This window comes from Microtus oregoni, unplaced genomic scaffold (assembly GCF_018167655.1).
Source record: "Microtus oregoni isolate MIOR12 unplaced genomic scaffold, Mior012 000006F_ref0000085, whole genome shotgun sequence".
Classification (NCBI taxonomy): Eukaryota; Metazoa; Chordata; class Mammalia; order Rodentia; family Cricetidae; genus Microtus; species Microtus oregoni.
This window is the reverse complement of record NW_024543065.1, coordinates 52,199,058-52,343,236: the sequence shown is the minus strand read 5'-3', so window position 1 is coordinate 52,343,236 and position 144,179 is coordinate 52,199,058. Positions and strand designations below refer to the sequence as shown.

The 144,179-nt window shown below is 44.8% G+C and overlaps 2 protein-coding genes and 1 long non-coding RNA gene across 4 annotated transcripts; all 3 read right to left on the bottom strand.

Annotated features, from left to right (window-relative positions):
• Positions 1 to 68,036: 68,036 nt before the first annotated feature.
• On the bottom strand, positions 68,037 to 90,104 carry Znf180 (zinc finger protein 180). Of its 2 annotated transcripts, none has more exons than XM_041653369.1 (5): positions 89,760 to 90,104; positions 86,034 to 86,114; positions 80,305 to 80,379; positions 75,348 to 75,468; positions 68,037 to 71,259 (listed from the first exon to the last, which is right to left on the bottom strand). In XM_041653369.1, the coding sequence occupies exons 2-5, from the start codon at positions 86,082 to 86,084 to the stop codon at positions 69,563 to 69,565; spliced, it is 1,944 nt and encodes a 647-aa protein (XP_041509303.1). In that variant the 5' UTR covers positions 86,085 to 86,114; positions 89,760 to 90,104; the 3' UTR covers positions 68,037 to 69,562. The 2 variants fall into 2 exon arrangements, with proteins under 2 accessions (XP_041509303.1, XP_041509302.1); XM_041653368.1 differs by lacking the exon at positions 89,760 to 90,104 and adding an exon at positions 89,452 to 89,680.
• An 8,226-nt stretch (positions 90,105 to 98,330) lies between these two features.
• On the bottom strand, positions 98,331 to 121,406 carry Ceacam20 (CEA cell adhesion molecule 20). Its single transcript, XM_041653370.1, has 12 exons — positions 121,332 to 121,406; positions 117,254 to 117,340; positions 111,071 to 111,349; positions 109,707 to 109,988; positions 106,797 to 107,075; positions 106,053 to 106,331; positions 103,533 to 103,653; positions 102,976 to 103,100; positions 102,085 to 102,146; positions 101,640 to 101,675; positions 100,924 to 101,040; positions 98,331 to 98,622 (listed from the first exon to the last, which is right to left on the bottom strand). Exons 1-12 carry the CDS (start codon positions 121,393 to 121,395, stop codon positions 98,569 to 98,571), a joined length of 1,785 nt encoding a protein of 594 aa, XP_041509304.1. The 5' UTR covers positions 121,396 to 121,406; the 3' UTR covers positions 98,331 to 98,568.
• Positions 121,407 to 128,207: 6,801 nt separating this feature from the next.
• On the bottom strand, positions 128,208 to 128,956 carry LOC121449170. The gene is made up of 3 exons (XR_005974499.1): positions 128,933 to 128,956; positions 128,381 to 128,500; positions 128,208 to 128,291 (listed from the first exon to the last, which is right to left on the bottom strand). It is a non-coding gene; the product is annotated as an uncharacterized LOC121449170 (long non-coding RNA).
• Between the last annotated feature and the right edge of the window lie 15,223 nt (positions 128,957 to 144,179).

Sequence of the window (144,179 nt, the reverse complement as noted above, 5' to 3'; positions counted from 1 at the left end):
CTAGAAAAAAATGTCACCCTCATGACAGCTGGAAGTAATTCTAGAGGACGATGTCCCCTCTCCCAGCACAGTTTGTTCTCATAATTAGGGACATCATTTAGGGGTTGATTATAGTTGCTATACGGTTGAGGGTTGGGGGAGGAATTTTATAAGCTCAAGGCTCTTTTTGGGGAAAAAATGGAAAATTAGATGATGGTATAATAGATTGGTGTTTGTGAGTTATTGTTTATAGACAATTACATTGGATACAAAGTTAAATTATATTGAGTATTGTATGCATGCATGCTGCTACCTCTGTTTAAAACATTTTTATGTATATATATATATATATATTTGCCAAATTGCAGTGTACATTCCTACCTCTGACCAAGATACTTATCCATTGTTTACATTTGGAGGTCACTGTCCTCAATTATTACACAGTGTTCATTGTCTTAGTCTTTAAGTTGGATAAGTATTAAGAATTGTAGATCAACAGTCATCTATGTTTGTCATATTTATATTAAGACTAATCAGGTTCTTTAGATACATTGAGATTATATTCTGTATAAATACATAATCTTAAACCTCTTCTAAGAACTGTATAAAATGGCACTTAATATAACTTAAGAGTTCTGTGGTAGTGAGACACAATCGTTCCTGGCAAAAACAGATCTATTACCGAGAGATTGTTGAGCACCAAGGACACTCCACTTGGAGCTTGTCTTCTTCTTGTCAAAACTGGCCTCTGGGCAAGGAACTGCCCATACTTCAACTACTGACAAAATATATAGTATCCAGAAATGGATTAGCAGAAATGTCAAATCATGCAAATACAGGGTAAGACCGTTTTGACAGTTTTCTTGCCTCTAAAATAATCTGTCAATTATTCTAGGCCTTAGTCAAAGTTGGTTGCTTCAATGTTGCAAACATGACTTTGGGTGATTGCCCAGGTAGCCAGTTGTCTCTGTGATTTGCTGCACGTTTTGGAAGTTGTTTGATTGCACTTCCTAATTACTCAGGTAACATTATTTCCCTTCTCAGATCTTCGGTGGGGTTGAAGACTGGATAAATGTAGTTACTTTTCTCTCATGACTTGACCAAAGTTATTTATTATACAAGACTTAAGCTAGTTAGAATAGGATATTTGTTCTTCTTGTGTATAATTTTGTAGTAGTTTTTGAACTCTCTTACTTAAACAAAAGGGGGAGGTGCTGCAAGAGCTCCTTCTGTTACTTCAGCCAATAGCCTTTGAGATACAAGCCCACTGGGGCATGGTCTCTTTTCTGTTAAAAAGCGGTGGCAGGCCTTCTCTCTCTCTCTCTCTCTATCTATCTATCTATCTATCTATCTCTCTCTCTCTCTCTCTCTTTTGCTCCGGACTCTGGTTCTGGCGACTAGATTCCTTTCCTGGCTGTCATGTAGGATGGTGTTCTGTAAGTTTTTTCCCCTCAAAAATAACCCTTATAATAATAAGTCCAAATTGGTGAAGGATTGTTTTATGCTTTACTTCAGAACATGTCATTTAAAAAGTTTTAAGAACTTAGGACTTTTCATGACAATGAGACACATCTGCTCCTGGAAGCACCAATTACTTCAAGAGGAAAATGGGCATCAAAGAGGCTCTTTATGGAGTTTACTAGCCATTTGGGCAAGAAACTGCTCTTGCCTGGACTGCTTGATGATATGCTGTGTGAACTGGACATGCAGTACACATGAAAAATTACTGCTAAAGTTGCCTAAAGAAGGTGAGACAGTACTTCGGGGTTCCTGCTTTATGAATGAATATGCCAGACATTCTTCAGGACACAGAAGAAAGTGACTGACAAACTGCCAATATAGGCAGAACTGTCTTTAAAATTTCCTGCTTTGTGGAAAAGTCTGCTGGATACTACGGGCCTGTAGGTTAAAGATGGTAGCCCAAATGATACAGAAGAATTTTGGGTGACTCTCCAAGCCCCAAAAATATCTATGTCAATTCTGGAGTTTTGGAGATTGCTTGCAATGAACTTCCTGTTTAATTAGGTAATATTATATCCTTCTGAAGTCTTTAATGGAGTTGAAAAATAGATAGTAATAATACAGTTTTCCTTAGTTATGATAAAAGATAAAATAGATATAAATATTTTAACTGTAATTTTTGCTTGATAACTGTTATATATAATTTTACTATGTTAAAGTTAAAACCTTTCTTTTTATTTAAACAGAAAAGGGGAGGTGATGTGGGATTCCCCTGTGTATACGGTAAATACCATTGGTTATTAAAGAAACTCTCTTGAGCCCATGATAGAGTAGAATAGAGCTAGGCAGGGAATACTAAACTGAATGCTGGGAGAAAGGAGGCGGAGTTAGAGAGAAGCCATGTAGCCCCACTGGAACCAGATGTAACTTGATCTGGTAAGCCACAGCCATGTGGTAATACACAGATTACTAGAAATGGATTAAATTATGATGTCAGAGTTAACCAATAGGAATTTAGAGCTAATGGGCCTAGCAGTGACTTAACTAATAGTTTCTGAGAGGTTATTTTAGGTCAGACCAGCGAGGAACAAATAAGCAGCCTCCTTACTACAAGTGTGGGTGAGGGCTGCTGTGGCTTCCAGAAGCTGTAGGCACAGGTACCTTCTCTCTCCGGGATGCTCCCCTCTTTAGTCCCTGAGAAAAAAGGGCTGATCACAGAAGGCTAAGTTCAGAGTTAGGTCATATGTGACAGTGCTATGTTTGGAATGAAGTTGCCCAAAATGCATACCTCCTAAGTTAGTTTGAGAAACCTGAATTTGGTTCCTCCAGTCTTTGAGATAACTGTGAATGATGGTTCCTCATCCAGGTTGCTGGATCAATCTATAGAGTTGATTGCTGCCATGTGAGATTGGTTTGAGGAGACAACATAAACCTGATGAGAAATGATCAACAATCACAATTGTAAGATCAGTTAATAGTTGCATAGTGTGGTAAAATAAATGCAAGTACAAGCCAATCCACATAGAATAAACAGTCACCACTTCCCATGGCATCACCACTGCCACCCATGTTTTGTCCTTCCTTTCTGAATCCCTCAAGCTTCTTGTAGCAGCTTTTCATCAGGCGGTTGTGGCATTGGTGGACATCATGAACTCTCCTGCCTCTCTAAGGTAGTCTCTCTCACTCTGCCCCTCCCCTCACTCCTCATGTAAGAGGACAGACCACAGGGCTTTCCATGTGTTTACCCATCCTATTTTCGAAACTTCTCCACCTGGTAGTGATTTCCTATGGAGGATCTCAGTGTCTTCATGGTGACATTTTCTACTCTAATCTCCATGGCAACTCTTGCCATGGTGACATTTAAGTGATTATTTGGAGACCCCTAAATAACTCACCCATAGCAGTCTATGGTAGAAGTATGTGGATCTTGTTCCTGTGTTGGGGGACAGGATTGGGGCCTAGGCTTTCATGCAGAAATGTGGGGAGGAAGTAAGGAGAGGTAACATTCTGCTTTCCTGGATCTAGCTCTGTGAAGAGCCCTCTCTGGCAAACTCCTTAAGGCACAATGAATGAGGAGACCCCTACCTCCACGATGGTGGACAAGACTGATCAGCCAATATATGAGCACCTAAATGGCCAAAATGGCCATTTGAATTTTTTATTTTAGTTTTTTGTGCTGAAGAGGGAACTGAAGACCTTTTGCATGCCTGCCAAGTGCTCCCTGACATCTCCCACTAAAAACCTTTTATAGAGAAGAAAGTCTTAGGCATTTGGGACTGTGTCAGCTAGACATTTGGTCATCTTGTGACCTGAAAAATGGTGCTTACCTGTTTTCAACTGCTGTCCCTAGAAGGGACAACTCAACTATTTCCAGAGCAGAACTCAAGTCCTTTCTAGTTTATCCTTATGTATTATTTATGTGTGTCTGCATGTGCACATGTACACACATGTAGACACACACATGCAAGAGCTCCAGTGGGAAGTCAGAGAACCACTTGTGGAGTTGGTTCTCTCCTTTCAGTCTGGTCATGAGGGTTGGCAGCACACATGTTTATCATATGAGCCATCTCGCCAGACCTATCAAGAACTTTTAGCGCCAGGTCAGCTCCAAGATGACTTGATTTCTTTACCATCTGACATTGATTTAAAAATTCAGTAGGGAAGATCTTAAAAGAGCACCAACATACAAAGGTACAACAGAGCAGGGTGAAAATAAATTCTTCCTCCCTCATTACTGCATTGCATGGATTTTCCTCAGAGGTGGCCATCACTCCCAGCTGTTTAACATATCCCTTGCTGACGACTTTCAAATGGTAACCTCAGGGAGGAAAAATTATGCAGCTCCTGATGCACTGCATTATATAAAAGAATGACTAATAGCATCCCTGTCCATGTCCATCAAGTTAATAAGTCTTATCTAGTCATCTGAAGCACTCTGATATTAATGCTGCATTGGTATCACATGGATCTTATGGTGTCTATTAAACTCTTCAAGCCTTCAGTCAACTGCCAGTCATCAATTTCCTTAGTTTTCTCCTTCCTAGTATAAAACAATTCCTAGATTCGCAGATTGGGCAGACAGCTGGGGGATGTGCTGTAAGAACACTATCTTTACAAATTAACAAACCACAGCTCCTTGAGTGAATTACAACAAGACACAGAAGGACAAACAAGTGTCCATGTTCAATCAACTGTCCTACCAAAATAAATAAATAAACCTAGAGTGTAGATACGTACTTTGAATTCAGACTGTGTTTTCAGTAAGATGAGTGTAAGGGTCACCACAGCTGCAAGCATTTTGCATGTACTAAGCATGCAAAGATGTTCAGAAGTGTGATTCACTAAACCCCTCTAATGGGATGCTGTATTTTGTAATAAATTTGTTTGTGATTTCACTGATGGTCTATGAGAAAAAAATAACAGCTCTTATTCAATTCATCTAAAGTACACTGGTCTTAATGACCACCATGACTCCACAACGGAATAGAATTGGCTTCTTTCTCTAACACATGAGGCAGATAAGTTAAGGAAAGGTTTGACACTCCTTGTTCACCTGAGAAAAGAGCATCTGGGACTTGAGTCCTCAGTGATTGTGGAATACAAGTCTCCTAAGTCCAATCATTTCACAAATTTCATTCATGGGGGCACATCACTAGAGTACAGATCAGAGACTTAGCAAGTAAGATGGCAGTTATATACTTTGCAAGGATGACCTTCCTGGGTCCTCTGCTGTGGGCACATCCTCTGGCCTCTAGGCCTAAGAGAAGAAGACCCAAAAGGGAGGAATTGGAAGCTAGAAGAGCTTCCCCTGAGTGTCAGCAAGACCTCTTTCTTCACTTTGATGAGGCCTCCTGCTGTGTACAGCCTGTCTCCATGATCCAGGCCCTGGATGCAACAGCATGATCTGAAAATCACAGTGCAGACAGAATGGCACCATGTTTGGTGGGGTGAAGCTGGGCATGGGAGATCACAGCAGGGCTTGGGTAGGGGTACTAGGAAGGGACTTAGGAGGTTACTTCCAACTATATCGTCCTTACATTCATCACACTGAGCTCTGTAGTAATAAGAGCAGCGGGGCTGCGTCCCTGGCACCCCAGCCGCCTGGCTAGCTTATGCCCCGAAATAACAACACACAAACTGTATTCATTTAAACACTGCTTGGCCCTTTAGCTCTAGCCCTTACAGGCTAATTCTCACATCCCGATCAACCCATCTCTAATAATCTGTGAGCACCGGTCTTACCGGGAAAGATTCAGCATGTCTAACCTGGCGGCTTGCTTCATTGCGTGCATCTGCCCAGGAGAGCGGAGCATGGCATCTCTCTGAGGCGTCTGCTCCCGAGAGGAGAGCTGTGGAGTCTGAGCTCACTTCCTCTTCCTCCCAGCGTTCTGTTCTGTTTACTCCTCCCATCTATCTTCTAACCAATAAAATGGGCCAAGGCAGTTCCTTTATTAGCCAATGACCTTCCTCCATCAGAGCTCTACCAATTAATTCCCAGAATGTTACACACTGACCTGCCTCCAGAACCCACAGGAACATAGTTGTGCAATCTTCCATTCAGAAGGACATTTGTCATTGTCCTGAGAGTACACAGGCCTAATTTCAAGTAGGTCACAAGCAGAACGGCCTGGTGTTGGCCACTGCTCCCTCCTCTGCTCATTGCTATGGTGTATATTTTTGCTCGCAAGTCTGACCAGGCCTGTGTCTTCTTCCCAGAGAGTTTTGCAGGGAAACAGATGTGTATGCACACATGGGTACCTGTCTAGCTCTTTGGATCTCATGGAAGATATGTCCATAAGAGAGGAAAGACTGAATTAACCTTAGTTAATGGCCTGGAATCTTTGCTATGACTCAGACTAGCTTATTAAGTAGGAAAAAATTAAGAAAATGTCATTTTCACATCGCTGGTGTTCTGAGAGGTCAGTCCGATAGATGCAGCCCTAAACCACAAATCTCAGATTATGCCTTGTTATATGGAATAGTTTCACCTTCATCTTAGGCAAGTCTTCTGCCTTTAGGAAACCTGTGCCTTAGGTGTATAAAAAAAAATCAGGTCAAAAATTGCTGGTGTAGTTATTGAAAGCCTACAATCCTAACACTGGGATAGCTGAGGAAGAGGGACTTGGATTTGAAGAACTAGCCTGGGCTAGAGACTAATACCACGTCAGCATGAAAGAAAAACATGCCTCAGTGGTTACTCTAAGCATCCATAGCCACTGAACTTCTTAGCAATGTAAACTCAGAGGTTAGAAAATCAACTAGGAGAAGTCTGAAGAATGTGAGTGTTCTAGTGTTGAAGGAGCTATGAGCTGAGTTCCTGCCACCCAGCTCCCAGACGCCTGGCTAGCTTATGCTCCGAAATAACAACACACAAACTGTATTCTTTTAAACACTGGCTGGCCCATTTCTATTAATGTGTGTAGCAACGAGGTGCGCTTACCGGGAAGATTCTAGCCTACGTCCATCCTGGGTCGGAGCTTCATCGTGTCTGCCCCAGAGAGGAGAGCTTTCGAGTCTGAGCTCACTTCCTTTTACTCCCAGCATTATGTTATGTTTACTCCACCTACCTAATTTTCTGTCCTATCAGGGCCAAGGCAGTGTGTTTATTTAACCAATGACCTTTGTCCATCATTCTAGAAAATATTGTTTCAACATTTTGATATCTTGCTTTTGCTTTTTTTCCTTTTGCATAACTAGCTCTTGAATTACACATCCATTCTACTTAACTGTACTGGAACTCCCTAAGTACAACAAGCTGGCTTCAAGCACATAGAGATCTCCTGCTTCTACCTCTCCGAGTGTTAAATGCATGTGCCTCCATAGTAGGAAAGACCATTGCATCTTGTAGATGTTGAGAGAGCTAGATCACTTGGGCCATTATGGAAATGAACGTGGTCAAATCCCTACTTCATCTCACCTCACCATTCAGGGAGCAAGGAGGATTAAATTCAATCCATGTAGGCAGGAAAAGGAAGAAGAACAGGTCCACCTTTGGGAAAGGGAGCTGTGTCCATAACCATTTATTCTTGGCACTAGGCAGACTCAAATGAGCACATTCAGCACAAAAAGTGCATTGTATTCCAGGACAATGACTTTCATTGCTCTCCTGTGCTGTATGGACCTCAGATGCCAAAGATCCTGGCAATGGAAAATAACTGTTGGAGGCCTGAGTAGTTATTGAAGAATTCATCCAGAATCTCTGCCTGCCTCCTCATAGTCATTTTCTTATTATCAGGGTATTTACCCTTCCTAAAGCTGGCTGTTGTCAGCCTGGGCAAATGCCCACAATGCCAGGTCCCTTCTAGTTGGCACCTCGTGTCTGCCTGAACATAGGAGAGCTAGTGCTGTGTGTTCTTTGGCTCTGGGTGGTGGGATTGACTGCTAACATCTCAGAGGAGTGTGGATGACAGAATAAAGCTCACCTGGACAAGCTGTACATCATCCAAGCCATCTAAAGTATGTTCTAAGATCTAGTGATGCTTCAACAGGTCACAGAGAACGGCCTGCCTTTGGTACAAAACTGTCCCTTGGAGACACTCAGAACTAAACAAGAGAAGTACTTATCCAGGCAACACAGAAGACCTTTTAGAGGTGATTAGGCCTTACATTGGTCTCAGTTCAGTTAAAAATTCCCGATGGCCACATTCACTTAACCCACTTTTCAGGTGATGCTTTGAGGCCAGCTATCTTGGTTTTGATAGCTTATGGAGGGAAAAAAACAAAAGTTCATATCCCTCTAATGGAACAAATACTAACATATTTACATGAATGTTGCAGGTAGAGAGGTATGGAGATTCCATGGCAGCTGATACATAGATGAAGCAAGAACACCAGTGTAGGGCTTATTCCAATCCAGGATGGCGCTGACACTATTTGTTAACTAACAAGCGCCCCGTAAGGTCCAACGCAGTATGGTGCAGGCACGGGTAGCCAGGAGCTGCTGCCTAACTGAGGAACTGTTCCTAGGAATGTCAGGGGTGAGGGCACATTGAGGCTATCTGAGCTTCTGTCTCAGGGGCACAAAGTGATTTGATTGAGTTACTTATAGGACAAGGAACAAAGACCAGGAATGGCACACTGAACTTTATGGCAAGAAAAGACACATCAGGAGGCTCCTGGGTATGTTCGGATTCTGTAAGTACTGGGGACACTATGCCCTTGATTCTGTTTCCAGCAGTGACCATCATGAATACACTTAACGTAGGTGTGCTTGTATGCTGTCTGGGTCAGGAAGGAAGGCAGTTCTGGGAACTGTAGCCCATGTACAATCAATTTGGTGTAAGAAGAGAGGTGTGGGAGATCCTTCTGTCTATGTGTTACCTTTATTGGTTAATGAATAAGGAAAGTGCTTTGACCCTATAGTACAGCAGGGTATGTTACAAGGGAGAGGTCCCACTTGTTCATCCTGGCCACCTGGCTAGCTTAGCCCCAAAATAACCACACAGAAACTGTATTAATTAAATTACTGATTGGCCCATTAGCTCTAGCCTCTTTTTGGCTAACTCTCACATCTTGATTTAACCCATTTCTATTGATCTGTGTATCACCACTTGGCAGTGGATGACCAGGAAAGATTCATCATGTCTGCCACTGGCGGCTCCATGGCGACTCTCTGACTCTGCTTTCTTCCTTCCAGAATTCTGTTCTGTCTTCTCTGCTTACCTAAGTTCTGCCCTATCAGCACAAGATTAATAGAAATGGATTAAATTAAGAAGTATGAGTTAGCCAGAAATATGCTTAAGCAATTGGTTAAACAGTATTGCAAATAATACGGTTTCTGTGTGATTAATTTGGGGCTGAGCAGCTGAAAACAGACAAGCAGCCTTGTACAACAGAAGAGAAGAAAATATAATGGACTGACCTTTGATGTGAGGGCTTGGATAAAATCAGGCCAATCATTTAGCAATATGACCAGGAAGTAGTCCAGGCCTTGAACTCAATACTTGGGGTCTCCTACCCCGAGCTCTATTCTGTGCTGTCCCTCTACAAGAAGAGGCGTTTCCACAGATTGGGAACTGCAGCAAATATTATGTGGAGCTCTTGCTGTTCTCCATGGTGGTGATGCACACCACAGCTTGCCAGAGAACAGTCACATTGTCACGTGGCAGGGTACAGATAAAGTAACCCACCCATTCAGTGTTTACTACCAAAGCACAAGATGTCACAGACAGGTCTGTCTACAGATGTTTTCACCTTGGACTTCTGAGTCATTTAAAAACTAGTTGTGGGAGTGTGTGGGTGCATATATATCAAGATCAGAGGACAGTTTGGGAAAAGTTTGTTCAGTCTTTCTACCATTGTGGGTCCCAGGGAAGAGATAAGGCTTGACATAAAGTACCTTTACCCACTGAGCCATCTCACCAGCTGATCTCCTTAAACATGAAATTTCATAAGCTATGTATCTGTATCTATATTCTCAGTATGTATATATCAGTGCTTTATTCATATAGAGTAGATTATTTTTACCCCAGGAATGAATGATTGCGTTAGTAAAAATACATTCAACAAATGTAGTCTATGGAGTGAGCTGTGGGCTGCCCTTGATGACATGCAGTGGCCTTGCCCACTGGAAGAGATTGGATTAAGATGCTCTTGGCATATCCACACAATGGGGGATAGCACTGTGTGAAAGTTGTGGGCCCAGCGGGCCTGGGCGACTGCACAGGGGCAGTACACTCAGGATTGGTGCAAGCAGGGGTTTAGGGGCAAAACTGTTCTTATACTTGTGTTGAGGATGGCTCTGCTTCCTAATCGACATGTCTGGGCCAGTGCTCTCCTGGCAGCTCCCTCTAGACCCTGACAGGTGGGAAGCAGAGGCACTGCGAGGTGGTTAATGGCCCCCAGCCTGCCTAGCAGTTCCTGGCCTACCAGTGCCACTGCAGAAGCCCCATGCGACGGCTCTGCACTTGGGCACATGGACTGCCGGATGGGCAGTGTGGTAGTGACGGCTTCTCTGTTCTTGGGCAGATGCCACCACTCATTGGCTTCTCTCCATCGAACCTGCAATCAGCAAGGGGCGAGCATTGATCCCGTGGGAACCTCAAAGGAGCTCCCAGCAGGTTCACTAGGAAAGTGGAGCCTTTACATAGCAGGCACCTGCCCCTCCTCTGACCACTTGCTGGACTGTGGCCCGCAGTTGCACCTTCCTGTCCCTGTTGGCCCTGCCTCCAGATCATTCTTCCCACTGGTGCTGCCCCAACAAACTTATACTTTTTCTGCATGCCCTGTTTTCCACAAGCTCACCCAGCCTCAGCCTGGCTGGCTTTCCTCTAGCTGGCTCCACCACTCATCTGTCATCCTCACATTGACCCTTTTCCCAGTCCATCCTCACATTTACTCTGTCCCTTAGCCACCTCATGACATTGATCCTGCCCATCAGTGGCCTCTTCACATTGACCCTGGCCCTGATGCCAGCTTCATAATTCTCTTGCCCCTCAGGTCTTTGGTTCATATTGACTTCACTCCTTAAGCCGGCTTTCTTACATTGAAACTGTTCCTCATTCTGATCTCTTTACATTGAGGCTGCCTCTCAGTTACTCTACTCTCCTTGACCCCAATCTTCAGCTGGTCCTGCTTACAAGAACACAGCCTCTGCTGTCCTCAATCTGACCCTGTCCCTTTGCTCGTCCTTCCTATGGCTCTGCCCCTGAATGCCCCACCACCCCGTGAGCCCCGCACGCAGCCTGTCCTTCCAGGTCCTGGCTCTGCCCATGTCCCATCCTTCCTTTTCCTAGGTGGGCCTCAGCAGGCCCGCCCTTCTCCTTAGCCCTGCCCATTCCATGTAGACCTTCAGGCAAACCAGGGCCCTCCGGGTCCCCACCACAACCTTGCTCATGTCTGCCCAATCCACACCCCATGTACTCACATCCTGTGGATTGGCCCTAGGCTGTGCTGGCCCTGTCCAGAATTCCCACCCCTGGTTCTTGCTAGACCTCTAGCCTCCTTTGCTAGTTAGAGTACCCCAAGGCTATATCCACAGGCCTGGACTTGGAGACCTGTTCTTTCCAGTATACCTGCAGCACAGGTCCCTGGCTTGTCTGGCCTAACCTCTCTTCTCTAGAGTTTTGCTCCCATGTATTTTTACAGCCCTGCTTTTCAGGAAGTCAGCACTGGGGCCCATTGCTGGTGGCCTGGACACAGAATTTGTATTGTTCAGAACTTGGAGTGTGACAGAAGTTCTTGTCTGAAAGGAGGCTTCAGCATGAGACTCCTAGAAGCAGCAACCCTGTGTTATGCAAGTTCTGATGGTTGTGGCCTCTAGTGGTTAAGTCTTATGCCTAATGGGCTGGGGAACTTCACAGCTTTCCCTCTTGAACTCAGATCTGTTTGGAAATCCAGGAGGAGCCAGAGGTCAGTTGATCTTCTATAGCCAAAGCCATGGTGGACATCAGACAAGGTGTCATCTTCATGCCCACTACCAGCCATCTTTGCTCATAAGGCCCCAAGCAGGCAGGTTCACAGTGCCCACACAGTCAAGAAGGTACCTTATGTTCTTTGAGGACACGGAGATGTGAGACAAGCTCAGGATCACACAGCTGTGGATGGGAGTCATGTCCTCATCCAAATGGAACATTAAAAACGGTGTCATTGAAGTCAACTGACCCTATGTATAGAACATAGGGAAACATAAAGGTCTCCACAGAGAAGATACCTGGCCCCCATCAAACTGATAGACAGTCTTCAGTTGGTACAACTGTAACCATTCATGCCCCCTTGGAAGTTTGCCAGATGCCAGGTATTAGGTATTCTAGGTGGGAGACCTGTTTCCTTCCAGTTTCTGGTACTTAGGTCCATGCAAAGAGGAGGAGGGATGGTTACCTCTTGCCTGCTACTGTTCTTACTCAGTGAAGGGCACTGTATGGGTCTGGACAGTGGGACAGGATGCTGGTGATCTCTGTTGGTCATACAGGAACACCAAGGCCAGGATTCAAGTTATACACATGGTTGCCCAGCTTCCTGCTGTTCATGTGTTGCTTTCACTGGTTAAGGAATAAAGAAACTTCTGTGGGCCTGATAGGGCAGAACTTAGGTAGGCAGAGAAGACAGAACTGAATGCTGGGAAGAAGGGCACAGGGAGAGCCGCCATGGAGATGCCAGGTCAGACATGCTGAATCTTTCCCAGTAAGGCACAGCCACATGGAAATACAGAGATTAACAGAAATGGGTTAAATCAAGATGTAAAAATTAGTCAATAAGAAACTAGAGCTAGGAAACAGGAGAATTGGGATAAAGGAAAGGTGGATAGGGGAGCACGGAACCACAATTCTTAGTTAAGGGAGCCAGTTTAGGGTGGGCAAGAGACTTGACCCTAGAGGGGCTCCCTAGTGCCCAAGATGAGGTTCCCAGTTAGTTCCTTGGGCAGCTGAGGATTAGGAACCTGAAATGACCCTATCCTAGAGAAATACTGACGAATATCTTGCATATCATCATAGAATCTTCATCTGGTGATGGATAGAGATAGAGACAGAGACCCACACAGGAGCACTGGACTGAGCTCCCAAGGTCCCAAGGAGGAGCAGAAGGAGGGAGAACATGAGCAAAGAATTCGGGACCACGAGGCGTGCATCCACCCACTGAGACAGTGGAGCTGATCTACGGGGAGCTCACCAAGGCCAGCTGGACTGTGACCGAAAAAGCATGGGATAAAACCGGACTCTCTGAGCTGTTCTGGTCTGATGAGACACCAAGGACAATGGTACGGGGTTCTGATCCTGCTTAATGTGCTGGCTTTGTGGGAGCCTAGCCAGTTTGGATGTTCACCTTCCTAGATATGGAAGGAGGGGGGAGGACCTAGGACTTACCACAGGGCAGGGAACCCGGACTGCTCTGTGGACTGGAGAGGGAGGGGGGGGAGAGGAATGGGGGGAGGGGGAGAAGGGTGGGAGGAGGGGGAGAAGGGTGGGAGGAGGGGGAGAAGGATGGGAGGAGGGGAAGGGACATGGGAGGCTGGGAGGAGGTGGAAACTTGTTTTTTGTTTATGTTTTTTTTTCTTCTTTTCGCAATAAAAAAAAATTTAAAAAAAAAAAGAAAGAAACTAGAGCTAGCAGAACACGGGGCTGGGCGGCGGAAGGCGGCCGGAACACCGGGCGGCGGAAGGCGGCCGGAGGACGCCCAGCGCAGCAGGCGGGGACCAACTCGGACAGGCTGGAACCGGCGGGGACCGGAGCGACAGCAGAGGACACAGGCTGCTGGTGGCGGGAACCATCCCAGCAGCAGAAGCAGGCTGCAGGGACCACTCGAAACACCGAGAACAGATCGCCCCACTACAATTAAACCAAAGAGGTAGGCATTCGGTTGGGGAGGTCCCTGGCAGAGGAGAAGCCGGGTCCTATTCTTGAAGACCCTTCTGAGGGGTGAGAGGGATCTTGGCCCCCCGGCAGGAACCAGGAAAAAGAGCAAGGGCATTTTGTAAGAGGAGCCCCTGGCCAGCAGGGAAACCTGAACCAGTTTTAACAGACCCCTTAGATAGCATCGATAGGAGGAGATGGGCAGGCGTCAAGGAAAGAATTCACCCAATAATCTGAAAATCAGCATGAAAACACCAGAACCCAATGATCTTACAACAGAAGGTCTCCAACACCCTAACACAGAAGAAGTGGAAAAAACTGACTTTTTTAAAGCAGTAGAGTCCCTTAAACAACATGTGAAAAATGCCCTTATAGAAATGGATGAGAAGTATAACCAAAAATTTGAAGAAATGAGTAAATACGTACATAATACCCTGGGAAACCAAGAAAGAACGATCAAACAGGTAATGGAAACAGTTCAAGAATTGAAAACTGAAATGGAAGCAAGGAAGAAAACACAAACTGAGGACCAGCTGGATATGGAAAATCTAGGTCGAGCACAGCCTACAGAAACAAGCATAATCAATAGAATACAAGAAATAGAAGAAAGAATCTCAGATTCTGAGAACACCATAGAGAAAATAAACGCTCTGATCAAAGAAAACTGCAAAGCCAACAAATTCTCATCACAAAACATTCAGGAATTATGGGACACAATAAAAAGACCAAATATAAGAATAATAGGAATAGAAGAAGGAGAAGAGTCACAGCTCAAAGGCCCAGAAAATATTTTGAACAAAATTATGGAAGAAAACTTTCCCAACTTAAAGAAAGATATTCCTTTGAATATTCAAGGAGCATACAGAACACCAAACAGACTGGATCAAAGGAAAACATCCCCTCGCCATATAATAATCAAAACACAAAATATACAGGTTAAAGAAAGAATACTAAGAGCTGCAAAGGAAAAAAGCCAAGTAACTTATAAAGGTAAACCGATCAGACTTACACCTGATTTCTCTATGGAAACAATGAAAGCCAGAAGGTCCTGGATAGAAGTACTGCAGAAGCTAAGAGACCATGGATTCAAGCCCAGACTACTATACCCAGCCAAGCTTTTGTTCACTATAAATGGAGAAACCAAGACATTCCAGGATAAGAACAAATTTAAGCAATACGTAGCCACGAATCCAGCCCTACAGAAAGTAATAGAAGGAAAACCGCAACCCAAGGAATCCAACATTGCCAACACTGCCTACAATAACTCAGGCATCTAGCGACCCTTCACTAGCACAACTCAAAGAAGGGAGACACACAAATTCTACTTCCAAAAACAACAAGAATATCTGGCATGAACAACCACTGGTCATTAATATCACTTAATATTAATGGTCTCAATTCACCTATAAAAAGGCACAGGCTAAGAGATTGGATACGAAAACAGGATCCAACATTCTGCTGTTTGCAAGAAACACATCTCAACCACAAAGACAGGCATCTACTCAGAGTAAAGGGTTGGGAAAAGGTCTTTCAAGCAAATGATCCTAAGAAAAAAGCAGGTGTGGCCATATTAATTTCTAACAAAACTGACTTCAAACTAAAATCAATCAGAAGAGATCGAGATGGACACTTTATACTCATAACAGGAACAATTTGTCAGGATGATGTCTCAATCCTGAATATTTATGCCCCTAATATAAAAGCACCCATGTATGTAAAAGAAATATTACTAAAACTCAAGGCAGATATCAAACCACACACACTAGTAGTAGGAGACTTCAATACACCTCTCTCAGCAATGGACAGGTCAATCAGACAGAAACCTAATAGAGAAGTAAGAGAACTACTGGAGGTAATGAAGCAAATGGACTTAACAGACATCTATAGAACATTCCACCCAAATAGGAAAGAATATACCTTCTTCTCTGCAGCCCATGGAACCTTCTCGAAAATTGACCACATACTCGGAAACAAAGGAAACCTCCACATATACAAAAAAATATCAGTGTCCACCTGCGTCTTATCAGATCACCACGGATTAATGTTAGAATTCAGCAACAATCCTACCTCCAGAAAGCCGACAAACTCATGGAAACTGAACAGTCAACTACTGAACCACACCTGGGTTAAGGAAGAAATCAAGAAGGAAATTAAAGTCTTCCTGGAATTCAATGAAAATAGAGAAACAACATACTCAAACCTATGGGACACTATGAAAGCAGTGCTAAGAGGAAAGTTCATAGCACTAAGTGCCCACTTAAAGAAAACAGAGAAAGCAAACATCGGAGACTTAACAGCACACCTGAAAGCTTTAGAAAAAAAAGAAGCAGACACGCCCAGGAGGAGCAGAAGACTGGAAATAATCAAACTGAGGGCGGAAATCAACAAAATAGAAACACAGAAAACAGTCCAAAGAATCAATGAAACAAAAAGTTGGTTCTTGGAGAAAATCAACAAGATCGACAAACCCCTATCCAAACTAATTAAACGACAGAGAGAGAACACGCAAATAAATAAGATCAGAAATGAAAAGGGGGACATAACCACAGACACAGAGGAAATTCAGAGACTCATTAGATCTTACTACAAAAGCCTGTATGCCGCAAAACTAGAAAATGGAGAAGAAATGGACATGTTTTTAGATAAGTGCCACATACCAAAGCTAAACCAAAACCGGGTGAACGATCTAAATAGACCTGTTAGTCGCGAAGAACTAGAAACCGTTATCAAAAATCTACCTTCCAAAAAAACCCCAGGACCAGATGGTTTCAATGCAGAATTCTACTAGAACTTCCAAGAAGAGCTAATACCTATACTCCTTAATGTATTTCACAATATAGAAACAGAAGAGTCATTGCCAAATTCCTTTTATGAAGCTACAGTTACCCTGATACCAAAACCACACAAAGACCCAACCAAGAAAGAAAATTACAGGCCTATCTCACTCATGAATATCGACGCAAAAATTCTCAATAAAATGCTGGCAAACCGAATCCAAGAACACATTAGAAAAATTATCCATTATGATCAAGTAGGCTTCATCCCAGAGATGCAGGGCTGGTTCAACATACGCAAATCTATCAATGTAATCCAGCATATAAATCAACTGAAAGAAAAAAACCATATGATCATTTCATTAGATGCTGAAAAAGCATTTGACAAAATTCAACACCCCTTTATGATAAAAGTCTTGGAGAGATTAGGGATAAAAGGGTCATACCGAATTATAATAAAAGCTATTTACAGCAAGCCGTCAGCTAACATTAAATTAAATGGAGAAAAACTCAAAGCCATCCCACTAAAATCAGGAACACGACAAGGATGTCCACTCTCTCCATACCTCTTCAATATAGTGCTTGAAGTTCTAGCAATAGCAATAAGACAACATAAAGGGATCAAGGGGATTCGTATCGGAAAAGAAGAAGTTAAGCTCTCGTTATTTGCAGATGATATGATAGTATACATAAGCGACCCCAAAAACTCTACCAAAGAACTCCTACAGCTGATAAACACCTTTAGTAATGTGGCAGGATACAAGATCAACTCCAAAAAATCAGTGGCCTTCCTATACACTAAGGATAAGGAAACAGAGAGGGAAATTAGAGAAGCATCACCTTTCACGATAGCCACAAATAGCATAAAATATCTTGGGGTAACTCTGACCAAGGATGTGAAAGATCTATTTGACAAGAACTTTAAGTCTTTGAAGAAAGAAATTGAAGAGGACACCAGAAAATGGAAAGATCTTCCTTGCTCCTGGATTGGGAGGATCAACATAGTAAAAATGGCAATTCTACCAAAAGCAATCTATAGATTCAATGCAATCCCCATCAAAATTCTTCACAGATCTGGAGAAGAAAATAATCAACTTTATATGGAAAAACAAAAAACCCAGGATAGCCAAAACAATCTTATACAACAAAGGAGCGTCTGGAGGCATTACCATCCCTGACTTCAAACTCTACTACAGAGCTACAGTATTGAAAACAGCTTGGTATTGGCATAAAAACAGAGAAGTCGACCAATGAAATCGAATAGAAGACCCTGACATTAACCCACAAACCTATGAACACCTGATTTTCGATAAAGGAGCTAAAAGTATACAATGGAAAAAAGAGAGCATCTTCAACAAATTGTGCTGGCAAAACTGGATGTCAACCTGTAGAAGAATGAAAATAGATCCATATCTATCACCATGCACAAAACTCAAGTCCAAATGGATTAAAGACCTCAATATCAGTCTGAACACACTGAACCTGATAGAAGAGAAAGTGGGAAGTACTCTACAACACATGGGCACAGGAGACCACTTCCTACGTATAACCCCAGCAGCACAGACATTAAGGGCCTCATTGAATAAATGGGACCTCCTGAGACTGAGAAGCTTCTGTAAAGCAAAGGACACTGTCGCTAAGACACAAAGGCAACCCACTAACTGGGAGAAGATCTTCACCAACCCCGCAACTGACAAAGGTCTGATCTCCAAAATATATAAAGAACTCAAGAAACTAGACTGTAAAAGGCTAACCAACCCAATTATAAAATGGGGCATTGAACTGAACAGAGAATTCTCAACAGAAGAACTTCAAATGGCCAAAAGACACTTAAGGTCATGCTCAACTTCCTTAGCGATCAGGGAAATGCAAATCAAGACAACTTTAAGATACCATCTTACACCTGTCAGAATGGCGAAAATCAAAAACACCAATGATAGCCTTTGTTGGAGAGGTTGTGGAGAAAGGGGTACACTCATCCATTGCTGGTGGGAATGCAAACTTGTGCAACCACTTTGGAAAGCAGTGTGGCGGTTTCTCAGGAAATTCGGGATCATCTTACCCCTGGACCCCGCAATACCACTCTTGGGAATATACCCAAGAGAGGCCTTATCATACAACAAAAGTATATGCTCTACTATGTTCATAGCAGCATTGTTTGTCATAGCCAGAACCTGGAAACAACCTAGATGCCCTTCAATGGAAGAATGGATGAAGAAAGTATGGAATATATACATATTAGAGTATTACTCAGCAGTAAGAAACAAGGACTTCTTGAATTTTGCATACAAATGGATGGAAATAGAAAACACTATCCTGAGTGAGGTAAGCCAGACCCAAAAAGAGGAACATGGGATGTACTCACTCATATTTGGTTTCTAGCCATAAACCAAGGACATTGAGCCTATAATTAGTGATCCTAGAAAGCTAAATAAGGAGAACCCAAAGAAAAACATATAGGCATCCTCCTGAATATTAACCTTCAGCAAGCGATGAAAGGAGACAGAGACAGAGACCCACATTGGAGCACAGGACTGAATTCTCAAGGTCCAAATCAGGAGCAGAAGGAGAGAGAGCACGAGCAAGGAACTCAGGACCATGAGGGGTGCACCCACACACTTAGACAATGGGGATGTTCTACTGGGAACTCACCAAGACCAGCTGGCCTGGGTCTGGAAAAGCCTGGGATAAAACCGGACTCTCTGAACATAACGGACAATGAGGACTACTGAGAACTCAAGAACAATGGCAATGGGTTTCTGATCCTATTGCACGTACTAGCTTTGTGGGAGCCTAGGCAGTTTGGATGCTCAACTTACTAGACCTGGATGGAGGTGGGGGGTTCCTTGGACTTCCCACAGGACAGGGAACCCTGATTGCTTTTCGGGCTTGGGGGGGGGGACTTAATTAGGGGAGGGGGAGGGAAATGGGAGGCGGTGGCTGGGAAGAGACAGAAATCTTTAATAAATAAATAAATTAAAAAAAATAAAAAGAAACTAGAGCTAATGGTCCAAGCAGTAATTTAATTAATACAGTTTCCTTGTGGTTATTTTGTGTGTAAGCTAGCTGGGTGGCTGGGGCGAAAAGCAGACTCTCCCTCATCCCCTACAACACTTGGCACTCCTACATGGTCAACTAATTCCACGTAAAACCTAAGAGGGCTTAAAAAGGATTTCCTTCTAGACAAAAAAACAACAACAGAGTTTAGCACAGCTTTTTGCTGTTTGTTGGTGGAGTGCCACAGAGAGATTTTCTTGACTCAACCACACCATTTTAAAACAAAGCTTCGTGGGCCCTGCCGCTGATACAAACTCTGGCTATGGGGCATTTGTGGGCTCAGGTGTTTGTGTGCCCACTTGGGGTCAGGAGGAAAGTAGCTGAGACAGACCATGCCCATGGCTTGGCTCTTCCTGCCTGGGCAGGCAGCAGGATCAGGTCTACTAGGCATGGGCAGGCAGGAGAGCATGGCCAATTTCTGCTGCCATACAGAGAGATGTTTCTAGGTTTTGCAGTGCTCTGCATGGCAGATATGGCTGTAACTCAGGAAAAAAGGGTTAATGTGCTACACACTCATTCTCAGGGTTGGACTGCTGAGCATGACTCCTGCCTGGCAGCCCCAGAGCTAACAGTAGTGGTGCTTCCACCATTTTAAAATTGGAGAAAGGCAGAGCCAACATCCAGAGCAGCTGAAACCAAGCTACCAAGCTACTTAGCATTTTAAAAGCTCTTCTAGACAGTAAAACAATTACAGACAACACAGTAAGACAGACTCAGACATAAAAGACCTAAAATTGGGTCACAGTGTTGGATAAATATATGTAGGCTTGAGAGAAAAAAGAAAAGAGTATAGAGAGTCATAAAGTTAATGCTTTAAAAAGCATTTAGAGACAGAGTATATATAGTCATAGATGAAAAGAAGTAAAGAAAAATAAGCCACGAAAAAATGGAAAATTCCCAGAGTGTCTGGATTATGTATTCTATTGTGTTTTCTTTGCTTTTTTTTTTTTACTGTGAAGGAGCTAAATACAGAGAGACATTTCATTTGCTGCTAAGCTAAACTAGCATGTATATTATAAAAGTACCATGACTTCCAAATTTGAGTCTAAGTTGCTTTGGAAAAGAGGTTCTTCTTTTGTTTTCACAGAGGATGAGAACCTGTGGATTGCCTCCAGGCAAATATGGTTTCATGGACCAAAGCCTCCTGAAAGGTTGCCGTGAACACCCTCAAAAACTTACTTCACTCAACTGCTGACTGAGATAAACCTAGCACATAAGATACACCATAAAAGACCTGACTAACAGTGCCCCCATAGAGCACGAAACAGTTTGGAGAGAAAAAACTACGCCCATAGTCCCAAATATTGTTTATAAAAGTTCTTTTACATTTAAATGGGGATATGATATAGATATGAAGAATTTGCATTTGGTATGGATCTTTGTTTTATTGATACAAATTTAAGGTCAATCTTGTTATAAGTATATTTCTGCTCTTGATTAAGGTGCTGTGATTGTGTAGTTCATTTAAAACTGTAATGTATAATTAAGAAATATAGGTTAATAGATAATCCTCTATAATAGTCAAGTTTGGAAGTCCCTGTCCCTATGCTGAGAACAATCCAGACTGGTGAGTGGGTGCCATTGCGAGTTTGGACAGGCATTCCAGGAAAGGAGCACAGGGACCCTCCAACTCCTGCTGCAGGGGCTTCTTTGTTCCACATGAACTTGCCTCCCCCAAGCCTGCCCTATTGTCTGTGATGTCCTTGGCCCAGGAACAGTTCCTGCTCTTGCACTGAGGCTATCTATCCAGAGGCGTGAGTGTGTGCTCACCAACTGGAAGGGAGTGCAGAGCACCTTCAGCTCCTGCTTCAGGGGCTACTTTGTTCCACATAACCCTCCCCTCCAGCTAAATTCACCCTTTTGTCTGCGGGGTCCTTGGGCTTCCAGGACGCCCTGTCCCCACGCTGAAGAGAGCCATCTGGACCAGTGAGTGTGTGCCATCCCAGGGTAGGGTGGACAGTTCAGGAAAGGTGCACAGGGCCCCTCCAGCTCCTGCTGCAGGAGTTTCTTTGATCCACATGACCCTGCCTCCCCAAAGCATGACCTATTGTCTGTGAGGTCTTTGGCCCAGTAACAATTCCTGCTTCTGCATTGAGGAGATCCACCCATGGTGTCAGTCAGCAAAGATTGGACCAAAACACCAAGACTCTGCTGGCTGCATTTGAAAGAAGAGATGGGCAGGCACCAATGCAAGAATTCCTCCAACAACCTGAAAGGCAACATGACATCACCAGAGTCCATGGATCACACAAGATTTGAATATCCTATTCCAGAAGAAGTAGAAGAAATCGACTTTAAAGGTAACATTATGAAAATAATAGAGGACCTTAAACAGGATGTGAAAAGCTACTTTAAAGAAATGGAGAAGACAAACACAAAGGTAGAAGAAATGAATAAATCTCTCAAAGATACCCAAGAAAACAAAGGAAAGCAATCAAACAGGTAATGAAAACAGTTCAAGACTTGGATATTGGAAGACAAGATCACAGGGCAAAAGTTGGGAGCATGGGGGTGGGGTGGATTGGGGGAAAGAGAGATGGGGAGAGAGAAGGGAGAAGAGGAGGATTGGAAAGAACTAGGGGAATGGGACGGTGGAGATGGAGGAAGATTGGATATGGGAGCAGGGAAGAAGATATCTTAAATAAGGGAACCATTTTGGGGTTGGCAAGAGACTTGAATCTGGAGGTGTTCCCAGGTGTCCAAGGGGATTTCCCCAGCTAGGTCTGTGGACAGCAGAGGAGAGGGTGCCTGAACTGGCCCTCTCCCGTAGTCACACTGATGAATATCTTGCATATCACCATAGATCCTTCATCTGGCAACAGATGGAGATAGAGACAGAGACCCATATTGGAGCACTGGACTGAACTCCCAAGGACCAGATGAAGAGCAGAAGGAGAAAGAACATGAGCAAGGAACTCAGGACCACGAGGGGTGTGTCCACCCACTGAGAAGGTGGGACTGATCTAATGGGAGCTCACCATGGCCAGCTGGACTGGGACTGAATGAACATGTGATCAGACTAAACTCTAGGAATGTGGCTGAAAATGATGGCGGACTAAGAAGCCAAGGATAAGTGCACCGTATTTTGATTCTACTGCATGTACTGGCTGGTTGGGGCCTAGTCTGTTTGCATGCACACATTCCTAGACCTGAATGGAGGGGGGGTGCTTGGACTTCCCACAGGGCAGAGCACCCTGACTTTCCTTAGGACTGGAGAGTGAAGGGGATGGAGAGTGGGGATAGTGGGAGGGAAATGGGAGAATGGGAGGAGGTGGAAATTTTTAATAAATAAATAAAATTTAAAAAAAGGAATTGAGAAGACAAACAATAATGTCAAAGAAATGAATAAATCTCTCACAGCTACCCAACAAAACCAAGGAAAAGCAATCTAACAGGTAATGGAAACAGCTCAAGACTTGAAAAATGAAACGGTAGTAATGAAGAAAACACAAACCGAGAGAAGGCTTGATATGGAAAATCCGGGTAAATAAACAGGAACTACAGAGACAAGTATAACCAACAGAATACAAGAGATAGAAGAAAGAATCTCAGGTGCTGAACATACTATAAAGGAAATAAACTCAGTGATTAAAGAAAATAACAAATCCAACAAATTCTTAACCAAAAAAAAACATCCAGGAAATCTAGGACACCGTGAAAAGACCAAACCTAAGAATAATAAGTTTAGAAGAAGGAGAAGAATTATAGCACATAGGCCCAGAAAATATGTTCAACAAAATTATAGAAGAAAACTTTTCAAACCTAAAGAAGGATATTCCTATGAAGGTACAAGAAGCATACAGAATACCAAATAGACTAAATCGCCATGTAATAATGAAAACACAAAACATAGAGAATAAAGAAAGAATATTAAAAGCTGCAAAGGAAAAGAGTCAAGTAACATGTAAGTGGAAACCTATGAGAATTACACCTGACTTATCAATGGAAACCATGAAAGCCAGAAGGTCTTGGATAGATGTGCTGTAGACACTAAGAGACCAGACTATTATACCCAGCAAAGCTTGCATTCACCATCGATGGAGAAAACAAGATATTCCAGGACAAAAACAGATTTAAACACTATGTGTCCACAAACCCAGCCTTGCAGAAAATATTAGAAGGAAGACCACAAACCAAGGAAGCTAACAACACCCATAATAACCCAAGCATCTGACAACCCTCCACGAGCACAAGTCAAAGAAGGGAAACATACAGACACTATCACCAAAACAATAACTGGAGTTAACAACCACTGGTCATTAATATCACTTAATAACAATGGACTCAATTCACCTATAAAAGGCACAGGCTGGGGCTGGAGAGATGGCTCAGTGGTTAAGAGCACTGTCTGCTCTTCCAGAGGTTCTGAGTTCAATTCCCAGCAACCACATGGTGGCTCACAACCATCTGTAATGAGATATGGCGCCCTCTTCTGGCACGCAGGTATACATGGAGGCAGAATGTTGTATATATAATAAATAAATCTTTAAAAAAAAAGGCACAGGTTAAGAAAATGGATACGAAAACAGGATCCAACATTCTGCTGTTTACAAGAAACACACCTCAACCTCAAAGACAGACACTACCTCAGAGTAAAGGGTTGGGAAAAGGTTTTCCAATCAAATGGACCAAAGAAGCAAGTGGGTGAGGCTATACTAATAGCTAACAAAATTGATTTCCAACTAAAATCAATCAGAAGAGATGGAAAAGGACACTTTAGACTCATAACAAGAACAATTTATCAGGAGGAAGTCTCAGTCCTGAATATCTATGCCCCTATATAAAAGCACTCACATATGTAAAAGAAACATTACTAGAATTCAAAAGATACATCAAACCCCACACTCTAATAGTAGGAGATTTCAACACTCCTCTCTCACCAATAGACAGGTCAACCAGACAGAAACTTAACAGAGAAATAAGAGAACTAACAGATGTAATGAACCAAATGGACTTAATAGACATCTATAGAATATTCCATCCAAACAGAAAAAAATATACCTTCTTCTCAGCATCTCATGGAACCTTCTCAAAAATTGATCACATAACTGGTAACAAAGCAAACATCCATAGATACAAAGAAATTGTAGTAACCACCTGTGTACTATCAGATCACCATGGAATAAAGTTAGAATTCAACAACAATTCTAACACCAGAAAGCCTACAAACTCATGGAAACTGAACAGTCAACTACTGAACGACCCCCTGGTCAAGTAAGAAATAAAGAAAGAAATTAATGTCTTCCTTGAATTCAACAAAATAAAGAACAACATATCCAAACCTATGGGACACTATGAAAGCAATGCTAAGAGGAAAGTACATAGCACTAAGTGCCCACATAAAAAAGGGAAAAAGCTCACATTAGACTTAACAGCACACCTGAAATCTCTAGAAAAAAAAGAAACAGACTCACCTAGGAGGAGTAGAAGACTGGAAATAATCAAACTGAGGGCTGAAATCAACAAAATAGAAACACAGAAAACTATCCAAAGAATCAATGAAACAAAAGCTGATTCTTGGAGAAAATCAACAAGATTGACAAACCCTATGCAAACTAATCAAATGGCAGAGGGAAAACATGCAAATTAACAAGATCAGACATAAAAAGGAAGACATAACCACAGGCATAGAGGAAATTCAGAGAATCATCAGATCTTACTACAAAAGCTTGTATACCACAAAATTGGAAAATGTAAAAAAAAAGGACATTTTTTTAGATAAGTACCATATACCAAAATTAAATCATGACTAGGTGAACAATTTAAATAGACCTGTAAGTCATGAGAAATTAGAAGCTCTCATCAGAAACCTCCCTTCCAAAAAAAAAGCCCTGCACCAGATGGTTTCAATGCAGAATTCTACCAGAGCTTCCAAGAAGAACTAATACCCATACTCCTTAATGTATTTCACAAAATAGAAACAGAAGAGTCTTTGGAAAACTCCTTTTATGGAAGCTACAGTTACCATGATACCAAAACCACACAAAGACTCAGCCAAGAAAGAGAATTACAGACCAATCTCACTCATGAACATGGATGCAAAAATTCTCAATAAAATACTGGCAAACCAAATCCAATAACGCATCCAAAAAATTATCCATTATGATCAAGTAGGCTTCATCCCAGGGATGCAGGGCTGGTTCAACATACGAAAATCTATCAATGTAATCCATAATATAAATAAACTGAAGGAAAAAAATATTAATATTTCATTAGATGCTGAAAAAGCATTTGACAAAATTCAACACCCCTTTATGATAAAGGTTTTGGGGAGATTAGGGATACAAGGATCATACCTAAATATAATAAAAGCAATACAGCAAACCTACAGCTAACATCAAATTAAATGGAGAGAAACTTAAAGCTATTCCACTAAAATCAGAAACAAGACAAGGCTGTCCACTCTCTCCATACCTCTTCAATATAGTGCTTGAAGTTCTAGCAATAGCAATAAGACAACATAAGGAGATCAAGGGAATTTGAATCGGAAAGGAAGAATTTAAACTTTCGTTATTTGCAGATGATATGATAGTGTACATAAGCGACCCCAAAAACTCTACCAAAGAACTCCTACAGCTGATAAATAACTTTAGAAATGTAGCTGGATACAAGATCAACTCAAAAAAATCAGTCGCCCTCCTATACACAAAGAACAAAGAAGCAGAGAGGGAAATCAGAGAAACATCACCTTTCACAATAGCCACAAATAGCATAAAGTACCTTGGTGTATCTCTAACCAAGGAAGTGAAAGATCTATTTGACAAGAACTTTAAGGCATTGAAGAAAGAAATGGAAGAGGATACCAGAAAATGGAAGGCTCTCCCATGCTCTTGGATTGGTAGGATCAACACAGTAAAAATGGCAATTCTACCAAAAGCAATTTATAGATTCAATGCAATCCCCATCAAAATCCCAACAAAATTCTTCATAGTCCTAGAGAGAACAATAATAAACTTTATATGGAAAAACAAAAAACCCGGGATAGCAAAACCAATCCTATACAATAAAAATACTTCCAGAAGAAATACCATTCCTGACATCAAAGTCTATTATAGAGCTACAGTAATAAAAACAGCTTGGTATTGGCATAAAAACAGAGATGTTGACCAATGGAATCAAATTGAAGACCCCATCATGGGCCACAATTTCCCCTGCTTCTGAGTGTCGACGTGGAGTGGCAAATTCACAGTCAGAGTCAGCAGGGAACCATGATTGCTTCAGCCAAGAGCCTTGTGGTCAATTCCCTGTGCAGAGCAGGATGACTCTGTTCAGAGCAGGGAAGTCCTGCTGTGGATGCAGGGACTCTTATCATCCTGAGAATGAAAGCTTAGTCATAGGTCCCCAGAAGCTTTGCTGAGAGGTACCAAGGGTACCAGAACCCACTATTGGCACACAAGACAGAAGGAAGCCTTTGCTACTGTCAGTATTAGCACTCTCGGAGCTCCCATTAGAGTTTGCATGGGATTTCTCCTGGGTCCCTGTGTAGTTCTCACAGGGCTATGCCATGGAGGTGGCTTCTTCCAGGCAGAAAGTAAAAGGGTGGTTCCAGGACATATAATGCTGCTGTTTTGGTGATGGTTCAGGAATGTCACTGATATAGAAGCTGAGGCTCAGACAGACCCATATCCTCTCTAAGAATCAAACTCAAGAGACAGAGAACTGGGATGTCTCCTCTGGAAGCAAGAACAGAGACCTCTGACATGATTTGGACTGTACACAGGTCCATCTGCCTTGGATCCCCTTCTGTGGTTTTGAAGGGTGACACAATGGGAAAGACTTTGTTTTCCTCCTGGTGGTGGATGTGTTTATAATTTCCTAGGGTTCCTCAGACTTCTGTCTCGATCCCCCAGTACTGGGGATCTAGGTTTATGTCTTGTCTAGCCATGGCCCTCTACCCTATGGTTGGCACCTCTGACTAATGGGTATATTTTGTGCCGATTTACTCCTTGCATTGGCTTTTGGACTATAACCAAAAGACTCAGAGCATGGTTTAGAAAGTTGTGTTAGACCTGGAAGAACAGAAGATGCTCAGATGGAATAATGGGAGTACCCCTGACACAAAAGCTGGGATACATGAGCATGCGGCTGACTATCTGAGACCAAAATGGATGTGTGGAATGAGGCCTTTGGTCAGAGATTGGGGCTGCAAGATGACAGTTTACACTGGTTCCTGAGTCTCCCAAACCCACTTGCTACTGAAATCTACCAGTCTGTGGCTTCATCTCTTGGTGGCGCAGATTCCTTAAGACTTGGCTTTGTCCCCATCTCCTCTAGATCTCATTTACTATCATCATGACTCTTGTCTCTAGATCCAGCTGGTCCCCACTTTCAGTAGCATCCGAATTAGAGGTTGAAGCCATTGGGAGTCATTATGACAATAACACAAACACTTGTCTTAGCTGGGTGCATTAGTATCTGTCTCATTTAATCTCATTACTAGGGAGGCAGAGGCAAAAGAATTGCCATGAGTTTTAGTATTGCCTTTACTGAAACCCCATTTTTCCCTTTCTTTAATTTCTAAAGGTCCTGCATGTGGATTCAGAGTCTGTGGCCACAGAGCCTTTGCATTAGCTGTCTTGGGGTTGCTGTGAATACCCTTCCGTCCTGTTGTCTGCCCATCCTGGTCACCTTTCTGGAGGGAATTCCTGTTTCTTTTTGTTCCAGCTACTAAGAAAGCTGCAGAAAGTCCTTCAGCACTCGGCACTTAGTCATCTCTCACTAGCACTGGCAAGGAGGGGCATCATGATACCAGCCTCCGTGCTGAGCACTGCCTTGTCCATGTGCTGATCATAACAGCTTTCAGAAGGAGGCACTAGCAGAATTACCATTTGCTAGGTGGATAACTGGAAGCTCAGACAGGTGAAGTCACTTGCCTGAAGCCACACTGTGACTATTCTACCACTGGGTTACATCCCAGGTCTAAACTCATGTTCTACAACAATTACAGGGCAGGCTGGATAAAGGTAACCAGCTGTCAATTTGTTCACCCCAACACTGGTCCTTGAGAATGGTTGAGAGAATGCTTTCAAGACAGGAAGTATTTAGTTATCTGGGAGATAAAAAAGAAGTCCACAGTCTACACTGTGAAATAAGGATAGTTTAGACTGAGGAAGGCTGACAAGAAATTGCCATCTACCTGCACAAATGCCAGTAGAAAAAGCCAGGATAATACCCATCTGGCAGCATTTACCAAGGCTGAGGACACACAGGTGAGTAAGGCATAGCTATCCCAAGATCCAACAAGATACTAAAACAGACAAAGAGACCCAATCAATATAGTAATAACTTAGCAGTGTGGCCTAACCCAAGTCTTGCATAGTTACCAGTGTATCTATAGATGGCTCTTTCTGTGTCAGGGTCATCTCAGAAATAGGAGGTGACCTGTGGCAGAGAGTAGCCAAAGCCTCTACTATAATTCTTTGCCTGCTGAGCTTGTAAATGCCTGGGTTTATCAGTTCCTGTCTGGGGACCCACAGGCTTGCCTCCTCCACATTTGAATTCTCTGGCTTACTTCCAGTCTCAGAAATTGGATCTGCCCCCAGGAGTTCTACAATTATGAAACAGTCACCTAAAAGAAACTTTTCCTCGATATACTCTGACATCTCCAATGGCAAGGGGCAGAATCAACTGTTCATCTCATGTGCACAAATGTATAATAAGAAAAACAGCCATTCACATAAAATAAAAATAAATTAATTTAAAAAGAAAAAAAGTACATCAAATGCATGGGCAAGGACAACAGCATCCAGACAAACACTGCTTCCCTAAGTGACTTGGAAGGTCATTATCTATGTTGTGTGCTTATCATTGATGATGGATACAGTATGGATACTGATTTCCTCATAAAGTGTGTATCCAGGGAGCAAGCCAGGCTATCCACAACCAAGACACCAATAACCTGTGTAGCTCTTACTGACTGGAAATTCACTATGCAGCCCATGCTGCCTGGAACAAGTAGAGATCCATGTCTGTTTGTGAGTTCTGGGTTTATAGCAGTGTAGCACAACACCAGAAAAAACAAACTGCCCTTAAGTTTGAAAAAATTGAAATCACTTTATATTTTATTAATAAACACTACATTTTTCTCAAATGAGGCTTTTAGTGGGCAATCAGTGAATGATACCCTTAACAAATTATGAAAAACAAGAACAAATAAAATCAAAATAACAAAAGTTAAACCTAAACAACCAAAATAAAAACCTAAACAAAATGACAAGCAAAAATTAAGCTGGCAGGATTCTCTCACTGCAGACTCAGCAGCACAGACCTAGAGCCTACGGCTGACCTTGAACAGGTGGAAGCAACACAGTCACTGATTGTTACAACCTTTTCAAGATGAGAAGAGCCATGCCTCTTTGGGGTTTTATACTATATGTCACGTTCTCGCCAAGATCTCGCCAAGATCTCGCCAAGATATTACAGACTTTGTCTCAAAGACTGTTGAATTCACTTGAGTCATGTCCACTAAAGTGGCCTAGATGGTCCATCAGGACAAGCATTGGTTACACTCATGGACACATTCTGGAGGTCCACAAGCTTTGGATTTGCTTCAGTTCTTTTCTGAAGCCCTCCCCTGTGCATCCTTAGCTAGAGTAGAGTCCCAAACACCTCCATTTGCAGACACATCTTAAGTATACCTGGGCCAAGGCTTTTCCTTATCTGCAATCATCCTATTCCTAAGGATATAAACATTCTGAAACTTCATCTTCCTAATGCGCACTGATACTGTTGTACCATACAGATTCTAGCAGTCTGAGTCTCCCTGGTGCTTTGTCCTGAACTCCACAGCTCTTTCATTTTCCTTAGGCATCCTGCACATAGCCATGCATGTTTGTATCCAGTGTAACTTCCTCAGCTCTGAACCGGCTGGATCTTGTGTAGATGCATCTGTGCCTTTGAGTTCGGGAATTAAAGGAGTATGACACCACACCTGACTAAAGAAGCTGGACTTAAGTGTGAAAAGTTTTGTTTTTTATTCAGAAACATAGATTTTTTTTCTCAAAAGGGGCTTTAAATAGGCAGTCAATATAAACAGTGAAAAACCTTAGCAAATTGGGAAAAGCAAGAAAAAGAACAAATAATATCAATATAACAAAACAAAAACCTAAACAACCCAAAACAAAACCCTAAACCAAAACCCAAAGAAAATGAAGATAAGTAGCATTCTCTCTCTGCAGATTGAACAGCACAGAGCAACAACATATGCTTTGCTTTGGAGACGTAAGAGGAAGACAGTCACCAATTGTAACAGAATTTTCAAAATGAAAACAGCCACTTATCTTTGGGGCTTTATATGTCATGTTCTCCCCAAGGGTGAGAAGGCATTTTCCTCCTTGAGAGTTCCCAGTCACAAAGTGGTGTCTGTTTATGAAGATGCCTAGATCCTAGGGTAAAAATGAGATGTTTTCAAGATGTCTATGGGTTCCTTTGGCTTCCTCAGTTCCTACCACAGTGTTGTCAAGGGGGGAAAGGAGTCAAGACCCAGAAGCAGCCATGCTGGATCACTGGCTAGACATAATCAAGACCTATTACACAAAGGAAACCAAATTTGAAGAACAAAATGCATGCCCAAAATTGAGTAGCTTCTGGCAATGGGGATAAACTGGTGGCTCTTACAGTAGCAGCTCCTTCTGAAAGCGGCCCTCAGTCTGGGCTGTAGCCTGTTCAAGCCCAACCTGAAGATTTTTGGACCTGGGAGATTGGTGTAGGAGGTTCTTTTGTCTATATGTTGCTTTCATTGGTTGAATAAAGAAACTACGTTGGCCTTTGATAGGGCAGCACTTAGATAGGAAGGCACAAGAGAACTGTATGCTGGGAGAAAGAAGGAAGGCAGGGAAAGCTGCCATGGAGCCTCCAGGTCAGACATGCTGAATCTTTCCCAGTAAGCCACAACCTTGTCGTGAACACAGATTATTAGAAATGGGTTGAATCAAGATGTGAGAGGTAGCCAATAAGAGGCTAGAATTAATGGGCTAGGCAGTAATTTAATTAATACAATTTCTGCATGGTTATTTCAGGGGTTAAGCTAGCTGGGCAGCGGGATGCGACCTGCTCCTCCTTCAACAGAGTGGCTGCCCAATGTGGCCAACTAATGTCACATAAAACCTGAGAAGTCTTTAAAAAAAATCTAGACACACAGAAAATAACAGACTTTAACATAGCTTTTTGCTGTTTGCTGGTGACATGCTGAAGAGAGATTTCCTTATTCAGATGTAGGGAAAAAAGCTGCACAGTTTTAAAAAGTCAGCTTTCTGGGCTATGCTCCTAGCGCAACCTCTGCCTCTTGTGGGAGACAGAGAACTTGGATGGAATTTTGTGAGTAAAGTGCTACGGCTTGCTTGATAGCAATGTGGACTGCTGTGTGCCTGGAACCGTGTATGGCTCAGGGGCACCAAATGGTTCTGAGGCAGGAGCGGCTCCACTATACTGAACTGTGCTGATCTCAGGCAGGAACTATCATAATTATCATAATAACAGAACAGTTAAGGTTTAGACTGGGCAGGAAACAGGCAGTACCTTACTACCCCTACATGTCACAACTGAAGTTTTTAAGTTGTGCTTAGTATTTTAATAAGTAGTCCTGGATAGTTAAGAATTACAGATTCAAAATAGGACAGATTCAAACATAAAAGACCTCTAAATGGGTCACACTGTTTAATAAAGGTACAATTAGGCTTAAGAGAAAAGAAATAAAGAGTATATAGTCATAAAATAATGCTTTTATAAAAAGGGTAAAGTCTTTGAAGAAACAGCGTAAAGTCATAAAGAATAATAAGCCATGTAAAAATAAAAAATTCACAGAGAGTCTGGATTATCTATATTATTGTGTTTTCTTTAAATTTTTTGACTGTGAAGGAGCTAAATACAGAGAGACACTTCATTGTGTACTCAGCTAAGTTAAACCAGCATATATGTTTTAAAAATATCATGACTTCCAAATTTGGGTCTAAGGATATAATGCTTTGGAAAAGAGGTTCTTCTTTTGTTTTCACAGAGGATGAGACCCTGCAGATGGCTTCTAGACCAATATGGCATGATAGACCACATCCTTGTGAAAGGTAGCTGTGAACACCCTCAAAAAATTACTCAGTCAACTTCAAAATGAGATAAACCTAGCACACAGAATATACCATAAAAGACCTGATTAACAGTGCCCCCATACAGCACAAAGCAGTTTGGAGAAAAATAACTGTGCCCATATTCCCAAATATTGTTTAGAACTGTTTGTTTACATTTAAAGGAAAATATGATATAGATATGAATAATTTGCTTTGGTATAGATCTTGGTTTATTGATAGAAATTTAAGGTCAATTTCTTTATATGTATATGTGTTTCTGATCTTGATTAAGGTATTGTGATTGTGTAGTTTATTTAAAAATGGAATGTATAGTACCAGAAGAGCCATCACTGGGGTGAGTTTCTGACCCGCAGCAGCAGCCCGGGACATGGAACTCAGATATTCCTCATCCCCCCTATAATTCCTGGTCTTCCTGCAGGGGCTATACTCCCTGAATACTGTCTCTCTCTTCTTTATCCCACCCAGCTTGCATCCAGAACCTCCCCTTCTGCCTCCCTCCCCTCTTTGGGCACATAACATTACCCAGCTCAGCCTGTTTGGGTGCTGGGACCGAATTGTGAGGGCAACCGGGCGGGCGGTAGTTCCTTTGTCTCAATAGACTGCCTGCAGCAAGCAAGGTAGGCCCTTTGTTTACAAGCTACCCAACCAGCACAGAGATCTGATCTAAGCAGCAGGAGAACCATCACTGGGGAATGCCATCACTGGGAAGGTACATCACTGAACAAGGAGACCTGATCCTGTAAAAGAAGATCCATAGAGGAGCATTCGGAGAAAGAGATGGGCAGGCGCCAATGCAAGAATTCACCCAACAATCTGAAAAACAACATGAAAACACCAGAACCCTGCGACCTCACAACAAGAGGACATGAACACCTTAATCAAGAAGAAGTATAAAAAATTGACTTTATAAAAGTGATAGAGGCCCTTAAACAGCATGTAAAAAAAACGCCTTTATAGAAATGGATAAGAATTATAACAGAAAGTTTGAAGAATTGAGTAAATCAGTGAATGATACCTGAGGAAACCAAGGAAAAGCAATAAAACAGAAAATGGAAACAGTTCAAGAATGGAAAACTGAAATGGAGGCAAGGAAGAAAACACAGAGGGCCGGCTGGACATGGAAAATCTAGGTAAATGAATAGAGACTACAGAAACAAGCATAACCAACCGAATACAAGAGATAGACGAAAGAATCTCAGATTTTGAAGATACCATAGAGAAAATAAACACACTGATCAAAGAAAACAGCAAATCCAACAAACTCTCATCACAAAACATTCAGGAAATCTGGGACACAATAAAAAGACCAAACCTAAGAATAATAGGAGTAAAAGAAGGAGGAAAAGTACAGCTCAACGGTCCAGAAAATATATGTAATGAGATTACAGAAGAAAACTTTCCCAACCTACAGAAAGATATACCAGTGAAGGTTCAAGAAGCATACAGAACACTGAATAGACTGGATCAAAAAAAAAATCCCCTCACGATATAATAATCAAAACACAAAGCATACAGAATAAACAAAGAATATTAAGAGCTGCAAAGGAAAAAGGTCAAGTTACTTATAAAGGACTTATACCTGACTTCTCTATGGAAACCATGAAAGCAAGAAGGTCCTGGACAGATGTACTGCAGAAACTAAGAGACCATGGATGCAAGCCCAGACTACTATACCCAGCCAAGCTTTCATTCACTATAAATGAAGAAAACAAAATTTTCCAGGATAAAAACAAATTTAAACAATATGTAGCCACAAATCCAGCCTTACAGAAAGTAATAGAGGGAAAATCACAAACCAAGGAGTCCAACAATGCCCACAATAACTCAGACATCTAGAGACCCTTCACCAGCACAACTCGAAGAAGGGAAACACAGAAACTCTACTACCAAAAAGGTGACCGGAGTTAACAACCACTGGTCATTAATATCACTTAATGACAATGAACTCAATTCACCAATAAAAAGGCACAGGCTAAGAGATTGGATACGAAAACAATATCCAACATTCTGCTGTTTACAAGAAACACACCACAACCACAAAGACAGGCATCTACTCAGAGTAAAGGGCAGGGGAAAAGCTTATAAAGCAAATGGACCAAAGAAACAAGAAGGTGTGGCCATACTAATTTCTAACAAAGTTGACTTCAAACTTATATCAATCAGGAAAGATGGAGAGGGACATTTTATACTCATAACAGGAACAATTCATCAGGATGAAGTCTCAAACCTCAATATCTATGCCCCTAATATAAAAGCACAAACTTACGTAAAAGAAACATTACTAAAACTCAAGGCATTCATCAAACCGCACACACTAATAGTAGGAGCCTTCAACATTTCGCTTTACCAATGGACAGGTCAATCAGACAGAAACCTAACAGAGAAATAAGAGAATTAATGGAGGTAATGAAGCAAATGGAATTAACAGACATCTATAGCACATTCCACCCAATAGGAAAGAATATACCTTCTTCTCTGCAGCTCATGGAACCTTCTCGAAAATTGACCACATACTTGGTAACAAAGCAAACTTCCACAGTTACAAAAAAAAATAGTAACCACGTGTGTTTTATCAGATCACCATGGATTCAAGTGAGAATTCAATAACAATGCTAGCCACAGAAAGCCTATAAACTCATGGAAACTGAACAGTCAACTACTGAACCACACCTGGATCAAGGAAGAAATAAAGAAAAAAATTAAAGTCGTCCTTGAATTCAATGAAAATAAAGAAACAACATACCCAACTAATGGGACACTATGAAAGCAGTCCTAAAAGGAAAGTTCATAGCACTAAGTGCCCACATAAAGAAAATGGAGAAAGCACACGTTGGAGACTTAACAGCCCACCTGAAAGCTCTAGAAAAAAAAAGAAGCATACTCACCTAGGAGGAGTAGAAGACTGGAAATAATCAAACTGAGCGCTGAAATCAACAAAATAAAAACACAGAAAACAATACAAAGGATCAACAAAACAAAAAGCTGGTTCCTGGAGAAAATCAACAAGATTGACAAACCCCTATCCAAACTAATCAAATGGCAGAGAGCGAATTTGCAAATTAATAAGATCAGAAATGAAAAGGGGGACATAACCACAAACACAGAGGAAATTCAGAGAATCATTAGATCTTACTACAAAAGCCTATATGCCACAAAACTGGAAAATGTAACGGAAATGGACACTTTTTTAGATAAATACCATATACCAAAGTTAAACCAGGGCCAGGTGAACAATCTAAATAGACCTGTTAGTCGCGAAGAATTAGAAGCTGTTATCAAAAACCTCCCTTCCAAAAAAAAAAGCCCAGAACCAGATGGTTTCAACGTGGAATTCTACCAGAACTTTCAAGAAGACCTAATACCTATACTCCTTAATGTATTTCACAATATAGAAACAGAAGAGTCATTGCCAAATTCCTTTTATGAAGCTACAGTTACCCTGATACCAAAACCACACAAAGACTCAAACAGGAAAGAGAATTACAGGCCAATCTCACTCATGAACATCGAGGCAAAAATCCTGAATAAATTACTGGCAAACCAAATCCAAGAACACATTAGAAAAATTATCCGTTATGATCAAGTAGGCTTCATTCCAGAGATGCAGGGCTGGTTCAATATACAAAAATCTATCAATGTAATCGATAATATAAGTAAACTGAAAGAAAAAAACCATATGATCATTTCATTAGACGCTGAAAAAGCTTTTGACAAAATTCAACATCCCTTTATGATAAAAGTCTTGGAGAGATTAGGGATACAAGGATCATACCTAAATATAATAAAAGCTATTTGCAGCAAACTGGCAGCTAACATCAAACTAAATGGAGAGAAACTCAAAGCCATCCCACTAAAATCAGGAACACGGCAAGGCTGTCAACTCTCCCCATACCTCTTCAATATAGTGCTTGAAGTTTTAGCAATAGCAATAAGACAACATAAGGGGATCAAGGGGATTCGAATTGGGAAGGAAGAGGTTAAACTTCCATTATTTGCAGATGATATGATAGTATACATGAGCGACCCCAAAAACTCCACCAAAGAACTCCTAAAGCTGATAAACACCTCTAGTAATGTGGCAGGATACAAGATCAACTCCAAAAAATCAGTCGCCCTCCTATACACAAAGGACATGGAAGCAGAGAGGGAAATCAGAGAAGCATCACCTTTCACGATAGCCACAAACAGCATAAAATATCTTGGGGTAACTCTAACCAAGGAAATTAAAGATCTATTTGACAAGAACTTTAAGGCATTGAAGAAAGAAATGGAAGAGGATACCAGAAAATGGAAGGGTCTCCCTTGCTCTTGGATTGGGAGGATCAACATAGTAAAAATGTCAATTCTACCAAAGGCAATTTATAGATTCAATGCAATCCCCATCAAGGTCCCATCAAAATTCTTCACAGATCTTGAGAGGACAATAATCAACTTTATATGGAAAAACAAAAAACCCAGGATAGCCAAAACAGTCTTACATAATAAAGGAACTTCTGGAGGCATTACCATCCCTGACTTCAAACTCTATTCCAGAGCCACAGTAATGAAAACTGTGTGGTATTGGCATAAAAACAGGGAAGCTGACCAATGGAATCGTATAGAAGGCCCAGATTTTAACCCACAAACCTATGATCACCTCATTTTCGATAAAGGAGCTAAAAGTATACAATGGAAGAAAGAAAGCATCTTCAACAAATGGTGCTGCCACAACTGCATGTCAACCTGTAAAAGAATAAAAATAGACCCATGTCTATCACCATGCACAAAACTCAAGTCCAAATGGATCAAAGACCTCAATATCAATCTGAACACACTGAACCTGATAGAAGAGAAAGTGGGAAGTACCCTACAACAGATGGGCAAAGGCGATCGCTTCCTATGTATAACCCCAGCAGCACAGACATTAAGGGCAACATTGAATAAATGGGACCTACTGAAACTTAGAAGCTTCTGTAAAGCAAAGGACACTGTCACTAAGACAAAAAGGCAACACATTGACTGGGAGAAGATATTCACCAACCCCGCAACAGACAAAGGTCTGATCTCCAAAATATATAAAGAACTCAAGAAACTAGACTTTAAAATGCTAATTAACCCAATTAAAAAATGGGGCACTGACCTGAACAGAGAATTCTCAGCAGAAGAAGTTCAAATGGCCAAAAGACACTTAAGGTCATGCTCAACCTCCTTAGCGATCAGGGAAATGCAAATCAAAACATCTTTGAGATACCATCTTACACCTGTCAGATTGGCTAAAATCAAAAACACCAATGATAGCCTCTGCTGGAGAGGTTGTGGAGGAAGGGGTACCCTCATCCATTGCTGGTGGGAATGCAAACTTGTGCAACCACTTTGGACAGCAGTGTGGCGGTTTCTCAGGAAATTCGGGATCAACCTACCCCTGGACCCAGCAATGCCACTCTTGGGAATATACCCAAGAGATGCCCGATCATATGACAAGGGCATTTGTTCAACTATGTTAATAGCAGCACTATTTGTAATAGCCAGAACCTGTAAACAACCTAGATGTCCTTCCATGGAAGAATGGATGAAGAAAGTATGGAATATATACACATTAGAGTACTACTCAGCAGTAAAAAAACAATGACATCTTGAATTTTGCATGCAAATGGATAGAAATAGAAAATACTATCCTGAGAAAGGTAACCCAGACCCAAAAAAGATGAACAAGGGATGTCCTCACTCATAATTGGGTTCTAGCCATAAATAAAGGTCAGTGAGTCTATAATTTGTAACTTTAAAGAAGCTAGATAAGAAGGTGAACCAAAAGAAAAACATATAGCTATCCTCCTGGATATGGGAAGTAGACAAGATTGCCGGGCAAAAAATCGGGATCTTGGGGGTGGGGTGGGAGGGGGGTAAGGGGAAATGGGGAGAGAAAAGTGAGAATGGTAGGATGGGGAAAACTTGGGGAAACGGGATGATTGGGATAAAAGAAGGTTGGATGGGGAGCAGGGAAGCACATATCTTAATTAAGGGAGCCATCTTAGGGTTGGCAAGAGACTTGGACCTAGAGGGGCTCCGAGGTGCCCAAGGCGAAGTCCCCAGTAGTTCCTTGGGCAGCTGAGGATAGAGAACCTGAAATGATCCTATTCTATATTCATACTGATGAATATCTTGCATATCACCATAGAACCGTCATCTGGCGATGGATGGAGATAGAGACAGAGACCCACACTGGAGCACTGGACTGAGCTCCCAAGGTCCCAATGAGGAGCAGAAGGAGGGAGAACATGAGCAAAGAAGTCAGGACCACAAGGGGTGCACCCACCCACGGAGACAGTGGGGCTGATCTACTGGGAGCTCGCCAAGGCCAGCTGGACTGGGATTGAAAAAGCATGGGATAAATCCGGACTCTCTGAATTTGGCGGACAATGATGGCTGCTGAGAAGCCAAGGACAATGGCACTGGGTTTGATCCTACTTCATGTTTTGGCTTTGTGGGAGCCTAGCCAGTTTGGATGTTCACCTTCCTAGACCAGGATGGATGGGGAAGGACTTTGGACTTTCCACAGGGCAGGGAACCCTGATTGCTCTTCAGACTGAAAAGGGAGGGGAGAGGAGTGGGGGTAGGGAGAGAGGAGTGTGGGGAGAGGGAGAGGAGTAGGGGGAAGGGGAGAGGAATGGGGGGAAGAGGAGAGGAGTGGGAGGCTGGGAGGAGGCAGAAATTTTTTTCAATTAAAAAAAAGAAAATCTATCAATGTAATCCATCATATAAATAAACTGAAAGAAAAAAACCATATGACCGTTTCATTAATGTTGAAAAGACATTTGACAAAATTCAACATCCCTTTATGATAAAAGTCTTGGAGAGATTAGGGATACAAGGGTCATACCTAAATATAATAAAAAGCCATTTACAGCAAGCCAACTGCTAACATCAAATTAAACAGAGAGAAACTCAAAAGCCATCCCACTAAAATCAGGAACACGACAAGGATGTTCACTCTCTCCATACCTCTTCAATATAGTGCTTGAAGTTCTAGCAATAGCAATAAGAAACATAAGGGGATCAAGAGGACTCGAATTGGAAAGGAACTTTCTTATTTGTAGACGATATGATAGAATACATAAGCGACCCCAAAAACTCTACCTAAGAACTCCTACAGCTGATAAAAACCTTTAGTAATGTGGCAGGATACAAGATCAGCTCAAAAAAATCAGTTGCCTTCCTATACACAAAGAACAAAGAAGCAGAGAGGGAAATCAGAGAAGCATCACCTTTCACGATAGCCACAAACAGCATAAAATATCTTGGGGTAACTCTAACCAAGGAAATTAAAGATCTATTTGACAAGAACTTTAAGGCATTGAAGAAAGAAATGGAAGAGGATACCAGAAAATGGAAGGGTCTCCCTTGCTCTTGGATTGGGAGGATCAACATAGTAAAAATGTCAATTCTACCAAAGGCAATTTATAGATTCAATGCAATCCCCATCAAAATCCCAACAAAATTCTTCACAGATCTTGAGAGGACAATAATCAACTTTATATGAAAAAACAAAAAACCCAGGATAGCCAAAACAATCTTATACAATAAAGGAACTTCTGGAGACATTACCATCCCTGACTTCAAACTCTATTACAGAGCTGCAGTAATGAAAACAGCATGGTATTGGCATAAAAACAGAAAAGTCGACCAATGGAATCGCATAGAAGACCCAGAGTTTAACCCACAAACCTATGATCACCTCATTTTCGATAAAGGAGCTAAAAGTATACAATGGAAGAAAGAAAGCATCTTCAACAAATGGTGCTGGCACAACTGCATGTCAACCTGTAGAAGAATGAAAATAGACCCATATCAATCACCATGCACAAAACTCAAGTCCAAATGGATCAAAGACCTCAATATCAATCTGAACACACTGAACTTCATAGAAGAGAAAGTGGGAAGTACCCTACAACAGATGGGCACAGAAGACCACTTCCTATGTATAACCCCAGCAGCACAGACATTAAGGGCAACATTGAATAAATGGGACCTACTGAAACTGAGAAGCTTCTGTAAAGCAGAGGACACTGTCACTAAGACAAAAAGGCAACCTACTGACTGGGAAAAGATCTACACCAATCCCGCAACAGACAAAGGTCTGATCTCCAAAATATATAAAGAACTCAAGAAACTAGACTTTAAAATGCTAATTAACCCAATTAAAAAATGGGGCACTGACCTGAACAGAGAATTCTCAACAGATGGAGTTCAAATGGCCAAAAGAGACTTAAGATCATGCTCATCCTCCTTAGCGATCAGGGAAATGCAAATCAAAACATCTTTGAGATACCATCCTACACCTGTCAGAATGGCTAAAATCAAAAACACCAATGATAGACTTTTCTGGAGAGGTTGTGGAGGAAGGGGTACCCTCATCCATTGCTGGTGGGAATGCAAATTTGAGCAACCACTTTGGAAATCAGTGTAGCGTTTTCTCAGTAAATTCAGGATCAACCTACCCCAGGACCTAGCAATACCACTCTTGGGAATATACTCAAGAGATGCCCTATCATATTACAAAAGCATTTGTTCAACTATGTTAATAGCAGCACTATTTGTAATAGCCAGAACCTGGAAACAACCTCGATGTCCTTCAGTGGAAGAATGGATGAAGAAAGTGTGGAATATATACACATTAGAGTACTACTCAGTGGTAAAAAACAATGACATCTTGAATTTTGCATGCAAATGGGTGGAAATAAAAAACACTATCCTGAGTGAGGTTACCCAGACCCAAAAAGATGAACATGGGATGTCCTCACTCATAATTGGTTTCTAACCATAAATGAAGGACATTGAGTCTATAATTTTGTGATCCTTAAGAAGCTAGATAAGAAGTTGAACCCAAAGAAAAAATATACTTATTCTCCTGGTATGGGAAGTAGACAACGTTGCCTGGCAAAAAATTGGGATCTTGGGAGTGGGGTGGGATGGGAGTAAGGGGAGATGGGGAGAGAAAAGTGAGAAGGGGAGGATGGGGGGAACTTGGGATGGGCTGGTTGGGATAAAGGAATGGTGGATAGGGGAGCAGGGAAGCACATATCTTAATTGAGGGAGCCATCTTAGGGTTGGCAAGAGACTTGAATCTAGAGGGGCTCCCAGGTGCCCAGGGCGATGTCCCCAGTTAGTTCCTTGGGCAGCTGAGGATAGGGAACCTGAAATGGCCCTATCCTATAGCCATACTGATGAATATCTTGCATATCACCATAGAACCTTCATCTGGCGATGGATGGAGATAGAGACAGAGACCCACATTGGAGCACCGGACTGAGCTCCCAAGGTCCAAATGAGGAGCAGAAGGAGGGAGAACATGAGCAAGGAAGTTAGGACTGTGAGGGGTACACTCACCCACTGAGACAGTGGGGCTGATCTATTGGGAGCTCACCAAGGCCAGCTGGACTGGGACTGAAAAAGCATGGGATAAAACTGGACTCTCTGAACATGGCGGACAATGAGGGCTGATGAGAAGCCAAGGACAATGGCACTGGGTTTTGATCCTACTTAATGTTCTGGCTTTGTGGAAGCCTAGCCAGTTTGGATGCTCACTTTCCTAGTCCCAGATGGTGTGGGGGGGACCTTGGACTTTCCACAGGGCTGTGAACCCTGACTGGTCTTCGGACTGGAGGGGAGAGGGAGAGGAGTAAGGGGAGGGGGAAATGAGTGGGAGTAGGAAGAAAGGGAAATGGGAGGCTGGGAGGAGGAGGAAATTTTTTTTCAATAAAAAATAAAAAAATAAATATTACCCATACACTTAAAAATGTAATGTATAATTAGGAAATATAGGTTGTTAATGGATAATCATCAATAATAGTCAAGTTTGTAGTCATGTTAGTTAGATTTTCTAGATATATAGAGATATATTTCAGTTAGATAGGCATTCTTCATATCTTTCAAAGACTAAAGAATATGGCATTTAAAATGTTTTAATAACTTAGGGCTTTTCATGACAATAAGACACATCTGCTCCTGGCAGCACCAAGCTACTTCCTGAGGAAGATGGGCATCAAAGAGGCTCCTTATGGAGTTTGCTAGCGATTTGGGCAAGAAACTGTTCTTGCCTAAACTATTGTGTAAACTGGACATGAAGAACCAATAAAGAGAGAGGATTGTTGAACTTGCCTAAAGTTGAGATGGTCCTTCGGGGTTCCTGCTTCATGAAAGAGTCTACAAGACATTCTGCAGGATACAAAAGAAAGTGACTGAACTGTCTTTGAAATTTCCTGCTTCATGGAAAAGTCTGCTGGATACTATGGGCCTAAAGGCTGAAGATGGATGTTCCTTGGTACAGAAAATCTTTGGGTGACAGTCCAAGCAGCGAGATGTCTCTGTTATTTCCAGAGTTTTGGAAGTTGCTTACTTATTGTTTACTTAGGTAATATTATATCCTTCTGGAGTCTTTGATGGAGTTGAAGAATAGATAGATAGCTATAGTTATCATTTTCCTTTGTTATGATAAAAGATAAAATAGATCTAAATATTGTTATTGTGATTCTTGCTTGATAACTCTTCTGTTATATGTAATTTTACTATGTTAAAAAGAAAGCCTTTTTTGTTTAAACAGAGGAAGGGGAAATGGTGTAGGAGGTTCTTCTGTCTATGTGTTGCTTTCACTGGTTGAATAAAGAAACTGCCTTGGCCTGTTGATAGGGCAGCACTTAGATAGGCAGGCAAAACAGAACTGAATGCTGGGAGAAAGACGGCAGGGAGGGAGAGCTGCCATGGAGCATCAAAGTCAGACATGCTGAATCTTTCCAAGTAAGCCACGACCTCGTGGTGAACACAGAATAGAAATGGGTTAGATCAAGATGTGACAGTTAGCCAATAAGAGGCTAGACATAATGGGTCAGGAAGTAATTTAATTAATACAATTTCTGTGTGGTTATTTTGGGGGTTAAGCTAGCCAGGCGATGGGACACAGCCTGTGCTCCTCTTACTACAGGAGATGAAAGCAATTAGAACACAGGTGAGGAGACATGGCATTTCAACTGTCTCGCTACCATCTTCCACTACATTACATGGCCTGGACAATCAACATTGATCTTTAGACTGATAACATTCTTTTTATCCTCAAAGGAAAAGGATCACATAGTAGCTAGGCCTAGAATTTTTTCAGTCCTAAACATGTCGTATTTTAAACAGCACTGTATAATGGTCTTTCTACTTGAATGAATAGGACATTCTCCTAAAGTTCAGAAAAATCATTTTGTAAATAGCAACAGGATATTAATACCATGTCCAAGAGTATATGAGCAATACAACTGTTATTGATGATGAGTTACTGATCAACTACATCATTTTATTGATAGCCATAATAAAGCCTTGCATGTAGGAAGCTGAACAAGGTCATGAGGCTAGCTGAGTTCTCATGTCCAGGAAACAATTGAACATGAACAACATGCAGGATAGAGCCTCTCATGCAAGAGCAGAATTTCTTGAGATGTGTGCCTGAGTACCCTGGCCCTGCCAGGGATCTGGGACCAAGCAGAAACTTGTGATTTCCTTGGGGCTATAGCTGGGAACCTGAGTCCTGGTTCTCTTTGGGAATTGGTAACAGCATACTCTGAGAACTTTCTGATCTTATCTGCAGCTGAGGCATCTGCCTGTGTCATCCTGGAGAGTTCTTAACCTATTCTATTCAGAGAATAGTTTGCACAGGAAATGGGTAATATTGCAGAAAACAAAGTTCAAAGGTAGAATTCTCTTCTCCACAAGGGATGTTCCTAAATAAAAGTGTTATTTCAGCCAGGTGTGGTGGAACACACATTTCAATCCCATTACCTGGGAGCTGAAGCAGGCAGATCACTGCCAGTTCAAGAAACTTCTGCTCAGAGCATAGAGAGTTCAGAAGGGAGGAAGGGAGACTCGATTCCGGAGACATACTGAGTATCAAATGTACTGTTTTCTGGACATAATTTCTTGTTGATTGGACCAGGACGATTCTCTTAGGTATTTTTCCCTGGTTCTGGTTGGAAACCATACATGTGAGCAGAAGACAATGAAAGACAGAGATCTCAGGTAAAAGGGACCCACTGGGCTCTACTTCCTCCCCAACCCTGGGTTCCTATCTCAGCTGGGAGAATTCAAAGTGATGCTGTAGCTTTTCTGCCAAGTCCTTTTCCTGCATGGGCATTTCCCTCTGCCTCCATAGGAACTGAAGACTTTCCTCCAATCTCTTGAGCTCCAGTTCATTAGAAGACTGTGTTGTTAGTGGAGGGTCACAGACCATCATACATCTCTAGGCACATACAAAGGATTCAAATAGCTTGCTGGTCAGCTAGGTAGACAAAACAGTAAAAGCACCCAGGAGAGTTAGAAACCCAGATTCAATTTAGAGACTGATTAGAAACAGAGTAGTCTCCTTTAGCCAATCACACAAGATCACCTAAATACTTATACTACTACTACTACAATCACCACCACCCACCCACACAAACACACACACACACACACACACACACAGAGAGAGAGAGAGAAAGAGAGAGAGAGAGAGAGAGAGAGATGAAGAAAGGAAATGAGGAAAAAAGGAAGCCAGTAGAAAGAAATATCATGGCAGAAGAGGACATCTAATATGGGATTCCCCTCTGTATGCTGTTAATATGTTTTATTGTCATTGATTAATAAAGAAGATGTTTTCTGTCAATAGCTTAACAGTGTAAAGCCAGGCTTGAAGAGCTATATACAGAGAGTAGTTGGAGCAAAAAAAAAAAAAAAAAAAAAGACATTGAGATGTCCCCAGGAAACAGACACACCAGAATCTTGCTAGTAAGTCACATCACCGTGGTGATTCTGAGATTAATAGAAATGGGTTAATTTAAGATTTAACAAAAAATACACTTAAGCTATTGGCCAAACAGTATTGCAAATAATATAGTTTCTGCATGATTATTTCAAGTCTGGGCAGTCTGAAAATGAACAAGCAGCCTCCAACAACAGACCGGTGTGCCAATGTGGGGCTGATTACATCCTTGTAAAACCCAAGAAGCTTGAAAATGAATTCTAGACACAAAGGAAAAGAGATAAGAATGGCTTCTTGGTATCTGGCATCTTTTTTTGATGGGCTCTGTTTGTTGGTGGTGAGCAGGAGCACCATGGTTCCTTTAAAAGAAGTTTTCTTTGGTGATATGCAAGATATTTGTCAGTATTGCTATAGGATAGGGTCATTTCAGGTTCCCTATCCTCAGCTGCCCAAGGAACTAACTGGGGACATCGCCTTGGGCTCCTGGGAGCCACTCTAGGTTCAAGTCTCTTGCCAACCCTAAGGTGGCTCCCTTAACTAAGAATTGTGCTTCTGTGCTCCCCTATCCAACCTTCCTTTAGAACCTTCATCTGGTGATGGATGGAGATAGAGACAGAGACCCACACTGGAGCACTGGACTGAGCTCCCAAGGTCCCAATGAGGAGCAGAAGGAGGGAGAACATGAGCAAAGAAGTCAGGACCACGAGTGGAGCACCCACCCACTGAGACAGTGGAGCTGATCTATTGGGAGCTACCAAGGCCAGCTGGACTGTGACTGAAAAAGCATGGGATAAAACCGGACTCTCTGAACATGGCGAACAATGAGGGCTGATGAGAAGGCAAGGACAATGGCACAGGGTTTTGATCCTACTTCATGTTTTGGCTTTGTGGGAGCCTAGCCAGTTTGGATGTTCACCTTCCTAGATATGGACAGAGGGGGGAGGACCTTGGACTTACCACAGGGCAGGGAACCCTGACTGCTCTTTGGACTGGAGAGGGAGGGGAAGAGGAGTAGGGGGAGGGGGAGAAGGGTGGAAGGAGGGGAAGAAGGGTGGGAGGAGGGGGAGGGAAATGGGAGAGAATAATAAACAACTTTATATGGAAAAACAAAAAACCCAGGATAGCCAAAACAATCCTATACCATAAAAGTACTTCTGGAGGCATTACCATCCCTGACTTCAAACTCTATTACAGAGCTACAGTAATGAAAACAGCTTGGTATTGGCACAAAAACAAAGATCTTGACCAGTGGAATCAAATCGAAGACCCGGATATTAACCCACAAACCTATGAACACCTGATTTTCCACAATGAAGCTAAAATTATACAGTGGAAGAAAGAAAGCATCTTTAACAAATGGTGCTGGCATAACTGGATGTCAATCTGTAGAAGAATGAAAATAGACCATCTTTAACAAATGGTGCTGGCATAACTGGATGTCAATCTGTAGAAGAATGAAAATAGACCCATATCTATCACCATGTACAAAACTAAAGTCCAAATGGATTAAAAACATCAATATAAATCTGACCATGCTGAACCTGCTAGAAGAGAAAGTGGGAAGTAATCTGCAACACATGGGCACAGGAGACCAATTCCTACATATAACCCCAGCAGCACAGACAATAAGAGCAACAATGAATAAATGGGACCTCATGAAACTGAGAAGCTTCTGTAATGCAAAGGACACTGTCATTAAGACAAAAAGGCAACCTACTGAATTGGACAAGATCTTCAGCAATCCCGCATCAGACAAAGGTCTGATCTCCAAAATATATAAAGAACTCAAGAAATTAGACCGTAAAATGCTAATCAACCCAATTTAAAAATGGGGCACTGAACTGAACAGATAATTCTCAACAGAAGTTCACATGGCCAAAAGACACTTAAGGTCATGCTCAACCTCCTTAGTGGTCAGGGAAATGCAAATCAAAACAACTTTGAGATACCATCTTACACCTGTCAGAATGGCTAAAATCAAAAACACCAATGATAACCTATGCTGGAGAAGATGTGGAGTAAGGGGAACACTCATCCATTGTTGGTGGGAATGCAAACTTGTGCAAACCCTTTAGAAATCAGTGTGGCTGTTTCTCAGGAAACTGGGAGTCAACCTACCTCAGGATCCAGCAATCCCACTCTTGGGAATATACCCAAGAGATGCCCTCATACTACAAAAGCATTTGTTCAACTATGTTCATAGCAGCATTATTTGTAATAGCCAGAACCTGGAAACAACCTAGTTGCCCCTCAATAGCAGAATGGATAAAGAAGGTGTGGCACATATACACTTTAGAGCTCTACTCAGCAGTAAAAAACAATGACATCTCGAATTTTAATGGATGGAAATAGAAAACATTTTACTAAATTAGATAACCCAGACCCAAAAAGATGAATATGGTATGTAGTCACTCATAAGTGGATTCTAGCCATAAACAAAGGACATTGAGCCTATATTTTGTGATCCTAGAGAAGCTAAATAAGAAGGTGAACCCAAAGAAAAACATATATTTATCCTCCTGGATATTGGAAGCAGACAAAAAGTTGTGAGCATGGGGGTAGGGTGAGGGGAAGGGGAAAGGGGGAGAAAGAAGAGAGAAGGGAAGGATTAGGAAGAGCTTGGGGGAGTGGGAGGGTTGAGATGGAGGAAGGGCAGATATAGGAGCAGGGAAGAAGATATCTTCATTAAGGGAGCCGTTTTAGGGTTGGCAAGAGACTTGGCTCTAGAGGGGATTCCAGGTATCCACAGGGATGTCCCCAGCTAGGTCCTTGGGCATCAGAGGAGAGGGTGCCTGAACTGGCCTTGTCCCATAGTCACACTGATGAATATCTCGAATATCACCCTAGAACCTTTATCTGGCGATGGATGGAGATAGAGACAGAGACCCACATCAGAGCACTGGACTGAGCTCCCAAGGTCCAGTTGATGAGCAGAAGGTGGGAGAAGATGAGCAAGGAAGTCAGGACCGGAAGGGGTTGGTCCACCCACTGAGACAGTGTGTCTGATCTAATGAGAGCTCACCAAATCCAGCTGGACTAGGACTGAAAGAGCATGTGATCAAACCAGACTCTCTGAATGTGGCTCACAATGGGGCCGAAGTGAGAAGCCATTGATAATGGCACTGGAAATTTGTTTCTACTGCATGTACTGGCTTTTTGGAACCCTAGTCTATTTGGATGCACACCTTCCTAGGCCTGGATGGAGGGAGGAGGGTCTTGCACTTCCCACAGGGCAGGCTACCCTGCCCTCTCTTAAGACTGGAGGGGGAGGGAGGAAAGTGAGTGGGGGAGCGGGAGGGGAATGGGCGGAGGGGAGGAAGTGGAAATTTTTGAATGGAGAAATAAAAAAAAGAAAAAAAAAGAAATCAAAATATCATTTGCAGTATTTTTCAAAGAAAACTTTAACTTTAACAGATGCCAAAGAGATGCAACTGAAATTAACATGAAATGACATGACCATTGTGTTTCAGTATGAATGATAGGATATTTAAGCTAGATCCACTTCGGGAATTAAAACAGAATCATCATCACAGCATAACTCCAGTCAACGAAATGCAGGGGAATGAATGCACCCAAAACTTAAGAAGACACGTGTTTAATGCAGTCTGTAAATCCCCAAGAAATGAAGGTGTACAAAACAGCACCAGTTCATCTCAGACTCATCTCAGCTCATGGGAACGCCTCTACAGACAATGACCTTTCACTTCTCCAGACCCGGAAAATAGAATGGTTTAAAAACATGAATGTGAGACTTCTGGAAATAAATGGGGATGATAAGGGAGTGTCAGTAGTAAGCTAAAATAAATAAATAAATAAATAAATAAATAAATAAATAAATAAATAAAATATACATCACTTTGGCAATGAACTCTCAAAAGAGCTTCATTATGGAGTAGAAAAGCAAAGACCGAACACTAAAATCCAATTTTCATGTAAATTCCTGAATTCACAGTAGGGTCTAGAAACTTAATGTGACCCAATCTTTCAGAGGCAAGATGGGGTGGGAATGGGGGTAGACAGTTTCTCAACAAGAAGAAACAGGGTTTTCTACATCGTTTCATGCACCCCACGAGTTCTATTTACCAAAAGCAGAGACTAGAGGGGTATGCACTAGGGCCCCAGCTGAGGATCTGAATGCAGTTTTATGAGCACCGGTCACACCCCCTCCCGCAGAGAAAGCGTGGGAAAATGCCCTAAGACTGCCAGGGCACGCAGTGCTTACCTGACTGACCCACTGTACCACGAAGCTCTTTCCTGCGATGTCCACGCCGAGAACCTGTCCCTCAGAGGAAAGTACCAGCAGGAGAACGCGGATCCATGGTGGCTGGGATCGGTGGAGGCTGGGATCGGGGGCCGCTCCACTCACCCAGGGCCACGGATGCCAGGGAGAAGGGTCCACCATTCGCGTTGCTCTCGCCTGACCCGGGTCCTGCATCTCGAGCGTGGCCACGGGCAACCGAGGCAGAGAGGCCGACGCGCGCGACCGCTCCTCAGATGCCCAGACTTCCCTCAACTAAGCTGACCCCTCACCGGTCGGCTCCCCAGGCTCACCGGCAGCCAAGTCCGAGCTGCTTGTCGGTGACCAACAATAGGCGGCCTCTCCTTGGTGGCGGCTGGGAAGAGGTCGAGGCTCAGCGGTGTTGAGGGAGCCCAGAAGCTTAACAGGGGTCTCCTTGACTCCCCCTGCATACAGCCCGCCCACCCGCGCATGCGCTGCCCTTGGACCTTGAGTAGACAGCTGCTCCATACACACACACCCCACCCCCCCACCCCCACCCACCCCCCCACCCCCACCCACCCCCCCACCCCCACCCACCCCCCCACCCCCACCCACCCCCCCCAACCCACCCACCCCCACCCCCCGCAAACGCCCCTCCTGGGGGCGGGGCTTTTGAGGAGCTGTTGACAGTTGATCTCTTCTGGGGAATGAGAGTCAGTTTGTTTTAAGAACTGGAACCTCTCCAGCAAAGGCTATCATTGGTGTTTTTGATTTTAGCCATTCTGACAGGTGTAAGATGGTATCTTAAAGTTGTCTTGATTTGCATTTCCCTGACCACTAAGGAGGTTGAGCATGACCTTAAGTGTGTTTTGGCCATGTGAACTTCTTCTGTTGAGAATTCTCTGTTCAGCTCAGTGCCCCATTTTATAATTGGGTTGATTAGCCTTTTACAGTCTAGTTTCTTGAGTTCTTTATATATTTTGGAGATCAGACCTTTGTCTGTTGCAGGGTTGGTGAAGATCTTCTCCCAGTCAGTGGGGTGCCTTTTTGTCTTAGTGACAGTGTCATTTGCTTTACAGAAGCTTCTCAGTTTCAGGAGGTCCCATTTATTCAATGTTGCCCTTAATGTCTGTGCTGCTGGGGTTATACGTAGGAAGTGGTCTCCTGTGCCCATCTGTTGTAGAGTACTTCCCACTTTCTCTTCTATCAGGTACAGTGTGTTCGGACTGATATTGAGGTCTTTAATTCATTTGGACTTGAGTTTTGTGCATGGTGATAGATATGGATCTATTTTCATTCTTCTACAGATTGACATCCAGTTATGCCAGCACAATTTGTTGAAGATGCTCTCTTTTTTTCCATTGGGAGCCTAGGCAGTTTGGATGTTCATCTTACTAGACCTGGAAGGAGGTGGGAGGTCCTTGGACTTCCCACAGGGCAGGGAACCCTCACTGCTCTTTGGGCTGATGAGCGAGGGGGACTTGATTGGGGGAGGGGGAGGGAAATGGGAGGCGGTAGTGGGAAGGAGGCAGAAATCTTTAATAAATAAATTAATTAAATAAAAAAAACAAATAATCTCCCCCTGAAAGACAATCCCTGCAAAGCTGCATCCAGTCACTGGGTGTAAGGTTGAGTTCTGCAAAGGATTCCAATAAAGCTACAGTGAAAGGAGCATGAGCTCCATAGTCCATAATAAAAAAAAAAAAGAACTGGAACCCCTTTGGTCAACCATGTTTCAGTGAATGCCCAACTCCAGTGCCAATACTGGCAGCACAAATTGAACCCAGGTTTGTAGTTTGGTAATATTGCTGATTACCTTTATCTTTTGGTATCAAGCAGAATAGCTTCTACTACCATGAGGGCTAATCAATAAAGACAAAATTTCTAATTAGGCACTAACTCAGCTATTCCATATTTAATGATAGAGGTGAATGTTATGTTCAGCAATAGAGCATTCCTATCAGTTTATGGAAAGTAATCACTGGCATCGGAAATTACCTAATATATTTGAGGGTTTCCATGGGGTCTCTTTGACCAAAAGCTCAGTAAGGTATCACCCATTTCTGGCACTGGAGGTTTTACTTGTGGCATAAGATGTCCAGTTGTCTCCACTGTTATTTGGTAACTCCATTTAGATCCCTTTTAAACATGCATGTGTTTTAGGAATCTTCTACAGTCGTAGGTTTCCACGTTGGTTTCTCCACCGTCCTTTAGTGTTAGTTGTCCTCCCCATAGTCCCTCCTTTACCCTTTTCTCCCATCTCCTCCCATTTTAATTCTCCTAGTATCCCTGTCTCTCCACAACAACATATTCTATCTTTTATTCCTTAGGGGAGTCTCTCCTTCCCCAACTCCCTTACTTGGGATCCAACCTCTGTGGTTATTTGGACAATAACCACATATATTGAAAGATTAAAAGCTAACATCTACTTATGAGAAAAACATACAATATCTTTTAGGATCTATGTTACCTCAGCGGAGATGATATTTTCTAGCTCTATTCATTTACCTGAGAATTTTATGATTTTTAATAGTTGAGTAATATTCCATTGCCTAAATGTATCATATTTTAATTATCCATTCATCAATTGGTGGACATCTAGGCCATTGCCAATTTCTAGCTATGATGAAAAGAGCAGCAGTAAACATAAATCAGCAAGTATTTTCATATTTGGGATATAAACACAAGAATGGCTTAGCTAGATCTTGAAGTAGATTGGTTTCTAGCTTCCTTGGGAACCACAGTGGCTAGAGAAGGTTTACTCCCACCAGCAATAAATAAGTGTCACCTTTTCTTTATATCATTGACAACACATGATTTATTTTATTGATATTGGCCATTCTGGCTGGTATAAGATGAAATCTCAAAGTACTTTTAATTTGCATTTCCCTGGTGGCTAAAGATGTTGAACATGTCTTTAAAGGTTTCTCAGCCATTTCTGTTTCGTTTTCTTGAGGGTTCTGTGCTTAGTTCTCTATCCCAAGTTTGAATTGAATTATTTGTTTTCTTGATGTTCAGCTTTTAATTTATATATTTTAAATATTAATTATCCATCAGATGACTAATTGATAGAGAGATTTCCCCACTCCATAGGCTGCTGCTTTGCCCAAATGATGATGTCCTTTATCATATAGAAGTTTCTCAGCTTCATGTGGTCCCATTTATTAATCATTGGTCTTAATGCTTCTGCTATCAGTGTTCTGTTCAGAAAGTCTTCCTCTGTGCCAATGACTTCAAGACTATTTCTCCACTTTCTCTTCTGTCAGATTTAGGATATCAGATCTTGTATTTATGTCCTTGATCCATGCAGGCATCCAGTTATACTGGCACCATTTGTTGAAGATGCTGTCTTTTCTCCAGTATATACTACATATTCAACACAATTGCCATCAAAATTCTAATACCATTCTTCATAGAAATTGAAATAAAAATCTCCAACTTTGTATGAAAACACAAAAATTCAGAATATATACAACATTGTTGACTTATTCTTTTTATTAATAATTGCTATTGGTAGAATAGCCATTTTATAACATTAATCCTACTGATCAATGAGCATGGGAGATTATTGCATCTTCTGATTTCCTCTTTAATTTTGCCCTTAATTGCCAGTTTTTATTATACAAGTCTTTCACTTTCTTGGTTAGAGTTATCCCAAATTTTCTTTCTTTGTCTTAGATGATTTTGAAAAGGCTTTGTAATTCTTCAATCTTATTGATTTTCTTCAGGCTTCAAGAACCAACTGTTTATTGTTGATTTTTTGTAATTTTTTTTTGTTTCTAGGTCAGTGATTTAAGCCTTCAGTTTACTTCTTTCCATCTATTCTTTTAAGGTATTAATTAACCTTTTTTTTAGAGATTTCAGATGTGCTGCTAAGTTACAAATATGAGAACTCTCTTTTTTTCAGGCAGGCACTCAGTGCTGTGAACTTGCCCCTTCAAACTCCCTTCATTGTGTTCCATAGGTTCGGATAGAGTGTGTTTTCATTTTCATTCAATTCAAAAAGTATTTTAGTGTTGATTTTGGTTTTGACCCATTTTTCATTCTGTACTGAGTTTTTCAGTTTTCATGGCTTAGTATAGTTTATGCTGTTGTTGATAGCCAGTTAAAGCCATGGTGGTCAAATATAATACAGAATTTTATTTCAATTTTTTAATATTTGTTGAGACTTTTCCTATGTCCTAGTATGCTATTAATTTTGGTGAATGTTCCATGAGATCCTGAGCAGAAAATATGTTCTTTAGTGTTTGGATGAAATAATCTGTAGACATCTGCTAGTTCCATTTGATTTGTGGCATTAATTAACTCCAGCATTCCCCAGTTTAGTTTTTGTCCATGCTGTCTGGAACTAGCAGAGATCCATCTCTGTTTGTGAGTAGCATGAGCTACATAGTGAATTCTCAGTCAGTCCGAACTACAGAGGTTATTGGTGTCCTGGGTATGCATAGCACAGCTTGCTCATGGATACACACTGTATGATGGAATCAGCATCCATAATTTACCCGTGCTGTCGTAAAGGACACCTCCCCCCACAGTGTCCTTTTCGTTTACTTTGATGTAATACCCAATATTCCCTCTTCTATGTTTTGTGCTTTCTTGAAGCTTATCTTTGAGATTTTGGTTTGACTTCCTAAGTTATACATTTCCAGTTTTATTTTGGTTTGTGTTTTCCTTAGTAATTCTTTTTCTACTTGCATGTCTTGAAGTTTTTCTTCATGTTATTCCACTGTTTGTTATCTTTTCAAATACTTCATGAAATGAGTTTTTCATATCCTCTTGAGGATCCTTCATCAAGTTCATATTATCTATTTCTGATACTATTGTCCGTGGTTCAGTTGTATTGCATTTTCAGGATCTGTTGTAGCATGGTTACTGGGTTCTGTTGGAGACATATTGTCTTGGCTATTCATGATTATATTTTTGTGCTGGTGTCTCTAGTTGGAATAACTGTGTTTCTATGTGTAATGTCTTTGTTCTGTCATTGTTTTCTTCCCTGGATATGGACTCTCTGGATCTTAGCGAAGTATTATTTTTATGGTATGGTTGGGAGTGCTTCTATGGCCAATGTGTGTCAGAAAGAAACAGATGTGGGCTAGGAGAAAAGGCTGAGAGAGGCTTCAGTAACAAGCTAAGTGGATCCTGTTCACTCCTAGAAGTGGGATCCACAGAGTGTTGGAGTGTGGTGTGAAGAGGGGATTCTACATGCAACTTGTAAGACTTATATGAAGAGATGGGGATGGAAAGGCTAGGGACCCTGGGTCTGAACCAAGAGTTGTAGTGTCCAGTGAACAAAATTGAGAAAGGGGACATGCAAGCAGGTTGTTACCAGGCTGAGCGTGAGAACAGAGAGATTGTAGTGGAGGACAGGAAGGATAATGTGAATAACCTGCTTGAGTCCCTGCCAGTGTGGCCACTGGGGTAGAAAGTGCTTTTATTTATTGGAGGGTGACACTAAGAGAAGGGAATTAACTGCAGGGGATGCTGAGAAGATCCACAGGAAGGAGGGAAGCTGGGTCCTCTGCAAGGTTTGTCAGAGTCCCTAGGTAATGGAGGCCAAGAGGAAGGACATGCCTTTGCTACAGGGTTGGGGAGAAACTGGGGAGACTGAAATGTAGGATAGGATGGAGAGTAAGGACGGACTACCTGCCTCCCAGGAATGTGCGACAACCACATTCCCATCTGGAGAGTAAGGACGGACTACCTGCCTCCCAGGAATGTGCGACAACCACATTCCCATCTGGAGAGTAAGGATGGACTACCTGCCTCCCAGGAATGTGTGACAACCACATTCCCATCTGGAGAGTTTCTACTGGCTTTCAACACAAAAGAATAGGGGTGAGGGAGGAAAGGAAATGAAGCAAGGTCCTGCTGAGTCCTCAGTGAATGGAGGAAGAGTGATAGGACAGGTAGGTAGTTTGCTACAGGACAGGGGATGGTACCAGAAGAACTGAAATGGAGGAAAGGAAGGACAGTTAATCTGACCTATCTCCTTTCCAGATCTCTGAGTACACTGGGTTCCCAGAGAGACAGTGTTTGTATGTGTTCACATTTGAGATGAAGGAAAGGCAATTGTCTAGAAGTAGGGGGAAGAGGGTGGGAGAGTCCTCAGGAAAGAGGAAAAGTGGGCTTGTTGCAAGGTTTGTCATATTCTCCAGGGAATCTACCACTGCTCTTCTCTCAGTAATTCAGTCTAGATGCTGTGGGAGTGGGCAAAATGGTTGATGCCATCCTGAAGATCAAATGACTTCTGAGAATTTTCCTAAGAGTAGCTGTGTGTGCTTGTGACTCCAGGCCGACTTTCTGGAAGATATGATGAATGCATAGAAACATCATATCGGTATTGTCAACAAGATCTCACCGCAACGGAAAGAATATTGTCATTTTGCAACTGAAAGTTCAAAGAGACCCAAAAATGCCTATTCTTGGGTGCCATAGCTCTCAAGGACAAATATTGGCTTAAGTATCTGTCACCAGGAAAAGGAGGAGTGGTAAGTTGAATGACCTGGAAATTCTATGATAAGGGAATACATCAGTAAACACAGTTCCAGATATAAGGGATGCCACACACACAAATACACACATGACCACATCATATATACATATTTATATATGAAAACTTCATGTATATAAATTTATATATAAAAGATTGTATATAATCTATGGTAGATTTATATAGAAGAAACAAAAGACTCACTAGTGTGTACAAACACCATTCTTGATATCTCAGCACTAGGGCCTACTTGATATGACATATTGCTGTTTTATGTGTCTGTGTCCCTCACAGGTCAGAGAACCCTTAAGCAGAGACCTCACTGGTTAAAGATGCAACCAGCAGGTGGTAGTAGACCTCAGCTACTGGAGGGTAGGCAGAGGACTCACTTCCTTGTATGCTGGTTGTGCATGCTTAGGGCAGAAGCACAGCCTTTTCCCCAGAGACTGAGTTGATGACAAGAAGTAGAATTGTTATTGAGAAAGAGCAACACCCTTAGCTGTAGTTAACCTGCTAGTCACAACTGTACCCAGGGTCTTAGTTTAATTGGAAAGCACAATGAAAACACATGTTCCTACTTTATTCATGTTTCTGTGGCTGCAGCTGGATGATGAGCTAAGATTTTAGGGCCACAAAATGCCCAGTGAGTATTTCTGAGACAACCAGGAGGACTTCTATTTTTGTCATTTATATCGTAGAAAAAGAATCCAGAATAGTGATGACCTGACAATCCTTTTTTTTTCCCATCTTTCTACATAGGGGTGAGCCATGGCCAGCAGGTGGAACAGCATCCTTCTACCCTGAGAGTCCAGGAGGGAGCAAGCACTGTCATCAACTGCACATATGTAGATACTGCCTCATCCTACTTTCCTTGGTATAAACAAGGACATGGAAAGCATCCTAAGCTCATTATAGACAATGGTTCAAATATGGAAAGAAAGCAGGATGAAATACTGATAATTTTATTGGCTAAGAAAGCCAACCACTTCTCCATGCACATCACAGACACCCAGCCTGGAGACTCTGCCATGTACTTCTATGTTGCAAGGGCACACTGCTCCCCAGACACCTGCAGCCACTCCTCAAACCTGCCACAGGGCCTGGAGCCCTATCAACATCCTGTATCACAGGCCTTCCAGTACAGCATATGCCAGTTGTTAGTTGGTCAGTGCCAACTATAGTGCAGACATTAAAAACACAAAATAATAAAGTTAGCTTCAAGTCACTCAATACAATTCAGGATAGTTTATTCTGTTTTTAAAAATTGAAATACAATTTCATCATTCCCTTTCTGTGGTTTCAGCACATGGTGATTGTCACAGAGAACCAGAACACACTGCACTGCAGAGAAGAACAGATTATAGCACACTCACCCACAGATGGGACATCTACATTACACACTTTCCTCCCAAGGACAGAGGAGGAAAGAGGGGTGGAAAGAATGTCAGAGACATAGACGGGGATGGCCACAAAGAGACAGTGTTATCTGGACACAGCAGGGCAGCTGCACACATGAACTCACGGAGGTTGAGAGCACAGGTAAGACTTGCAAGGATCAGGGCAGACAGAGTTCCAGCAAGCAGGAGAGTGGGCATTCTCACCCTTAGTTAAGGAGCTATGGACAGTTGGTAGCTGCTGGGAGAAGGATTCAGGTTTCTTTATTGGTGAGGCCTTGATTGCATTGACTACGCTCCACTGAAGGTCACACATCCAAGAGACTATGTCTGAACAGCTTGTAAAGCAAAAATTGAGTTATTTCCTTTTAAAAGTGGGGGGGGGACTGGGTTGGTAGGGAAGAGGAGATGGATCTGGTAGGAGTGTAGGGGGCAGGTGGATATAATCAAAATCTTTTCGTAACATTTCCTAAGAACTAATTAATGAGAAAAATAAAAATTTTAGGAGCTATGTGAATGTGTGTATGTATATCAATAGATAAATTTTATGTATGTTCATCAGGGCCCTGGTTGACAGTGCAGGTCAATCAGATTGGTATGGACCCAGGAGCGCCATGTCCCCAGGATGTGGTCCTATTCCAGAAGTCTGCCCTGTCTTTGATGACAACAGGAGCATCAGACATCAATGCAGACTCTGACTAAAGCAGAGACATTGACCCAGATGGATGTGAGATTCTACTCTGTATGCAGTATATATGTTTTATTACCATTGGTTAATAAAGAACCTGCTTTGGCCTATGGCAGGGCAGAATAAAGTCAAGTGGGAAATCCAAACAGAGATAGAGAGAGAGAGTAGGCAGAGTCAAGGAGAAACCATAGAGCTGCTGAAGTGGAAAGAACCTAGGTAAGCCACAGACTCATGGTGATATACGGATTAATAGAAAAGAGCTAAGAGAAATGTGCCTAAGCTATTGGGTGAACAATGCTGCAATCAATTTAGTTTCTGTGTGATTGTTCGGGTCTGGACAGCCAGGAATGAAAGACTCTGGGTTTTTCTCTTACTAACAGGCTTGGAATTGGAGAGGGACTGAGCCAGAGTCCAACTTCAAAACCAGCTCTACATATTTATAAAGAAATGTTTAATAAGACATATATATATAAATTAATACTTGCAAAATGTGTCCATCATCAGTAATTAAATATTCAGGGTCCCTTAATTTCTTTGAAGATGAGTATTTTCCTGTGGAGATAAGAAAAGAACCCTGCCCCCAACCTATCTGTATTTCTTACCATCAGTATGCTCGCCATCCTTGTGAATGAATTGTTATTTATCTTTTCCAAGTGGCTTCTCTTCTTCAAACCGAACCTTTATTAATTTTGACGGTATCCACAATTTTTCCTCACCTGTGGAGATAAGAGCAAAACCCCTTTCCCAACGCAGCACATCTCCTGGCTTCCATTGTGAGGTCAGCACATCCTTGAAATAAACTGGTTGATTTAGTTCAGTAGACTTTTCCATTATCCAATGTCTTTCTGCATCCGTTGTTCCCTTCTCATTAGCATTGAGAAAATTCAAGGTTAACAAAGCATTATGTAACCTATTTCTGGAGGTGTTTTCCACCCCTTTCTGTTTTGTTCAACATATCCTTTATAGTTCGATTTGATCTTTCTATGATTGCTTGACCTGTGGGATTGTATGGTATACCTGTAACATGCTTGATATTGTAATAATCAAAACACCGTTTCATTTTCCTAGAGACATAAGCAGGACCATTATCCGTCTTTATTTGTGTAGGTATACCCATGATAGCCATGACTTCTAAAAATGAGTGATTACTGAATCAGCTTTTTCTGAACTTAAAGCAGTTGCCCACTGAAAGCCTGAATAAGTGTCAATGGAGTGATGAACATATTTTAATTTGCCAAATTCTGCAAAGTGGAATACATCCATCTGCCAGATTTCATTCCTTTGGGTGCCCTTTGGATTAGCCGCTGCAGGCAGTGGCGTTTGGTTATAGAAAGAGCAAGTAGGGCATTTCTTTACAATCTCCTTAGCTTGTTGCCATGTAATAGAAAACTCTTTCTTCAAACCTTTGCTATTAACATGACGTTTTTTTATGAAATTCAGAGGCTTGTAGCACACTACCTATCAATAATTGATCAATTTCTGCATTACCTTGTGCTAGAGGACCTGGCAGACCCGTATGGGATCGGATGTGTGTTATGTACATAGGGCAAAGCCTGTTCCTGATCAAATCTTGAACCTGGAGAAACAATGAGGTTAGTTCTGTATCATCAGGTATAAATTCAGCAGTTTCAATATGTAAAATAACTCTTTCTGCGTATTGTGAATCAGTAACTATATTAATAGGTTCTTTAAAATCCCTTAGCACCATAAGAATGGCATATAATTCTGCCTTCTGGACAGAATCATAAGGACTTTGTTCCACCTTACCCAAGTCTTCTGATTTGTAACCTGCCTTCCCTGATTTATTGGCATCAGTATAGAATGTACGGGCTCCAGTTATTGGAGCATCACGGACAATTTGAGGAAGAACCCAAGAAGTTCTCTTTATGAAGTTAAGCCTCTTGCTTTTTGGATAGTTGTTATTAATGTCTCCCAAAAAATTAGCACAAGCTCTTTGCCATGGTTCATTATCTTCCCATAATTTCTTTAGTTCATCAGCAGTGAAAGGCACTATAATTTCTGTTGGGTCTATGCCTGCTAGTTGACAAAGTCTCAGCTTGCCTTTTATAATTAACTCAGAGACTTTTTCCACATAAGTTTTCAGTTTCTTACTTGGTTTATGTGGTAAAAAGATCCATTCCAAGATAATATCATCTCTCTGCATTAGAATTCCTGTAGGAGAAATTTTTGATGGTAGTATGACAAGAATACAATCGAGCTCTGGATTCACCCTGTCCACATGTGCCTGTTGTAATTTTTCCTCAATCATTGTCAGTTCCTTTTCTGCTTCAGCTGTTAATTCTCTGGGACTGTTTAAATCTTTATCACCATCCAAGGTTTTGTTCAAATGAATTATTAGATCAAGTGTTATCCCAATAGCTGGTCGTAGACTGGAAAACTCTCCTAACAGTCTTTGAAAGTCATTAAGAGTCCGTAGGCGATCTCTCCTAATTTGTGCCTTTTGTGTCTTAATTTTTTGCAAACCTATTTTATAACCTAAATAATTAACAGAATCTCCATTCTGAATCTTTCTTTTCAGGAGCAATTTGCAATCTCCATTTAGGTAAAAGTATCTTTATTTCTTCAAGCAGTCTGTTCAAAGTATCCGTATTTGAATCGGATAACAAAATGTCGTCCATGTAATGGTATACTATAGATTTGGGAAATTTCTTGGGTATTATTTGCAATGGTTGGTTCACAAAATATTGGCACAGGGAGGGGCTATTTAACATACCCTGGGGGAGGACGGCCCAGTGGTATCTCCTCGAAGGTTGAGAATTGTTATAAGTAGGCACTGTGAAGGCAAATTTTTCTCTATCTTCTTTTTGTAAAGGTATAGTGAAAAAAACAATCCTTTAAATCAATAACTATGAGAGGCCATCCTTTTGGTAATAAAGAGGGCAAAGGAATTCCAGATTGCAGAGGGCCCATACGTTGAATAACCTTGTTAATGGCCCTGAGATCTGTCACCGTTCTCCATTTACCTGATTTTTTTCTTAACCACAAATACAGGAGAATTCCAAGGGCTGGTAGATTCTTCTATATGTCCAGCATCTAATTGCTCTTGTACCAGCTGTTCTAAAGCCTGTAACTTTTCCTCAGCTAAAGTCCATTGCTTTGTCCATATTGGTTTCTCAGTCAACCATTTTAGAGGCAAAGCTGTTGGTATCTCTGAAGGGACATCAATTGCTTGTTCTTGTACAGCCCGAATGGCCGGTTTTCTCCGTTTGTAATATCTTTTAATATTATTCTCAGAAATATAGGCTCTAGAAGTAGCAGGAATGTTAATTTGGGTATTCCATTGCTGTAATAGGTCACGACCCTATAAATTCACTGCAATATCGGCTACATATGGCCTCAGTTTTCCTATTTGTCCTTCTAGCCCTATGCATTCAACCCATCTTGTGCTCTGCCTTACTCGAGATAGGGTTCCAATTCCCAGGAACTGAACATTTACATCCTGAAGAGGCCAATACGGATGCCAGGATTCTGGGGTAATGATACTTACATCCGCACCTGTGTCCAGCAGGCCATTAATAAAAATGCCATTTACACACACTCTTAGCTTTGGTCTTTGATTACTTATAGAAGTTTGGCAAAACACACGCAACTCATCCTTCTGATCATTATTGCTTATAACAGTAGGCATGGGGCTTCCTTATTGTCCTGATGAGGCATGTTCTCTGCAGTAACTGGAAATGACTGAACCATGTTTGTCATGGGGGCCTGTGAGGCCACCCTCTCACGTTTCCTGTCTGAATCAGGTTGCCTTGTCTATCTCTTGTAGACCTGTATTCATTCATCCAGTGTCTGCCTTTCCCACATCTTCTACATAAACCTGAAGGCTGAGTCCTCCTGTTATTTCTAGAGGATGCATTATTATTATTTCTGAAAATCCGTTGTCTACAATTCCTTTTCATATGACCCATTTTGCCACAATTAAAACATTTGATATTCTGGTGTCTCCTATTACCATTGGAAATTGCTTCTTCTACCCATGCTTCAGTGCCATAGTCAAATGTATCAACATTCAGTGTATGCAAGACCCATTCTTCCAAGGGCGCTGATCTGAGCTTTAAAGGCCCCAAGATCCTTTTGCATTCCACATTTGCATTTTCATAAGCCAGAGATTCAATCATTATACGTCTTGCTTCTGGGTCAGATTTGTACAGCTTTAGTTAGTCTTTGTAAAAAATCACTAAAGAGTTCTCTCTGACCCTGTTTAACTCTGACAAATGATTCCATTCTCTCCTGGGTCTTGCACCCTGTCCCAAGCCCTTAAGGCTGCTGTAGTACATATGGAGAGTATGTTTTCATCAAAATTAGCTTGTTTCTGAGGGTCAAAAAAGAGCCCTTCACCTAGAATTTTATCTAGGGAAATCTCAATTCCCTTCGCTCTTTCTTGCTGTTCTAAGAGTCTAGCCTCTTGCCTGAATAAGCATTTCCAGTTCAATTGCAATCCACTCTCAAGTACCACAGAACTCAATTGGAGCCAGTCAAAGGGTGTGGCCTTTTGTGGCCCAAGATTTTTTTGTGGCCCAAGATTTTAGCATCTCTTTAACAAAGGAGGCGTGCATCCCAAAAGTCATCACCGCCTGTTTAATTTCTTTGAGATCATTCATACGGACAGGCTCCCATGTATCTTCCTTGATGACCCTTGGGTTTCTGGAACCAATCACTTTCTCTGTTGTTATTACTGGAAAGGCAAGTAGAACTGTAGGTAGAGCTTTGTGGGAATTGTCCCGGAGAGATTTACCCACAGATGTAGTTAAAATTTGCCTTTCTACCCTTTGCTCTTCTTCATCACAATTTAGAAATTCCTCAATCTTTTCAATTCTATTCACCATTGCCTTCTGCAATGTCTGAATCTCCTGTCCAGAATTATGTTCCAAAGCCTTCATTGAGGATTCTAAAGTATGAAGTTTGTCCATTAGAGATAACATCTCATCTTTGGATATAATTTTCATGGCATAAACCATGCCTTCTTGAATTGACAATTTTTCTGACAATCTGTCACAGGCTTTAGACAAAATCCAATGGTCACATTCAGCAGTTTTGATTCTCTCAGTTAATGTTTCAGTTCCAACAGAAAGGGACTGAAGCTTACGATCCAAATCAGCTGTTCCCTCTTCCATAGTAATGAATTTCTCCGTAATATCAGCCTGTACCTTTTCTAAATTTTGCTCAGTTGATCTGTTCTCTTCCTGGAGAACTTCAAACTGATTCTTAAGAAGATTGTTGTCATTCTCAATTGTTTTTAAGCGTTCAACCTCTGCCTTAAGAATCCTGGATTCGGGCTGGAGAGATGGCTCAGTGGTTAAGAGCATTGCCTGCTCTACCAAAGGTCCTGAGTTCAATTCCCGGCAACCACATGGTGGCTCACAACCATCTGGAATGAGGTCTGGTGCCGTCTTCTGGCTTGCAGACATACACACAGACAGAATATTGTATACATAATAAATAAATAAATATTAGAAAAAAAGAATCCTGGATTCGTCTCGTAAAGACTTTATCATATTTCTATTATCAAACCATATAATACCAAGGAAAACTACAAATCCCAGAAAGATCCATAGATGTGGGGTGACAAAAACCTCTTGTAAAATCTCCCACATGGTACAATCAAAAATGCTGTTAAAGTCTTGAATGGTAACGTTTTCAGACATTTTCAATCAAATCTGTATTTATTTTTATTTATAAAGGAAAATTTTTTACCTGTAATGACCGTTTCCTGCCAGCAGATGGTTGTGGTGGCAAAGGGCACGTGAGTTCACGTGGCAGGAGTCTGAGCCTGTCTGAAAAGTCTACTCAAAACCCAAAACTGAAAGTTAACTGTAAGCAGCAGAGGGGAGGACCAGGAAATGGGGCAGAGCCAAGGCCGAACTAAGCCACCCGCGGGGAGGGGACACAGAGCAGCCATGTGCGCGGAGGGGCAGTGCGTACTGATCACGCACAGACTCGTGCCAGCAGATTCAGCTATCCACCGAGTCGCCCTTCAGGAATCCCGTTTGCCGACTTTCTAGCAAGCGCCAGGAAAAATCGAGTCAGCTGCTTCTGCCGCTGTAGTCGGGGCAGAGCGGACCAGCAAGGAGCTGTGCTGAGAGGGTACAATCTGCATGGAGGGAGAGGCCTCCAGAGAGTGGGGGTGGGGGGTGCTGGCTCCCAGCGGTCACCACCCAGGAGGCTCTGATTCGGGGCGGGTATCCGAAAAGCCTCACGGGGCACCAAACGGTAAGAGGTGTAATAACCAGGCTAGCTTAATATGAAACAGCAAATTTAATGAAGGGATAGCTTACAACACCAGGGATCCAGCGATGAGCAGGAGATAAAAAAAAAAAAAGAGAGAGAGAGAGAGCAGCGGGGCTCCTGCCGGCCAGATTTATATGTAAACATTAGCCCGAGGCGAACACGCCCCCTAATGAGCTGGGCTAACCCTACACAAGGTAATGCTTCCATTTCCACGGGAAAAGAAGATTGTTGATCCCATCAAATCTGATAAGAATCCAGCACAACCAAGAGGACTCTCTCCCATGCTTCAGCTGCTGAGATGCCTCTGGGAAACAACAAGCCTTTGGAGCAAGCAGTGACCTAATAACCTAGGGACAGCTAAAGAGTTTGTGTGACAAGGGAGGCAGATGACTCCAAAATCCAAATGCTACAGATCTGTTCCTTGTTATACTTATTCATGGTAAGTAGACAGGTAACGGGGACAAACTATACATATTGGGCTTTCATGCCCAAACCTCCAATTAACACAGCAGTGAGTTTGGGAGATAAGGATATTGCTGTAGTGGTTAATCAATCTTCATGGCTACCTAGTCCATATGACAACAAAGGTCCTTCTCAGCCAACGGAGGAGGGTAGAGTGATTGACAATTACACTGTGGGAGTACAAGGAATTCCTATTGCATGGGAAATGGAGCACAGTGCCTAAATATAACCTCTCATGTATGGCTATTCATAGTAATACTACCCGAGATTACCATAGCAAGTTTTTTTTTAATTTATTTATTTATTAAGGATTTCTGCCTCGTCCCCACAACCGCTTCCCATTTCCCTCCCCCTCCCCCGATCAAGTCCCCCTCCCTCATCTGCTCGAAGAGCAATCAGGGTTCCCTGACCTGTGGGAAGCCCAAGGACTGCCCACCTCTATCCAGGTCTCGTAAGGTGTGCATTCAAACTGCCTAGGCTCCCACAAAGCCAGTACGTGCAGTAGGGTCAAAAACCCACTGCAATTGTTCTTGAATTCTCAGTATTCCTCATTGTCTGCTATGTTCAGCTAGTCCGGATTTATCCCATGCTTTTTCAGACCTAGGCCAGCTGGCCTTGGTGAGATCCCAATAGAACATCCCCATTGTCTTAGTGTGTGGGTGCACCCCTCGTGGTCCTGAGTTCCTTGCTCGTGCTCCGTCTCCTTCTGCTCCTGATTTGGACCTTGATATTTCTGTCCGGTGCTCCCGTGTGGGTCTCTGTCTCTGTCTCCTTTCATGTTTTATATGCTTCAAGCATCTGGTTTTAAAGGTGGGAGATTAATGCTGCTAGTTCCATATGTCTACCATTCTGTGAGATGTGGGTTGCCAAGAAGAAATCTGACTGGGTGCATTGGCAACAGTGTCAGAGTGAGAAGCCTCGGGTGTTTATTAACGTCTCATGCTCTGGAGCCCTTTTTGCTCTGCTCAAGGAAATGCATCTGCTAAGATGGAAATGGTATAATTTGAATGGACCTGTGGAAATTAGCGCTTCTGTTAATGAACCTATCAATGGCATGGAGTTGGAATAGCAAGTCCTCTCCTGCAACTTGGCACTTCATTCAGACTAATTTGTGGAAATTGGCAGGTGCCTTCCACCCTCCTAAAGCATGGCAAGGAATATTAAACATTAAGCATGATAAATATAATCTCTCTTTTAGACTAAATCAAAGACAACCTTTTCTGGTATATTCTTTTTTTTGTTTTGTTTTGTTTTGTTTTTCGAGACAGTGTTTCTCTGTAGCTTTGGTGCCTGTCCCGGAACTAGCTCTTGTAGACCAGGCTGGCCTCGAACTCCCAGAGATCCGCCTGCCTCTGCCTTCCGAGTGCTGGGATTAAAGGTGTGCGCCACCACCGCCCGGCTTTTCTGGTATATTCTTAAATTTTACTTTCGAGAGTTTAAATATTCTTAGAGTAAAACCGACAATCTGGATACCCGTGACTTTATCGAGGCCATGGCAAGACTTTCCTGCGACGACCCTGTAGCAGAAGCTTGCTGAGAGAAGACTGAAAAGAACACATCATCGGGAGGTGAAGGGAAAGTGCTTCAGTTCACTTAGACTGAGCTCCCTGCAACCGCAGAGCTAAGGTCATTCTCAATGTGTGTCTGAGTCTTCATTTCACAGACCTGCGAGAACCCACACACTCACGCAGCGACATGCGCGACAAACCCTGTCTTATAACTCTCTGTGGGTCTGAAAACATGGCTCAGCAATTAGGAATAATTATTCTTGCAGAGGACCTGGGTTCATTTCCCAGCCAGCAGATGGCAGATCACTACCATCTGTAATGCCAGTTTCAGGGTATGTGGTGCTCTCCTGACTTCCATGGGTACCAGGAATACACAATGCACAGACATTCCTGTGAGCAAATATTACACATAGAATACAGCTTTAAAAAATTAAGCCAGGTATGTGAGTACACGCCTTTAATCCTAGCACTTGGGAGGCAGAGGCAGGCTGGTCTCTGAATTTGAGGCCAGTCTGGTCTACAGAGAGTTCCAGAACAGCCAGAACTACACAGAGAAACCCTTTCTCAGAAAATAAATAAATAAACAAACAAACAATACTTTTCTGAGATTAAGGATTCAGGCACAGAATAATTTATAGTGTTAAAATTTATCATTTATAGACAAAGATCAGGATAGACACAGCAAATCTTTAGAAACCAAGGGTCACTTTGACAGTTCATTTTGGTAAAGGTACTTGCCACAAAGTTGAATGGCTGAGTTTGATCCCCAGAATGAGTATGATGGAAAGAAAACCAACTCCCTTTGAGATTAAGTTAGTTGTTCTTGGGAGGTGGTAGTGCACATATTTAATCCAGCACTAGGAAAGCAGAGGCAGGTGGATCTCTGATTTTGAGGTCAGCCTTGTCTACAGAGCAAGTTTAAGGACAGCCAAGGCCACACAGAGAAACCTTGTCTTGAGAAACAAAAAACAAAAATAAAAAATGAAGTTGCCCTATAACTCATGTGCACAAAGGCACGTGCAATTATAACAATAAATAAATAATGAATAAACAAGAGGAAAACACCTCAAGTGGTAGCTACAAAGCTTACCTGAAAAATTCATTCCTGGATTTATTTTTTATGTGTGTGTTTTGCTTGCATGTAAGTCTGTTCACCATGTGTGTACCTGGTGCCCAGGGAGGTCAGAAAGGGGTGCTGGGCCCCTAAAACTGTGGTTATGGATGGTTGTGAGGCACAATGTGGCTGCTGAGAACTGAATCCAGCAAGAATAGCAAGTGCTCCTCCTCACTGAGCCATCTCCCCAGCCCCCATTCCCTCACTCTGAAAACTATTACAGGATACCCAGGGGCACAATACCATGGGAGGGGCCAGCAACATCATTGGGAATGTTCCTTAACATTCCATGGAAACATAAGTAGACAAGCCTACCTGCATTACCCAGGCCCTCAGTCCTCAAACAGGATGCTTGTTAGTGGAAATTCTCCTCGCCAGTGCAAGACTTTCATCTGGAGCATCCCAGAGTCTGAACCCTAGGGAGCGACTGGCTCAGGTGGAGCTCAATGGAAACGCTAAGCCCCCGGGGTATATGGTTAGCCATTCTTTAAATGCTCAAACAAGAGAGATCTGTTTTGTTTTGTTTGTTTTTTTTGCTTCTGATCATTTTTTATTCTTTGTACCATTTGTTATAGTACAACATGCATCTCCAAAAGATGACAACATAAGCAACAGTATCAAATAAATAGATCCATGATCCCTTCTCAACTTCAACCTATACACAAATATTTTTGAAGGCAGTTCCAGAGATTCTCTATACTCTTGTCAAGTATTTCATTTCATATCAGTAATTTTACCTTAGTAATAGAAAATATTCACTGTAACAGAAGTGTACAAAGCAGATTACAAACTAACAATTGGGAAAATTATGCAGGTTGACAGTCAAATATTGTTTTCCAATATTAAGTTACAAAAACCACAACCTATAAGTCGCCACAGCACACCCACCAGGCAGCATTTCAGTCTTTTTGGGAACAGCCATAAATTTTAGATTTAGTTTATCTGAAATTCAGAACTGATCACTTACTTTATGGAAAAAGTAGCAAAATTTATTGTTTGCAGGAGCACACACAGGGCAAGTTTGCTTTTCCTTCTTTGAGATAGTCTTGCTACACAGTGCAGGCTGCTCTTGAACTCACAATCATCTTGACTCAGTCTCACTAGAGATGAGTTTTGGGTTTCTACTTCCATGCTGGTCCACACCTGATTCTGCTTGTAAATTTCCTAAACTACCCAGCTTATGGTCAGCATACATGGCAATGCTGTGGGGAGCTTTGAGAGCAAGGGAGCCTATTTCTTAGCTCAGATGAGCTTAGCTCAGAGGACTAGGGCCCTGAAAACTCAATGGCCACTTGTAACTCTGAGTCAGTGGCTCCTATGCTGTCTCTAGATCGAAAGGAACGACTAGACAGGGTGGCAGAAGAGCAAAGCTTCTTGCGATAGAAAAGCAGCTCCTGCCACATGACCGGAGGGTACAGAGTGAGATTTAAGGCTGGGCTGTGACTGGAGCCTGACTGGTCAAGCCTGCATAAACGAGGGACTGAGAAGCACATCTGCCTGCAGTAAACAGGCATGGGGATTCTGGGAGGAGACACGAGGTGGGAGGACATGGCTCAGTGAGCCAGTAGCACGAAGGGCAAGATACAGGAAGATGGGACTGCTTCCTCACAGTGGCTACCTTCTGAAGTCAGGGAGTTTTAGAACACCTTCTGAGCTAAACTTACAGAGTGTCAGCTTTACAAGAAAGATGTGTCTCAGGGCCCAGCCCAGGACTCTCAAACAAGAGGGCATATGAACTAGACCCCTCCTCTGGGTCTAGATTCTGCCTTCTCCAGTGCTGTGGGAAGCCACTTCTGCCAGGCAGTAGGTAGCCTCCTTCTGAGACCAGTTTAAGGATGCTGCCGCACAGAGCTATGCGAGAAAGCACCTCGGCTGGTGTCACAGCTTCTCTTCTCCAGGGGCCTCTTACCCTTGCCTGTCAGACGAAAGGCCTTACTCCTCGCTACCAGCAACACAGGGGTACCAAAAGGGCCTGTGTGCCTTCTTCCCCCGGGTACAACAGAGAGGGCTGGACTGAGAGGAGTGGACTCAAACTCGGGCTCCCACCTAGTCAGGACTTAGAAGACTCATCGCTGTGAGTGGCCTGATGCCTACTGCGCTTAGAACTGCTAATAAACGCTTTGCCACACTGGCTGCACTTGTACGGTTTCTCCCCGGTGTGAGTTCGCTGGTGGACAATAAGCCGAGCGCTCAGGCTGAAAGTCTTCCCGCACTGGTTACACTCGTAAGGCTTCTCTCCGGTGTGGGTTCGCTGGTGCTGAGTGAAGCAGGAGCTCTGCCTGAAGGTCTTCCCACACTGGCTGCACTCGTAAGGCTTCTCTCCGGTGTGTGTCCGCTGATGAACGACCAGAACATAGCTCTGACTGAAGGACTTCCCACACTGCTTGCACTGATACGGCTTTTCTCCAGTGTGAGTCCTCTGATGCATGACAAGATGTGAGCTGCGGTTGAAAGATTTCCCACAATCACTACACTCATAAGGTTTCTCTCCCGTGTGTGTTCTCTGATGGGACACCAGCTGAGAGCTCCAGCTGAACGACTTCCCACAGTAATTGCACTCAAAAGGCTTTTCTCCCGTGTGGGTCCTCTGATGTGCGACAAGCTTATAGCTTTGGCTGAAGGACTTCCCACAGTGACTGCATTCATACGGCTTTTCTCCAGAATGGATTTTCTGATGTGCGATGAGTTTATAACTCTGGATGAATGATTTCCCACACTGAGTGCATTCGTAGGGCTTCTCTCCGGTATGAGTTCTTTGATGTGCAATAAGTTTGTAGCTTTGCCTGAAAGACTTCCCACACTGGTTGCACTCATAAGGCCGCTCACCAGTATGAGTTCTTTGATGCACCACAAGAACATACCTCTGGGTAAAAGATTTCCCACACAGATTGCATCTGTATGGTTTCTCTCCAGTATGGATTCTCTGATGGGAAACAACGTGTGAGCTCCGGGTGAAGAACTTCCCACACAGGTTGCATTTGTACGGCTTCTCCCCCGTATGAGTTCTTTGGTGGGCAATGAGATGTGAACTCCAGCTGAAGGACTTGCCACAATACTTACATTCAAAGCGTTTCTCGTCAGAGCAGTTTCTCATGTTCTGAGGAAGAGATGGACTCAGGGCTGTTTTACTACATTTCTCCTGGCCCTCAAGAATCCTCTGTTGTTCATTTAAGGATAAGTTATGACTCAAAACTTGTCCGCGCCCTTTAAAGCCAAAGGTTTTACCTTCTACGTGAACCTTTTCCTGTAGATTTAGGGGTGTGCCACCGCCAAAAGATGGAACATGACCATTCAATTCATAGGCTTTATCTCCTTTTGGGGTTCTTGTAAACTGAGTGAGATGGAAGCGCGGAGAGACGTTTGCACAGTGTTCCTCTTTGGAGAGATCTGCACCATTGCTACCCTTCTGAAGACTGTTCGCAACAGTGCCGCCATGTAACTTTTTAACATGTGCGGCCCGTTTATGGAAATGGTTTCTGACTGGCATCAAGGGGAACGAAATCCTGCCAAATTCATCACTCCTGCAGACCGTTCCAGGAGTGCCAGCTCTCCCTTGGGTAAAGGCTGCTTCCTCTTGCTTTTCTTGTTTCTTTTCCAGCTGCTCCTTGGATGCACACACTTCTTCACAGGAAGAGAGCCAAGGATCTTCTCTTGCCAACCCCTCTGTCTTCACTCCATGGGATGTTTCTTCATCAAAGACAGTCTGCTTTGAGGTGGTTTCTTCTATCCCATGCACAGCTGGCAAGTCTGGAAGAGAATAAAACAAGACACCTGTATTGGTCACTTTTATCCCAGTTCTCCAAACACCTGATACAGTATTAGGAGCTGCAGACCCTCAGACCCTGAACTTTCTATGACCTTTTGCCTGCTGGAGGTAAACAATTTGTTTTTCTATGCTTGCAGCTGCTCTGAGCACAGGACCCTCAAGAGTTCCTGAAAGCAAGGAAGTGCTTTCTAGAGGGCTTGCAGTAGAAAATCCCCAGAGCTAGGGTGTGGCCACTAATCAAGGATAACACTATATAAGCTGCCTGGGGACATAATAAAATGGGCAGTCTTGCTTCAAGAATGACCCGTGTCTCTGTGTGTTCTTTACTCCCCAGACCCTTGCCCGACTGCGGTTCCAGATGGTGCAGGTACTGCAACAGAGTACAGTCCCTGGATTCCTGTGGCGCCACCAGAGACTAGAAATTTATATAGAATATGAGTGACTGATGTACTACATGATGAACTCACAAGGAAAACATGGTCACACATGGTCCATAAGACAAGGAAAGCAGCAACTACCAATGGGCTTTGGAAACAGACTTTCTGCACATGTAATGTTCTCCATGTGGCTGGTTCTTAACTGGTGTAATGGAACCACTCCCTCTGGGCACAGCACAACAGTCCACCATTAGGAACAAGAGCTGTGATAACTTCCAGAACACCTTGATCTGTAATCATGGTAATGAAACAAGATACACTGATAGTGGGGGTCTATGGTGCTGGTAGTGAGCTGGCAACATTATCTCAAACCAAAGAGGTGGGAAAGTCACTAGACCCCTACTTAGAATACAGTCACCACCTCCTTCTACCCAGCTAGATGTATCCTGAAGAGAAGTTACAGGGAAGTGGGAACCCCTTAGTGGTGCCTGGGCTTTTGTAAATTTTCTCCATGCTGGGTGCAGCTTTGATGATCTATTTGCCGTTTATTAACCCCTCTTCCTGTAATTAATCCAGAAAACTCAGCAGTTGCCAAGCTGGACGTGGTCATGTGAAAAGGAATGACAATGTTCCAGTCTCACCAAGCAGCAGAACTTGGCAGCTTCAGCCACATGATTCTGGCTTTAGAGCTAAGGACAGAAAGCTGCTGAGGCCAGGCATGTGTCGGGGTGTCCCTGAATGGAGGCCCAGGAAGGTCACTATGGGAAGCTGTGAAGATGAAACCTGAACTGCATGGAGACCCCACGATGTCAGAGATCCAGAGCTATAGGATGCCTGAACTGTACAGAGACCCCAAGATGTTAGAGATCCAGAGTTGTAGGATGCCTGCCGAAAAAAGTTTCTAACAGGAAGTGGAACCAGTCCAAGAGAAAGAAGTGTGCTGCAGTCAACAAATTGAAAGGGGTTGGAGATCTGAAAAGCACTTTGACAACAGACATAGAAATGCAAAGTTTGAAGTTTGCCCAGCTGGTTTTGGTCCAGTATTTCCTCACTATGCTCCCTTCACTACATTTTAACAGAATAATTTAGATTCTGTGATGTGGGATTTCCCTCTGTATGCTATAATTACCATTGATTAATAAAGGAACTGCTTTGGGCCTCTAGCAGAGCTATTGGGGAACACAAGTAGGCAGGAAAAACTAAACTGAATGCTGGGAAAAAGAAGGGCAGAGTCAGAGAGAAGTCATGTAGCCCTGCCAGAGACAGATGCCAGAACTTTAGACAGTAAAACACAACCACATGGCGATACACAGATTAATGGAAATTGGTTAAATTTATATGTAAAAGTTAGCCAATAAGAAGCCAGAGCTAATGGACCAAGCAGTGACTTAATTAACACAGTTTCTGTGTGGTTATTTCGGTTCTGAGCAGCCGGGGACCAACAAGAGGCCTCCATGCGACAGTCCTGCTGTCATTAGATGTTGGAAGTGTGGGATCCGCTTTTTATTTCAAGTTTACAGGGAATTACATTTAAGATACAGCAGTTGGGCTGAATGCATTTCCACATTGTTATGGCTACAAGCCTATGATGATCAGAGAGTGGGATGTGGTGGTTTGAATAGGAACCACTATTAGACTCACATGTTTTGCCCGTAGGGAGTTGCACTATTAGAAGTCGTGGCTTTGTTGGAGTAGGTGTGGCCTCGTTGGAGGAAGTGTGTCACCACAGAGGTGAACTTTGAAGTCTTATATGCTCAAGTTACTCCCAGTATTGGTGTGGGAGAATTGTCTGTAACCTGTCAATCATGTTTTAAATAAACTCTGATTGGCCAGGCAGGAAATAGAAATGATGCAATGAGAACAAGAGAATTCTGGGAAGGAGGGAGTTGATTATTCCCACTCCTGTCCAGACACTGAAGAAGCAAAATGTGACCTGCCAGCTGAAAAAGGTACTGAGCCACATGGCTAACACAGATCAGAATAATGGGTTAATATAAGTACAAGAGCTAATAAGTAGCCTGACCTAATGGGCCAATCAGCTTTATAACTTATAGAGATCTCTGTGTGATTTTCTTTGGGGCTTGCCGGCTGTGGGGAACTGGGTGGGACAGAAACCCCAACAAGCAGGCCCCATTCATGCTACAAAATCTTCATGTTACACAGTATGGCAAACAGTCTTCTGTTGCCTATGGATCAAGATGTAGAACTCTCAGCTCCTTCTCCAGCACCACATCTGCCTACACACTGCGATGTTTCCCATCATGAAGGTAAAAGACTGAATGTCTAAACTCTAAGCCAGCCAAAATTGAATGTTTTCCTTTATAAAAGCTGCTGTAGTAGTGGTGGTGCATTCCTTCAATCCCAGCACTCAGGAGTCAGAGACAGGGGATGGATCTCTGGGAGTTTGAGGTCAGACAGTCTACAAAGCAAGTTCCAGGGCAGGCTCCAAAGTTACAGAGAAATCTTGTCTCAAAAAGCCAAAAAAAGAAAAGAAAAAAGAAAGAAAAGTTGTCGTGGTCATGGAGCTTCTTCACAGCAACAGAAACCCTAACTAAGACACTGGACTTGGATATGCTCGTCTGTTGGAGCACAATCTAGGGTGGATAAACATTTCTGCTCATCTCCCCAGAAAAGTCACATGAAAAGTGGACAGATACATTGGTAAATTCTTTATATTCTTTACCTTGCTTTAATTAGGAAACTGTGTGGTTTGGAAAACTGGTGAAAGATACTGGACTTTGGGTATTCAGGCTAGAGACAAAAGAAAATCACTGCCAACTTTGGTCGCAGAGTTTGGCCTTTAGAATCCGTGAAGTCTGAACAAGCTCAAACCAAAAATTTTACGTGTGTGTGTGTGTGTATTTGTATATATAAGTATTGTTGTTGTTTTGCTTATTCAAGACAAGGTTTCTCTTGTAGCCTTGGCTATCATGGAACTCACTCTGTAAACCAAACTGGCCATGAATTCACTGAGATCTGCCTGCCTCTGCTTCCCAACAGCTGGGATTAAAGGCATGACCACCACTGCCCGGCTAATAAATTTTACTTTATATAAATTTGCATTCCCAGGGTGGAGTGAGGTCACCTGAGTTAAGTTCTACAAGGCTAAAGAGGATATGAATTATCAATGTTTTCTAAACCAGGTTTCCAAATGACTGATGGTCAGTCCGCCAATGCCCTCAGAGCTCCAAGTACCCAGAGTGCCAGCCCCCAGCACATCCAGGTTTTCAAGAGTCCCCAGGCTTCCAAATACAACCAAATTTCAAGTGTTCTCATGTTCCTCAGGCCCTGGGGTTCCCTCCCCCAGCATCTCCAGATCACTAGCACTCCCTAATACTCCCACAAGGCAGCACAGGGGTGCACTATCAGCTAGAGAACACCCCAAGAGTTTCCCAGGACTGCAGAAAGAATCAACATGCAGGAGCACCGGGACCAGGTTTGGCTTGAGAATACCAGAATCAATTTCCTCAGCAGCATCTCAAAGAACATCAGGGAAGACTCCTGAGGTGCTAGGCCAGGGAGCCAGTGCTGTAGGTTGCCCTCTGGCCTTCACCTGCATGCTACAGTGTGTTCATGAGCTCACCACAGAAACAAATGAAAAACCAGTAACCTGGTTGATGAGCCCCTCACCTTCTTAATGGGAAGGGAAAGCATCAGTAGACAGCCCTTTTTGGAGCCAGTTACATACTCACCCCACATGTCCCTGTGGCCCTCAAGGATCACACTTCTCTCTGGGGTTCTCTGGGGATTGTGCCAGATGCTCTGTTCCTCCTCAGTGAGGTCCACAGTCACAATCTTGAAGTCTGTACTTTCCTGGAACAGCACACACACTCCTGTTTAGCTGGGCATGGTTTAGTTTGTTTGTTTTCCAGTGTTTATGGACAGATGCTTTAACTATAGGACAATTATCCTTAGAATATCTGCATCCAAAGCATCCCAACCGAGGTCAGAAGAAGCTCAGAGAGGAACATCGAACAAGATGCATACAAATTCTCTCCATCCATCCATCCACCCATCCATCCATCCATCCATCCATCCATCCATCCATCTCAGTGTAGGGACTGAACCCAAACCCTCACACATGATAGGCAAGTACTCCACTACTAAGCCATTTCCCCAACATTTAAGGAAGTTATTTTAGGGCTGCTGGAGAGGTCAATGGTCAAGAGCACTTGTTGCTGCTGCAAAGGACCTGGGTTCAAATCCCAGTACCCAGATGGTGGCTCACAAACACCTGTAACTCTAGTTCCAGAGAATCCAACATCCTCTTTTGACCTCCACAGCTAAGAGGAACACATGTAGTACACACATATGCAGACAAAACTCTCACATAAATAAAATAAAATTTTTTAAGTTTAAAGTTATTTATTTTATTCAGTTTATTATTTTATGCCACTGGATGTCATGCCTGCTAGTATTCATGTGCATCATGTATGTACAGTGCCTGCAGAGGCAGAGAGGGGGCATCAGACAGCATTCATGCACACCATATGTATATCCTATCTGCAGAGGCAGGGTGTGTACCCTGTCTGCACAGTCAGGAAGAGGGCATCAGATGCCCTGGGATTGGTTTTACTGACGCTTGTGAGCTGCCATGTGGGTGCTGGGAATTGAACCTGGGTTTTCTGGAAGAGAGTCAGTGCTCATAATCATAACCATGTCTCCAGTCCCTAGGTTTTTTTCATTTGGTACCATCACGTGTCTGTATAAGACAGAGAAGCAGGAGCCTGCGTGTGCCACATAGGTGTGCTGAGCTCAGAGGAACTGTCTCAGGCTCGCTCTAGCCTTCCACCCTAGGGCAGAGCTTTGTTTCTGTCATGCTGCATACTCCAGGCTAGGTCACTTGGCCACGGCCTGGCAAATATCCTGGCGGGTAGATTGCTGGGTCTGGTGACATGGGTCAGAGGGGAAAGGCACTCGCCATCAAGTCTGACAACCTTGGGGCCCACAGGGGAGGAGAGAAGACTCCCAGGAACTGTCCTCTAACCCCCAAATATGCTGTGGCCAGAGGTTTTTTTTTTTGTTCTTGCACGTGCGCACGCGCGCACACACACACACACACACAAACCCAAGTCTCTTTGCCTCGTAACCCTGTGCTCTGCTAAGCTGTACTACTGTGGATCACTGAGATCTGTGTTTCATCTTAGCAAAATCAGCTGTCAGGCAAGTCTGGCCCATTGCCTGATTTTATCACTGAGTTTATTATAATGTAGCTACTCCCTGCGGCTTCTATATTTCAGGTGACTGATTTATTTATACATAGCAGCAGAGACTAACTAACAAGGAGACTGTATGACCCATGAACCCAAAAGGTCTCTGGCCATTGACATAAAAACAAAACAAAACAAAAAAATTACTGCTGTTTGGTTTTGGAAAATATGAAGGCAATTTCTAAATGGAATTCACTAGTGCAAAATACGGAAGAAACTTTAAGGTGGAAGAGAGGAAAGAAGAGCTGGGGGTGTGGCTCAGTGGTAGAGCCCCTGCCTAGAATCCCCCAGTGAGGGGCTGGGGCGTGGCTCAGTGGTAGAGCCCCTGCCTAGAATCCCCCAGTGAGGGGCTGGGGTGTGGCTCAGTGGTAGAGCCCCTGCCTAGAATCCCCCAGTGAGGGGCTGGGGTGTGGCTCAGTGGTAGAGCCCCTGCCTAGAATCCACCAGTGAGGGGCTGGGGGTGTGGCTCAGTGGTAGAGCCCCTGCCTAGAATCCCCCAGTGAGGGGCTGGGGTGTGGCTCAGTGGTAGAGCCCCTGCCTAGAATCCCCCAGTAAGGGGCTGGGGTGTGGCTCAGTGGTAGAGCCCCTGCCTAGAATCCCCCAGTGAGGGGCTGGGGTGTGGCTCAGTGGTAGAGCCCCTGCCTAGAATCCACCAGTGAGGGGCTGAGGTGTGGCTCAGTGGTAGAGCCCCTGACTAGAATCCCCCAGTGAGGGGTTGGTGTGTGTTCCATAGCAAAGCACTCACTTTGCACATAAGCATCCGAGCGTAGCCCCCAGCCCCCAGGCTGGAGTTATATTGGTCTGGACTCCAAATCCCAGCCTGCCAGGTCCTGACCCCTGAAGTCAGGACCACTTCCACTGAGTATTTAAATGAACTCCCAAAAGAGGAACAAGTTGTCCCTTTCCTTTCCTCCTGGCGGTCATATTCAAAGCCTCCCAGTTCCCCCTTGGGGCCACCTGAGAGCACAGAATCCCATTAAACCTGGATATTTCTTAGTCTGGGTTGTTTTGATTTGGCTTGATTGGGACTTTGAGTGGCAGAGAGCTCACATTAGGAAATATCCCTAACACATCCTATATTCACTCCCTGGCAGCACCAGTGATAACAGATAAAACACAAAGAACGACTCATGGATTGACGACTTTAAACAGGTAAGAAGCTCTTCCAAGTCTACGGGGCAGCAATTTTGACCCAAAAAGAAAGTGCTGCTGCTGACCCCTCCTAGTGACAAAAACAGAACACCACACAAACAAATGTCTTCACCAACAGCTCTGTAAACTGACCAGACAGTTTTGGGGACATGAGACCGGGATCACAAGAAACTGCATGCACATGCTGTCTCTGTGCATTTTTCTTAGGCTCGTCAATTTCACCAGAGTCTCAAAGGTTTTGAACAATTAGCACAAAACAGGCTTCAGAAATGCAAGCTGCTAACTGCCAGTTGGGTTGAACTCTCACCTTGAAGGGTCTTTAAGTCTCTAATCCAGGCTTCCTTCTAATATCTACACACCCTGTTGTCTAAAACACATGCAAATATCAAGTAAAGGCGGGCAGGTCGGTTTAGCAGGTAAAGAGGCTGGGTGCCGGCTGGATATGATGATGAATGTCTTTAAGCCCAGCACTGGGGGTCTGAGGACCTGGATGGCCAGGGATCATAAAGACCTTGTCTAAAAAAAAAAGACGCTTGCTGCTAAGCTTGACAGCCTGACTGTGTCCTATAAATTCCACATGGTAGAAGGTGAAGCTGACTCTCACAAATTATTCTCAGACCTCCACATAGTCAGTCACTGTGGTGTACACACACACACCACCTCAAAAAAATGTCAAAAAATGAACAAATAAGTATGATGAGAGGATCAAATAAATCCACAAGGTGGTGACCAGAGAAGGCTAAAAGCAATTCATCTCTTAAACAGTAGCCGTGTGGCTGGAGACGCTCAGTGAATAAAATGCTCACTGCACCACTGTGTGGCTCAGGGCTCAGATCCCCAGACCCATGTAGAAGTGTGGCAGGTGTAGCGGCCACCTCCAACCCTAGTACACAGACAGCAACACATGGGTTCTGGGTTCAACTGAGACATCCTGTTGGCAGAGGGTGGTTGAGGGAGACACTTTACATCCTCCCCTGGCTTCCTTGAGCACAGCACACACCCAGTAGTGGAGACGCTAGTATCAGAATTTGTACAACACAGCAGCTGGCCCCCGGGGCAGCAGCAAGGATAACCACAGGGAGAGTGGCTGTTAGCTTTAAAGTTGCAGCTGCTTCTGCAGCTTTTCTCCCCCAGGGCATTTTGTGGTCCAATTTCTGCATTGATGCCACTGGTCCATGTGTTGAAATAGATTAGTGGATTAGAACTGACACATTTAATATCTGCCTTGATCATGCTCGCCTCATTCCTCAACAGGGTCATTTGTTGAACCTGAAGCTCACTGTTTTGGGTGGGCTGGCTGGCTAGGAAGTTTTTGGGACCCACCTATCTCTGCCCTACAACCTTTACAGTGGCATCAATTGATTTGAACTTGGGTGTCCAGGCTTGCATACAAGTGCCCTTTCCCACTGAACCATCTTCCCTGACCCTTGCCTTCTCCACTCTTGTCAAGCATCTTTACACTACAGACCCAGCCTCCCTCTCATCTGACCACTCACAGGCAGGAATGGTTGTAGTGTTCTGCCTGAGAGAGCCCTGGATCCTCCTCCATGCAGGAGTCAGTTTATGCCGAGACCAGACCAGCTGAAGCAGGCCTCTCTGAGAAGAGAATGCTTTGTACTCTGCAGTTCAGCTCCTGCTTCCTGACGCTCCATTTCTTCTTCCCCACTAAATCCTTCTCAGAGCCACCAGTGAGCAGGGCCCAGTCTTCTTCCCGTCCTGCGGCACTGGGGATTGAACTTTGGGCCTCATGCATGCCAACAAACACCACCACTGAGCTCCATGCCCGGCCTCAAGTCTAATCCTTTCGCATCTCAGCCCCTCAACCTGCAGAATCCATGCAGCTCTGCACTTTGAACCCTTCACTTATCCAAGTTTCTTGGAAAAGCTGCTCACTCTTGTGTGTGGAGGGTGCACGTATGTGTGAACCCTGGGTCAACTCTTTCTCGATTGTTCTCTATCTTATTTTTTTGAGACAGGGTCTCTATTGAGCCTGGCGCTCACCACTATGGCTAGACCTACTGGCTGGCGAGCCCAGGGGTCCTTCTGCCTCCACCTCCCCAGTGCTGGGATTACAAGCATTCAATGCCCAGTTTTCTAGAAAGGTGGGATGGCACGTGGGCCCTTGTGAATGCACACCAAAGGCCTCACCCAGTTCTCACCAGCCTGCCCAACCTTGTTTTCATTCTCTCCCGCTCTGACCTTGCCCCAGCTCCCTTGACCTTGCCGCTACCACTCACTGCCACACACACTCTCTCTCCAGGTAAAGGAATGGCCTTGCCCAACTCACCTGGGGCACGACGTCCAGTGACCCAGCATCTTCTCCCTCCACTTCGATGATCATCTCTTGGGGTAGAACAAAGTTCTGAGAAACCAAGCAGATGAGACAAAGGGGACCCATCAGAGAATAAAGCTGAGCCTGGAACCCCCATGGTGGGTCAACAGGATCTGACCCGCATCCAACTGCCAATCTCTGCTCCCTCCACATGAGCTCTGTCCTGTCCTGTCCTGTCCCCTGCCAAAACTCCTGAATCACTCAGCAGTAAGCAGGCAATGCAGACCCTAGCATGAACCAAACCAGAAGCAATTCAGAGCCATGTCAAAGGAGCGGAAGGTGGCAACTGTAGTTTGGGGTGTCAGTCCACCAGGAGGCGAATCCCTGATGAGTGAATCTTGGATCGGCACGGTCCCGAGACCACAGATTCCAGAATGTCTTTGGCTTCTGCTGTGCCTTTATGTGTTTATCACTGCCATCTTTCTCTGCTATCTGGCAAGGTGTACATGGGTGTGGGGAGATTCCCACCGCCTGTAATGTAGTGTTTATCTCATGGAAACATCCCATTCTATTGCGCATTTTTACCTGTGAATTATTGTGAAGATGACCTCCTCTGAAGTGTACTGTCTAACAGATAAAAATAATGTTAGTTTAAATAGAGTCCTGATGATTAAAAATATAGGCAAGGAAATGTCACACAGCTCAGGCTCATGAGTTTCACCTAAGGATCTCCATAAATTGCAGGTCAGGTTAATGACTAAGAAAAACCAATGAGGGGCTGGAGAGATGGCTCAGTGGTTAAGAGCATTGCCTGCTCTTCCAAAGGTCCTGAGTTCAATTCCCGGCAACCACATGGTGGCTCACAACCATCTGGAATGAGGTCTGGTGCCCTCTTCTGGCCTGCAGACATACACACAGACAGAATATTGTATACATAATAAATAAATAAATATTTAAAAAAAAAAAAAAAGAAAAACCAATGAGTCCCAGGTGTCAGGCTGGCTCGAATTCTTTTAATGTTGAAAGATGCATTCACAAGTTTCTGTGTGCAATACAGCTCAAACAAAGCCCGAAAGTAACTTTGGGTTAGATTAAATGTTTCGATAATAGCCTCTGAGGTGAAAAACCCTAGAAAACAATATAAAGTTCACATAGCTGAGCTAGAGATTCATTAGGTTAGGGCCAGAAACACAAAGCAGCCCAACTGTTATTAGCTGACATACTTTCCTTGCTAGGATTGGTGGGTGAGCAAAGATGATGACTAATTCCTTGTGCCCATTTCTGCGCTCAATCTCCTGATATAAGAAACTACCGATGAATGGACATGAACCCTGAATATTTAGAGTAGCGCTAACTGATTGTTTTCAATATATTAGGTTTGTGGTTCCTTTAAGATTACCTTTCAGTATAAGTAACAAAGTGATTCTTAATAACCACGATATGCAGCCTGCCAGTAAAAGAAATGGCTGAGAAAAATACTCTGCTTGCTCACACTGTTAATCTATAACAAGTTACTTAGATGTAAATATATGTGAGTTCTTGGGATGACTTTGTTTTAATCATGTAAGGGAGATTAAAAAAATATATATTTGCACCTATATTTATTATAATCCTTCGCCTGAAAAACTGATGTAACCACATTGTAATTTCTATATTGCCTGAGAGATATTGTTGGGGTACATAAGCTGTAGAAGAAAAATAAGCAGACAGAATATAGAAAGAGAATACAGAAGAAGAACAAAGAAGGAAACCATCAAGAGAGTGTATAAGTGTCTTTTCCCTTACCCCTCAGATAAAACAGTCACAGTATGTCGACTCCATGGATTTCCCTTTGAGCCCTGTGTTGCTGGAGGCTAGCTCCCCAGGCAAGACAAAGTAACTAACAAATTAACTTCAAAATTAAGCCAGGGATGGTGGTACGTGACTGTCACCCAGCACTTAGGAGGCAAAAGGATCAAGAAGTTCAAGGGCATACTCTGCAACAGAGCTGGTTACAGACCAGCATGGTTTATGAGACCCTGCTTATGTCTAAGAGCACCAACAACAGAGGGCTGGAAGATGGGCCTGTGATGAAGAAGACTAGAGTTTGGATCCCAGCACCCACGTCAAAACCCAGGCTGTACCATAAATGTCTACGTCCTGCTCAGAGCTGGACAGAGCCAGAAGAATTGCTGGAACCTCTGTCTCCAAGCCTAGCCTACAAAATGCAAGCCACGGGTTGAGGGAACGTGCCTGTTTCAAAGGAACGAGAATGAGAATGACAAAGGACATCTGATGCAGAGGCACACACGCACACATGACCCAAACTCAATATGTATACAAATGATCCTTTTAAAAAGACAGACAATAAAGAAACAGTTGATAAGAATAAACACTATCACAGTTCGGGTTTCTATTGCTGTGAAGAGACACCAAGACCAAACAAAAGCATTTACTTGTGGTGGCTCACTTACAATTCAGAGGTTTAGTCCATTATCATCATGATGGAAAGCAGGGCAGCCATACAGGCAGACACAGTGCAAGAGAAGGGGCTGAAAGTTCTTACATCTGATCCACAGACAACAGGAAGTGGTCTGTCTTGAACAGGGCATGGCTTGAATATAAATGAGACTGAAACCCCAGGCCTATCTCCACAGTGACACACTTCCTCCAACAAGGCCACACCTCCTAATAGTGTCACTCCCTTTGGGGGCCATTTTATTTCAAACCACCACACACACAGTTGGAGCTAGAGAGATGACTCAGCAGTCAGAGCACTGGCTGAGATTCTAGACAGTTTTTGGGGCACCTCCTAGCCATTTGCTCGTGATTCTGCCCTAGCAGTAGGGAACTTGGAGGTGCTAGGGCATATAAACTGGGCAAATTTAACTGGCAAGTAACATTACACAAATTGAGCAGGTTATACGTAGAAAAATATTGTTTATATATATACACATACACATATAATAAAAACATGTAACAACAATTAATGGAAAAGAGGCCATAAATTTGCAAGAGATTAAAGAGAGGTAAATGGGTGGGTTTGAGGGTGGAGAAAATGATGTAATGATATTATAATCTCAAAATTGAAATCAATTTTCAAAAGGAAGCTTCCTCTCCTTTGTCCTTCATATCACCTGTGTGCTGTACCCCACTTCCTTAGAGGAGAATAAATGAAGGGAAGTTTAAGTAGAGACGAATGGGAGGGGAGGAAAGAGAAGCAGGGAGGGAATAATTAACACAAAATACTTGTACATATGCAGACCTGGGTTTTATGCCTACAGGTACAAGAATGGTATGGATATAATAGAGCTAGCCAACTGCTTTTCTGCCAGAGTTAAGGCCCACTCTCAAGGAGGAAATGCATGCCTAGCACTGTAAACGTGGCTCATAGGCTGTGGCTGTGGAGCCCGCACACCCCAGAGGTGAACCTATTACTCCAATTGCTGAATGGGTATCCCAACAAACTGCCCTCTAAATCCGAATCTCTATGCCACAGCTCCCTGCAGCTCTCAGACCTCCACAAAGACCTTCGGGTTTCTTTGTTTTGCACAGTGCAAGGACTGACACAGGAGCTCAGAACTGACTCCCGTGCAGAGAGTAATCTGTGCCATGCTCAGCACTGCAGCCTCAGGAACAACTGCTGAGGAGGTGGAAACGCTGTAGGAGTCACAGGTCAGTGAGGGCCGGAACAAAACACTGTCCTCTGAACAAGACAGAATCGCTGCACGCATGTACCACAGCAGTTGTTGTTGCATGCATGAGACCTGCACATCAAGCCACGGAGCGCGGGAACTGGCTCCTGAGCCACTTCTCCTGCCTGAGAAACTGCTGATATAGCATCTTCTATTGGAGGGAAAGTTAGCTTTCTTTAACGATGTAGTTTATGGTAGGTTCACCATAATCCTGTGGATAGTGCCACACTCAAAGTATATGGTCAGCACAAACCAGGCTTGGTGGATTATTTAAAAAACAGGACACAGAGATGGGAAGGATGGGGATGCGACGGTGAATCTAGGAGACATAAGAGGAGTACTGGGAGGTGAGTATGATCAAAATGGTAGTGTGTGTGGATAAAGTTCTCAATAAAAACATAATAAAAATAATAGCATATTGGATTTCAGCGTATTTGTAGGAAACAGAGACACAAAAGAAGGCAAAGAACTTGGAGGTGACACAGGCATGGAAAAGGGAAGGAAAGCTGAGCTAGTCCACAGGTTAGAGGAAGTCCTTCAGCTATGACTCTGGGTGATGAATGCAACACTAAGAACCTTTCATATTTAAGACTTTTATACCTGTACATGTATAAAATTTTTTATTGTCATAATATCTAGAAGGCACTTAAAGTTGTCACTAAACTGTTTTAACAATAAATACGTGGCTTGGGAATTAGAGACGAGTTTCTCCTGAGCTGACTGGTTGAAGCCTACAGAGACCTTAGTGATTAGCCAGAATATAGTGTGGTTCAAAAGTTCTGCTTATCCGGTAACATGTTGTGCTAGTTTAAATGTAATTGGCCCCCATAGGACCAAAAGAATGGCACTATTAGGAGGTGTTGCCTTGTTGGAGGAAGTGTGTCACTATGGAGGCAGGCTTTGAGGTCTCATATATGCTCAAGCCACGCCCAATGAGACAGTCCACTTCCTGCTGCCTTTTGATCAAGATGTGGCCAGCCACCATGTCTACCTACACACTGCCACATTCCTTACCATGGCATCAACGGACTGAACCTCTGAACTATAAGCTGCCACCTCCTCAATTAAATGTGTTTCTATGTAAGAGTTACCGTGGTCATGGTGTCTCTTCACAGCAATAGAAACCCTAAGACACATGTTAATAGAGCTCAACAGTTAAAAGTTCAGGTGCCAGAATTCACATAACAAGCCAGGTGTCCCCTCCACACCTGTCACCCAGCTCCGAGGGGCAGAGAGCAGAGAATCACTAGGACTTACTGGCTTCCAGCCTATCTGGAAAAACGCTAGCTCTTGACGTATGACAGACTTTTCCTGGAGAGATGAAACATACACATATTCATGCCAGAAAGGGAACCTGTGCATACCAAAGTAACAAATGTATCAAAGTCCACCTTGGCGAAGCAGTGAGTTTGTTCTGGGGTTACTGGCAAAGCAGCTACATCCCGGAGCTCTCTGCACAGCTGGCAGGCAGCTCGGCAGGCCCAAAGGCTCTCCTCTTCAGCCTGCCTCTCACAGTCAACTCTGCGACAGGTGGAGTTTGCTTCCATTCTGGCCAAGGAAGGAGCCCTCCCAGCCCTCACAAGTTTCCACTTTGTCAGCCGGTGACATTTTATTTACTGAACCCTCCCTCTCAGAGGAACACTTCAATCTGGAAGAAACTCTCACCATCCCTAGGTTCAGAGAAAGGCCCTCTTTCAAAAGAACAGGTAAAGAGTAACAGAGAACACCAGTGCCTTCTGGCCTCTGCACATGCATCTGTAGGCACGCATGAAGATGTGCACATGGTACTGTCTTAGACACTACTTCAAGGCATTGCAGAATGAGGTACCTAAAGGATTTAATAAAGGTTTTGCATAATAATGCATGTGTCTTCTTCTGGCCTCTGCACATGCATCTGTAGGCACAGTGTACATGTGCACATATGCACGCTGGCTAATCTTTTAAAAAAGTGTGTCGCCTATGAGGGACCAAATTCCTTAAAATACTGCAAAGAGACTTGATTGCAAGGCTCAGGCTGCAGGGCCAGGCAGGACTGAGCTGAGGCTACCAGGGAAGGGTGGCTGCACTCACCTCCACACAGGCCTGCGGAGACTCCAGGGACTCTTCATCTTGCTGTTCCATGGTCTCCTCCAGGTGTAGCCAGGTGCCAAGCTGCACAAACAAATGCTCTTGAGCACAGCCTGCACCGCCAACCTCCAACCCAGCCTGCCCCTTCTAGAAGTTAAAGCCCCAACTTGGCATTAAACAAGAATTCCTCAGTTCCTCCTCCAGGCTAAATCCTCATAGCTTCAATCTGTTCCTTCATTCCCTCCACCCTGTAAGCCTACCTCATGATCAGACATGGCCTTCTGCCCACTACCAAAATGTACAGCTCCAGTGAGGACCTTCGCTGGTCCCTGGGAGCCCCACGAACACCCAGCACACAAAGGACTCCTTTATATTATGTACTTGACTGCCCTGAGTGTGCATCCACAAGCCCCTAGCTCTTCCTAGGGCCAGGAACCACAGTCACTGAGGACACGGACGAAGCTCAGGACACAATCCCAGCCTTTCCAGGGTCAGGAACCATAGCCACTGAGGACACGGACAAAGCTAGGGACACAATCCCAGCCTTTCCAGGGTCAGGAACCATAGTCACTGAGGACACGGACGAAGCTCAGGACACAATCCCAGCCTTTCCAGGGTCAGGAACCACAGTCACTGAGGACACGGACAAAGCTCAGGACACAATCCCAGCCTTTCCAGGGTCAGGAACCATAGTCACTGAGGACACGGACAAAGCTCGGGACACAATCCCAGCCTTTCTAGGGTCGGGAACCATAGCCACTGAGCAAATGGATGATGCTCGGGGCAGAGTCCCAGCCTCTCCAGGACCAGGAACCATTGCCACTGGCCACATGGACCAAGCTTGGGACGCAGCCCAGCCTTCCCAGGAACTGACTTCACCACAGCCCTTTCATTGGCCAAGTCAGATCTTTCAGCAACCTTCCAGAGTCTCCGCCTTTCTATCCAGGCAGGACCCCAGTCCCTCCCTCCACCATCTGACCTGAATCTGGCTCAGATTCTTAGCCAAACCCTCAGACCCTCATTTCTAGACTGAACCTGATTCCTCCATTGATCTGGAGGGCTCTGGGCCTAAAGCTTCAATAGCCTATGCAGGATGGGAGTGGGGGAGCTCTGGCAGAAACAGCACCAGCACCTGTATCCCTGAAGCTTGGCTGTCTTTGTGCCAACTGGATGTCATAGATTCTGAAACCAGGGCAGCACCTGACCAATCCCAACTAGGCACTCAACCGCACAGCACCCCCATGCTGGTTTATGCAGCACTGAGGATGGAGCCCAGGATTCGAAGCATGCTACAGTCTGTGCCTAAGGCACATGCCCAGCCCCCACTCTTGTCTTTCTCACTACCCTAGCACTAGTGTGGAGCCCCACCCACTTCTCTCAACCTCCCAAATTCCCGTTCTAACACGTTCCTGGGCACCTGAGTCCCAGGAAGACCCTGTCTTTCCCCAGACTTGGGCATCAACTTGTTGTGATCACATCGAACTCTACAAAGACCCCAGCACTGTGTCTATAAAATCCATGTCTAAGGGCACAGTGGCACACACCTTTTACCCCAGCAGATTCCCACCCAGGATTTGTATTCAGGCCCTGGGCTCTTTGCCACTCTCGGGTTCTTTTTTTTTTTTTACTTTGTTTCGGTATTGATTCCTTGGTTTTTTGAGGCAGGGTCTCATGTAGTTTAGACTAGCCTCAAACTCACCATCCTCCCGAGTGCTGAGTTTACAGATATGTGCCACCAGACCTGGTTTATGAACTGCTAGAGATGGAACCCAGGGCTTCGTCCATGCTAGGCAAGCCCCTAACCACCCGAGTTCCACCCGGGTGGGGTTCTTATAGGAACCTGAATCCCCTTATGCCTCGAGTCACAGCTGTCACAACGGCCCTGCAGGCACCAGCTCTGCATGCCTGTGGAACTGCAGTTAAAATACAGTATTACCGAAATCTGAGCACACAGCTCTAGAGCCACTCCTCGCACCCCAGCGCTTGGCTCCCTGGGGTTCTCAAGCCTGTGCTACAGTTGCTCCCATGGGACCTGGTCCTTCCCCATCCTCTATACCCTACCCTCCTCCAAACCTAAGCATTCTGTTGCTTGAAGGCAGAATAGAGTCCAAAGCAAAGGTCCCAGCAATACCAACTCTGCGTAGCATCCACCTCCCCCCAGAAGGCAGCTGATGTGAGAAAGTCCTTAGGGATGCAGATCCCTCCTCCAAGCTGGAGTCTCTACCCAACCTGAGCACTTTAGAAGCCTGTATTATTCTACAAGGGAGCCAGGATTCAGGTCAATATCCTCTAACTCTGGCACCTAACAAGGGCGCATTCTACCTGGAACCCTCTGCTAGGCCCTGGGACCCTCTCAGTCCAGTACTTGGCTGTCTAAAGGATTGATTTACTCAAGCAACATTGCCTGTCTTAGGGCAAGAACCGGGAACTCCAGCCTGCTCTCCTGTAGCCATTTTCTCCCAATCGAAATGCTCCCTCCTAGACAGAGGTGGGAGGCTATGACTCAGGAAGTAAACTAAACTTAAAAATCCCAGAAGCGGAAACTCTGAGTTTCACACACACACACACACACACACACACGCACGCACGCACGCACGCACCATTCCTCAAGGTTCTAGAGGCCATAGCAATGGCTGGGGAAGAGGCAGAGATGCAGCGCTCCTGAGTCATCCCTCATGGGCGTTTCAGTGGCCGAGTCATCCATGCTCCTGTAAGCAAGCCCTCACCCATACCTCTGTAAGGAACAACAACAACCCCCCTGGCTCACCAGGCTAAAACGGGGTGTCACCGTTTCTTTGGTTGGTTGTCATCATGCCTGATCTGGGAACAAAAGCTACATATTATCTCCAACAAGCAGGACACCCCCAGATTTGCAAGGCCAGTCTCTGCCAGGGGTCCTAGCACCACGTTCCCAGAATGTTGGTTGGTGCTTCCGACACGAACACTAGCTCAAGAGTACAGGAACAGTGGCGCAGCCCCGGTCTCTAGGAAAAAGAATGCGGGCACTCGAAGGCTCGCCACGAAATAGGCACCGCAGGAGGGGGCTTCTCCGTACTTTAGAAGGCGGCTGGGAAATAGCTCACGTCACACCCACCTCTGCACCAGCCTCTCTCCCTACTGCCAAAGCTGATCCTGCATTCAGACCGACGGCCACCAGACTCAGTTATTAGGAGCGATAGGAGTCACAGCTTACAACAGACTCAGTAGACTAAATAGGCCCATCCTCCCTACATCAAGGTCACACACTCCCTCCAGGAAACACGAAACGCTCCGCTCGCTCCCCGAGACAGGCAAGAATCAAGGGGCAGGCAGCCTGACTACAAGCAGAAACAACTCAACTAGGTGGCTTCGAAGCTCTCTCCTTCCTCCAAAACCAGTAAGGTAACCCCTACTGTGCCACGTAGACCTGAATTCTCCTTACCTCAGAGGCCCCGCCATGTTGTCTTTCCGGGGCGAGAACACCTCGTCTAAGTAATTCCCCCATAACTATGTCTGCGCACTGTCTTCCATGCTTCTGGACATATTCGGTCCCAAACAAGTCCCACCATCCGCGCATGCGCGCACTGCACAGTCACGGCAGCTCGGTCTCCACAGACCTCCGCCACCCACAGAAGTCCGAACTCAGACGCCAGAACCCCCATTCTCAGACATAGCCGCGTCCAGCTTCCCGCCCAGACCTTGCGCATGCGCACACCGAGCACTCTCAGCCTCCTCTTAGCTCCTACCAACCTGGGTGTCGGCTATCACGCAGTGTGGGCCGGGCTGTGGGCCCGGCCCGGCCTGAGCAGAGCACGACTCAGCGTCAGAGCAAATTTGGGCTCACAGCGTCCTGTCCCGATCTTGAAGCATATCCGACATGACTCAAGTGGTGCAAGTTTGGCCTCCACCTCGAGTCAGCATCAAACTGGTCGCTCCGTGCAGACTGAGTCCAGCCAGGAAGCCGGGCCACAGCCGGCGCCCACTCACCACACACATACACACACATACACACATTCACTCACACACACACACACAAATGGCTGCACTGCCGGCTAAACCCGGAAGAGGGTGGCATCAGCTCAGTAGAACTACAATTCCCACAAGTCTCAGCGGCGTGCGCAGCTACTGGGAGGACTCAGCACCGAGAGGCGGGACCTCGAACGGCGGCGCAGTTCGTCCCAGCGTTTGAGAGGCCCACCAGGCAGTCCGGGGCGGAGCAGGAACGCGTGGGGCGTGGCCAATTGGGGAAAGTATTCTCTAAGCCAGACTAGAAATTCGGTTGAACACTGGCAAAGCTGGCAAAGCTGGCAAAGCTGGCAAAGCTGGCAAAGCTGGCAAAGCTGGCAAAGCTGGCAAAGCTGGCAAAGCTGGCAAAGCTGGCAAAGCTGGCAAAGCTGGCAAAGCTGGCAAAGCTGGGAGACTGGCGGCGTTCCCATTTCACAGTTCAAAAAGTCCTGACTGAGCCGGCGGGATGGCTCACCGGATAAAGGCACCGGCCGCCAAGAGTATTGACACGAGTTGGATTCCCGAACCCACTGGGTGCAGGGAAAGAATTGTTCCATAAATTGTCTTCTGACCACCACGCGCACACACAGTCAGACAGATAAATGCATTTTTTTTCCTCTCTATATAACTCTGACTGGCCTGGAACTCACAGAGAACCACGTCCTTCTGTTCTCAGATGCTGAGTGAGATTAAATGCATGCGCCACCACACCCATCTTATAAATAGGATTTTTTTAAAATTCTGTAATTTTATATTTGATAGTTGTCGGTGTTAGTTCTCAAAGAAACCTGGGACAATGACCGAGGTGCCTATTAACATATCCAAGTGGTTGTTGGTCAGTTCTCCCAGTGTAACTCTGTACCTGTGGCTTCTTCCAGCCCTTCTCACCCCAATCCCTATCCTAAACCTCTGCCTACCAGGGGCTGGCCTTCGCTTCTTCCTCCCCCCTCCTCCCAGCTTCTCTTTCCTATATAAACTCCCTTGGTTCCCAAGCACTCTTTTGGTCTCTTGGTTCTTGGCTTCTCTATTTGTTCCCTCTTCTCTTTCTCTCTTGCTCTCCCACTCCCCTCTCTCCACTCACGTCTGGGTTCAATCTGAACCCTCCCAGATGCCTCAAGCTGTTCTCTCCGTGTAGTTAAAACATACCTAAGGGCTGTCATGCCTTGTTTTTGTTGCTGTTGTTTGTTTGTTTGTTTGTTTGTTTCTATTCATCTGGCACCGAAACCGGGCATTGGCATAAATGAGTTCCCTGCCCCTCCTAACCAAACTGCAGATTTGCCTCTCCTAAGGTAGGAGAGGCATTTGTTGTGCTGGCTTCTGCCACTCATAAAATTTGATTCCAGATTCTAGAGTCTGATTCTTCAGCTGCTGCTTCCCTCCACCTGTTCCAACCATTCGCCTTTCCTTGTCTACTCCATAACTGTCTCTCTAGCTTCTGGAGCCTACTAAGGCCTCTGGAGCCCCATGTGGCACGTTTCCTCTACTAAAGACACTTGGCTCCCTCTATTGGAACTCTCTCTTTTCCCCAAAGCCTCTCCACCTTCAGCTGCTCTCTCCTCCCCTCCTCTGCTGGGTAAGTATCACCCCAGAGCTGTCTGCTTTGTCTTCTATTACTATCAAAGCCACACCGATTTAACAGGAAGTTCCTATCGCCCTACTGGATCCCCATCAAGTGGAAAGGGACAACCTCCTCCGTGATTTCGGAGATTCTCTCTGACAAGTCTCTTTCTGCTTGGGGACGCCTGGGATTGAACACTTATTTCCCTCAGCCTTTTGTTCCCAGTTTCTTTCTAGAGCTTCCTCTTGGCCTCTCCCAAGGAGCTGCCTGTTCTCTCTTTCTCGATCTCCCTGTTCCCTCTCAGCTCCCTGCCTTGGGCTTCCCACAGGTCAGGGAACCCTGATTGCTCTTCGAGCAGATTTGGGAGGGGGACTTGATCGGGGGAGGGGGAGGGAAATGGGAAGCGGTTGTGGGGAGGAGGCAGAAATCCTTAATAAATAAATAAATTAAAAAAAAAAAGACCCGCAGCTTCTCTATGACCTCTTGGACTTCTCTCTGTCTTTCAGCTCCCTCTTGAACCTTATAGGAACTCCCTTCAGTAGAGCTAGTTAGCACATGGGAGGCAGAGGCAGACAAATCTCTGAGTTCGAGGCCAACCAGGTCTACAGAGTAAGTTCTAGTATAGCCACAGCTACACAGAGAAACCCTGTCTCAAAAACCAATAAATAAATAAACACTTAAAACTATGGGGGCTGGAAAGATGGCTCAGAGGTTAAGAGCATTCCCTGCTCTTCCAAAGGTCCTGAGTTCAATTCCCAGCAACCACATGGTGGCTCACAACCATCTGTAATGGGGTCTGGTGCCCTCTTCTGGCCTGCAGGCATACACACAGACAGAAATATTGTATACATAATGAATAAATAAATATTAAAAAAAAACTATGTTATAAACTATCTCGTGACTTAAAAGTTCATTGGGTATGTTTTAAAAAAAACCTATAAAATCTGTAACAAAATTTAGCTTAACACTTCTAACAAAAGACTTATAGTTAAAATCTATAAATGAGTAATCTAAATTTGCCACAACATACAATTTGCGTGATTCAACTCTTTTTCATTTTGAATTTTTTATTTAAAAATGTTTTAATATTACATACTAGCCCCAATTCCCCCTCCCTCTCCTCTCACCCCCCACCACTCTTCAGAAGGATAAAGTCTCCCTTGGGGAGTCAATAAAGTCTGCTATACCAAATTGAAGCAGGACCAAACTCCTCCCCCAGTATCAAGGCTAAACAAGGTATCCCACCATTGAGAATGGGCTCCAAAAAGCCAGTTCATGAACCCAGGATAAATCCTGGTCCCACTGCCAGGAGCCCCTTCCACAAATAAACCATATAACTGTCACCCACATTCAGAGGCTTTAGTTCCATCCTATGCAGGATCCCCAGCTGTCAGTCCAGAGACCTTGAGCTCCCTCTAGCTCAGGTCTGCTGTCCCTGTGGTTTTTCCCATCATGATCTTGAGTCCCCTTGCTCATATGATCCCTCCTCACTCTCTTCAACTGTCATGCTACACTCAACTAAGCCCCAGGAGCTCAGACCAGTGCTTGGCTGTGGATCACATCACTGCACCTGCTTCCATCAGTTAGTGGATGTAGATTCTACGCTGACAATTAGGGCAGTCACCAAACTGATTACACGGGAAAGCCAGTTCAGGCACCCTCTCTACTATTGCTAGGAGTCTTAGCTCGGGTCATCCTTGTGGATTCCTGGGATTTCCCTAGCATCTGGTTTCTCCCTAACCCCATAATAACTCCCTCTATCAAGACACCTCTTTCATTGCTCCTCCCCCCCCCTTGGTCATCTGGAGTCCTCATGTTCCCATTTCCCCATCTGCTTCCTTCTACTCCCCTTCCCAGTTTACCCAGGAGATCTTAACTAGCTCCCTCTCAATGTATGTCCCTCTTAGGGTCCTCCTTTTTACCTAGCTTCTCTGGGGTTGTGGATATCCTTTCTTTCCTGTCTAATATCCACTTACGAGTGAGCACATACTGTGTTTGTCTTTCTGGGTCTGGGTTACCTCACTCAGGATGGTTTTTTCTAGTTCCATATATTTGCCTGCAAATTTCAGGATGTTGTTGTTTTCTACCCCTGAGTAGTACTACAGTGTGTAAATGTACCACATTTTCTTTATCCATTCTTTGGTTGAGTGGTATCTAGGTTGTTTCCAGGTTCTGGCTATTACAAATAATATTGTCATGATGATAACTGAGCAAATGTCCTTGTGGAATGGTTGAGCATCCTTTGGGTACATGTCCAGGAGAGGTATTGCTGGGTCTTGATGGGGACTGATTTCCGATTTTCTGAGAATGCGCCATACTGATTTCCAGAGTGGCTGTATAAGTCTGGACTCACACCAGCAGTGGAGGAGTATTTCCCTTACCCCATATCCTCTCCAGCATAAGCTGTCATCAGTGTTTTTGATCTTAGCCATTCTGATAAGAGTAAGGTGGTATCTCAGAGTCATTTTGATTCTCATTTCCCTGATGGTTAAGGATGTTGAGCAGTTCCTTAAATGTCTTCTGGCCATTTGAGTTTCTTCTGTTGAGGCTTCTCTGTTTAGATCTGTACCCCATTTTTTTAATTGGATTATTTAGAATTTTGATGTCTAGTTTCTTGAGTTTTTTGTATATTTTGGAGATCAGCCCTCTGTTAGATGTGGGGTTGGTGAAGATCTTTTCCCTTTCTGTAGGCTGCTGTTTTGTCTTAATGACCTGGTCCTTTGCTTTACAGAAGCTTCTCCATTTCAGCAGGTCCCATTTATTAATTGTTGCTCTTAGTGTCTGTGCTACTGGTGTTATATTTAGGAAGTAGTTTCCTGTGTCCATGCATTAAAGGTTACTTCCCACTTTCTCTTCTATCAGGTTCAGTGTAACTGGATTTATGTTGAGGTCTTTGATCCATTTGGATTTGAGTTTGTGCATGCGGGCATATATGAATCCATTTCTACATGTTGACATTCAGTTATGCGAGTACCACTTGTTGAAGATGCTTTCTCTTTCCATTTAATACCTTAGCTTCTTTGTCAAAATTCAGGTGTGTGGATTAATATAAGAGCCTTCAATTCAATTGCATTGATCCACATGTCTGTTTTTATGCCACTACCAAGCTGTTTTTTATTACTATAGCTCTATAGTAGAGCTTGAAGTCAGGGATGGTTATGTTCCTTTATTGTACATGATTGTTTTTTACTATCCTGGATTTTCATTTTTCCATATGAATTGAGTATTGTTCTTTCGAGGTCTGTGAGGATCAAGTTGGAATTTTGATGGGGATTGCATTGAATCTGTAGATTGATTTAGGTAAGATTGCCATTTTTACTATGTTGATCTTACCTATCATTCAAGAGCATGGGAAATCTTTAAATTTTTTAATATCTTCTTCAATTTCTTTCTTTAAGGACTTAAAACTCTTGTCATACAGGTATTTCGTTTTTTTTTTTTTTTTTTTGTTAGAATTACTCCAAGATATTTTATGTTATTTGTGGCTATTGTAAAGGGCACTGTTTCTCTGATTTCTTTCTCATCCTGTTTATCATTTGTAATAGTACATTTGTATATAGTGATTTTTTGAGTTGTGATTCAACTCTTATTTAATACATACTGTATTTGGAACTTGGATTCAACTCTTTTTTTTTTTTTTTTTTTTTGGTATTTTGAGACAGGGTTTCTCTGTAGCTTTGGTGCCTGTCCTGGAACTAGCTCTTGTAGACCAGACTGACCTCGAACTCACAAAGATCCACCTGCCTCTGCCTCCTGAGTGCTGGGATTAAAGGCGTGCGCCACCATCACCCTGCTCAATTCTTGTTTTAAAATTAGATCTAGGGCTAGAGAGATGGCTCTGTTATGAAAGGCATGGCTCACAACAAAAATAGGTCTACTAGGAAAATAGATGTTTTTAAATAACCATCATATGACTTGCCTCCATCTTGGCTGATGACCTCATTAGAATGGAAGCAAACTTGTGACTGGAAGCCATATTACTAAACTTAAGAAAGGATACATGCCATATGATGTCGTCTTGATTAGGTGATCACGTGGCATAAATCAACTAAAGCAGCACCTATTACACTTCTTAGTCCTGCTGAGCTCTTGTATCATTATCTTTGTATCTTCTTTTCAGACTCACAAAGAAACAACAGGTCTCCAAAATATTTTGGATTAGTATGAACTTTTGTATGATAAATTCCAAAGGTTATGAATGTCTGCCCAAAGAACAAAAACTGATTTAGAGATTTATATCTAGCTGCTTACGTCCTTGCTAATATTCAACAACAGGCTTCTAGGAAATTTTAAATAAGAAACAACATACAGTTGATAAATAATATATACTTAATAAATAATGTTTATAAATTTATAAAGTTATAAAAATATGCTCAGGTTAACAGAAATTGGCTTAGATATGTATGTCTAACCATTTATGTCCTTGATAACTCCTCAAAACCAGGCTTCTAGAAAATTTTAGAAAAGAAACAACATACATCTGATAAATAAGGTATATAAGGTTTATAAATTCCTAATATCTACTCAGGTTAACAGTAACTGACTTAAAGATATATGTGTAGCCTCTTTGTCTTTGCTGACTTGGTTAAATTTTAGCTTTTTGGATAAACTGAGTCATATAAATAACTGATATTTAATAATCATATACAATAAAAAATTAGGAAAAATACAGTCTTCCTATGGACTGTATTTATGGTTTAAATTTTACTGCATTTATGGTTTAAAGTTTTATTTTGATGCATAAAGGATCTCCAATTAAATCTTCAACTCAAAACTTTGAGGCTCCAAGTTCACAGGGATAAGCTGTAAAATCCTAATCTTATAAAAGCTGCTGACTTCTTATAACTGTTAAAGATCATTAAGACATGCAAGTTCATGCTCAGTCACTTAATAAATGATCAAATTCTTTACTGTGTTCAGAACTATGTTCATAATCATGCTAAGCACAAAAGTAATTCATTTAGTAACAAGCTTTCTTCAGCCTTCTATATGAGTTTTCAAAGTTAAGCCTAAACCAAATAAATAAAAACAAGCAAGATTCTGTTCAAATCAGATATATTTAAGAGATGATGGTCCTCAGCCTCTTCAGAGATCTGCTGAGTATGGCATCTAAATTGTTTAGTGGGAAAACTTCCCGTGATAGAATGCCAGCTCCTCGTGGCAGCCCTAAGATCTCCAAAGGAGACAGAGTACCGAGACTCCATCTGGACTGTGGAGATGCTGACCACTTGGCAGAGAGCTGCTCCATGTCTTGCTCACTGTCAGGGCCCTGCCCACCCTGTGGACACTGTTGGGTTGACTGTCCTACTTTGCATCTACCTACACACCTGGTCAGTTTTCCCATGTTCCTCCTCCAAAGGAAAATCTCTCCAACCTTTGGGGTCTGTCAGCCAAAGGCTGATGCTATCCTAGGGTAACTATTTAGGTAGTGTTAAGTCTCTGTCATTTAAATTGATACATTGGCAGTTTGTATTATATTTCCAGCTATAATTTATCCTTCTCAGATCTCTGATGCTGTTGACAGCTTGGCTGACCGTAGCTTTGTCAGGCTAACAACAGCAAACAACAGCTCCTTCCGCAAGGCTGCAGCTGATAAGCTATTTATATAGACCTGGACAGTGCCGACTACTATTATAATCGTTATATTATATTATAAGCTCAACATTTGAAGTTTTCTTTGGTCATCTTATGAAATAGAGACTTAAAAAAGCTTCTTGTTGTGCTAAAAATATCTTTGTCCAATTTATAGATCCCACCCTATGGAAAGTGTTAACTATTTCAATCCAGAATCTTTAGGGGTCCTCAAGATTTTACTGTGACTTAAAGTCTGCTGCTTTTACTATAGTGTAATTATATGTAACTCTGGTGTAAATTGCAAACAGTAGGATTGCTAACATGTCTAAAATGTTTATTTTATTACAAACTTAAATAATTGATGTAAGCTTCAGGGAATCAATTTGTCTCTCACAGGTCAAACAGACTCTAGATAAATACTCCTTTGCATCTGCTCCTGCCCCCAGGTTCCTGCCTTGAGCTCCTGTCCTGACTTTCCTGGATGGGCTCCACGTTGTAGGCTGAAACAAGCCCTTTCCTCCCCCACGCTATTCTGTTGTTGTTGCGGCAATAGAAGTCTAACTAAGACATACTCTGAAGAAAAAAATTACCCGTTGCCATTGGTTTTTTTTTTATTGTTTTATTTACGTGTGCACACACATGCATGTGGGGCCTTTCTGAGGCCAGAAGTTGGATCCTCTGGAGCTGGAGTTGCAGGAAGGTGGGAGCCACTAACGTGTGTATGGGAACTGAACTGGGGTCCTCTGGAAGAGCAGTATGCATCGTAGGCAGTGAGATGTCTCTCCAGCACCTTCATCACTTGCTGAATGTGTGCTACCAGGTGCTGAGCCCAGACTCGTGCCTGTCAGCCAGGAGCTTGACCATTTTTGTTTTTGTTTTTAAAGACTTCTTTAGAGGTGGGTGTGATCATGTGCCTTTAATCGCAGCAGGGGTATAAGGAGTTCTGTGAGTTGGGGGTTATCCTGGCTTCCACAGGGAGTTCCAGACCAGCCAGGGCTACATTCTGAGACACTGTCTCAAGAAAAAGGATATACTTTATTTTATTAATTTTTATCTATATATATCCAGGTGCCCGCAGAGGCCAGAAGAGGGTATTGAATCCCTTGAAGCTGGAGTTAGAGTAGGTTTTAAGTCTTCCCACACGAGTTCTGGGAACTGAACTCAGGTCATCTGGAAGAGCCACAAGTGCTATTAACCACTGAGCCATCTCCCCAGCCCAGCTCTGTTGCTTTGAATGAAGTGTGAGCCAAAGGCTAAGATTTGGTGGACTCCAGTGTCCAGAGCCTGACCCAGTCAGGTAATCATGAGATCTGCAAAGATGGCAAGCGGTGGCTGGATTCTAATGTGCACATTCAAGGGCATGGAGCATGTGACCCAGGATGGTTTGTCTAAACCTTCCGGAAAAAAGGAGCGTTTTGTCCATTAGGCTGACCGGTTAATCTTGCAGTAAAGGCTGAGGTTTGGGTTCGTCAGCTTCTGTTAGACAAAGGAGAAAGTGACTTCTGTTAAGTGTACACTCTGGTCTACTTGACTTACAGTCTGAAGCCCACACATCCTGGGCTGTTCCCCCGCCCTCAGAAACTCCTCTTTTGTTACGCTATAGTCGTGATAGTACCTCCAGGAGTGGCCTGTGGACCTGTGGACCTGCCTGCTGTGCTAGACAGACTCTGAGGCAGCCCACAGTTCCCCACCTCTGGGCCTTGGCGCCCTTATATGATTCCCAGGCCTGACGAAGGAACCTTGATAAAACAAACAGGACAAAGACCCGGGATGTGGGTGGTTCCGTGGCTATTGCAATCTGTCCTGTGAGATCATTGACTTTGAAAGAAACACGAACCAGTGCCGTAAGCTGCCCACAGAGAGGAACACATAGAAAAAGGCTGAAGGTTACTTGACAATCAGTAAGAAACCAGGGCTGTGCTAGTTTGAAAATGGATCCTCCCTAAGTGGAGCCCCACTTGAAACCTCAGTGGTCCCCAGCACCTCCATTCCAGCCTTGCAGGAAGCCAAGGTGGATGATGCTGGACCATAAGGAGGTGACAAATGTGTGCTATCTTGAGCTGCTCAGTCAAGGTGACTTCACTGAGGTGACCGATAGAGAAAGCACCCCCAGGAGGCTCTTGATGCCCTTCAACTTGACACCTCCCCCTAACTCCCTTGACCTAGGTTTCTCTTCTCCTCCCTCCAGAATGTAGCAGATACTGGATCGGATGGAGGGACTCTCTCCTCCATGTGCTGGAGAGCCTGGGAAGCCTAGCCCATCATGTTCACAGCCTTCCCTACAGCAAGAATACCATGGTGGATGGGGGGAAGCCTCCAAGGAAAGGTCCCAGAAAGAGCTTTTTCTCTAAAGACAAAGGGAATGTCCATGACTCCCCTGCTTAGGCCCTGGTGGGGAGTGACTTGAGAATTCCATTCGTGGCCAGATGTGGTGATACACGCCTTAAATCCCAGCACTCAGGAGGCAGAGGCAGGCATATTTTTGTGAGTTTGAGGCCAGCCTGGTTTACATACAGTCAGGGCTACACAGAGAAACCCTGTCTCCAAAAAAAAAAGGGGGGGGGGGGAAGGAAAAGGAAAAAAGAAAAAGAAAAAAATAGAGTTCCATTTGTGAAAGTCAAGGGCTGACTGGAGAGCTCACCAAACTGAATACAAGACAGATGAGAGATAGCATGAGCCAGTCTGATGCTCTCTACGGAGCTTGGACATAGACACACTGAACCTTGCTTGAGCATGGTGATGCCCGTCTGTAGTCCCAGTGCTGGAAAGGGCAAGGCAAGAGAAGTGCCCTAAGTTCTAGGCCTGGGACGTCTAGAGAGAAGCAGAAGCTTAACAGCCCGGCCTACAAAGAGTGAAACTTGCATCAATGAAGCAACGTCAAAGAAGTGGGAAAGTGGGGTGAATGAGAAGAGAAAGAAAAGAATGGAAGGGGAGGCGATGTGGCAGGGAGCAGCTGGGCAGAAACACGCATGCCCAAATGTACACACACGCAAAGTAGCATGGAAAACAAATATCGGGGGTAAAGTGAAATGGGAAGACAGGAATGGAGGCTAGGTGTGGTGGCACACACGGGCTATCTAGCACCGGGTAGGCTGAAGCAGAAGGATGGTAAGTTCAAGGCCAACATGAACTACACAGAGAGAGACCATAGAAGAAAAAAGAAGAGAGGGAGAAAGGAATTCAACGGAAACAGAACAGTGGAGTAAATGGGGTGAACCGCAAGATTTGGAAACGAACCGAGAGTGCTAACAAAGGCAATAAAATGGAATTGAAAAGACTGTGTGTGCCCGCATAGGTGTATGCGCATGTGTGTGCGGGTGCGGGTGTACGCGTGTGGAAGCTAGAGTCCACTTCAGGTTTGTTCCTCAGGAATTGTCCGCCTTTGGTATTTTGTTTTGCTTCGGTTTTAGTGTTGGTGGCGGTTAGTTTTGCTTTGTTTTTGAGACAGAGCCTCCCTGGCCTGGAGCGTGTGATTAGGCAAGGCTGGCTGGCCACCAGGCCTCAGGGTTCCCACCCGTCCCTGACTCCCCGGCACTGGGATTATGAGAATGTCCCATCATGCTCAACTCTTCTGCAGGGACTGAGGCTTGAACTCGGGTCCTCACTCTTACATGACAAGCACTTTACCAGCTGAGCTATCTTCTCAGTCCCTAGAATGGAGATGGTTCTCAAAGAAAAGCTCTGTTGGACGTTTATCCTACAGAGTTCTCAGCAGGGCACAAAGGTTTCTACCAGCCCAGAGACAAAGTGACATCAGAATATATGGCATCAAATTACCTCATAATTTGATTCTGGGTTTCTTGTTGATACTGGGGGGACCAATGGCTGCTCCGGAATTGGAGTTGGGGGCAGTGGCTTCCTGGAACCTTCAGGAGCTACAGAAGGTAGCTGCTTCTGCAAGTAAGCAAAGAAGTCAGATGGGACCCATAGTCACAGATGAACTGGAAGATGGCAACCTATACTCCTCAAAGACCCAGAGAGGCTGGGTGTGGTGGCACACACCTTTAATCCCAATACTCAAGAGGCAGAGGCAGGAAGATCTCTGTGAGCTCAAGGCTAGCCTGGTCTACATAGCAAGTTCCAGGGCAACTATAGTTACATAATAGAGAGACCCTATGTGAAAAGAAAGGGGGGCGAGAGGATGGGATACACCCAGCTCAGGGTCCTACAGACAACTGCAGTGGAAGAAGAGCTGGAACCCCAACTGCTGCTTTCCCGTAAGGTGTTCTCTCTACCCCCCCAACTCCATCTCTCTCCCCAGTCTTCCACCGCTCTCCCTTACCACTTCCTCCCACCCATCATGTGCCTGGCTAGCCCCAAGGCCTGCTGGAAGGGGTGACTTGGACACAGAGCCCTGTGAGGCTGTGGGCCATGATCTCCCCGTCCCTGAGATTGTAATGCAGTGAGCCACCTCTCAGCCTTGATGAGCATAAAATCCTCTGGTCACATTTCCCCCACGGTTTCTATAACTGGATGCACCAGGTCCAACCCACCTCATAGTCCTGCTCCGGAGAGACAGATGACAGCACCTGGGGGAAATGAGTTATGAAGAAGTCAGAAGCTGGGGGTGTGGCTCAGCAGTAAAGAACTTTCTAGAATCCCCCAGTGAGGTGCTGGGAGTGTGGCACAGTGGTAGAAGCTAGTTTAGCATGCTGAAGCCTGAGTTCAACACCTAGTAAGACATAAAGACAATAAACAGATAAAGAGAGAGAGAGAGAGAGACAGAGACAGAGACAGACAGACAGAGACAGACAGACAGAGACAGACAGACAGACAGACAGACAGAGAGGGAAGGGAGAGAGAGAAAAAATAGAGGAGAGGAGAGAGCCTCTGGCTATGGCAGCCTCTCATCCTAAAAGGTAGACATCCCTGTGGACTGGGGAGGGACCAGTCACAAAATACGGGAGCAGTGACAGTTTTCGGGGGAAACTCACCCACCTCTTTGCCAATGGCCTTCCACTGGGGCTTCAACTCATTGTCGTACACAGTCTTTGGCTTGTCTAGAGAAAGCGAACACAGACCGTAGTGAAAGTAAGGCCAACATAGAGAAGGTGCTGGTTTTTTTGAACTTCCCCATCATATCTCAGGTGAGACTAATGAGCCCATTAAGTGACAGGAAGAGAGGAAGTCATCTTGGCTGTGTTCATGAGCCGAGTGTGGCTTGCCAAGACCTCACTCTTTTCCCTCTGTCATCCTGTTTCCTGTCTGTAAAATGGAGCAGGGACCCGGCGTGTCGGTTCTGGCCTTTAATCCTAGCTACACTTAAGACTGACACATGAGGATCACAGTTTAGGGTCTTTCTGGGCCCCAAGAGACTTCAAGGCTACATGGGCAACTTGAAAGACCCTGTTTCAAGATAAAGAAATTTTTAAAAAAGGAAAAAGTATGCCCAGCATGCTGACACCCATTTTAGTACCAGCACAGGTGGATCTCTGTGAATTCAAGGCCAGCCTGGTTTACAGAGTAAGTTTCAGAACAGCCAGGGCTACATTGTGAGGCCCTGTCTCAAAACTATACACACACACACACACACACACACACACACACACTAACAACAAAAAAATAAATAAAACCCTAAAACATAGAAAATAATCATGGGCTCAGAACTCACCTGGAATTTACTACAAATGTACTAAGCAGGATAAGGAATTGAGCGACAGAGCCCTTATTTAACATATACAGGCTATGGGTTCCACCCCCAGTTAATAAGAGAAACAAGAACAAGGGGGAGGAAGAGAAACAGAGAACATTTAAAACAAAGGAGGACAGGTTAGGATGGAAACAGCGCATCGCAGGTAGAGCACAGTGTTCCTGGGACCCAACAGTCACCTGGGGCTAAGCCAGGAGAGTCCCAGGCTCCCAACATCACTGCCATGGAGTCATTGCATCTGGACTCTGGGGGCCCCTCTGTCGTGGTCCTGAGAGTAGTATCACTGGCTGGTCTCTTGCGGGTCCTGAAAGGTCAAATCTCTTATGATCTCCCAGTGTGGGTTCTTGCCTGTTTACACGGGTGCTGTCTATATCCCCATGCCCACCCCCTCATCCCATCCCATCTGCTCTTGGGCAGTGACCCCAAATACCCTGAATTCTCAGGATGCATGGACAGGGTTCAAGACCACGACAGCAGCCATGCCTCTCTTTCCCACGGCTGGCCCCAACGCCCCTTGCTTTTTTTATATATATATTTATTTATTTATTATGTATACAATATTCTGTCTGTGTATATGCCTGCAGGCCAGAAGAGGGCACCAGACATTATTACAGATGGTTGTGAGCCACCATGTGGTTGCTGGGAATTGAACTCAGGACCTTTGGAAGAGCAGGCAATGCTCTTAACCTCTGAGCCATCTCTCCAGCCCCCCCACCCAACGCCCCTTGCTTATTACCATCTGTCCTTCCGGCTGTAGAGGAAATAGGCCAATCCTATCACCAAAGCAATGGCAGCCAGGATCCCGATGACGATGCCAGCAATGGCTCCAGGAGATAGAGAGGATGACGGGGGACCGCCTCAGAGAGAGAAAGACTAAGCTTAGCAAGTTCTTCTCCCTATCCCCAGCTCCATCCAGAGTTCCTGGATTTATCTTCACTAAATTCAAGTATGTTGTTTTCCAGCCCCTGGGACCCAGCAATTGGTAGTGTGAATGGCATCCTCCCTAGAGTACGATGGCTTGGGTTCGAATCTCCCAGTTGTGTGACTTTGGGCACACTGCTCAACCTCTCTGTGCACCAACTGTGTCTCCTGTATACAGGGGAAAGAGGGCCTCTTCTGTAGGGTTGCTGGAAAGATTAAACATGTTAGTTAAATATGTTATGTAGAGTAAAGGCCCTGAAGTCCTAGGAAGAGATCAGTAAATGAGTGTGTGTTGGTGGAACTGGTTATGTAGATGATCAGGGCATGGACCAGGGAAAAAGATTTTGGCAACAGAAACCTGGCTCCCCCTCAGATAAGGCCCCTTGACTCTCCGGGGCAGTGTGATCCTGTGCAAACCAGTATTGTCTTATTGGCAATGAGGAAAGTGGTACCCACTACACAGGTGTCTCAAGGATGAAAAGAGACCATAGCTGGTCATGCCTCACACGGAGCAGATGTCTCGTAAATGGCCTGATATTTTCCCATCCACTTCTATCTCAGCCTTTCTCAGAAGGATAAGGGCCCAGGGTTTGAGAAAGTGGTCCCATTTATGGAACTTCCTGGGACCTCTGTCTGTCTGTCTGTCTGTGTCTCCATACGTGTGTGTGTGTGTGTGTGTGTGTGTGTGTGTGTGTGTGTGTAGACCTGTTTCAAACTCACTGCTATTGATTAACACCCCTAGCCCCTCACTGGTACATTCCACACAGACACACCCTAGCCCAGAAATGTCCTTAAACTTGGAGGCCTTTGCCTCCCAAGTAACTGGTACTGCATGCCTGCACTAAGCCTCTAGAAAATCCTTTTTAAAGATTTGTTTTTATTATTTTAAGAACTGCGCACATGTCTCTGTGCGAATGTGTGTGTGTGTTCATGTGAGTACAGGTGTCCTCGGAGGCCTGAAGCCTTGGGTCTCCTGGGGCTGGAGGGGCAGGCAGTTGTGAGCCATCTGATGCGGGCGCTGAAAGCAAGCTCAGGTCCCCCGCCATAGCAGGCAGCGCTTTTGACTTCTGAGCCATCTCTCCAGGTCACTGAGGTGCTTTCGCCCAGAAGTCTGGTGCACCAATGAGACTAGTACCTAATCTACTAACGCTATAGACCTTTGCGATCAAGCAGGATCATGCATGAAACTTCTAGAACATTCGAAGATACACTTGTGCACTCATGAACTTATACACACATACACACACAAATAAAATAAGAAAAGAACTCAAGGGCTGGAGAGATGGCTCAGTGGTTAAGAGCACTGGCTGCTCTTTCAGCGGTCCTGAGTTCAATTCCCAGCAACCGCATGGTGGCTCACAGCCATCTGTAATGAGATCTGGCGCCCTCCTATGGCCTGTAGACATACATGGAGGCAGAATGTTGTATACATAATAAATAAATAAATCTTTAAAAAAAAAAAAGAACTCAAGCGCAAATGCAGGGTTTCTCTACCAGGCATATCTAGTTATTGGCATAACATATTAATACTATCAACATATTAACTGCCGACCCCATCACCTCACTCACCCCCCCCCCCACACACACACAGGCTTTATTCAAGATTCGTCGTCTCTCTAAACAGTTCAAGAATGCAGCCATCATAGACAGGGGTGGTGATGCACCCCTGTTGTCCTAGCACCGAGGAGGCTGACGTAGGACGGTCAGAAGTTGGGGGCCATACGTCAGGCGTGGTGGTGCACACCTTTAATCCCAGCCAGGCCTTGGGAGGCAGAGGCAGCTGGGTCTACATTCCAGGCCAGCCAAGGGTATGTAGTAAAACTCTGCCTCAAAAATAAGTCTAGGGCCAGCCTGGGCTACAAAGAGAGAACCTGTCAAACAACATCATGAGACTGGGGGGATGGCTCAGTGATCAAGAGCACATACTGTTTTTGAATACACCACAACCTCAATTCCCCAATATCCATGTCTGGCATCTCACAACTGCCCATCACTCCAGCTTCCGGGATCTGATGCCCCCTTCTGGCCTCTTAGGGTATATGCATTCATGAGCACATACCCACCCAGCAACACATGCATATAAAGAATTAAGGGATTTTTAAGAAACACCACAAACCCATCTACAGGTGAAAAAAATAAGGCTTAAACAGTTCAGAGAGGCTACACAGTACAAATCCAGGCGATCTGGGCATGAGGTGTGGGATTCCCTGGTTCTGCATTGGAAATCTAGCTAGCCACTGTCATACTTCAGCCGTGCTAGGGGAAGGCTGGGTGGATAGAGCCACATGGGGAAAGAACACGTGGATTCCAGAACAACGGAGCAGGAGCAACTCACCCACTACCTTGACCAGGACAGAGGCGGACTGGGCCAGGCCGGTGATAAGGTTGGAAGCCGTGCAGCTGTAAATGCCCTCATGCTCCCAGCTCAGCGCCTCTATGCTCAGCTGCTCCCCAGTGTGCACTGCGGAGGAGTGCTCGTGGGTCCAGTGATACCTGGCATCCGGATTGGAGTCAGCCCGGCAATGCAGGGTCAGGCTGGAGTTGAACATCGCCTGGATGGTGCTGGCCTCTCCAGATGGTGACCCCGGGGTGATGTCCACTTGGTCAGGACCATCTGCAAAGCCAGACACCGTGAGTGTTCGGGGCCATAGGCAAAGTGACCAGATTTGTCCTCTCCTGCTTTTCTTTTTTTGCTTTGCTTGTTACTGTTTTGCCTTTGGGGTTTGTTGTTATTTGGGGCCTTTTGGTTTCTTGTTTTTTGTTTGTTTTCAGACTAAGTCTCAAGTAGCCAAGGCTAGTCTCAAACTCACTATGTAGCCAAGGGTGATCTTAAACTCCTGTTCCTCCAGCTCTCCAGCCCCCCCCCCTCCCCCGTTTGTTGTTGCTTTTATCCATCCATCCTTCCAGATCCTGGCTGACCTCAAACTTGCAAAACTCTTGTCTCAGCCTCTCAAGTCCTGGGATTATAGGTGTTACACTGCTGTACCCTGGAAGAAGGGACTCCTTAAAGAAGGAGGTGCGGGGGCGGGATGGGAGAGGAAGGCAAGGAGGAAGAGAAGGCCCAGGCCCCACCACTCACAGTTGATGGCAAGCCTCAGGGGAGCACTGCGAGCGCGGCTACCCCAGTTCCACACCTCACACGCATAGGGCCCCGTGTCGTCCCTCTGGAGGCCATGGATAATCAGGGTCCTGTTCTGAGATGACAGCGTCAAGCGATCACTGGGCCAGAGTGGCTGACCCCTTAGAAACCACTGGACACTGGCCTCCTGGTGGCTGGTTTTGCAGGTCAGGGACACAGAGGTAGCATTTTCCACAAGAGGCAGGATTGGGAGCTCGATACTGGGTGCAGTTAATTTTTCTGGAAACACATGGAGATACAGGTTCAGAGTCAAGGATGTGTCCCAAGTCTACGTTAGCCAGGAGTGGTGCACGCCTTTAATCTCAACACTTTGGGGGGCACAGCTATCTCTGTGAGAATCACAGGCAATTCAGTCAGGGCTGTACAGTGAAGCCAAGTCTCAAGACAGCAACAAAACCAAAAGCAACCCTGCATTTTTAAGGTGTGTGTGTGTGTGTTTGGTACAGAGACATATAGTACAGGGGGGACACAGAAATGTTGTGTGTTTCTGGGAGGAAGAAAATGTGGGACTGGGGTATGCTGGAGGGAGGGGGTGCTGATTTTGTACCTGCTCTATGTATTGTGTTATGTGTGTGTTGTGAATGTAAACTGTATGAGCAGAACACACATGCACTTTGTGTTACATACACACATACACACACGTATCTGAATTTGTGTTCTATATCTGTAATAGTGTATATGTTATGGTACATAGTGGTTCCTTATATGCATTAAGGAAAACTGTTGTGTGTGGCATATATATGTATATTGTCTGGGTCTGTATTTTTTGTTGCTGTTTTTTACTATCAAGGATTCAACCTAGAGCCTCTTAAATTCTAAACAAATGGTCTTCCACCCAGCCCCAGCCCCAGTCCCTCACTGGGGGATTCGAGGCAGGGGTTCTACCACTGAGCCACACCCCAGTCCCTCACTGAGGGATTTGAGGCAGGGGTTCTACCACTGAGCCACACCCCAGTCCCTCACTGAGGGATTTGAGGCAGGGGCTCTACCACTGAGCCACACCCCAGCCCCTCACTGGGGGATTCTAGGCAGGGTCTCTATCACTGAGCCACACTCCAGCCCCTCACTGGGGGATTCTAGGCAGGGGCTCTACCACTGAGCCACCCCCAGCTCCTCACTGGGGGATTCTAGACAGACATCCCACCACAGAGCACCATGCTCAGTGGTATTCTGAGACAGGATCTCACTAAGTTACACATACTGACCTTAAACTCGCTCTGTAGCCTTGAACTTATTTGTTTATTTGGGTGGTGAGATGGCTTACCTTCCTCCAAGCCTGATGACCTCAGTTGCAGTCCAGGACCCAAATAGAGAGTGGAAGGAGCCCAACTGTCCTCTGACCCACGCATACCCACTCTCACACACGGTCAGCCAGTGTTACTGTGTATCTATGTGTACACGCGTGGTGGGGCACATGCCTGTGGAGTTGACTCTTTCACCCTCTACATGGCTCCTGAGGATCAGGCTCATGCCCTCAAGGGTGAGCAACAAACGCCTTATGTGCTGCGTCATCTCCCTGACAACCCTTGAATTTACAATCCCCCTGCCTCAGTTTCCCAAATACCTGGAATCACAGGTTAATCTGTATACATACGTTGTGTCAACTGTATGTGCATTGAGAGTGTAGAATAGATTTATACTGATTTTTTTTGGGGGGGGGGGAGTGGTTTGAGACAGAATCTCTCTTTTATGTAATCCTGACTGTCCTAAAACTCACTCTATAGACCAGGCTGGCCTCAAACTCATAGATATCCACCTGCCTCTGCCTCCTGCATGCCAGGATTAAAGGTGTGCACCACCATGCCCCGCTGGTTTATATATTTTCTGTTGTATGTCTTAAGTGTCTGTGATGTGAGTGGTTATGATCTGGGGTGGGTGCTGAGTCTGTGATGTACATGTCATGTGTATGTTTATGTTTTATGTGTGTCATGAGCTGCCATATCTACTGCATATATGTTATATGTGATATATGTGTATCTGTGTTGTGTACATGCATATTATACATGTATCACAAATATAAGTGACTAGGGCTGGAGAGATAACTCAATGGTTAAAAGCACTGGCTGCTCTTGCAGAGAATCTGGGTCTGATCCCTGGTACCCACACGGCAGCTCACGTCCATATTTAACTCCAGTACTAAGGGATCTGGTGCCCCCTTCTGGCCTCTACAGGCACTGCATGTGCATAGTGCAAATCCAGACAGACAAAACATCCACTCACAAAAAATAAAATAAATCTTTGAGAAAAATACATGTGTATTGGGTGTATATATGCTATGGGTCAGTGTCTACAGTATGGTGTCTGTGTGTGAGCGTGCTCTGTACTTTGCATTGAGCACTGCATGCATTTGTGTCTTGTGTGTTATATGCCTGAGGTGTTGTGTTGTGTTGTGTGTGTGTTGTATGTAAGTTGTGTGTGTGCGAGTAGCCTGTGCACATAATCATTCTTCCACGGTATGTGGACTGAGGGCTGTGCCAGCATCTGTCTGTGCAGACACACAACTCCTTCCTACTCAAAGAATCAAACCATGGACATGAAGAGTCAAGAAGGTGTTGAAGACATGCCAAGCTAATGCTGTGTCCTTCACTGTGGTAAGAGCCCTGCTCTGTCACCAGCCAAACAAAAGTCACCTGTCCTCTGCTTCCTTCTCAAATACTGAGGTGCGCATTTGGATGGTGACTTGACAACTGACTGTTTCTTTAAAACATCACCCAGACCTAAGGTGCAATTCCACACCCACCCCGGTAATCACAGAATGTCCCCAGATCCCAGATTAAGTCTCTGGACCCTTGTAAAACCTCGCCTTCCAGTCCCCCAAAGAAGCAAAGAGAACCGGGAAATAATACTCACCAAGCACTTGGACTTTGACAACACCCAGGCGGGACAGCTGGGTGACACTGTTGGACACCAGGCACCTGTACATGCCTTCATGTTCCTTGGACACAGCCTGGATGGTGAATGTCCCCGTGGTGGGAGGCTGGATGGAGTCAGTGGGGAGATACCAGGTATGGTCAGAGGCAGGGCGAGACTGTGTTTCCACCCTGAAGTTCACAGCTTGGCCTTCTAGCACCTCAACCACATCCCCAGCCTCTACGCCTGAGTCCAGCTTGATTGCTACAGGGTCAGGACCATCTGGGAGGGTGGAAACAAGCATGGTCTGTGTTAGAATGAGCAGTAGATCACTTCTGGGGGTACTGTAAGTACAGCTTCCTTCTCCAATCACCTGCAAGGGAGATATGGATCTGATGGAGGTGGGGATCTGATGGAGGTGGGGATCTGATGGAGGTGGGGATCCTAGTGGAGGGGATCTGATGGAGATGGGCATCCTATTAGAGGTGAGGATTTGATGGAGGTGGGTGTCCTGGTGGAGATGTGTATCTGATGGAGGTGGGGATCCTAGTGGAGGGGATCTAATGGAGGTGGAGATCTGATGGAGGTGGGTATCCTGGTGGAGGGGATCTGATGGAGATGGGCATCCTATTAGAGATGAGGATTTGATGGAGGTGGGTGTCCTGGTGGAGGTGGGTATCTGATGGAGGTGGGGATCCTAGTGGAGGGGATCTGATGGAGGTGGAGATCTGATGGAGGTGGGTATCCTGGTGGAGGGGATCTGATGGAGATGGGCATCCTATTAGAGGTGAGGATTTGATGGAGGTGGGTGTCCTGGTGGAGGTGGGTATCTGATGGAGGTGGGTATCTGATGGAGGTGGGGATCTGGTGGAGGTGGGGATCTGATGGAGGTGGGGATCCTAGTGGAGGGGATCTGATGGAGGTGGAGATCTGATGGAGGTGGGTATCCTGGTGGAGAGGATCTGATGGAGATGGGCATCCTATTAGAGGTGAGAATTTGATGGAGGTGAGTGTCCTGGTGGAGGTGGGTATCTGATGGAGGTGGGGATCTGGTGGAGGTGGGGATCTGATGAAGGTGGTTCTCTTATAGAAGTACTATTTGGAACTCAAGTTTTAATCCACTACATTGGATATTTCCAATGGAATCCAAATGTGAATATCAGTTTCTTGTTTAAAGTCTACATTTGATTTTTGCCCTATGTGATTGTTAATGGGATCAAATCCAGGGCCTCATTAGGGCTAGACAGGGACTTTAATTCTACACTTCACTTTCTTACATAAATCTCTGGGCCAGCATTTTAAACCAGGAATGAGGTACCAAGGAAGTGAGTGTCAGCCACGGGTAAAGGGAACTGGAGACTCACAGTTCACATTCAGCAAGACACCATCGCTGCTCTGACCCTCAAAGCCTTTCCGCACTTCACACAGGTAGGACCCCGAGTCCTCTCGCTGGACAACAAGGATGGTGAGGTTCTTGTGATCTGCAGACAGCTTCACACGTTCATTCGACGCTAGTGGGAAGTTGTTGGAGGTCCAGTGGATGGTGACATTATCAGCATCAGTGTGACAATAGAATGTCACCATATCCCTCAGCTCTACGACAGTGTTCTTGCTGACTGACAGGGTGGGTTTGACCAGTGAAGCTGAGGACAGCAAAAACAAGAAGCAATGACAACACCACAGAGACATGTGCTTAGAACAAATCACAAAAGATCTGCTGAGACCAGAAAGGACTAGAATAGTCAAAAGGATATTCTGGCAATGAGCTGAGTCCAGCACTATGTTTGGGCACCCAGTGTAAAACCATTGTGTTTGAAGTGTATGTGAACTTTAAAAAAATAATTATTATTTTTGGGGGTGTATCCCTCTGTGTGTATGAGCATCTGTGTGTGCAGTGCCTGTAGAGGCCAGCAGAGGGCATTGTATTTTCTTGGAGCAGAAGTTACAGGTGGTTGTGAGCCTTTATAAGGGTGCTGGGAACTAGATTCATGTCCTTTGCAAGAGCAGCAAGTGCTTTTGTTTGTTGTTCTTTTGTTTTTTTTTTAAGTTAGTTAGTTAGTTAGTTTGTTTGAGACAGGCTTTCTCTGTACAACAGCCCTGGCTGTCCCAGAACTCAGTCTGTAGCTCAGACTGGGCTCAAACTTGCAGAGATCCACCATCTTCTGCCTCCTGAGAGCTGAGATTAAAGGTGTGTGCCACCATGCCCAGTTCAGAGCTCTTAGTGCTGATCCATCTCACACAAAGTCCCTAGGAGTGAATTTTTGCACCCTCCTTCTGTTCTCCGTGCACCACTGAATGGGATGTGTAAGTGAAGCCGAGGGTGTGGGACATGGCAGAGGCATCAGGACACCTCCCACAATTCCTGGATCCCAGCTGCTGGTGCTGGTGGGGTTAGGTGGGAGGAGGTGAATCCCTGGGAGTGTAGTTTAAGGGTTATAGTTTGTTTGGCCTCCCTTACAGAACTGTCTCTGCGTTCTTCTCTGCTATGTGTGAGAAACAGCTGCTACCCGACACTCCTGCCTCTACACCCTTCCCACCATGATGGGCTGTATCTCTTTACATCATGATCTTTATATCATAAATCCTCTCCCCCTTCAATTGTTACAGTCACAAGGAAAGTAACTGAGGCTGGAGAGGGCTCAGTGGTTAAGAGCGCCTGCTGCCCTTGCAGAGGACGCAAGTTTGTTTCCCAGCACCCATGTTGGGCAGCTCACAACCACCAGGAACTCCATTTCCAGGGGATCTGCTATCTGGATGCCACAGGTGTGCACACACACATAAAAATAAATCTTAAATATAAATATAACTAACAAACAAAGTCAGTCTATGTTGATACAAAAAGAGATTTTTGTTTTGTTTTGTTTTTCAAGACAGGGTTTCTCTGTGTAGTTCTGGATGACCTGGAACTCTCTGTGTAAAGCAGGCTGGCCTCTAACTCAGAGATCCTCCTGCCTCTGCTTCCTGCTGGGATTAAAGGTGTGCATCACCACCGCCCAGTAAGAATCAAATTTTTAACAACAGCAAGGGTCCCTTTCTATCTCTTAGCCAACACTGCCTTGCCCACAGCCGTGACAGCTACTGCTGCCTTCAACACAACTGACTACATGTGCCTCACCAGAGCTTAGCGAGGCCAATCAGCACGTCTTCTCTTAGCACCATGGGCACTGCCCCAGTTAACATCAGCTGTCGACTTGACACAGACTACAGTCATCTGCAAAGAGTCTTAATAGAGTCATTGTCTGTTTCAGGTTGGTTGAGGGATAAAGTCTGTGGGTATTATCTTGGTTCTTTTCATTGACACAGGAGGGCACAGCCCACTGTGGGTGGCACCGTTCCCTAGGCAGGTGGTGCTGGGCTATATGAGAAAGCAAGCTGAGCACAGACCTGTGAGCGAGCCAACATGCAGCATTCCTCCTTGACTGAGCTCCCCAGTCAGAATAGTGCACAGAATCCCTTGGATCCTGCCTTCAGGTTTGCACCTGGAGCTCCTGCCCTGACTTCCCTCCATGATGTACTGTGCCCTGGAAGTGGAAGATGAAATAAACCCTTTCCTCCCCTATACTGAATTTGGCATTTGTCCAGAGTGTTTTAGCACAGCAACAGAAAGGAAACTCGAATAGGCATGAGACCCAGAGGGAGGACCCTCTGTTTTATGACAACGTGATACAAGCTAGAGTCATTTGGGAAGAAGGAAACTCAATTGAGAAAATAGCCCTAGCAGACTAGCCTGTGGGCAAGCCTGTGCTATGTTTTCTTGGTTGATGATTGATGTAGGGGAAGAGTCAGCTCACTACAGGTGGTGTCTTCCCCAGGCAGGTGGTCCTGCAGTTTGTATGAAAGCAGGTTGAGCAGACCTGGGGAGGCAACCCAGTAAGCAGCATCCTCCATGGCCCTGCATCTGCTCCTGTCTCCAGGTTCCTGCCCTGTTTGAGTTCCCACCTTGATGTCCTCAGTGGACCAGGACCCAGGATACATAAGCCAAATAAATCCTTTCCTCTCTGTGGTGATTTGCATAAGAATGGTTTCCATTCAGTGCTTAGTCACCAGGGAGTGGAACTCTTTGCAAAGATTAGAAAGATTAGAAGGTGTGACTTGTTGGAGGTATGTCACTGAGAGTGGGCTTTGAGGATTCAAAAGCCCATGCCAGACCCAGTCTCTCCTCTCCCTGATACATGCAGAACTCTCAGCTACTTCTGCCTGCACGCTGCCATGCTCCCCACCATGATGGTAATGGACTGAGCCTCCAAAACTGTAAGCCAGCCTCCAATTCAATGCTTTATTATAGGAGCTGCCTGGGTTGTGGTGTCTTTTCACAACAATAGAACAGTAACTAAGACAAACTCTAAGATTCTTTTGGGCCGGGTGGTGGTAGTGAACACCTTTAATCCCAGCACTCAGGAGGCAGACCTGGCAGATCACTGTGAGTTCGAGGCCAGCTTGGTCTACAGAGTTCCAGGACAAGCTCCAATGTTACAGAGAAACCTTGTTTTAAACAAAAATCTTTTGGTTACAATGTCTTATCACAGCAATAAAACCCCTAACTAGTTTAGGGCCATGGAATATTGCTGACCTGACCATGACATTGACCCGACAATGACCATGTCATTGACAGCCCTGACCATGTTTGGGTGGAGGATTTGTAAGGACTTTAGAACTTTGGGATAGAAAAGCCATTGATTGCACAGAGTTTAATAACCATTTGTGGGAACTTAGAAGGCAATGCTGAGAGCAGAGAAGCCTGATCTTTGGCATCTGAGAGGGAAGATTTAAAAGTCCCCTAGAGATTCTATCAGAGTCAATTAATATTTTAATTAAGAATGACTCAGGTGAAGCCTTTGCTTTGCTGGGTGTCTCAGTTGGGGGTCTCATTGCTGCAATGAAACACCACGACCAAAAGCAAGTTGGGGAGGAAAGGCTTTATTAGGCTTGCACTTCAGCATTGTTGTTCATCACTGAAGGAAGCCAGGACAGGAACTCAAACAGGGCAGGAACCTGGAGGCAGGAGCTGATGCAGAGGCCACAGAGGGGTGCTGCTTACTGGCTTGCTTTCCCTGGCTTGCTCAGTCCACCTTCTTATAGAACCCAGGACCAGCAGCCCAGGGACGGCACCACACACAATGGGCCGAACCCTCCCTATTGATCACTAATTGAGAAAATGCCTTACAGCCTGAACTCATGAAGGCATTTCCTCAACTGAGGCTTCCTCCTCTCTGGTGATTATAACTTATGTCAAGTTGACACACAAAACCAGCCAGTGCACTGGGACCATGGATGCTGGTCAGCTAGGGCTGAAGAATCTGCTGTGACTAAGAAGAGACCAGCATTGTTGAGGTAGAATCTTCTGGGACCTGTTTCCTTTGGGTCCGAGCATAGGAGTGCTGTAGAATAATCCTTTTGCACACCGTGAAGATGTGTTGCTCTCATTGATTTAATGAAGGGTCAACTGGCCGATAACTAGGCAGAAAGAGGTTAGGGAGAAGAGCAGACTAAGAGAAGGCTAGGAAGAAGGAGAGCAGGGTCACCAGCCAGACACAGAGCAAACAAGAGATGAACATGCCGTGCTGGAAAAAAGGTACCACCACGTGGTAGAATGTAGAAATAATATGTGTTAATTTAAGTTGTAAGAGTTAGTAATAAGCCTAAGCTATCAGCTGAGCATTTATAATTAAATCTTGGTGTGGTTATTTGGGAGCTGACTGGTGGGACAGAGAAGTCCATCTACAGGAGCTGTTGATCAGAGGGGTCTGGGGCTGCATCTCATGATGGTAGCTGAACTTGGAAGCATAAGAGTCACCCAGATGGTTCTGGTTTTAAAGGTCTGAGGGGTACCAGAGAGCATCTGAGGACTGGTCATTGTGTGGCAGGGCTGGAGTCCCCAACAGGAGGCCAGGAGAGGTCACTGGTGAAGATGGAGCCCTCAGTTGCAGTCAAAGCCCCAGGGGTGAAGGAGTCAGAGTCATGGCATCATGTGGCAGTGCTAGAGTCCCTGAAGACAACCTGGGAGGACCAACCTGTGAAAGTGCAGCCCAGTTGCAGCAGAAGACCCCAGCATTTCAGAGATGCCAGTACCATGGGACGACTGCCAAGAACAGTAGCGACATGGAGTGGAGCTGGCCTGAGCCTAGGAGATGTGCTGTGTCCGCTGTTCCGGAAGTCTTACACTAGGCTTCACATAGTTGGAATTTGGTTTAACTTTCATCTGATTGTGACCGTGCCCTGGTTTTCCCCTCTTAAAGTGAGAAAGTATGTCACATTTCTTTTTTAATTTTTCAGGAGCCCACAGTTAAAAGAAGTTTTAGTGAGATTATGGATATTTTGGAGAGACTTTGGATATCTTAGACCAGTATTTCTCAACCTTCCTGACACTGTGACCCTTTGATACAGTTCCTCATGCTGTGGTGACCCCCAACTGTAAATTTATTTTTGTTGCTACTTCATAACTGTAATTTTGCTAGTTATGATCATGAAAGTATCTGTGTTTTCTTTTTTTTTAACAAAAAAAGATTTGTTTATTATGTATGCAGTGTTCTGTTTGCATGTATGCCTGCAGGTCAGAAGAGGGCACCAGATCTCACTATAGATGACTGTGAGCCACTATGTGGTTGCTGGGAACTCAGAACCTCTGGAAGAGTCAATGCTTTTAACCACGGAGCCATCTCTCCAGCCCATATCTGTGTTTTCTGATGGTCTTATGTGACCCCTGTGAAAGGGTTGTTTAATCACCTCAAAGAGGTTGTGACCCAGAGGTTGAGAAATACTGTTTTAGAGGCTTTGAATATTTTAAAGAAAGTGAACTTCTTAAAGTGTTTGGATTTTAAAAGCTTATGGGACATTTAAAGATTAGAATATGTTTTATATTATGATATTACTATTAACATGCCATCTTGGGGACAAATGAGAAAGGAAAGGTTCTAGCTGAATAGAGACCTGTATTGTGGAATAGAGCGTTTGTTTAACTATGTAAAGATGTGTTACATTTGTTGATGCTGCATTTGTTGAACTATGTAAAAGTGGTTTTTTGTTCCACCTTGCCTGCATAAGGCACCTTATTGGTCTAATAAAAAGCTGAACAGCCAATAGATAGCTAGACAGAGGAGGGATAGGTGGGGCTAGCAGACAGAGGGAAAAGGTGAGCCAGCCAGCAGGGGGCTAGGCATCCGGACACCGAGGAAGCAGGAAAGCAGGAAGAATAGTATGTAGATGAGGTAAAATAGCCTCAGGGCAGCACATAGATTAATAAAAATTGGATTAATTTAAGTGAAAAAGAAAAGACTAGCTTGAAACAAACCTACGCTAAGACCGAGAATTCATAATTAATAATAAGAATCCACGTTTTATTTGGTAGCTGGTTGATGGCCCAAAGAAAATGCCAGCTACAGACATGCTGTGTGACAGGTAAACAAGGGGTTAAGTGTGCCAGCTAGCTCTATTACAGCATTAGAAGCCCTAAGACACTGTGAAGACAGATGCAGGAAAGATGATCTCATTTTCTGTGCTCACGTCACAGTCTGATGTGTGTCTGGGAAGAGAACCCAAAGATAACATACCTCTCCCACCTGGAGTGCTGCTAAGCAGGTCAGCAGGGCCGGTGAACTGGGCAGCCATTGGCGGGATCCATGTGGTCAGAAGTGCGACTGGAAGGGGAGAGAGGAAAGACATTGAGGGAAGGAGAGGTGGCATCGCACCACTGGTTAGTCTGCATAAGCCGGGAAGAAACATGCAGCGGTGCTGGCCTGTAATCCCAGGACTCGGGAAACCAGACGCAGGAGGATCACAAGTTTGAAGCCAGACTACCATCAATGGTAAGCCGCTGTCTTGAAACAAAAATCAAATGAACAGCAGCAACAATAGCAAATATTAGCTTGACACCTTTAATCCCAGCACAAAGCAGGCAAAGGCAGGAAGATCTCTGAGTTCAAGGCCACCCTGTTCTACAAAGAGAGACTCTAAACCCTAACTCCCCTTTTGTGGAATATTATTTAAAGATATGTTGCATTTGTTTATGCTGTGGAATGCTTGTTTAATGATCAAAGATGTGTTGTATTCTTTTATGTTGCATTTGCTTAACTCTGTAAAGCCACGTTACTTTGCCTGTCTGAAACACCTGATTGGCCTAATAAAGAGCTGAGTGGCCAATAGTTAGACCCCAGAAGGATAGGCGGGGCTGGCAGGTAGAGAGAATAAATAAGAGGAGCAAGAAAAGGAGAGGAGGATGCCAGGGGGCAGCCACCCAGCCCCACAACCAGCAATGGAGGAAGAAGTAAAGAAAGACATACAGAATAGAGAAAGGTGAAAGCCCAGAGGCAGGAGGTAGATGGGATAATTTAAGAAAAGCTGGCTAGAAACAAACAAAACTAAGGCCAGTCATTTATAAGTAAAAATAAGTCTCCATGTATTTATTTGGGAGCTGGGTGGTGGGCCCCTAAGAGCAAAGGGTGGAGGGGAAAAAGGTTACATTTCTCCCACCTCCACTTTTAAAAAACTGGAAAAGGAAGATCGGTGTAGAGGGGTGGAAGAAGGAGGAACAGGAGCAGGCGAAGCAGCTTCAAGAGCAGCAGCAGAGGGAGCTCTGAGATCACGTGCAGGACGTTTTGTTCTGGACCTTTGTTGTGTGGCTAATCTCAGTTGTCAACTTTGAAATCTAAAATTGCCCTGGAGACAGGGTGTGCCTGCAGGAAATTATCTCAGTTAGGTTAGTTGAGGTGGCAAAACTCATGCACTGGGGGTGACAGCATTTCTTGGGCTGGGATCCCGACTAAAACGTAAGGAACTAAGGACCACGATTCCTAGATCTCTGCTTCCTAATCGTGGGTGTAACATGAGCAGGCGCTTTAGGCTCCTGCTGCCTTGACATTCCCATCAGGATGCACTGTGTGTACCCTTGAACTCTGAGCCAAATCAACCCTTTCTGCCTTAAGTGGCTTTGGGGTACTTTTGTCACAGTAACTAAGACAGTAGTCCTACCCACTTACTGAATGTAGTAACATGTAGAACGAATTTATGATCTGAACCTCAGTTTCCCTATCTGTAAGGCTGGCGTAGTATCTTTGCATTGTAGAGTGGTGGTAGTTGTGGTAATAAATACAGGCAAGCTGTGGCTGGGTCCCACTTGCTATTCTGTTCTCCTCCACCAGCCCACCTCTGAGGGAGACACCGCAGGCTTCTCCTTCACTTTCCAAGTCCCTCTAGGAGCTAGAGATGCAGCTCAGTGGAAGGGTCCTCGTTGGGGGCTGTGGACCCAGACCCTGAATTTCCTGCAAACAACCTGTTATGCCTGCAGCTGCTCTGAGCAAAACAACTTGTTTTTCCTGTGTTTGTAGCTGCTCTGAGCATGAGACCCTCAGGAATGGTTTCTGGTGGGTTTGCCTAGGATCCATATATAAGTGACTCTGGTGCACAATAAAGAGGGCATTCTTGTTTCAGGATGACCCTTGTCTCTGTCTGTGTGTCTTTGTGTATTTCAATCTCCAGGCCCTTGCCCAGCTAGGAAATGGTCCTGTAGCGCAGACTCCGCACTACAGGTGTAGTACTGTAGTACACATAGTAGTAGTACGGTCGGTACAAGACCTCACCTAGAATCCCCAGTGAGGGGCTGGGGTGTGGCTCAGTGGTAGAGCCCCTGCCTAGAGTCCCCCAGTGAGGGGCTGGGGTGTGGCTCAGTGGTAGAGCCCCTGCCTAGAATCCCCCAGTGAGGGGCTGGGGTGTGGCTCAGTGGTAGAGCCCCTGTCTAGAATCCCCCAGTGAGGGCTGGGGGTGTGACTCAGTGGTAGAGCCCCTGCCTAGAGTCCCCCAGTGAGGGGCTGGGGTGTGGCTCAGTGGTAGAGCCCCTGCCTAGAATCCCCCAGTGAGGGGCTGGGGTGTGGCTCAGTGGTAGAGCCCCTGCCTAGAATCCCCCAGTGAGGGGCTGGGGTGTGGTTCAGTGGTAGAGCCCCTGCCTAGAATCCCCTAGTGAGGGGCTGGGGTGTGGCTCAGTGGTAGAGCCCCTGTCTAGAATCCCCCAGTGAGGGCTGGGGGTGTGGCTCAGTGGCAGAATGTTTACTTAGCATGCACAACACTATAGGTTTGATTTTTTATCACAAAGACACAAACACAACACTTCCTCCTTAGCTCTCAGTCACAGCGACGGTTCTGACTCTTTCCATGTCTGTACTACTCTGCTTCCAATGCCACAGTCCAGAGGGTTTCAGTTCCTGCCTTGTTACCCATTTGGTCTAGTGACTCTGAGTCTCAGTTGTCCCTCTTGACAAATGAGAGTAAAGATAGTTCCAGTCTCACTAAGACTCCTAAGGATGAAGGAAGCCACAAGAGTGAATGAGCCAAAAGTGGACCTTGTCACCAAGCTGCCTGGGTGGAGAAGAACCTCTAGGGAAAGGCCCGGACTTGGCTTCCTGCTTCCTTCTCCTGTCCTGACTTTGATCCCCACCAGGAGACAGCAAACCTTACGGTGAGATTTGTGCACACAGCTGATAACCCAGCCTTTGAGAGGACCTGGAGTCTGTCCAGCCACAAGTCAGCCTTGAAGCTCTGACCCAGAGAGGGGAGCATCGGCCTCAGGGTCATACAGCATGACTGAGCTGAGCCCTTAAGCCTGAGGAGGACCCATCACAAATCATCTCCTCACCTTCAAGTGTTTTGCTTTATCAAAGTACTCTAGCAACCCTCAATCTGTGTGTGTGTGTGTGTGTGTGTGTGTGTGTGTGTGTGCATGTGTGTGTGTATGCACATGTGTGTGTATGCACTCGTATACATGTGGGGGCCCATGCCTGTGTGTGCGTGGGTCAAGGTCATCTTGCTATATCTTTCTCCACCTTATTTATTTGAGGCAAGTTCTCTCCCTGAATCTGGAGGTCACTTTTTTTTGACAGCCAACAAGTCTCAGAGATCCTTCTGTCTTCATCCCACATTGCTGAGGTTACAGGCTTGCATGAGCCCATGTCTTGCTTGTCACGTTGTTCTAGGGTCAGAACTCATCCTCAAAGTTGCATAAGTAAAAACAAACAAACAAATTTAAAAAAAAAACTGTAGACCCATCTATCCAGCCCCTTTCACCTCAGATGCTCAGTAAATGTGAATTTTATATCCATGCCATAATGATGTGTGGACCACTAGGGACTGAGACATTCCTGCCTGTCCCTCCCCCATTCATCTAACTTTATCAGAGTTTCCTCTCTCTCTCTCTCTCTCTCCTTTTCTCTTTTCTTCTCTGTTTTTCTTCAGTTTTCTTGATGTCTCTTTGCCCTCTGCTGTCTCCCTCCCTCTCTCACCTATCTCAGTCTCTCCCTGGTTTCCGTCTGGTCAACTCTCTCTCCCCTTTACCCTCCCTTCTTTGTCCTCATTTCCTTCACCAGCATTCCCTGTCTACTCTTTCCTTCCCCTTCTCCCTCTGTACCATCCTTTCTCCTCCCTCTCTATCTTTCCTTATTTCTCTCCCTTATCAAGAGAAAGATATTTCTCTATGGCCTTCTAATCTTTTTCATTTTTGTCTCTTTTTGTTAATGTCCTTGGTGTCTGTTTTATTTCTGCCTTGCCTCTCTTTCTGTGTGTCTCTTTTACACACACACACACACACACATTCCAGCCACCCAACCACCCAACGAAGTCTGTCTGCAGAAGCAGGGACCTCACCTGAAAGGAGGATTCCTGTCCTCAGGCAGCCGTGGAAGCCAGCAGGCCCCATGAGTCCTGACATTGGTGTCAGCGTGCCAGGCTGTCCCTCTCCTGGCTGGTGCACACAGCCTGTGGCACAGTGTGGATAGCGTGCTGGGGGTAAGGCCAGTCGTGCTGGGGGCAGGGGAGGAACAAACTTTGTCCTCGCCTCTGCCCTCAAACCCCGGAATCCTCTCTCTGCAGAGATGGGAATCCCTGGGACCTCAGGGATCAGGAACTAAGACTTCTATGGCCCACAGCAATGTTAATACAAACAATAAAAACCAGTTACTCTGATGGTAGGAAAGCTAGGCCGGTTGCCAAGCTGGCTATAAGCGGCTACAAAATATTAATTAAATGAGCAAGGAGCATGCCCACGGGGGTGGGTCCTGGTCATAAAAGAAGGCTGTGGTGTCAGGCTGAGTCCCAGAGGGCAAGGAGCCTTCCTGGAAGAGGAGCCCTCTTATGATACGAGAAAGAGCATAAGACAGTATTGTAAAAGAAAGGAAAATATAAGTCAGCAAGGTAGCACACACCGGTTTCCCCAGCACTTGGGAGATTGAAGGGTCAGAAGTTCAAGGCCAGCATGGGTGACATAGATTTTTTTTTTATCTCAGCAATAAAAACTAGAGAGATGACTCAGTGGTTAATAGCCCTGGCTGTTCTTGCAGAGGACTCAGGTTCAATTCCCATCACCCCAGTGGAGGCTCACAACTGTCAGCAACTCCAGTTCCGACTCCTGCAGGCACTGCACACACGTGGTTCACAGACACACATGCAGACAAAACACCCATACACATGAAATAAAATCTAAACATCTGGAGCTGGGGAGATGCCTTGGTTAGTAGAGGTCCTGAGTTCAGATCCCCAGAGCCAGTATAAAGGACATGGTAGCTCGCCTCTGCAATCCCAGCAGTCCTATGGTAAAATGAGAGGCTGAGGTAAGAGAATCCTGGGAACTCAAGGGCCAGCTAGTCTGGTGTACACAGCAGCGAACGAAAGGAGACCTCATTTCCAATGGGCCTGTCTGCAGACACACACACCATGGCATCTATACTCACATGCATCTGTACACCCATACACACGCACAGAAACATGCACACATGCTGTGGGATGATCTTTCTGTACACCGTGGGTATGTAGTCCTCTCACTGGCTGTTAAGAAAAGCTGTTTGACCAATAGCCAGGCAGGATAAGGTTAGGCAAACTGAGAACTTGGATGAAGAGAGGTGGAGCCAAGAAAGATGAGTCACCTGCCAAACAAGCAGGACATATAAAAAAGTGAGGTAAAAAAAAAAAAGTGAGGTAACAAGCGTTAGGTCGAGTGGCAAAACATAGAGAGAAATATGGGTTCAATGTAAGAGTTAGCTGTTAAGTCGGGAGTGTAACAACCCCAGTCCCTGGCATCCATCCCAGCCCCCTGGCCTGGGAGTTGCCTTGGTCTGGACTCCAAATCCCAGCGTGCGAGGCCCTGATCCCTTCCGCGGGAGGGTCAGGACCATGGCCACAGAGTATTTAAGTGAGTTCCCAGAAGAGGAACACGTGGTTCCGGGTTTGCACGTGCTCCCCGCTTTCCTGTCTCCCGCCATGTGCTAGGCTACCCGAGAGTGCCGTATTTAATATAATGATCGTCATATTAATTCAGTTTGATCTGACCTAACTGGATTTCTTTGCGCCAGAGGAGCCGCCCGTCTTAGGATTTTTTTCCTAACATAATGGAGTGTCCCACCAAAGGGCCTTAGTTTGTCCTGGGGAAAAATAAGAAAACGGGCCTTCCTGTGCACACGCTCTGCCAGGCAAGTTCGGCTTCACCTTGGTATGTTCCCCTTTTTAATCTGCATGCAGGTAGGGTTTTGGGGTGACCCATTCGCTTTTCAAGCTTTTATTGAAGTCATGGCCATGCCTAACACACACACACACACACACACACACACACACACACAGCAGAGGCCAGGCCTCCTGCTGAGACGAGATTTTTTTTGGGGGGGGGGGGTTGTGACAGAAGACGTTCCCAACCAATTTCTCATGTACCCAGGTTTCCTGACTCCGCGCCCTTCCAGTGGACGCACTGCACCAGGCTCGTGTCACAGGCACGCATTTGAAGTGGGTTTCTTGTGATTCCTAGCTGATTTCAAACACCCTTAAGTGGGCACTTAAAAACCATTAAATGGGACCAATCTAACTTAAAGCAAATTATGCTCCAAATCCCGAATTTTTTTTTCAAGTATGGCGCTCCTGTTCTTTCCCAGGCTTCCGCTTTTCTTTCTTTGTTCATTTGTGACCACACAGTTTGTCCCGCCCCCACTTCCGTCTCTCTGTGTTCATTCGCATTTTAAGAATAATAGAGCTTCTAACACAGAGACACGCCAGCTTTTGCAGCACCCTATGTGTCCTCTAAGAATACAGAAGACCTTCTGCCTTGCCTCTGGGTTTGGCAAAGCCACCCGCATAGAAGCAAAAAGTTACCTTTCATCCAGGGAATCGATCTGCTCATCTTGTCAAGACAGGTAGATTAAATTCTTCCCCCTCACAGGAAAAATCTTTGGGCCTCTCGCACAAATTTGCCACAGCTAATGGCAAATACTGCTTCTAAGACTGATGTTCTCCAAGGACAAGGAGAGGATTTGAGATTGCCTGCTAACCAAAAGCTGTCTCATTTTTTGCTCATTTATTCCTCCCAGATCTGTCTAAAGGCATTTGACAACTCAAGGTACTGTTCTTTAACAAACTTCGTAGTCCAAGATTAACAGGTTTTATTCTTCAGAGGGTCAGAGTTCCCAATTTCCTCTAATAGTCTTCTAACCTATGACACCAAGATATAAATTCTGTTCCTAGAAAAGTTCTATCGCTACACAAAACCAAGTCTGGTAAAATCCAAGGTTTTTAATTTTAATCCCAGCCAGTTTTAATCATATTTTGCAGGTTACTCCTGCTGCCTAAGTCAAGACCAACTTATAAGACGCTCCCAGGACAACACCAAAAGTGCCAGCATCTGTTCCTGAGACTTCAACATTGGTACCAACTCTCCTGGATCAAGGACACCTACCAACTCTTCTGGATCAAGGACCTACCAACTCTCCTCGATCAAGGACAGCTGCCAACTCTTCTGGATCAAGGACACCTTCTGGATCAAGGACATCTGCCAAGTAAAATCTGGTTTCATCTGCTACTGTGTCTCATCCCATGGCTAGCCCCATTTCATAGGGCCAATGATGAGAATTTTTTTCCTCCTAGACACCTGTCTTCTTGCCTCCCTCAAGAAACAGATACCTGGCATCTCCAGGATGACAGTGAACAGGATACCTCTCCAGCCACACCTCCCACTGAATGCGGACTCACCAACACCCAGCTCTCCCCTCCCCGACATTGCCCCATGCCCACAGGAAGTAGCCAGACTTGAGTCTATGCCCTTTTTCCAAAGAGAGCCTAAAATGTTGGTCATAATTATCACCTCAACTTCCTGTCACCCCTATATCCAAAGAGTCTGGAATGTTAAGTTGGGAGCATCGCCCCAGCCCCTGGCATCCATCCCAGCCCCCTGGCCTGGGAGTTGCCTTGGTCTGGACTCCAAATCCCAGCATGCCAGGTACTGACCCCTCCCAAGGGAAGGGTCAGGACCACTCCCAAAGGTATTTAAGTGGGTGCCCAGAGGAGGAACACATGGTCCGGGGTTTTGCATTTGCTCCCCAGTTTTCTGTCTTCCCTGCCATGTTCTTGGCCACCCAAGAGCACTGTATTTAATAAATCAGGGGCATTTTAATTTGGTTTAATTTGTTTTAACTGGATTTTTGTGCATTGGCAGAGCGGCTCGTCTTAGGATTTTTTCCTAACAAGCAGCACCCCTCCATGGCCTCCGAGTCAGCTCCTGCCTCCAGGTTCCTGCCCTGACTTCCCTTCATGAAGGACTGTTATTGATACTTGTGTAATAAACCCTTTCCTTTCCAAGTTGCTTTTGGTCATGGCTTTGGTTAGACTGGAGGTTTTGGGACAAAAAGATCTCTGCCCCCCTTCCAGCTGGAAGCTGGCTCTTGCAGAGAATCTGAAAAACCGACCAAAAGATTCCCACCAGAAGCCCGAGCTCTCAAAAGCCCTGGCAAAACACTGGACAAAGCAAACACTTAGCTCCAGATTCCAAAGTGACCACTGGACTCAAGACACACCTAAGGGACCCCAAATCTAGCCGATACTCCCGATACCTTACCAAGCATGTCACTTCCTCCCACCCAGCTCCCACAAAGTTTCTAACCCTGTCCAGCCACACGACTTCCTGGACCTCCAACTACAGACCCCTGACTCACCCAGGAGCAATTAATCCCTAAATAAACCTGCCTTTTACTCTTTAATTTCGTTCAGTTGGGTTTATTGCCATGGCAGGTGGAGAAGTCAGTTAACTACTGTCACAACAATGGAAACCTAAAAGAAGATAGGCGTTTTCTCAGTCGAGGCTGCTCTTCCCAGACCACCCTAGCTGGTGTTGGTTGACACAACCAACCAACACATATGAGGGGGCGTGGTGAAGATACTGCCATGTCCTCTCCATTGTTAGGGAGGTTTATATTGTGAATAAGAGAGAGGAAATGCCCAAAGGCACCTGGAGGAGTCCAGAGTAGAGAGGAAGAGAAACAGACTGGACATGACCAGGGCTATCCATGAGAGAAGGGAAACCTTCCCCCATAAAGAGAACAAACGGTTGTGTTGAGGAGATTGGCCTGGAGATGTGAAAAGAGCCAGGATGCTAGTACGGGTGACAGGCACTTGTGGCACTGCGTATACTGCCAACAATAACACCACAGACATCCACTTGTTCATCCCTTCTGCCAGAGGGAAGGGAGAGTTTCCTTTTGGCAGGTGGGAACCAGTTTCACAAGTTCGGAGGAATGCTGACTTTCTCTAATGGCATCTGTAATCCAGTTTGAGCTCATTTCTGGCTGTCAACACCAGGAAGCCCACAGACAGGCTAATCTAATCTAGGCAGTTCCTCAATTGAGGCTTTCCTGTCTGGCGGCTGCAGTCTATGTCAAACTCACCAGGATTCACTCCTAGCATTTGTAAGGCCCTGGGTTCAGCCTAGAGAGTCAGGGAGGTTGGGAGGGAGGGAGTAAGGGAGACTGTTCACCGAGGAACCAGTTTTGTTCCTGCAATGCCAAGACCTGTACCTGACCTGAGAATATTTTTACCAGCATGGCGCCTTCTCCCTTCTGGACTGCCACAGCCACGGCCTCACTCACTGCTCCCAGGAGTCTCATCCCTGACCTCTGCCCTCACCTCCCACTCTTCCAAGCCCTCCACTCCAGTCACACACACCTCCCCTGAATATGGGCAGCTGCATCCATAGGCAATGGGTCCAGAATGAATAAAAAGAAAAAAGCTAGCTAAACTTCAGGCTTCATCTCTCCCTGCTTCCTGACTGTCGATACAATGTGACCAGCCATGCTTCAACCGCCATGGATGTCCTTGGTCTGGGCTTGTGAATGGATGTCTAAGACCCACCCCCATCTGAGAGGTAGAGCTCTACCCAGTGAGCACATTTCCCAACTGTTAGAAACCAGGTCCTCTGCCAGCCTGCCTTCAGCAGCTCAACCCCAGCAGCTACATCATTGCGGGTATGGTATCATTGTGCCAGTACATCATGCCCAGGCGCCAAACGCGATCTGTGGGCCCTTTCAGACTTCCTCTCTCCCTCTGTCTGTTTCTCTCTTGTCCCCTCCCCCCTCCTCAAGAATCTGTGCCCAGAGGCATTGCTAAACTAGAGCTAAAGGCAAAGGGGGCCTTGTGAAAATGCCCCAAGGCACTCCTAAGGGCACAACAATTCAAATGGAAGCTGATTTCCCACTAGAAGTGGCAGGACTTTCAAGTTGCAGAAGGAAGAAAACTGGCTGTCACAAATTCTAAATCTAGAGCTGGGGAAGATGGTTCATTGGTTAAAAAAAAGCATTTGCCGAACAAGGGTGAGAACCTGGTAGTGAATCTCTAGCATCCACATAAATGCCAAGTGGGCCTAGTAGCCTGCCCGTAAATCCAGATCTCAGAAAGCAGATTCGGGGTCCCCAGAACAAGCTGGCTAGCTACTAGCTGACTGGCAAGCTCTGGCTTCAATTGAGAGACTCTGTCTTGATAAAGAACGTGGAGAGCTGTTATAGGATATTCCTTTACACTGTGCGAGGATGCATCCCTGGGATTGGTTTACTGTGGAGCTGAAGTGGATGCTGCACTGGGATTGGTCTACTGGGGAGCTGAAGCGAGGATGCAGCACTGGGATTGGTTTACTGCAGAGCTGAAGCAGATGCAGCACTGGGATTGGTTTACTGAGGAGCTGAAGTGAGGGCTGGAGAGGTAGCTCAGAGGTAAAGAGCACCTTGGTGGGACCTCCATATGTTAGGAAAATTCCTAAGACCAGCCACTCCACTGGCACAAAAAAAATTCCGATCAGGTCAAATCAAACCAAATTAAAATGCCCATGTTTTTATTAAGTGCAGTACTTTTGAGTGGCCGAGAGCACGGCAGGGGATACAGAAAACCGGGGAGCATGTGCAAAGTGTTTCTCCTCTGGGTGCCCACTTAAATACCCTGTGGGGTGTTCTGGAGAGTCAGGATTTGGAGTCTATACCAATGCAATTCCCAAGCTAGGGGGCTGGGATGGATGCCAGGAGCTGAGGTGATGTTCCCAACTTAACATTACATTCCAGACTCTTTGGATATAAGGGTGACAGGAAGTTGAGGTGATAATTATGACCAACATTTTAGGCTCTCTCTTTGGAAAAAGGAGTGTAGACTCAAATCTGACTACTTCCTGTGGCCATGGGACAACGTGGGAGAGGGGAGAGCTGAGAGTTGGCCTGCTCACGCTCAGCAAAAGGGGTGGTTGGGGTGACATCCGGTTTCCTGTCATCCTGGAGACCTCAGGCAGCTGCTTTTTGAGGGAGATGTGAAGGCAGGTGTCTAGGAGAAAAAAATATTGTTATTACTGGCCCTATGAAATGGGGCTAGCCATGGGATGAGACACAATAGCAGATGAAACCAGATTTTACTTAGCAGGTGTCCTTGACAGCTGGTACCAATGGTGAAGTCCCAGGAGCTGGTACAGGTGCACTTGGTGTTGTCCTGGGAGCGCTTTGTAGGTTGGTCTTGGCCTAGGAAGCAGGAGTAACCTGTAAAATATGCTTGAAATTGGCTGGGGTCAGTGTAGCAGTAAAACAGTTAAAGGAACTGGGAACTCTGGATTTAGCAGAGCTGATTCTGATGTAGCAATAGAACTTTTTCAGGAATCGATAAGGGAACTGGGACAGATTTCATAGCAAAAGGCTATTGCTTTAGGTTAAAGGAAATTAGGAACTCTGACCCTCTAGAGATTGAAACCTGTTAATCCTGGACTATAAATCCTGTTAAAGAACAGTACCTTGAGTTGTCAAATGCCTTTAGACAGATCTGGGAGGAATAAATGAGCAACCCATGAGCCAGCAGGCAATCTCAAATCCTCTCCTTGTCCTTGGAGAACACCAGTCTCAGAAGCAGGGCTTGCCGTTAGCTGCTGAGTACGAGAGGCCCAAAGATTTGTTTTGTGAGGGGAAGATTTAGTTTACCTGTCTTGGCAGGATGAGCAGATTGATTCCCCGAGTGAAGCCTTCAGAAAGCTGGAAAGGCGAAAGGCCTTTCTTTGCTTCTGTGCAGTTGGCTTTGCCAAACCCAGAGGCAAGGCGGAAGGTCTTCTGTCTCCTTGGAGGACACATAGGGTGCTGCAAAAGCTGGCGTGTCTTTGTGTGGGAAGCTCCTGTTAAAATGCCGTGGTCTCAGGTTTGTAAAGGCACTTCAGAACCAGGTACCATTACGTGGTATTTTAAACTGGGCATATAAGCTATATTTAGATGTGTATTTTATCCAATTAGTTACAGTTTACCATTGCCAGTAGAATACTAGCACACGTGGGAACTCTAAAATGGTGGCTCCCCCTGTGTTTGTATTTTTCCAGAGCTGCTGTAATCTGGAAGCACACGTGCACTTAAAAACTTAAATCCACATCATGAAAACACAGTTACACACTTATATAAATATATTGTGGCCACATTATTTTAACAGGGAAACAAATAGGACAGTCTTAGAAACCTGTGTCAGCTGACTAGACGTTGTAAGAGGGAACAGAAACATAAGGACAAAACATTAGGCCAGGGAGACAGCTGATGGAGAATCTTGGCAAGGTTAGGCCTGGCAGGGAAATGGCACGCAGCAGGGAAGGAAGCGGGGAGTGGGGCCAGAGTGGTTTGGGGCGTACTCAGAGGGAGTTCGAGATCTGTCCACCCTGGGTCCTCATTCTCCGTACCACCACCACCGCCAATGAGGCTGAGTGTGGAGCCCAGGGAGCGGGTCCTTTGGAGTCCCATGGGAGCCCATCTGCTCCCAAGCCGTGAGGTAGACAGACACACATGCAGGCAAAACATCCATACACATAAAATAATAATTAATTTTTAAAAAGAGCCAAATGGCCATTAGCTATGCAGGCAAAGCTTAGGCAGGGCTTCAGGGTGCAGAGAGTTCAGAGAAGAAAGGCAGTGTGCCCATCCAGACATGGAGGAACCGGGGTGGACAAAGAAGAGATGAGGGCATATGGAGGAATGTAGATTTAAAACTACGGGTTATTTTTAAGTTATGAGTTAGTTAGAAAGCCAAAGCTAAGGCCGAGCTTTCATAATTAATAATAAGTCTCCAAGCCATTTTTTGGTATGTGAGCTGACAGCCCCAAAAGAAAAGTCTGTCTGTTAGTATTCAGGCGTCTGTACTGGCCTGCCCTTGGGGTCCTGATGGGATACATTCTCAGCTGCAGCCGCTGAGAGCACCTTCGGTGCACATTTGCTACGTTCCCTTATAAAAGATGGACCTTACACACCTCCTGTCTCTCGCTCTCTCTTCCTTTCTCTCCCTTTCTCTCCCATTTCTCCCTCTCTCCCCCCCTCTCTCCTCTCTCTTCTCTCTCTCTATTCCTCTCCCTTCCCACGAGGTCACTTCTGCACCTCTTCCTCTCTCTTCTTCTTTCTCTTCCCCTCTCTCCAGCCATCTCTCTCTTCCACCACTCTTGTCCCCAGGGACCAGTCTCTGCCCCTCTCTCTGCCCCTTCTCTCTCCTCTTCCAATGAACCTCCTATGTGAGCCCTGTTGCATGGCGTGACTTCTCTTCGTGGCGTTTTTGAGTAGATTATGATATCAGCCTCATACCTGTACACACACTCACGTACCCACAGGCACCTGCACCCTGCTCATGTGCCTCGTGCTCATGTGAACAACCATGCACACACACACACACACACACATCATACATGACGTCGCATGGAAAGAACTCTGAGTCTGGCAAAAAGTATTCCTCAGACATGGAGACAAAACAGAGTGGAAACTGTGGGTAGTTCCGTTGCCCTTGACTCTGTCCAGGCCCCGGTGGATGAAGAAATGTACATGCTTTCGTCTGTGTGGCCATGCGGAGTGAACGTGTGCATGCATGGCAGTGAGAAAACACCCAGTAGGGGCCGGAGAGATGATGGCTCAATGGTTAAGATCTGACTCTTCTTCCAGACAACTTGGGTTGGGTTCCCAGCACTCACGCGGTCAGTGTGTGAACTCAGAACCTTCAGTAACTGCAGTTCCAGGGGATCCGATGTTCCTATCTGCCCTCCTTGAGCTCTGCATGCACATAGCGCATAGGCGTTTGCCTGGAACGAAACGACCACACAAAATAAATGAATACAAAATTTAACAACATGTTTTTAATTTGAAACTAAGTAGATCCACCTTTTTTTCTTTTGGTTTTTTGAGAGAGGGTTTTGTTGTGCAGCCTTGGCTCTCCTGGAACTCTCTCCGTATAACAGGCTGGCCTCCAACTCAGAGATATGCCTACCTCTGCTAAATGCTGGGATAAAAGGCATGTGCCACCACTGCCCAGCCTAAAAATATGTTTTTAAGTGAGGATGTGTTGGATGAAGAAAGAGAAGAGGATAGATGATGTAGTAATGTTTTAATTTTTAAAAATGTTTAAAATCAACAAAATGGTCTGGCAGTGGTGGCGCACGCCTTTAATCCCAGCACTCAGGAGGTAGAAGCAGGCGGGTCTCTGAGTTCAAGGCCAGCCTGGTCTACGGAGCAAGTTACAGGACAACCAGACACAGAGAAACCTTGTCTCGAAAAACAAGACAAACAAACAAGCAATAATAATAATTTTATTTAATTTTTTTTTACCACTAGACTAATAATAATTTTAAAAAGTGCTCCTGAGACAGGAACGCATGCATGAGATGCAGTTCCACAGTTGGACAGGAGGTGGCGCAGCTATGCAGGTTTACAGCTCCCTTATACCCTGTTTATTGAAGCAAAGTCAAGGAAATTTGTCAAGAATAAAAAAGTTGACAATGGCCGGGCGGTGGTGGCGCACGCCTTTAATCCCAGCACTCGGGAGGCAGAGGCAGGCGGATCTCTGTGAGTTCGAGACCAGCCTGGTCTACAGAGCTAGTTCCAGGACAGGTTCCAAAGCCACAGAGAAACCCTGTCTCGAAAAACCCAAAAAAAAAAAAAAAAAAAAGTTGACAATGTCGTTTGCCAGTTTGGGAGTCACGCACCTGAAATGTTTTCCTTTGCTAAAGAAGGAAATTGACAGTACACTCTGGAAGACTCAAGTTGAAATGTCTGCAAACCCCGATTACTGAGGCGGGAGAGGCAAGTGCTCCAGCAGCGCTGGTGTTTAAGACTTATTTGGTAACTCTGGCTCGTCTAGAACTCTCCACATAAAGCAGGTTGTCCTTGAGTTTGCAGCCGGTACACCTGCCTCTGGAGTGCTGGATTACAGGCGTGCAGCACTCACCGTGTCTAGTGCACCCTTTATTTATTTTTGTTTTTCTGACGGGGTCTCAACTGACCACTGCCCTTGAAGTTGTGTTCCTCCAACCTCCCCAGTAGCGGGGGTTACAGGCCTGGACCACCTGGCCTGGCTTCCTTTGTCTTTTTGGAGCCCAGGCTGGCCTTTATTTCCTTAGGTAGCCCAAGCTGGCCTTGCGGCTCAGGGATGAAGATCTGATATCAGATCTCCAACACCCACATAAGTGAAAATACTGTGTCAGCCTCCCTGGTGCTGGGACTGTGGGTACGCAGTGAGGATTCTAGGAATAAGAATAGGAATACAGAAATATAGGCACCAGGAATTAGAAGGTGGAAATTAGAATGTAGAAAGACATATAACGTTGCAAACCTAAACGAACTATCAACAGCTTTCTCAGCAGCTTTAGGATCTATTAACAGCAGTGGGTTATTTCATTTTACAACTGGCTGCTCTGTTTAAAAGGCTGAAGTTTCCTTCTGTAAAATGAGGGTTAGCCCCAAGATAACACCCCAGGTCACCTGTGATCAACACCGGATACATGCAGTGTTACCCTTTAGAAGGTGGGATGTATGTGACTTCTGCTACAGGAAACTGGCAGCCTTAGGGGGAGTGCAGAGCTTGGGTAAACACCACCAGGGAGCGCCAGGCAGAAACAAAGACCTAAAATACAAACACTAGTCTAACTAAAAACCCTGTTACTGGAAATTGCAAAGAAAGGCAATTTGTATCTAAGTTTCACCTGAAGATTGTAAAAATTCCTTTGTTCATACCTAATGCTTGTTGCTTATTGCTATAAAAAGGGGGAGTTCAAAAACTGTCATTTGTAGTAGTTGCAGAAGCCAGATCTCTGGCCGTGGTCTCGGCTAGCTGACCCGCGGTGGTTTTGTTTTATTTTTTCTTTTTTTCCTGGAATATAGTTTGCTTCCGGTTTGCTAGATTTCAGTGGTCTGTTCCCATCTTTGCACGACCCCCATGGAACCAAGAAGCACAAACACTCCTAGCTAAAATAAATGGCTTCATTTCAATTATCTCTGTTTGTGCATGGGCACATGAGCTGTAGTGTGTGTGTGTGTGTGTGTGTGTGTGTGTGTGTGTGTGTGCGTGTGTGTGTGTGAGAGAGGGGGGGGGGGGAGGGAGGGAGGGAGGGAGGGAGGGAGGGAGGGAGGAGGGGTGGGTCACGAGTGTCATGGGGCCCTTGGGGAGGTCAGAGGACAACTCTCAAGAGTCATTTCTCTCCTTCCACTTTCATGTGGGTCCCAAGGACTGAACTCAGGTTGCCAGACCTTCCCAGCAAGCATTTAACCTTTGGAATCACCTCCCTGGCCTAAAAACAAATGTTTTTAGAGAGTTCAGATTTTCTTATCTAAAGCAATATTTTACTGTGTTTTAATAAATAAAACTTGCCCGAAGATCAGAGTTCAAAGCTAGCCACCCTAATCAACCATACAGGCCACACAGTGGTGGCACACACCTTTAATCCCAGCAGCCCCACTAGTTAGCCATCGAGGCTGGGAGGTGGTGGTGCACGTCTTGAATACCAGCACTAGAGAGGAATATAAGGTGGGATGGGACAGGAACTCGCTCTTTCAGTCTGAAGATTTCATAGAGGTGAGAACTCTCTAGTGGCTTGGCTGCTTTGCTTTTCTGATCTTCAGCTTGAAGCCCAGTGTCTGTCTCTGGGTTTTTATATTCATGCTACACTTACCTGTAGGGAAGTCTGTGTCTCAAGGACAGCTCATGTGTCTTCATAGTTCCAGTTTCCAAAGTTCAATGTGCATTGTCGTTGCTTCACTAGAAACAAGCTGCCAACCACTTCCTGCTTTGTTCTGTTCTTTGTTTTGAGATGGCTCTGTGTAGTACATGATAGCCCCAAACCCATGGTGAACTTCCCATCTCAGGCCCCATTGCTGAGATTAATGGCATGTCTACTCACTCCGGGTATGGAGTCTGATATGATTCGCGGGCCTGTCACATGGGTGCCCTGTCCCCTTAAGAGACAAGCCCTGCCCACCGAGGCAAGCAGATCTTCCTCCTCCTCCTCCTCCAGCTTGCACTCTCTCTTTCTGTCCCTCTTCTGAAGAGGTGGCTGCTGCCTGTCTCTCCCCCTCTTCTCTCTCTCTCCCTCTTCTCCCCTTCCCTTCCATAACCCACTAAATAAACTCTATACCCAAACTCTCTCTCTGCATGGCATATCTGTCTGTCTCTCACCACCGTGGTCTCCCACACACTAACCTGACTAGGCCTCTGGGAACACACCGATGCCTTGGGTGACCTGCCATTACCCCGCTGAGACCTTGGGTAACCTTCTGTGTCCCCACCAAGGCTTCAGGTGGCCTACCACAGTGGTGTGGGAGGTCCTTCTGTCTATGTGTTGCTTTCATTGGTTAATGAATAAAGAAACTTGTTTGGCCTTATAGGGTAGAACAGAACTGAGGTAGGTGGGGAAAACTAAATGGCATGTTGGGAGAAAGGAGGCAGAGTCAGGGAAACGCCATGAATCCGCCACCAGAGATAGATGTGCCGGAACTTTGCTGATAGTCCACGACCTTGTGGTTATATACAGATTAATAGAAATGGGTTAAACTAAGATCTAAGAGTTAACCAATAAGAAATTAAAGCTAATGGGCCAAGCAGTGATTTAGTTAATTTAGTTTCTGTGTGGTTATTTTGGTTCCGGGAAGCCAGGACGAACAAGTGGGCTCTCCTTGCAACACCACAGCCCCTCATGGGAATGGCTGTTCCTCATAGGACCAGCCTTCCCCCTCCCCCCATCCCTATATCTTTAAAAAGAACAACAGAGTCTATCCAGTGGCCCACTTCTAATGGACACAATATGGCAATTGAATTGAAGCTAAACACATGCAATCACATCTCAAGTCAGTCAGTGCTACATGCTAAAACTGTGTCTCAAAAAAAAAACCCATGGATTCATCAGGCATGGTGGCACATGACTTTACTCCCAACACTCAGGAGGCAGAGGCAGGTGGGTCTCTGAGTTTGATGCCAGCCTGGTCTACAGAGTGAGTTTCAGGATAGCCAAGACTGTAGAAAGAGACCCTATCTAGAAAAGACAAAAATAAGAAAGGATGGAAGGAAGGAAGGAGGGAGGTGGAAAAGAGAGAGAGAGAGAGACAGAGAGAGAGAGAGACAGAGAGAGAGAGAGGAGAGAGAGAGAGATCTGCAGGGGACCAATAATCATCTCTCACTACAAGCCATTACTGGGAGGGTAGGGGTCGACTGAGCAGGCAAGGCATGGATTTAGAAAAATGAGTTACTTTAGTTTGGGGAATTGTCATTGTTGAACTGGATGGGAGGAGCTTCACAAAATGACGTGACTGTTAGACAATTTATTGATGCCTCAGAAGCATGTGACACTCTGCCTGTCCTGGGCACTATGGCAGGCTCTCTCTGCCTCTGTGTAGAACCTGCCCTGTAAAGCTGTTGCTCTTGTTCAGGTCATAGGAGAGAGAGTCAGACACCCAGGTAAAACCTGGAGGAAGGGGAAAGGGAAGGGAACGACACAAGGGGGGGGGGGGGCAGGGACAACACCAACAGCAACACACTGTCTTCCAGATGCATCAGAGTGTTCTCCCAGATGAATTCACTGAAGCTGTGGTTCCCAGCACAAAGCAAACCAGTTCACAGTTCCAGCTTGAGTGGGCGGGGGCTTATGAGGGGCTGTTGTAGGAACTTCTTCAACCAGTGGCCTTTAAGATACCAGCCCACTTGAGCGTGGCCTCTTACACTAAAGTAGGCACTTGCTTTCTCTTCTGGCTCCTGGATTTGGTTGCTGCTGAACAATAAGGATTATTACACATACAGCATTTTACCAAATTCTCATAACAAAGGTAACTATTTGACTAATAAATCAATAAACTTGAAAGTTAGATAATGACAGAGAATATTGCCATCCTGGTCTTCGATGAGGTTGACGACTAGATAGTCATAGTTACTTTCCTCTCATGACTTGGCCAAGCTATTTCTAATACAAGACTTAAACTCCTTAGGATAGGATAATTATTGAAACATTTATTGTATGTTTCTTGCTTGATATTGTTTATTCTAATTTTTATACTTAATATTTGTTCTTATTGTATATAATCTTTTTTTAAATATGTATTTATTTATTTATTTGTTATGTATACAATATTCTGTCTGTCTGTATGCCTGCAGGCCAGAAGAGGGCACCAGACCCCATTACAGATGGTTGTGAGCCACCATGTGGTTGCTGGGAATTGAACTCAGGACCTTTGGAAGAGCAGGCAATGCTCTTAACCACTGACCCATCTCTCCAGTATTGTATATAATCTTGTATTAGGCTTAAAACTCTCTTATTTAAACAAAAGGGGGAGGTGCTTTAGGAACTCCTTCAGCCAGTAGCCTTTAAGATACCAGCCCACTTGGGCGTGGCCTCTTGTACTAAAGCATGTGCTCACTTTCTCTTCCGTCTGCTGGTTCTGTTGCTGTTACCCATTCCTGTAGAGGACTGTGATCTGTGAGTCTACCCCTAAATAAATAAACCTTTATTATACTCAATTCTGAGCTAGTGTGGGATTTCTTTTTAGCGTCCATCTTCAAGGCCCTACCCCTTGCCTAGTTGCTACTGGCAACGGACATCTGGGGAGGTTGGGTGAGCAAGGTGGCCCCCCGAGGTTGTTCATATGCATCCAGGTAGTGACTGTATCACAGTGTCACTAAATGCCATGTCCCTGTGACTGTATCACAGTGTCACTAAATGCCATGTCCCTGTAAATGTATCACAGTGTCACTAAATGCCATGTCCCTGTAACTGTATCACAGTGTCACTAAATGCCATGTCCCTGTAAATGTATCACAGCGTCACTAAGTGCAGTGTACCTGTGATGTATCACAGCGTCACTAGGTGTGGTGTCTCTGTGACTGTATCACAGCATCACAAGCAGCATCTTCCTTTTCCAGAGCTGGGCTCAGAGCTGACAGGCCTAGAACCTGGTAGTGAAGAGGAGAGGCGGTCCCAACTGTCATCTATCTCTTTGACCTTTGGCTGCCTGTCCTTCTGATGGGAGTGAGGGGACAGGGCTATATATAACGCCACGCCTTTCTTCCTCGGCATTCACTGAGCTGGTTGTGGGTAGGACCCTTATCCTGGAGACCTGGGTTATCCTGTTCCCCTTCCTAATAGGGGTACGAGAGGAAAAGACTGAGTAAGGGGGGCCTCTGCCCAGCAGGGTAGGAAAGTGGCTGAGGCCCCATAAAAGACCCTGCATGCCCATAAGGTTCTTCTTCCCAGAATTTCCTGAGAGGTCCAGAGACAGAGGGCAACATGAACTGTCTTCCAGACACAGGCTGTGGCCTCATTCCTGACTTCCACTAACAGGTGGGCTTCACCTCAGGTTGGGGACAAAAAGGACATCCTCAGAGAACCCATAAAGCCCGACACACAGACCTCCAGGTTATGAAACCAAATTCTCCAGTTTTCTTTTTGTTGTGGAGAAGGGATCTTCTTTTCTTTTTCTTTTTTTCTTTTTTCTTTTTTGGATTTTCGAGACAGCGTTTCTCAAAACAGAGTCTCACTAGGTAGCCCCACACGACCAGAAACTTCCTGAGATCCTCCTGCTTCAGCCCCTCCCCTCCTTCCACCACTGGAATCCCAGGTGTTTGCCCACGGCACATCCTGCCTCTACCAGCTGTTCTCAGTCACACCCTTCCTGCCTTAAGGGCCCGACTAGTTCTTTACAAAGAAGAAATAGAAGATCAGAGAGGGCTGGTCACTTGTCAGTCTCTCCAGACTGGCAAAGATCAGAATTAGAACTCAAGAGCGCAGTCCCTTTCTGGCGGAGTACCGCCGTGCTCCAACTATGCAAATACTAATAAAATTATCACAGTCCAGCACAGTAGCACGTGCCCATTATCTCAGAACCTGGGAGGCTGGGGCAGGAGGATTGCTGGGAATTTGAGGCAACCTGTGTTACTTAGTGAAGGCCACACTAATCAGGATTACACAGCAAGACCTTGTCTCAAATTCATAAACGAACATTCACCTATCGGGTGCTGAGGACTGGTCTCACCTTGCTTGCACAAGGTCCTGCACCAAAATAACCAGGTGTGGTGGTGCACACAGTGATCCCAGTGTTAGGGAGTAGGGAGGAGGTGGGAGGATCCTGAATTCAAGTCATCCTGGTTACAATGCAAGTTCAAGGCCAGCATGAGCTACAGGACAACTTGTCTTGAAAATAAAACTGGGTTTGGGGTGGGGAGTAAGATAGCTCAATGGCTATTAAATCCTAACAACCTGAATTCAGTCCCCCAAACCCATGTAAAGTCGGAGGAGAGGGCCGGGAGGTGGTGGTGGCACACCTTGGAAGGCAGAGGTAAAGAGAACTCTTATGGTTTACAGAGTGAGTTCTAGGACAGCTAGGGCTGTTACACAGGGAAACCCTGTCTCGAGAAACTAAAAAGAAAAAGAAAAGAAAAAATAAGAAAAAGATGGAGTGTTGACTGAGGTTTCTGTCCTACAAGCTCCCACAGTCGTTAAGCCCCCAAAGAAATACACAGAGGTCTACATTAATCATAAACTTATTGGGCTATTACCTCAGGCTTCTTATTAACTCTTATAACTTATATTAGCCCATAATTCTTATCTGTGTAAGCCATGTGGCTTGGTACCGTTTTTGGCGAGGCAGTCACATCTTGCTTGCTCTGTGTCTGACTTACTCTGTGTCTGGGTGACTACTTCAGTCTGACTCTTCCCAGAATTCTCCTGTTCTCATTGTCCCACCTCTACTTCCTGCCTGGTCCCCCCACCTATACTTCCTGTCTGGCTACTGGCCAATCAGCATTTATTTAAAATACAAGTGACAGCATACAGACCATTGTCCCACAGCAGTGGAGGGGAGAACTCACCACACAACTGTCCTCTGGCACACTGGGGCATGTGCGTGTGTCCCCCACATCATGCACAGTAATAAAACAATCACGGTAACAGGAGGGTAGCAGCCATCATAGCACGTGGTCACTGCAATTAAACACATCTACCTGCCAGTCAGATGGTGGCATTACCTCCCACACAGGCTGGTCCTCCCTACACAGCATGGAGGGTGATGGGTAGGGGCAGCGTCCACACTGCAGCTCAGAGAGGTTGCATAGCTTCCCCAGGGACGGTGACATAGCCTCCCATACATGTGTCCTCACTACACAGTAAGGAGGTGGTCTGTTCAGTGACATTACCGCTCACACATGCGTCCTTGCTACACAGCGTGGAGGGTGGGTAGGGGGCAGTGTCCACACTGTAGCTCAGAGAGGTTTCATAGCTTCCCCAGGTCACACTTGGAGATGAGAAAGAGGCTTTGAAATGCAGCTGTCTGGATGGAGGAGATCATAGAGAAGGCTTCCTGTAACAAAGAAACTGCTTCCTCCCCCAGGCCGAAAGTTCCCAGAGATGTTGTGTTCCAGGTCTGTAATCCCAGCCCTTGAAAGGTTTGGCAGGAAGATCTCACAAGTCTGGATCCAGTGTGGGCTCTGTAATGAGACCTGATCTCCAAAGAGAACAACAAAAATGTCCAGCTCTGTCCATAAAGCCCTGAGGGAGGCATGGTGGCACACGTCTGCAATCCCAGCACGTGACAGGCAAAGGCGGGGGAGGGGCACAGAAAGCTGGAGGCCAGACTGGTCTAGCCGGCAAGTTCTGGGCCAGCCTGGCTCCACAGTAAGGCAGTCTCAAAACCCAGCAAAACATAAATGAGAATAAAAAAGCCCCCAAATCTACCCAGCTTAAAGCCTTCCTGGTCCTAGGCCAGGGCTTGCTCTGCAGGGGAATAAAGACCCTCCAATGATTCTTCTCCTACTCTCTCTGGGTAGGTGACCTTCCTCCACTGAAGAGCTGCTTCCTGAGCCCCTCTGGGCATGAGCAGAGAGAGGGAGAAAGGGACAGGCCCAAGCAAGTGTTTGCACCTAACGGAGTTTTGGGGGAGACTGTGTGTGTACTAATGAATCTTTCTGAATGCGGTCTCCTTGGAAACCACTGCTCTTTGGAAGTTCAGCAAGATCTCCTACCACCCCTGAGCCTCTCTGCTTAGACAAGTAGGAGCTCTTCTTTCCCATGGGTGTGACCCAAGAGAGACATCAGCTCCCTTCACAGCCCTCTGCTGCTCTTTCCTTTCCGAACGCTGGCAGTGTGGGTCATTTACTAAGGCTTCTCCTGCATAGGCATACTTCCCACCACTGCAATGCGGGGACTTCATACAAGTCTAGGGCCCCTCGTCTCTCAAACTCTGGGAGAAGCTTCCCAAGGCCTACACCCTAGCCCCATTTCAAGTCTTGACCAAAGAAACCTCAACAAGCCACCTCAGTCTCCTCCCCACAGCCACAGACCTTCTCTGACCCAGGAGTCATGGAGGGGTTAGCTATTTGTGTTAGGCCTTGGTAGGGGTATGTGGATTCTTGCCAAGGGAATATAGAATTTATACTTGACTTTTAAAAAGTTTGGGGGTGGCTGGGCAGCAGTGGCGGCACATGACTTTAATCCCAGCAGAAGCAAGCAGGTCTCTGAGAATTCAAGTTCAGTATGGTCTACAGAGTGAGTTCTAGGACAACCAGGGCAACATGGAGAAACTCCTTGCTCTAGATACCAAAATCATCATCATGATAAATTTGGATGGGGTTTGAAGAGGTAGCTCAGCAGTTAAGAGCACTGGCTGCACTTGCAAAGGGTCTAGAGTCAGTTCCCAGCACCCATGTGGAGGCTCACACATGGTCCCCTAAAAACAACATCACTGCAGGCAAAACGCCTTTCACACAACACAAAACTGAGAGAATAAAATTTTGAAGTTTGCTGGATGAGGGACAGAATTCTAGAGCCGAGTCACAGATTCTGGAATTCTTTTTTTTTTTTTTTTTTTTTTTTTTTTTTTTTTTTTTTTGGTTTTTTGAGACAGGGTTTCTCTGTAGCTTTGGTGCCTGTCCTGGAACTAGCTCTTGTAGACCAGGCTGGCCTCGAACTCACAGAGATCCGCCTGCCTCTGCCTCCCGAGTGCTGGGATTAAAGGCGTGCGCCACCACCGCCCGGCCAGATTCTGGAATTCTTAACCAACACGAAAACACATTTCTTATTAGCGTGAGTGTGTGGGTTGGGTGCCATCGTGTGCACGCAGAGGTCACAGAACCACTGTATTCACTCAGTTCTCTTATTCCACCTTTTCTGTGGATTCCAGGGATCGAACTCAGGTCGTCAGATAGTTAACAGCACTGGCTGCTCTTCAAGAGGACCCGAGTTCAGTTCCCAGCGCTCACCTGGGTGACACAGAATGTATGTGAGGGGACTTGGTAAAGAAACTGATATTACTGCTCCATATGCTTAAAGCTTTAACTGCAGGAGAGAGACAGCAGAGAGAGCAGAGAGGAAAGGAAGTGGGCTGAGCATGACCAGGGCTGGAGGAGCGGGAGAGAGAACAGAGGATATAGAACGCTAACAGAGAGCAGAGAGAGGAGCGAGAGCCTCAGAGAGGAAGTGAGGTCAGAGAATAAGAGCAAAACAAGGGAAGAAGGGGTAAGAGAGAGAACAGTGGAAATAGAGAGTAAGTGGGGGAGGGGGGTATAGTAGAGAATAGCAGGTGGTAAAGAAGGTGAGTTGCTGGGGAAGGGAAGGGGCAGGAGACTGGCCTGGGGCCTTGAGATGTCTAACAGATGCCTGGGATCTGGCGCATAGGTAGCCTTCTGCCAGAGGCAAAGGAAATGACTTCTTTTGGCAGGTGGTAACTGGTTTCACAATTTGCTGAGGAATGCTGGCCTGTATCTAAAAATCTTCCTACAGTCCAGGTTGAGATCATCTCTGGATATTTGCACTGCCTGCGACTGTTGTGAAATAGAACCATGTGTTCCATTTGTTTGTGTTGCAGAATAATTGTTTAACTGTGTAAAGAAGTGTTACAATTTTTTATGCTGCATTTGCTTTACAATGTGAAAATGTGTTGCTGTTTCAAGTTGCCTGCCTAAGGCACCTGATGGTTCTAATAAAAAGCTGAGTGGCCAATAGTTAGGCAAGAGAAGAATAGGCGGGACTGTCTGGGCAGAGAGAAAAAGGAGGAGGAGGAATCTGGGGGGGGGGAGGGAGAGGGACAGGGAAAGGGAGAGAGAGAATGAGGGAGAAGAGAGGGAGATGCCTGGGTCAATCAGTCAGACGTGGAGGAAGTAAGATGGACAGTACCTAAAGGAGGTAAACAAGCCCCAGGCAACACACAGATTAATAGAAATGGGTTATTTTAAATTAAAGAAAAAACTGGCTAGAAACAATTAATTATAATTAATTAATATTCATAATTAATATTAAGTAAATCTCTGTGTCATGATTTGAGGGCTGGAAGTCCCAGAAAGCCTGCTACATGAGATCTATAACACCTTTAACCCCAGATGTAGGGTATCCGATACCCACTTCTGGCTTTGATAGGCACTATACACACACACACACAGGCACACACAGGCACACACAGGCACTACACACACACACGCACAAAAACAATAGCATGAGGGACAAAAAAAGCCTGGTAGTATAGACCTGTACTCCAAACACTCTAGAAGGCTGAGTCAGGAGGATTGCCACAAGTGAGTGCCAGGTCAGCCTGGGTAGTCTTGGCTACACAGTGAGGCTCTATCTAAAAACAACAACAACAAAAAGAATCAATCCATTTCTGTTTGAGACAGGGTCTCATGTAGCCCAGGCTGGCCTCCAGTTGGATGTGGAGTTGGCTTTGAACTTCCGACCCTCCTGTCTCTACCCACCAAGCACTGTAACCATCACTCCTGGCCTCTCTATCACTTGTACTAATGACTCTCCTGTTGCTGTAGTAAGCTCCCCCATGAGCGCGGTAGGCAAGAAAAGGGTTTAGTTTAGTTTTGTTGTGGTCCAGGGCCAGCCCAGACCATAAATTATTTCTCGAAGCAGGAGGGAGGTTTGGGAATAAAGACACAACTCACATGACCTTATCAGGAGGAAGTTTTCAGGGATCCCTCATGAAGTCCTAAGTTCACATCCTAAAAATCGTGTTTATTCCCTAAACAGCGTTAATACCAAAACATAAACTGAGGGGGAAATTCATTAGCATTCTGTTTCCTAGGTAACCAGGAGAATGACTGTGGTCACATCCACACCTTTCTGTGCCCATTTTGTCACGTCTTCCTACCTATGACTTCTCTGTCATGTAGAATTAACACCTCTTTCCCAGGTGACCTCCCAAATTAAAAAGAAGGAGCAGAGCGACATTAGTGTATCCTGACCCTTTGTTTAGGATGGCGTCAGTTTGTCGGAAAAGGCTAAGTGACCACATCCTGTGTGGCAGGTACAGACTGTGGCCTGAAATTCTGGCCACCATACAATGTAGAAATATAGGCCTGTATAATACAGCCCTACAATCCACTCTTTCTTATTAATTTTAATAAAACATGTGCTTCTGCAACAGGACATATGATCACGTCTGCCTTAGGCAAAGACTCCTTCATTTACCCAAATTTACCCATCCTTGGAACAGGGATTCCATTCATGACTGTCTTAGGCACCTGGGGAGAAGAAGTTTCAAACCGGTCTCTGACTGCTGACCTCTGTGAACAAAAGACATTAGGGGAGAGAGATACCTTTGGGCTTTGTGTCTCAGAGCCAAACTTTCTAGTCAGGAAAGATCATAATGTTTTATGAACATTCATGCTCCTAAAGACTATAGTCTCCTAGTTAAAGGAGAGGAGGATCACCTGAGTTGAAAATGTTCCTTCAGCTGGTCTAGAGCACCTCTTAAATTTTTTACATTGCATCAAAATCTAAAATTCTTAACATATGTATTAAACTCAATCATTTACAGGGCTTGTCAAACTTTTCTCTACATCTTATAAGCAGCTACAAACATCACCAGGTCAATAACATAATTAACAATAAATCCACAATTAACATATCACAATCTTCTTAAATCCATATTAATCAAAAGACAAGAAAAGCTTTTCTGATGGGTGAGAGTCCAG

Coding starts and splice junctions, on each gene's coding strand:
- Ceacam20 (XM_041653370.1), bottom strand. CDS start 121,395: ATGTCAGGACTCATGGGGCCTGCTGGCTTCCACGGCTGCCTGAGGACA. Junction 106,332..106,796: donor CCTGAGGCTTGCCATCAACT/GTGAGTGGTGGG, acceptor CTGGCTTTGCAG/ATGGTCCTGACCAAGTGGAC. Junction 103,101..103,532: donor TACAGCCGGAAGGACAGATG/GTAATAAGCAAG, acceptor TTGACCTTTCAG/GACCCGCAAGAGACCAGCCA.
- Znf180 (XM_041653368.1), bottom strand. CDS start 89,586: ATGCGCGGATGGTGGGACTTGTTTGGGACCGAATATGTCCAGAAGCAT. Junction 86,115..89,451: donor AACATGGCGGGGCCTCTGAG/GTAAGGAGAATT, acceptor TTGTTTGTGCAG/CTTGGCACCTGGCTACACCT. Junction 80,380..86,033: donor CTCCGCAGGCCTGTGTGGAG/GTGAGTGCAGCC, acceptor TTGGTTTCTCAG/AACTTTGTTCTACCCCAAGA.